This window comes from Phoenix dactylifera, chromosome 4 (genome assembly GCF_051530095.1).
Source record: "Phoenix dactylifera cultivar Ajwa chromosome 4, Ajwa_hap1_PhDact_Kaust_v1.1, whole genome shotgun sequence".
Classification (NCBI taxonomy): domain Eukaryota; kingdom Viridiplantae; phylum Streptophyta; class Magnoliopsida; order Arecales; family Arecaceae; genus Phoenix; species Phoenix dactylifera.
Window position 1 is genome coordinate 40,829,235 of NC_143193.1, and position 144,179 is coordinate 40,973,413.

The 144,179-nt window shown below is 42.0% G+C and overlaps 3 protein-coding genes and 2 pseudogenes across 4 annotated transcripts in view; 3 read left to right on the forward strand and 2 right to left on the reverse strand.

Annotated features, from left to right (window-relative positions):
• Window positions 1-14,791: 14,791 nt before the first annotated feature.
• LOC103697064 (plant intracellular Ras-group-related LRR protein 3-like) lies at window positions 14,792-61,402 on the forward strand. The gene is made up of 3 exons (XM_039133898.3): window positions 14,792-15,681; window positions 60,286-60,452; window positions 60,538-61,402. The coding sequence occupies exons 1-3, from the start codon at window positions 14,923-14,925 to the stop codon at window positions 61,178-61,180; spliced, it is 1,569 nt and encodes a 522-aa protein (XP_038989826.3). The 5' UTR covers window positions 14,792-14,922; the 3' UTR covers window positions 61,181-61,402.
• Window positions 61,403-72,933: 11,531 nt separating this feature from the next.
• On the forward strand, window positions 72,934-74,705 carry LOC149767789 (pentatricopeptide repeat-containing protein At5g43790 pseudogene; annotated as a pseudogene). Its single transcript, XR_015977141.2, has one exon. The product of XR_015977141.2 is annotated as a pentatricopeptide repeat-containing protein At5g43790 pseudogene (transcript).
• Window positions 74,683-112,719, forward strand: LOC103697062 (AAA-ATPase At3g50940-like). The gene is made up of 8 exons (XM_088719867.2): window positions 74,683-80,838; window positions 80,933-81,685; window positions 81,763-82,012; window positions 82,104-82,279; window positions 82,378-82,470; window positions 110,356-111,893; window positions 112,239-112,292; window positions 112,369-112,719. The coding sequence occupies exons 6-8, from the start codon at window positions 110,547-110,549 to the stop codon at window positions 112,441-112,443; spliced, it is 1,476 nt and encodes a 491-aa protein (XP_088575993.1). The 5' UTR covers window positions 74,683-80,838; window positions 80,933-81,685; window positions 81,763-82,012; window positions 82,104-82,279; window positions 82,378-82,470; window positions 110,356-110,546; the 3' UTR covers window positions 112,444-112,719.
• LOC103700504 (histone H3.2-like) lies at window positions 109,202-109,610 on the reverse strand (annotated as a pseudogene).
• A 23,705-nt stretch (window positions 112,720-136,424) lies between the features above and the next one.
• LOC103697200 (protein NBR1 homolog) overlaps window positions 136,425-144,179 on the reverse strand; it is an 8,845-nt gene continuing 1,090 nt past the window's right edge. The window contains exons 2-7 of the mRNA XM_008779006.6: window positions 138,411-139,681; window positions 138,195-138,315; window positions 137,869-138,117; window positions 137,580-137,729; window positions 136,898-137,485; window positions 136,425-136,770 (exon numbers count right to left, since the gene is read on the reverse strand). Coding sequence (XP_008777228.1) covers window positions 136,669-136,770; window positions 136,898-137,485; window positions 137,580-137,729; window positions 137,869-138,117; window positions 138,195-138,315; window positions 138,411-139,681 — 2,481 coding nt within the window. The 3' untranslated portion in view covers window positions 136,425-136,668. The remainder of the gene's footprint in view (window positions 136,771-136,897; window positions 137,486-137,579; window positions 137,730-137,868; window positions 138,118-138,194; window positions 138,316-138,410; window positions 139,682-144,179) is intronic.

Consider the following 144,179-nt stretch of genomic DNA (forward strand, 5'->3'; position numbering starts at 1 on the left):
TGAAATTTTTCAGTGCCGGAGACGTCTCTGGCAAATCGCAGAGACGTCCCCCCGGCGAGACATCTCGCGTTAGTCGCGGAGACGTCTCGGGGACCGAACGAGGGTTTTTTAAAATAGGTCGAAACAGCACGAGCCGACCCGAGCTATCTCTTTCGTCCCCAACAAAATACAAAACCCTAGCCTCCATTTTTCTCTCCACCTCAAACCGAACCAAAACTCCCCATTTCCCTAGGATTTCCGAGCCATGGCACCTAAAAGAGCTAGGAGAACAAGTGGGAGGCGTCCTAGGGTAGCGACCGACGCCGAGGAACGGAGGGAAGAACCTTCCGCACCGTCTCCTCAGGTTGCTCCGCCAACCTCGACCATTTCCTGTGCGAATCGCACAGTAACCACGGGTAGGTTTATAGATTTCCACTTTTTAGAGAGTGAGGGGTTCTCTATTGGAGAGAGACTCCGTGCCCAAGGTTGGGAATATCTTTGTACTCTCAACACATCAACCTACCCCGGTTTAGTTAGAGAGATGTTTAGTAATATGGCCTTAGGGGACTCGGGGTACACTGCCTATGTCCGAGGGACATTGATAGAGATCAATGAGGATACCCTATCTAGTGTATTACAAATCCCTAAAGACGGTGAGGCTCCGACCTCACACCCTCAAAGGGAAACTGCCCTAAACTTAGTTTTAGGACGAGAGGACTGCGGCCCTCTTGATGTGGTTAACTCACAAGACCTAAATGCCGAGATGAGACTACTTTTAAGTATTGTCAACCGGGTCTTGTTTCCAAAAACCGGTCGCTTCGATTTTGTTTCGGAGCGAGATTTAGTCATCATGCACCACATCCTACTAGGGATTTCCCTAAACCTCCCTAGACTTATGCTGAACTACATTTCTATATGTCATAGGTATTCTAGGTTTAGCATACCCTATGGGATGATCTTTACCCTAGTATTCAAACATTTCAAGGTTCAAATTCCAGAAAATGAGCCTGCAAAACCCTTGAGAAACACCGACTACTATAATGAAAGCACAATGCGTAGAATGGAGTTTCACAAGGTAGATGGGTTTTGGGTCAAGGTACCAAAAAGAAAATCTCAAACCTTAGAGCCCGAGATCCCACATCAGGAGCCTGACCACCACTCTCCTCCACATAGCCACATGGCCTTCCCTGATGTACCCTCCAGCTCAGCTGGACCTTCCACATCCATGCCTCCTCCTCCTCCAGTCAGTGGATCCTTCTCCTTGTCAGATGAACAGATGCACACTCTAGCATCTGTGATATGCCAGCAGATGAGAGAGGAGATGAGATCGATGATCACTGCTGAGTTGGCCCCCATTCGTACCTCACATGAAGGGCTTCTACAAGAATTGAAGGAGATCAAAACCCAGGTAGAAGCTACAGCATCAGAGTTGGTTCATGTGGGTACCATCCAAACTATACGATCAATTGAGCTACAGGAGAAATTGAAGATCATATCAGATGGTCTTCAAGAGTTGACGAGCCCTGGAGGCAATTTGGGCACCGTGGTTGCCCAACTTAGAGGAAGAATTGAAAAGGCAAGCATTGAATTTGAAGCACTAGTGGCAGCCTTCCATCAGTCTCAGGGAGATCAGTTCAAAAAACTGCTGGACTCAATAAATGCATTTATAGAGGCAGCTGCTAGGGCTATTGAACAACGTCGCCGATGAGGGACATTTTGTAAAAATCTAGGGTTCATCTGTTTTTGTAAAACCCTAGGCTCATTTTGACACTTCTTTTGTATTAGGAATCAATACTTGTAATGATTTCCTCTTTTTTAACCTTGTAATGCCTTCAAATGATTGCAATGACATATGAATGACATACAATTTCTTTTGAAATCTTGTGTTTGTTTCAAATCCTGTGGAATCAAACTTTGTGTATGTGATTCTGTGTTGTGCCATAAAAATCTCATAACATACCTTAAGTGTTCAAATTTGACACAATTTATCAATGCATATAAAACAGGGGGAGCACATCTTGTAATAACTATTTTAAACAAAAAGAGGAGTCTGAAATGAATTCCAAAACAAAGGGGGAGTGAAATGAATGCTGAATTCGCTAATAAAAATAACTTGAATATCCTTGAGTGGTTCATGGTAATATGCTGAATTCTACTAGGAATTGAGTTTTAAGTACCTAAGGATAATTTGTCCCCTTCATTGTTGATGACAAAAAGGGGGAGTAGAACCAATATGGATATTGGATATATTGGAATGCAAAATTTATGGAGTGTATTGAGTAGATATATATATATATATATATGGAGTATATGGATGTATTGATTAGATATATATATATATATATGGAGTATATGGAGTAGAACCTAAATATGGAATGCAAAATTTACACTCATACTTAAAAAATTGAATAAAAAAAAAGATAAAATTGAAGAATATTGGCTTTAAGATAATTGTCCTTCTGGAAAAGAAAGGGGGAGTCAAAAAGAACTTAGCCTTTAATTGTCTTTAGCATCAATATTTCATTAATTTAAATTTTAACTTGATTCAAATTCAGTTGATATGCTAAAATTGCTTAAGAGCTATTAAGATCAATCTTATGCATAAGGATAGAACTGAAAGTTGACTATTTTGAATTATACACACTGTATCTAGCTCAAATCAAAACATTATACTTGTACATCTGATCAAATACTGTGTATATGTTTAAATTTCGAATTTTGCATATACTCAGTGTTTTGTCATCATCAAAAAGGGGGAGATTGTTGACCCCCTAATGGATTTTGATGAATACAAAACACTAGAGTATAATTCCATCTATCTTAACAATTTATTTGAGAATTTCAGGTGATTAATTAACAATATTGTTAAGAAATGTCTAGGCAAGTTCCCATAATTTTTAAGGATTTATTGAAGAATTTTTGAGTTGAAGAAAATAGATCAGGGACAGCCGAGACGTCTCCGGGTTGTCTCAGAGACGTCTCTGGCACAAACAGGAAGAACTGGCACGTCTGCAGACGTCCCCGGCACCTGGCGGGGCGTCTCGCAGGGTCGGAGTCGACTCTCTCAGAGGCGGAGTTGACTCTCTTAGAGGCGGCAGAAAGGCCGATTTCAAGGGATGCGCGCGAGTCGTCTCCACAGGACGCCGAGTCGTCCCCGCGAGTAAAAAGCAGACTTCTGGAGTCATCCCCGAGGTAGCGGAGTCGACTCTCTCAGGGTATTCCAGAGGATATCTTTTTCGGTGATAAGGCAGCGGAGACGTCCCCTGAAAAAGCGGAGTCGACTCTCTCAGAGAATTCCAGAGGACTTGTTTTTCGAAGATAAAACAGCGGAGTCGTCCCCATGCAAAAAGTGCAAACATCCCGAGACGTCCCCGTAAAGCGCCGAGTCGACCCCAAACAACGTCAAAAGTAAAATCTTACAGCCGAGACGTCTCGCGTTGAAGCGGAGACGTCTCCGGAGCGCCTGGGACGCGGCTGACACCTTTTTGCAAGTTTGTTTGAATTTCAAACGTTCCTTTTTTTTGTCTAACGGCTATATTTGCTTTTTGGGCTATAAAAGGGAGCTCTTAAGTGCCTTCCAACAACTTCTCACCAACCCAACACAAGATCATTCAAGAGAGAAGTAAGAGAAAGAGGTTCAAGGGAGTTAGTGCATTCAAGTGAAGAAATCAAGTGCTTTCAAGCTTCCCAACTGATTTCGAGCTCAACTACTCTCTCTCGATCGGCATTCAAAGCTCACATTCAAGACAACGCGATCCACATCGGAAGAACCACCATTTTCCACGCTTCCAACGGCTAAAAGGGTTCTTCCGGGTTTTGTTATTTCTCACTGTTTTATCTGCTTATTTAGAGCTTTCAAATCTTTTGTAAAACCTTTGGTTATTGTGCTTGTTCCAGTCAAGGGACTTGGAACAAGAGAAAGGCGTCCCAAGCCTAGGTGAAATTGGGGGTTGTAGGGTTCGTTGTTAGCTCGGTGTAAAACAACGAGTTGGGTAGTGCACTCGCAAAACTACCGGACTGTAATCTTGGATTATAGTGGAAATTCCCAAAGGTGCCTTGGGGAGTGGATGTAGGAGCAGTGGAAGCTCCGAACCACTATAAAACCTTGTGTTTGCGATTGTCTGTTTTCATACCTCTATTTTTACTTTAGCTCATACATTTGTGTGTTTTATTTTTAATTGGACAAAAAGTTTTAAAACACCCAATTCACCCCCCTCTTGGGTGACCATCTCTGGGCAACAAAAGGAAATACTAAAGAAGTTTGGGAATGAAAATCATAAAGGAGTAGGCACTCCAATAAATCCTACTAGTAAGCTGACAAAGATGAAAAAGGGAAGAGTATTGATATATAGCTGCTGGTAGTTGTTGTGCCCAAGTATTATGGCTTAAGCAACAACTAGAGGACTATGGAGTTAAGCTAGATAATATTCCTATTAAATGTGATAATACTAGTGCCATCAATCTTACTAAAAATCCAGTTCAGCATTCTAAAGCCAAACACATAGAGATAAGGTATCATTTTATTAGGGATCATGTGCAAAATGGAAACATACGTATTGAGCATATATGCACTGAAAAACAATTAGCCGACATATTTACAAAACCATTGAGTGAAGATAGATTCTGCATGCTAAGGAGGGAATTAGGCATATGTGATCCTTTTTATTGAAGAAATATAAAAGGGAGCTAGTAGTTTCATGATACATTCCTCCAATTTCTAAAAACTCATGAAACATGTGTCAAACTTGTTATTTATAGATTCCTTACTCATGTATCATTGTCCCAGAAAGAATTTGTAAGGATTGGAAGCAAGGAAAATTTTTAGACGCAAAAAGGAAGAGAAAAGAAAAATTCTGCACTTGGGTCGACCCAACCCAGAATAGGGTCGACCCAACGTTGAGTCGACCCAAGAAAATTCTTGAGTCGACCCAACGTCGGGACCCCACTGTTAAAAGGGGGACCCGAGAGCAATGTTAGGGCACTGTTTGCCCTTGTTCTCTTCTGAATACTCTAATCCCCACTCTCCAAACTCCTCCAAACTCCTCCAAACAGTAGATTACCTTAAGATCTTGGAGAAATGGGACCCAAAAGAGCCGTAGCCAAGAGATCCGGAAGAATCACACGGATCCAACGTGAGGAAAGGCAACCTACGGAGCCATCTACCGTGTCTCCACAACGTGAGGCACGTGCGGAGCCACCTCCTCCTCCTTCCCCCTCTGCTATACTTGCAAGATTTGCGGGGAGACCGGTTACAACGGGGAGAAGGATCCATTCCGAGTTCTTTGATCAAGAAGGGTTTCGGTTGAGGGAATGGATCCAAAGGCAAGGTTGGGAGTATCTTTGCTCCCTAGATGTGTTGATCTACCCCGGATTGGTTCAAGAGTTCTATGCCTTCCTTAAAACTGGTATGGGAGGGCTTGTTTCGGAAGTTCGAGGGGTTCGAGTTCGAGTTTCCAAGGAGAGCTTGAGTGGGCTACTTCATCTACCCTGCGTAGGAGCCACTCCGGAAAGGCCAGAAGATAAACTGAGAGCCCTATAGTTGATCATGGAAAATGAGAACTTCAACTTTTCCGAGAAGGTAATAGCTAGTTCTCTTTCTGCTAAAATGAGATTACTGCTCAGTATAATAAACAGAATTTTATTTCCAAAGACTGGGAGATTCGATCTCATCACAGAGCGAGATCTAGCAGTGATGGAGTGTATGATTCAGGGGATTCCCCTAAATCTTCCGGCCATATACTGAGACAGATGAGGAAAGTGATCTGCAACTCTAGGGTATCACTACCTTATGGTATGATACTCACTTTGATTTTTCGGCAGCATGGTATATCTGTTGAGGGGGAGGCATCCAAGAGTCTGCTTCATACTGACACATACACTGCACGGACACTTATTCGCATGGGATATGAGAAAGTGAACGGGCAGTGGATTAACACTGGAGCAGGCATTCAGGGTGAGGCACCAGAGGGAGATGCACCAGAGGCTGAGGATGAGGAGCATATGGATCATCCTACTGCACCTTCAGAGGCTGGACCATCGTCATCCGTTCCTCCGAGAGATACGGATGAGTTCTGGAGCAGGATGACTGAGCTCATGTCAGCTCAGGCGAGGACTATCACTGACGGGCTGATGAGCCGATTGGACGTCCGATTGGACGTCATGTCTGCTGAGATCAGTGATCTGAGGCAGCAGATAGGAGCACTCCGGAGAGAGAGAGAGACCCATGGACCATCTGTGCCACAGGCTGCTGAGTCAGATATTTCGGCACAGAGTCATCCAGCTCGTCGTGCTCCACGCCAGACACAGTCTCACCAGGCTCGACCTCCCCTCGCCACGTACACTAGGAGGATGAGGACTAGATCCCAGCCATTAGATTCTCCCTAGGCTGATATTAGCATTTCTGTTTAGAGCCTAGGCTAGATATCTAGTTCTCATATGTATCTTGCTTTTATCATGTATCTTTAAATCTTGATTAAGGAACATTGTATCTGTTTTTGTTTTTGGACATGAATGTACTCAAATGTTCCTATTTTGATCAATGAAGTTTGAATGGTTGTTATTTATTGCATCTTTTCCCATGTACCTATTTGATGATAACAAAAAGGGGGAGAAGTAAAGAAAGAGTAAATAGGGGAGAAGTAAAGATAAAAGTAAATAGAGTAACAAAAAGGGGGAGAAGTAAAGAAAGAGTAATAAGGGGAGAAGTAAAGAAAGAAAGTAAAATAATTTGTAAAACAAATTGAAAATCATATAGGAAAGCATATACATCCAAGGGGGAGCAATTTGCAATAATGAAAATGTTCAACTCAACAATTTTTATCAAATTTCAGAATTTTGGCACGCACCTTTCACACCTCGATACATAACCTGAAACTCATGTTTTATCTCAAATTTTTGGAGTTTCAACTTTAATGAATTATAAATGAAAGGGGGAGTAACACAAAAAGTCAAATTGGCAACATTTAAATGATATAGGGGGAGACTTCACTCTTATATATGAAAAGCTGAAATTCAGCAAGTTAAACCCTTTCAAAAACTGAATTTAAGATAAGTATCAATAGGCTCATACTCTTTATTTTGTAATCATCAAAAAGGGGAAGATTGAGGATGATAGTGTTATTTTGATGATTAACAAGCAATTATCTAGAGTATGTTATAAGTTAAATCGATACTTCATTTATAAGTTTATTACTCTCAGTATATTTTGTATTAATTGATATAGATATATTTCATTGTTCATTTGAATGAATCTAACCTTGAGATGCAGCAAAGTGTGGATTGAGTCGACCCAAAGGATGATTGGGTTGACCCCGGCACATCAAGAAAACATTTGGCACACTTCTGCAAAAATGGCAAAGATGAACAGTGAGTTGGGTCGACCTAAGGAAAGCATGAGTCGACCCAAGGATCAAGATCCTCAAAACAAGATAGAAAAATGGTTCTCTGGATTTACTGAGAGGGTCGACCCAAGAAGTAGTTGAGTCGACCCAAGCTTGAGTCGACCCAAACCCTGAGAGGGTCGACCCAAAGGCAAGACAGAAAAGAAGACAGAAAAGGTTCTCTGGAAACCCTGTTAGGGTCGACCAAAGAAGAAGTTGAGTCGACCCAAGTGAACTTTGAGTCGACCCAAAGAAAGGTTGGGTCGACCCAAGTGAAGGAAGGCTGAATTATAAAGTTTCTGTGTTTCTGAGAGGGTCGACCCAAGGAATGTTTGAGTCGATCCAAGTGAAAGTTGGGTCGACCCAAGGACAGGTTGAGCCGACCCAAACACGGGCAGAAGCATAACGGCTAGTTCTGCAGATGTACTTTTTGTCCTTCCAACAGTGAGTAACGGCTAGTTTTTGAATTCTAACCATTGGGGCTTGTCCAATGGAGGTAGGAAACTATTTAAAGGGGCACTATTCATCAGATAGAATAACTTTTCCAAAGAATATCAAAGAGTACACAAGAAAGAGAAAGTGCCCTAATCTTCTTCATCCAAGTGCTTCATTCAAGAATCAAAGAAAGGGGTTGAGCAAATTCAAAGAGTCATCTAGATCTCCATCCTCCCTTGAAGAGTGAAGCATCCTTGACAAAGAAGAGAGAAGTCACTACAAGCGATAAATACTTTCTAAACTCTTCTTTGTAGTTTATATTATTTTATTTGCTCATTTAGGAGTTTAAATCTTCTTTCTTTGTTTATTAAACTACTTGTAAAGGTTGGTTGGTTAGCCCGCAAAACCAACGAAATAGGTTGATTGGTGAACCCGGAAAACCAATTGTAAAGGTTCGTTGGTGAGCCCGTAAAACCAACAAAGGTTCGTTGGTGAGCCCGTAAAACCAACATAGGTTTTTGGTGAACCCGGAAAACCAAAGTGTAAAGGTTTTTGGATTGTGAGCTCGGAAAACAATCCAACTGTAATCCGCGGGATTATAGTGAATTTCCAAGGGGTCGCTTGGGGAGTGGACGTAGGTGCTAAGGAGAGCACCGAACCACTATACTTTGTGTTGTTTGTGTTGTGATTTGTTTTAGCTTACTAATCATTCATTTAACTTAAGTAAGTTAGTTAAATTTAAAAGAAACCAATTCACCCCCCCCCCCCTCTTGGCTTGTCACCTTGGGCAACAAGCCTTATCATATACCACTTTTTGACTATCAAGAATCATATTTAATTTAGTTGAACTAAGTGTAAACTTATTCATTAAGGATTTGTATTTTTCTGCATCTTCTTTTAGCTTGATATTTTCAGCAATTAGATTTTTGGTTTCATTTGTGAACCTCCTACTTAATGTTTTATAGTTATTAGATAGTTTCAGCTTATCTTTGATAAGAGATTGATTTTCATCTTTTAGAACTTTATTTTTATGAATTAGCTTCTTGTGTTCTTCCATCAGTTCTAAAAATGCATCATGTAACTCTTCTACCGAAAAATCACATTCAAGTTCAGAATCTACCTCATCGTTATTGGCCATGTAGCAGATTTGAGCCTTCTCTTGTTGATCTTCCTCTTCCGAACTTGACTCTTCGCTTTCACTCCATTCAGCCATAAGGTTTCTCTTTTTAAGTTTTCTTGCCATCCATTTCAATTCCGGACAATCTATCTTGAAGTGCTCGGGCTTGTTACACTCGTAGCATATTGGCACTTCTTTTTTCTTTTCCTTTTCTTTTCCTTTTTTCCGGCTTGAGCTACCTCTTACGAAAGGTTTTCTTTTATGGAATTTCTTTTTACCTTTAATGAATTTTCTGAATTTTCTTGCAAGCATTGTCATTCCTTCTTCATCATATTCCTCCTCATCATCGGACTCCTCTGATGTAGTTTCCTGCTTTGGAGCTGTGGATTTCAAGGCAATGGTCTTCCTTTTCTTAACCTCCTCTTCTGAGTTTTGTTTCATTGTCAGCTCATAGGTCATGAGTGATCCAAGAAGTTCTTCCAATTGCAGTGTATTGAGATTCTTTGCTTCTTGAATTGCAGTTACTTTGGCCTCCCAAATTCTTGGTAGAGACCTAAGAATTTTTCGCATTAGTTCAGAGTTAGCATAGGACTTTCCCAAACTCTTTAGTCCATTTATGATTTCAGTGAATCGAGTGAACATTTCAGTTATAGACTCAGTGGATTCCATTTTAAACAATTCATACTTATGTACTAATATATTTATTTTAGACTCTTTGACTTGATTAGTTCCTTCATGTGTGACCTCTAGTTTATCCCAAATTTCTTTAGCGGAGATGCATGTGGATATTCTATTAAATTCACTTATATCTAGTGAGCAATAAAGTACATTAATTGTTTTAGCATTTAATTGTGCAAGTCTTCTATCACTCTCATTCCAATCCATTTCAGGCTTAGGAATGATTGTGCCCTCTATACTAACTGTGGGTGTGTGTGGCCCCCTAGTTACGATATTCCACATGTCATAGTCTAGTGTTTGAATGAATATCCTCATCCTAGCTTTCCAATAAGTATAATTAGTGCCATTAAATAAGGATGGTCTATTTGTGGATTGTCCCTCGCTAATAGAACATCTTACTTGGGTTGTTATGATCTTTGACTCTTGATCGTAAGATCAACAAATACTATGAGAGCACCTAGCTCTGATACCACTTGTTGCCCAAGGTGACAAGCCAAGAGGGAGGGTGAATTGGTTTTTCTTGATTTTCGATTCCATAATTTTGCTAATTGATGAGTGAGTGATTTGGTTAATATAGATTAACTACAAATAGTGAACTTAGAACAATACATATACAAATAACAAGAAGTATAGTAGTTCGGTGCTCTCCTATGCACCTACGTCCACTCCCCAAGCGACCCCTTGGAAATTCACTATAATCCCGTGGATTACAGTTGGATTATTTTCGAGGCTCACAATCCAAATACCTTTACACTTGGTTTTTCGGGATCACCAAGAATCTATATTGGTTTTACGGGCTCACCAACTAATCTTCACCGTTGGTTTTACGGGTTCACCAACAAACCTATACCGTTGGTTTGACGGGCTCACCAACAAACCTTACAAGATTGTTAAAAAGAGAAAGAAGAAGAAGCGACCCCTTGGGAATTCACTATAATCCCGCGGATTACAGTTGGATTATTTTCGAGGCTCACAATCCAAAAACCTTTACACTTGGTTTTCCGGGATCACCAAGAACCTATGTTGGTTTTACGGGCTCACCAACTAACCTTCACCGTTGGTTTTACAGGTTCACCAACAAACCTACACCGCTGGTTTGACGGGCTCACCAACAAAACTTACAAGATTGTAAAAAAGAAAAAGAAGAACGTTTAAACTCTTATATGAGCAGATATAACAAATATAAACTACAAAGAAGAGTTAGAATATAGTTATTGCTTTGATATGGCTCTTCTCTTCTTTGTCAAGGAATGCTTCACTCTTCAAGGGTTGGTGGAGCTCTTAATGCCTCTTTTTGATCTGCTCAACCACTTCCTTTTGACTCTTGAATGAAGCACCTCAATGAATAAAATTAAGGCTTTTGTCTTTCTTGGGTAAGCTTTGATATTTTGTAAAAGGATACTTTATTCTGATGAATAGTATCATTATAAATACTTTTCCACAAGTTTAGGTTACTCCCCATTGGTTAAATTTGAAAAACTATCCGTTACTAGCCGTTGGAAGGTCAAAAAGTACTTCTGCAGAACTAGCCGTTATGCTTCTGCCCGTGCTGGGGTCGACCCAAACTTTTCTGGGGTCGACTCAAACCACTGTTCATCAGACTTGGGAGGTCGACTCAACTTTCAGTGGGGTCGACCCAACTTTCACTGGGGTTGACTTCTGCTACAGTGGGGTCGACCCTCTCAGGGATCACAGAACCTTGTATTTTAGCTGTTTTTCACTGGGGTCGACTCAACTCTTTTTGGGGTCGACTCAAGCTACAGTGGGGTCGACTTAAGTTTCATTGGGGTTGACCCTCTCAGGGATTCCAGAGACACAGTTTCGAACGACATAGCCTTGGGGTCGACTTATGTTCAGTTGGGGTCGACTCCATTGGGATCGACTCAAGCATTCCTGGGGTCGGCTCCATCTGGGGTCGGCTCAAGGAAAGTTGGGGTCGGCCCTCTCAGTAAATTTCAGAGACTTGTTTTTTTGAGGCTTGAAGCTAGGGTCGACTCAAGTATACTTGGGGTCGATTCAACTACTGTTCATCCGTGCCATTTTCGCAGAGGTGTGCCTAATGGTTCCATGATGTGCCAGGGTTGACTCCATCTTTCTTAGGATCGACTCATTCCACACTTTGCTGCATCTTAAGGTTAGACTCATCCATACAATAAATGAAATATACTTCAAGCAATTTTGAATGTATGCCATGGTAGTGCTACGTACTCTTAACAATGAAAATACTATTGTGCCCTTAAGAGTATGTTTCATTTGAAACTTTGCTGAATTAGTATTTAGAATTTACTATCCCTTTTCTATCGCAAATTTTATCTCATATTAATCATTGAAGGACATCTTAATCTCATTCTTCTAATGTATCGAGAGTGTCGAACTCAATAATGATGTATCATGTTAACTTGTAGTATTTAATTAGATATTTCTTCAATGATATTGTTCATCATCAAAATAACACTATCATCCTCAGCTATTAAGGAAGTATTTGGTATGGAGTGATCATCTCAAGATTAAGGGTGATATGCATGGACGTGATGAGATGACCATGTTTGTTTACAACATGGTGATTCTATGTGACAATAATTTCAAATAACCGTCCAATATCGAAAAATCTATCCTTAAGATTAGGTATTTAAGATCATCCTAAGGCAGCAATTTTAGACTTAAATTTGAGGAGAAAAATATCCCTCATTTCAGTAGAAAAAATTGGTATAATAATATAATATATTATAATGTATTGATCTTACATATATTATATTTATGATATATACATATGATATATTGTTAATGATATTATTGTCATATTATTATTCAATTATAATGGAAAATATTATTGTAATTTATATTTATATTGTGAAATTATTTAATATTTATTTTTATTTGCTATAGTTTTTTAATCAAATTAAATATTAATATAATAGTAATAATATATTATATGAATTGATAGGAAAAATATTGGATACCTCGATCTCGAACCAAACCGACCTCGATAACCTTGGCACACGCAGGTGACTTCAGCCCCAGTTGAGGAGCCAACCAACTTTGTCTCCGACTAAGGAGCCAATTGATACGTGCTGACAAAGACTGATAATCCTGGCAATCGGCCGTCGTGACCATGACTAGCTGTAGTGGCAGCTCTGCATTCGGCGAATGGTCAATACCATACGTTGCCTACGCCAAAGCCGCACTATTGGCTATTGCCTATTGCCTGGAGATTGGTGCATATCATGCTGACCTAGGTAACAATAAAATTGACTCTCCTATATAAAGGGGCAGTTCGAAGGACCTCAAGTATATAATATTATGCAATATTAATTCTTCCTTCTATATTATTGCCTCTCTATTCTCACTTCGGCATCGGAGGATTCTCGCCAGAAACTCTCCAACAAGCGGCTTTCTTGCAGGCCATCCTTAGAGAAAGTCAGCTCCAGCACACCTCAACCACTTTGTTTAGCTTGGTTCCTGCCGACTTCATGGTCATTTCATGTTGCAGTTTGACCTCGGTCCGAATTCAATGACAACAAGTATAAATAAAAATATTAATTCTATAATAACAATCAATATATTTTTTTATAGAATTAATCATTTAAAAGATTAAATATAATTTCATAAAATATATTAATAGATATATTAATAATTTATTATAATATATCTTATATAATTAATAAATATATTTTATGAAATATATTAGGGGTAGTTTTGATATTTGATGGCCAGTGACCTTAAGTTTTGATGAAATACCAAATAGATTACTCTTGAATATCTAGAGATCTCTAATTATTAAAATATATTATATAAAATATGGTAATTTTAGATCATGAGAATTAGATTATTTTAGAATAAAGATAATCGGTCATCGAAGATCATCTTGGGGAGTTGCGGAGTTGCGAGCGGCATGTGAGGGCCTCGTTTAGGTCAGAGTGCATTTGGATGCTCGGTGGGTCCTACTTAAGGGAGATTCGACTACAGTAGTCGACTGAATTTGGAGCGGGTGTGTCAGGCTAGAACTGCACCCTCTTATCTATGATATCTGCTATCTTGTGTGGGAGTTGGACTTCTTCCGAGCCACGCATGTATTTCGGAAGGCGAACAGTGAGGCGGACTAGGTCTCCTTATTCGCAGCACACTACTCTGGGGCCGTCCTATGGGGGGGTTTGAAGTGAGTGCTAGTGGCACTAGAACGTGTTTTGCTCTGTGATTATTCTTGGCGTACTCATGGCTGATGTAGTGCGATGCCGGTACTACCACAAAAAAAAAGAGGAAAAAGATCGTCCTGGGGATCACTAAACGCCTCGTTAGTGTTCAATCGGATCCATCTAGTAGTGCAAATGGGTCGGGTCGGGTCGGGTTCTGGGTGACCCCGATCCGATTCGGTTTTTTGTTTGGATCCTAATTTTGGATCCAGATCCGATCCGGTTGAAGATCGGATCGGGTCGGAGTCGGGTCCGAATTGGGTTCGGATCCGAGTCGGGTCGGATTCGGATCTGAATTGGATCCACTTTTTTGTACTTTTGGAGAAGGATTTGGACAAATCTAATTTGGTCATATCGTAATTATGAGGTGCTGGGTGACCCATGACTTGAAAGACTTGCAATTGACCTCCAGTCAGAACAGATGACCCATGGCTTTAACTAAGTCGGTTTGCAAGCCAAATTTCATATCACGCCCTATGTGACTGATTGGACGGAACTTGGCGTCTCCCAGCTCCCCTCTCACCAGGACAAAAAAAAATCCTAGACCTTCTTCCAAAATCCAATTCCATTGCAGAAAACTGGCACATGGCCCATATTCAGTTCAGTGTTCCCTCACCTCCTCCCTGCAAAAGTTAAAAAAAAACAGAAACAAAAAAACAGAAGGAAAAAAAAAAAAAAAAGCCAGCTACCGAGACACCAGAGGTATCAACAGTGTAATAGATGGGAGAGACTCCTGACAGACTATACGACTCCCAAAAAAAAAAAAAAAAACTCTCTTTGCTTTTTTTTTTTCCTTTTCTCTTTTTCTTCAGGTCCATCGGATAGGATCGGATCCGCTTAGTAAACTCAGATCCGATTCAAAAAATAATTTGAATCTAATTTTAAAATCCGATCAGAATTCACGGATTCTAAAATTTGAATCAGATCGAATCTAAGACCGGATCGGATCTCGAGTCGGCCCCACCCATTTGCAGCCTTAGATCCATCTGTACCGGTAGTTGTCGAGTTATGTCTGTATGTGTTGCCAACCCCAGACAAGCTACCCTGTTCCTATTTTCTTCTTGTGCACATCCATCTACCCTTCTCGCTTCGTCGCTGATTGCATCAGCTTTCTTCTCCGTCTGCGTCCCTGTCTCCTCCCGAGATGGATCCAAACCCTAAATCCTTCCCCATCCTCTCCTACGTCATGTCCCGCCTCCCTTCCATCGTCGGCCGCCGATCCCAGATCACCCTCGAGCCCGACATCGAGCAGCCCCCTGTCGACGACTCCCGCCGCCACAGCGATGCGGTGGAGCTCGTCGACCGCATGCCCCACCTCAACAACCCCGAGCTCCTCGCCGCCATGGCCGCCGCCGTCTCCGACGTCGCCAAGACCCGCTCCGTCCTCCAGACCCTCGGAGAGCGCCCCGACCACGAGGCCGTCGACGACGCCCGCGCCCGGATCGCCGAGATCGAGGCCATCCTCGCGCGGGAGCTCGAGGAGATCGTCCGTGCGCCGCGGCCGGACGAGGTGGACCGGCTCCAGTGGCGCGCGGAGCAGGCGGAGAGGGAGAAAGAGTGCCGGGCCCGCGCCGAGCGGGAGCGGCGCGCGTACAAGGCTGTGATCCAGCTCGACGAGATGCATGATGCCTACGAGAATTTGCTCAAGGAGGCCGAGGAGCGGCTGGTGAAGATTTACCGATTGGCGGAGGCCGGTGGCGACGGTGGCGGTGAGGGCAGCAGGGATCCCGCTGGGCAGGAGGACGTGCCGGTGAACGAGGAGGTGATCAGGATCTTGCAAGAAGCGTCGGAGAAGTGCCTGGAGAGGGTGGACCTGTCGGCCCGCCAGCTGAGGTACCTTCCAGAGGCATTCGGTAAGCTGCGTGGATTGGTCTCTCTTAACCTCTCCAGCAACCAGTTAGAGGTTTGTAGCGATCTTCTTCCCACAAGCTTTTGCTGTTCAACGATTAAAATTCCATCCTTGCTATCTTATCTCCTTTTGCTGGAGGGTTCATGGTCGATGGCTATTTTTCTTGGTTGTGTGCGTAGTGCTATGTTGAGCATTTATTTGGTATTCCATAAAGGGTTGTCTTTGAAAAGTTTGCATTTGCTCTCATAGCATCTTGGAGCATGAAGGCTTGGTGTTCTGTGGTTATGATCCCACTTGGTTTCATGAATTGAAGATTGTTATCATTTTGCTGCCATGAACTCTTAGTAGCATGCGTTTGTCAAGAATAATAAACCCACTCTTGCTAAGAAGTAAATTGCACATTCCTCAACATGCTCAAATTGATGCTGTATTATCTCATCCTTCATTGAGGCTCCTCTTCTTTTGTGTGTTTTATTCTTATTGAGCATGTGCTTTTGTGTGTTTAATTGTATAATTTGGTACATAAAGATGGAGTTAATTGTTCTTTCTCGATGTGAGAAATGTGAGACAAAGTAACAATATGCAGTGTTGGTGTTTGGTTGTTTTAAATTAGATGTCTGCTAGTTATAGAGATCATGAGGGGGGGAACAAAAATTTCTACCTTATCACTTAGAACCAGATTTAATTCTTTTCCCTTAGAACCAGATTTAATTCTTTTCCCTTGTACCCCAGTAGTATTGTAATTAATATCTGCACTATGTGGTACGTTTGTACTTGCTTGGTTGTCTAGAAGATGTAGATAATGGTTGATAGAATATAGGAATTTATAGAACTTCAGACTTTTTCATAATATCAATCACATATAAGTTGAAGCTATGAATGATGAATCCATTTATTTTACTTATGATTTATGAATGTATTTACTATGCAACTTAGGTTTTTGTTTCTTCTTCCAATTTGAACATAGACTAGTTCTCTTTGTCTCAATATCTTTGAAGTGCCCTACTTTCCTAACACCCATCTTAATTCCTAAGAACACTCCTGCTGTAGGCTACTATGGTTAAAATTAGTGCCTAGACATTAATCCAACTCTTAGGCCTTGTTTGGTTGCAGGATAGGAAATGAGGGGATAGAACCTATTCATGTGCGTCCCTCCAAGTTCCGTTATTCACAAGATAAATTGATTTATATTTGGTTGCACCAAACACTATTCCATGTAATGATTGTGGGATGGGATAACTCCAAAAATCTGTTTGGTTGCATGGGGCTGGGATAAGGGGATCTAAGTCCTTTTTTTATAGAAATGGACAAGATTGCCCCTTGCTGCCTCTTGAATTTGGTTGTGGAACAATCAAGTTACCGTGAGACCCTTCTCCCATGCAATGGCATTCGAAACAAGCCTAACTAGGCTTTACCTAAGTAACCAAATTGCCTGAATGCAATCAATTACGAATCATAATGACCTGTTGGTCATGTATGTAGTACAAGTGCAAACTCACCACAACAGTTTTTTCTAATTTTTTGAATGTTAACAACGATATTAAGAAATCAAACTCACCACAATCCTTTTTTTTAAAATGTTAGCAAGAATAGTGTGATATAGGTCACCATGTTCATGGAACCAAGGACAAACAAGACATGTACAATTATGGGTGAACGATATGGTAAGACTTAGGATGGCTGGTTGATCGGTAGATTGTGCGGTTTCTTGTCCTGAAGAGATAATCTGTCCTAGCATATCTCTGGAATGATAGCTAGCTTCACATTATCGCCAATAGAAGGAAAAAAAAATTAAATTAGAGGTATGCACGAAAAACTATAAGCTAATAGTTCACCGTTGAACTTGGTCCCTATGAACACAATGACATCCGTTCCAACAATGACTTAAACAGTTACTCCCACCCACTGTATTTAAGTCCACTAGAAGCCCCTATGCCAACCTATGCATCATCACACTTACCAGCCTATAAAATGGGGAGAAATTGAGCTTAATGCCATGCATTTGCCACAGAGCAACCCCACAAGTGGATTCAAGCTACCATGGCCTTCCAAACAAGCCATTGCTGGAGGGTTGAGAGGAGCAAAAAAAGGGCCAAGGAACAAAGATCCTAGGTGGCAGCAAGGTTCGAAGGAAGGTCAAATTGAGCAAAAAGGAGCATGATCACCATGGTCATGGTCTCAAACCAAACTATGAGGGAGGATTGTGAGAAGGAAAATAGGAACCAAGCCGCGAGCATAAGAGGGAGGTTGTGGTGTCTAGCCACCTCAACTGCGTAAATTGCCTTAGGAGCAAGATAATCCACCAATTGATTGTTATAATAGGGTATGCCCTAAAAGATATTTGTATATCATTTTTGAATATTGGTTGAAATATAATATAGATATTTTATTCACATGATCACTAAATAATACTGGATAATATAAATTCCAATGGCTTTTGCTACCATGACTTCCCCAACCATGATGCATATGCGGCTGAAGCTATTCTTGCATCTCCAGCCCCGGCACCTCTTTCTTTTGCACCTCCCTATAGCCAGCCTAAAACTCCTCTTTGCTTTCTTCCTCTGATCAAGTCCAAAAAGAAAAAGAAAAGAAAGAAGAGAACGAAAGGAGAACCGAAAAGGTGGCTGACTGGGCTTTCTCCTGGATCAAAGCAGATCAGCTCGCCGAATTCGTCGATCGAATCGGGCGCCAAGATTTTCTTCCTCTGCCTGCAGAAGCGTCTTGCCTACTTATCTGGGTTGTGTTGGGAATTGTAAAGGTGATCCTTCTCAGCCGGACTCTACTGGATTTTTTTTTTATTCCTTCCAGGAATTTCACCTAGAAATAAGAAATTCTAATGGTACCAAATAAAAAAAAAGTGTGTTTCATTGTTTCTATGGTTACTTTTTTTAAACGGTGACGCGATCTTGCTCGTGAAGGTAATGAAATTATCTGTGAAGCTAGCAAATGGAGCATTGAACTAGCTGCTGCTTGTGAAGTATGAAAGGAGATCAAATTTGAATTCGAACTAGTAGATAAGCTACCGAGATCCGTTTCATCTATCCCCTGCTTTCTTCTCTTTTTAGTCAGAGCATGGTTTTACCAGTTGGCTACGTAATGGGAGTGAGCCATACAGATGCTACACACTCATATTCCGGAAATATTGAAACAAATAAATCTCATGGCTGAACTACCAGAATGGTTTAGAAATCCGAGTCTTTCTTACCGTAGAGCAAGAAAAGAGTCCACGAATACTTTGGAAGAATTATCCATGTAGTCACAATGTTTATCATAGGATGAATGGATATTTCTAGCATCAAAATATTGTTCCCAACTGTGGGTGAGTTTGGTCATTGCATCTATATGGTTGTTGAGGTATGTCATGACTACATGGACTTCCTCATCTACTAAGGTGATCTTGCACTGGCACTTCAACGCGCTATCGTATTAAGCAGTCAACAATGGTAATCTACCTTGGAAATCACTATCAAGGATTGGTGATGGGGACATCAGCTAGGTCACCATTTTATTTGCATATTTGTTTATTTTTATTTCTGGGTTTATTTGCATTTTAGGGTTTATTTGTGATTTATTTTATTCTGGGCTTATTTGCATTTTAGGGCTTATTTGTGGGTTATTTGTGTTATTTGTGGGTTTATTAGGATTTATTTCTGTAAAAGGGAATTTATGCAAATTGTGTATTTTGGCCCTATATATAGGGACCTATTTTTATGATTAGGGTTTAATGAAGGTTTAACAATTTTCTTCCCCACGTCTTCTCCTCCTCTCTTTCTCCTTCTCTTCTCCTTCTTCTCTTCCTCTTCCTCCTCTTCTCCCTCTTCTTCTGTTTCTAATTTAAAGCTACAACGTGAGTACATCGTCACCACTGAAGTCTTCCTTCCCGGACTTGGTTCTACACCAACTTGGTATCAGAGCACTGGTGGGCTTTGCCTCTGTTGCCAAAGCCTCGATCCAACAACAGTCTTCTTTCCCTCTGTCAGTGTCAAAAAAAAAAGAGAGGAAATCTTCCCTGTGGCCGAGCAGTTCCACCGTGCCCCTCCCTGCCGCAACCACCTCTTTCCATCAGATCTGCCGGACCCCTCCTGCAGCGCCGCCTCTGGCCCTCCGCCGGTGCCTGCAACCGACGCCACCACCACCGGTGTATGGCCGAGCGTCGCCGGATCCCCGGATTTCAGTTGGCGCATGAGCTTTACGTGGTGCCCCGACCCCGGACACCGGAGCGCGCCGACGGGCCACAAGCGGTCCCCGTTGCCGTAAAGAAGAATATCACCGTCCTTCTTTCGGCCTTGTCGCTCGAACCCGTCGAGACACCCGCCGGCCATCGTGTACTCGTTCAGCCGCCGCCTGTCGCCGCCGACTACGGATCGGCGTCCGCTAACGCCGTAGCCCCTCTGTTCGGCCGTTCCGCCGCTGCCGCCGAAGCGACCGGTTCACCCTCCCGAATCGGTCGGGAGGTTGAAGAAGAAAGCCGAGTAACGGGTTAGTTCTAACCCGTTACCCACAACTCGGTAACCTGGGTCCAACAAGTCAAAAAAAAAACTGTAGGTTCACGTGACCCGCACGTGTCCCAAAAAGAAAACTTACCTCTGTTCTGCCGAGAGGAAACCCAAAAGGTTTCCACCGCCGCCACCGCCGCCATCGCCACCGTCTTCGCCGCCGTCACCACGATTTGTCGCTGCGCCGCCGCTGCTGCTGTCGCCCGCTGCCGCTGCCGTCGTCGTCGCCTTGCCGTCGCTGCCCTTGTCGAAGCCGTCGCAGCCAAGCCGCCACCATCTTCTTCCTCGTTTCCGAATTGACGGCGTCCGCCGTGCCGCCAGCGCTGCTACGCCGTCGCCGAGTTTGCGGTGCCTCTTCGTCTCCCCGCGGTGCTGCTTCACCTCCTTCTATGGCCGCCATCGTCCCGCCACCCGAGCTCCGACGTCTCTTCGCCGGCAGTCCGCCCCCCCATCTCCCTTCCGCCGCACCCCGCGCCACCCGAGCGCCACCGCCACCTCTCCTCCCTTTTGCCTCCGCCGAGCTCCGACATCTCTTCGCCGGCAGCCCGCCCTCCCCCCTTTCCCTCAGTCGTGTACCACCCTTCTTCATCATCTTCGTTCACCCACCCACCAAAGGAAAATCCCTAAACCCTCCTTTGAAGTCTCCCATTCCACTGTGGGCTTCATCCGATCCCACGCCCACGCGCCTAGCCCATTGGTTTCTGCAGGTTCCTCAGGCCCGATTACACTCCATAGGCCGCCAACACTTCTCTCCGCTGCGGGCCAAAGCCCATTTTACTCCTTGAGCACGGCCCAGGCCCAAGCGGCCACAGGCCCTATCTCAGGCCTGAGCTAGCACCTTCGTCAGTCCATTCCAGGAGCCCAAGAACCCCTTTTGGCTGCAGATCCGGATCCACAGTTCGAGCTAGCTCTGCCTAGCGCCAACTTTGTGTTCAAGACTCTACAACAGACGCTTCCAGTTGACTGCATTCGCCACAGGTAACAGGTTCTTCTTTCTTTTGGGCTTGTTTATCTAATTATGTTCTAGTTCTCTTGCATGACAGTCCTATGTTGAAACTTATTTTATTGTCAAACTGCAAAACCTAGAACATTTACCACCACACCCGTCCTACCCCCCATTTAAATCTAAATATTAAATTAGCACACCTTAGCGACATGATAGTTCTCAACATCCATGGATCAGATTACTTTCGGACCTTGAATGACCGTAAAACGTGTTTGCAACCTAATTTTTATAGTGACTAATTTTCTACTTTAATTCTGAAATAACCAAAGTGCAAATTAGTAATATTTAATTTTAAGTTATTTTTGTGAAAATTTGCTGATTTCCGAATTTATAGTAGATTGCATTAGTAGGTTGTCCTGCATTGCATTTAGTAAGTTAGGGTTCATTAGTAGCATTGCATATCATATCACCAACTAGAGAAGTTCCTGCATGCCAACCCGTAGTGGTAGAGAGTACCTCCTCATTGACTCTTAGACCCCTTTACCCACTATGGACCCCAGAGTTCTACAAGATATTTTGAAACAATTAGCTGCATTACGAGCTGATCAAGAAGAATTCAAACGAGAGATCCGTGCTCTAGTGCAACACCCTAGGACTCCTGAACCGTCAACCCCAATCGCAGCTTATTCCGAGTTTGGTTTGACCACACCACCTGTAGCTTTTCCCCATCCCCCTAGGAACCAACTTCCTCTTGATCACCAGCGCGATCTTGATGAGCAACTACATCGTACTGTCCGAGTAGATGCTCCTACATTTGTTGGTCAATTAGAGCCGAGTGTGTACCTTGATTGGAGAGCAGCCATGGATAACTATTTTGAGTGGTACGAAATGACTGATGATCGAAAAGTACGATTTGCTAAAATGAAGCTTATTGGGCAAGCTCACTGGTACTGGCATAACGTTAAACATAGGCGTGAGACTCAGAGGCTTCCACGTATCACCACCTGGGAGGATATGAAAGAAAAACTGAATGAGAAGTATCTGCCATTCTCTTACCGACAACGCCTTATGGATAGGTGGCAGAAACTAACTCAAGAAACTTCAATCGTTGCCGATTATATTGCACGATTTGAGAAGTTTCACATGAGGTGCGGTGTAATCGAAGAGGAGACTGTTACTCTTTCTATGTTTTGGGCAGAACTCCGCGAGGAGATCCAGAAAGAATTAATCCTTCGAGAGATTACCACCCTTGGCCAAGCATACTAGTTGGCTCAAGATGTGGATAGTTTCTTACGAACCCTGTAGTGAGGCGTACGGACTCTCGGTCCATACCCCCAGGAGCCCGACCTAATCAAAACTATCTTCCGCAATCCAGACCATTTTCCAACCACCCTAACCAGCCCAGCTCTAGCCAAACACCAACTACGCCGTTCCCGATGCCTGCTCGAAGTACGTCAACTGATAAAGAAAAAGGCATATTAGGGGCCAACCCGCCCTCAAGAAGCCAAACCCAGTATTTCAGGTGCCAAAAGTTTGGCCATATCGCGTCCCAATGTAATGCTAAGACCTATCTAATGACTGAACTGGAAGCAGGAATTTAGGAGACTGAATGTGTCGAAGAAGTCTATGAACCAAACATCGAGGATTTTGTAGAAGACTTTGGAGACGAACAGACCGGGTTAGAGTTTGTTCAGACTGAATTCCAAAATGAGTCCATTGATCGGAATGACCAAAACCCTAGGCTTCATGTGGTTAGGTGTACTCTAGCCCAAACCAAGACCGAACAAGATTGGCGTAGAACCTCCCTATTTTACACGCTTATTAAGAACAATGGTAAAACATGCAAAATTCTATTTGACAGCGGGAGTTGCATCAATGCCATTGCGTCTAGAGTTGTTTTCCGCCTTGGTCTGAAATCTACCCCTCATCCAAACCCATATAAGGTAGCCTGGGTAGATAAGATGTCCATATCGGTGTCGGAAAGATGCCTGGTTCCGATTCAATTCTTATCGTATAAAGACGAGATCTGGTGCGACTGTCTTCCGATGGACGTAGGTCAAGTCATTCTAGGAAGACCTTGGTTATATGATAGGGACGTCACCCTTCATGGTCGGTCGAATTCGTGTGGCTTTCTGTTCCAGGGTCGGAAAATTATACTGAATTCATTGCCTCCTAGAGATTTCGCCCCTGAAAAGAAGGGTGCTACGCCACGGAAAGATGAGTCACTTCACATCATTACTTCGAAAGAGGTAATGAAGGATATTGAAAGCCAATCACCTGTGTTTGCCCTTGTGGCTAGGGTTATCAATGTGGAGTCAACTCCCAAGCACCCGCCCGCAGTAGTTTCCCTATTGGAGGAGTTTCACTCGGTTTTTCCTAATGATCTTTCAGATGCACTCCCTCCGATGCGTGATATCCAGCACGTAATTGACCTCATTCCTGGAGCGTCATTGCCAAATCTTCTCCAACATAAACTCAACCCAAATGAGCACACTGAACTGAAACGTCAAGTTGACGAACTCTTCACTTGAGGGTATATTCGTGAGAGTCTGAGTCCCTGTGCTGTACCTGCACTCCTCACTCCCAAGAAAGATGGCTCTTGGAGGATGTGCGTCGATAGCCGTGCTATCAATAAAATCACGGTTAAGTATCGTTTTCCCATTCCTAGGCTGGACGACCTTTTAGACTATATGTCTGGTGCTACAGTTTTTTCCAAGATCGACCTAAAGAGGGGGTACCACCAGATTCGGATTCGTCCTCGGGATGAATGGAAAACTGCATTCAAAACCAAAGATGGACTCTACGAATGGTTAGTAATGCCTTTCGGATTAACAAATGCTCCAAGTACTTTTATGAGAGTGATGACACAGATCTTTCGACCTTTCTTGAATAAATTTGTTGTTGTATATTTTGATGATATCCTCATCTATAGTCAAACTCAAGAGCTCCATCTCTCACACTTAAGGCAGATTTGTGATGTCCTGCAGAAAGAAAGCTTCTTTGCAAACCCTAAGAAGTGTGCCTTCTTGACTGATCACGTCACTTTCTTAGGGTTCATAGTGTCTTCCAAGGGTGTCTCCGCTGATCCGGAAAAAGTAAGCGCGATAGTCGATTGGCCTGAGCCCAAGATCCTAGCAGAAGTACGCAGTTTTCATGGCCTGCTACTTTCTATCGTCGCTTCATTAGAAATTTTAGTTCAATAATGTCTTCCATTACAGATTGCATGAAGAAAGGAGACTTTATCTGAACTAAATCGGCATCCCAAGCGTTTAAAGAAATTAAGAAAAGGATGACAGAAGCGCCTGTCTTGCGCCTCCCTGATTTTACTAAGGTGTTCGAGGTCGCATGTGATGCCTCTGGCATTGGCATAGGTGGCGTGTTAAGCCAAGAAGGTCATCCTGTCGCGTTCTTTAGCGAAAAATTAAGCGACGACAGGTTGCGTTATTCCACCTATGATAAGGAATTCTATGCGGTAGTGCAAACTTTGCAACATTGGCGACACTATTTGCTACCGCAAGAATTTGTCTTGTATTCAGACCATGAGGCTTTAAAGTATCTTAACTCCCAAAAGAAACTGAACCATCGGCACGGTCGATGGATTGAGTTTTTGCAGGCCTATACTTTTGTACTGAAACATAAAGCTGGAGTTGAGAACAAGGCTGCTGATGCGCTCAGTCGACGGATCTTCCTCCTATCCGTGATGAGCACTGAAGTAATTGGTTTTGAAAGGATCAGGAAACAATATACCACTTATCCCGATTTTAGTGAGGTATACCTGACCCTACGAGATGGAGTAGAGAGAAAACAAGATGATTTCTTTTTACGAGATGATTATCTCTTTCGCTCCGATCGATTGTGTATTCCTCGAACCTTATTGAGAGATTTTCTAGTATGGGAAATACACACTGGAGGACTGTCTGGGCATTTCGGAAGAGACAAAACCATTAAAATGGTGGAAAGACGTTTCTCCTGGCCGAGTCTCAAGAGAGACGTGGCCAAAATTGTCGGTCAGTGTCGCACATGTCAACTAGCCAAATAACGTAAACAGAACACTGGTCTTTACACTCCACTATCCGTTCCTGATTGTCTTTGGCAAGATGTTAGCATGGATTTTGTGTTAGGGCTTCCACGTACCTCTACCAAACACAATTCTATTTTCGTAGTGGTGGACCGATTCTCTAAAATGGCTCATTTTCTCCCCTGTTCTAAGACTTCTGATGCTTCTATGATTGCGAAACTCTATTTTGATGAAGTCGTTAGACTCCATGATCTTCCAAAATCTATTGTGTCCGATCGGGATGTTAAATTTATGAGCTATTTTTGGAAAACCCTTTGGCACATGATGGGCACCAAATTAAAATTTTCCTCTGCCTATCATCCCCAAACTGATGGCCAGACAGAAGTTGTCAACCGAAGTCTATGAAATCTTTTAAGATGTCTGATAGGTGAGCACGCTAGGACTTGGGATCTCGTGTTACCAACTGCCGAGTTTGCATATAATAGTTCAGTCAATAGGACCTTAGGCATGAGTCCTTTCGAAGTGGTGAATGGATATAAACCTAGGCAACCCATAGATTTGATTCCCATGTCTCATCAACATAGAATCTCTGAGTCTGCACAATCATTTGCTTCACACTTGCATTCATTGCATCAAGAGATCAGCAATCATATTCACTCTAATAACTTAAACTATAAATCACTTGCTGATTTGCACAGACGTTATAAAGAATTGAATGTAGGTGATTATGTTATGGTAAGAATTAGACCTGAACGACTTCCTTCGGGAACGTTCAAAAAGTTGCAATCTCGTAGTGCGGGACCGTTCAAGGTCCTAAAGAAAATTAGTTCGAATGCTTATGTTGTAAATCTCTCTGAAGACTATGGGATTAGTGCGACATTTAATATTGAAGATTTAGTCCCATACAAGAAATCAACATTCATTCCTTCTGACCCTTTTGTTGATACACCCACTGTTGTTGATCACCCTGATCCAGCACCTGCTATTGAGCCTCCACCTCCACAGTTTCATGCACGCAGAGAACACATAGAACATATATTAGATGAGCAGGTTATATCTACCAGGAGAGGAAGCTACCAACATTACCTTGTTCGGTGGAAAGGTCGATCCGAATTAGATGTGACGTGGATTTCGCGAGCCGAGTTGCAGCGCCTTGACCCTGATCTTCTGGAGCAGTACGACAGTCTGCCAGATCTACACTCGACGGGGTCGAGTTTTTCCCACCCGGGAGGAGTTGATGGGGACATCAGCTAGGTCACCATTTTATTTGCATATTTGTTTATTTTTATTTCTGGGTTTATTTGCATTTTAGGGTTTATTTGTGGTTTATTTTATTTTTGGGCTTATTTGCATTTTAGGGCTTATTTGTAGGTTATTTGTGTTATTTGTGGGTTTATTAGGATTTATTTCTGTGTAAGGGGATTTATGCAAATTGTGTATTTTGGCCCTATATATAGGGACCTATTTTCATGATTAGGGTTTAATGAAGGTTTAACAATTTTCTCCCCCATGTCTTCTCCTCCTCTCTTTCTCCTCTTCCTCTTCCTCCTTCTCTTCCTCTTCCTCCTTCTCTTCTCCCTCTTCTTCTGTTTCTAATTTAAAGCTACAACGTGAGTACATCGTCACCACTGAAGTCTTCCTTCCCGGACTTGGTTCTACACCAATTGGCCTAAGGATAGGATACCTTTTTGCATTTGAAAGATACGTAAATTTGGGGCTCATGTATCGATCTTATTATTCTGGATTAAATCCTTAATAGGGAGCACCTAGTGTACTAGGCTCAGATGTGAGTGAGGGTCAAGTTGTCCAACAAAGAAACTATTATATGTTATGCTCATATTAGGACAAAGACATGTTCAGACATAGGAATCTTGGAGCCTAAGCAATTATTTATGTTTTTAGTAAATAATTAATTTAGTCTGCCCAAATTATTATATTTAATAACTAATTATTTTGCAAATAGTTTTGCATAAATAGTTTTACCTAAATATGTCTAGCATGATATTATTTCCTAATAGGCCATGACATTCTATGACTAAGGCTCTGATAGTGCATATGTTCTTAATTGTCATGCGAGGGCACAACAATGATGGGAGATTGAATTACAAAAAACGAAATTGTGTAAGGATGGGCAGACCATTAATTTCATCCTAGCTTACTAGGAGTTGGTAGTGCAATATAGGCTCCATATCCCGATGCCAAGCCACATTGCTAGTGGACCTGAAGTGGTAGGTTATTGGTGATGCAAGAAACTTGAGTTGACCATATACATAGCTACCTAAGTTGACCTATATATAGCTCTTCAATGCTTTTAATAATCTACAAAAACCATGGATAACTGTCAATCTTAGTTTAAAGTTCCTAATACTGAAACTACTATTGCTTGACTTCTCTTTTGATTATTTGATATCACCACCCGATATATGTTGTCTTTGCTGGGGATGGTACCTCATTTCACATTATTCTTATTCTACATTACGATTCTCAAAAAATCCAGAGACACTAGGTCAAGCTTGAAGGTCTTTAAATTCAAAAATGTGATCAAAGTAAATCATGGTTAGAAATGTCATTACTCTTCCTTTTGGAGATAAATAGAATTTTTTTTTGGGTTCTTCATAAATATTCTTCACTATCTCTGCCTCTAATGTAGTCATCACTACATCTTAGTAGTTGGAATACTCCACTTAGGGTGGCATATTCGCTTCACATTCTCCTTGGGAGCTCATCTTGGAACCCGTTCTCTAAGCATTTTTGCTTTCTAACCATTTCTTACGAACCTCTACTGGCCTTTCCATCAGTATTACCATCCTCGCCAACTTAGGTTCTATTGGACCTTTATTATCGCCTATGTCACTGCCCTTCATCCTCTATTGCTTGCTTTTTTGCATTTATGAGCCTAAGAAATCCCCACCTAGCCTCCAGTTTCATCTTTCCTTGCTTGTCATCACCACCACCACCTTGGGCACCATCATCCTTGATCAAGACCTTCTTGAACCTTTTGCTACTAGTGATACAACCTACTACCACCCCATTTGCATTTAACTGCTTCTACCCATAACCATCCAACCTTTTCCAAAACTATTTGGGGTTGGCTTTAACTATTTACATTTATATTGCAAAACATGGCAATATGCTCGTCGATGGAGACAAAAGTCACTATGATTTCCTTGTTCTTGAAAATATTTTATTTCCTAGATGTCGTAGAGAATTAAGAATTCTTTTTTGTTTTAGTTCTTGTAAATGAAATTTTGGTGGACATAAATCTAATAATTTGCAATAAAAAACACACAAGAAACTCTGGACAATTTTGAACGAGGACAAGCATTTCAATACTAATACTGATGCAAATGAATTCATTAAATGCAAATTGTTTCTTTGGCCCAATAACCAATCTGAAGATTTAGCTTATATGGTAAAAATGGTAGTTGTTTCTATATATTAAAGGATATATATGTGTGTACATATTTATCCTTACAATAAAAAAGGATATACTATTAGTTAATAATATGTTTTGGTACTTTGTGTGATATTTGTTGCTAGATGAAAGCCAGAAGATGTATGTATGTGTTGTTAATATAACTATAACAGCTTTTACCCATAATGGCTATATTACACTTTTTCTGCACTCCATAACTGCCATCCAATCCTTTGCTGAAATGCAAAGCTTCCTTCCTTCACCACTTCTAACTTGTTTGCTCTTATCATCTTATCACGGTCACTGTTTTATTAGCACTGCATTAGCTCCGTGCATAATCAGCCTCATGATGGACCCTAACTCCCCATCACCACCTGTTAACTGTTGATCCTTGCTCTATAAGCCCATGGCTCCTGTGGATAATAAATATCACTCCCCACTGGACCTACAATCCAGACCTTATATCTGCTAAAAGGACTCCTTTGGACCTCTAGAGATTTGTACTATGTCATATTGTTGCTTTACTAATTTGTTCCATTAAAAGATGTTGCAATTTTAATATCGTTGAAATATCTTATGTCTTAGAATGGATAGGAGAGGGGAAAAAGAATATAGGACCAGAAGTAGCTATGAGGTTTGTCTAATGCAAAACTAGTGAGTATCGATCCTCATAACAATGATGGTAGATTGATCCTTTTTTAGCAAATTTTGCTACAGCTGGCTCTGCAAATCCTTGTTACTACATGGGTGTTCAACTATAGGCAATCTTTGTATTATTCCCTGAAAACTATTGTGCTAGTTTGTAAACAATAATGTTTGAGTTGTAATTGAGCTTGGCAGAATCCTATATTACTATTGTGCTCCCATACTTGGACTTATTAGTGCCATTCTGCTGTCTAATACACCTTTCACCACCTACCATTACCAATATAGGCAATCATAATCATCAACTATTCATTCTTGTTCTTCTCACTCATCTTTTTTAAAGTAGATCATATGGTGGGTGTTAGAAAAGGAAGGAGTTTTGGTAGATATATTAATGTGATTAAAGACATATATAATGAAACGGTTACTAGTGTGAAAAATTGGTAGTAGTAATACTAGTGAGTTTCCAATCATAATAGGTTTACAACAAGGATCCGCTCAAAGTCAACACTTTTTTGCATTGGTTATGGATGTGCTTACTAGGCATATTCATGATGGTTTGATGAATGCTGTTTGTGGGATGATATAGTCTTAGTGAATGAAACTAAGGTTGGAGTTAATTGTAAGTTGGAATTATGGAAAACTATGTTAGAATCTAAGAGTTTTAGGTTAAGTAGGACCAAGGTGGAATATATGGAATATAATTTTAGTAAAATTATAAATAGAGATGAAGGTGGAGTGAATATTGAGGATTATGAAATTTCTAAAAGTGATCATTTTCTAGGATCGATTATTCATAGGAAAGGGGAGATTGAAGAGGATGTTATATAGGATAAGTAGGTTGGATAAAATGGATAAGTGCAATTGGAATATTATGTGAATCATAGGATACTTGCCAAGTTGAAGAAAAAAATTTATAGGATACCTAGGCAACTATCTATGCTTTATGGCACAGAATGTTGGGCAGCTAGAAAATGATATGTGCACAAGATTAGTGTTACGGAAATGCGAATATGAGATGGGTATATTATAATACAAGAAAAAATAAAATAAGAACTGAAGTTATTTGTAAAAAGGTAGAGGTAGCACAAATTTAGGACAAATTGAAAGAAAGATGATTTAGACGATTTGGATATATACAATGTAGGTTGAGGGATGCACCAGTATGAACAAGTGATTTGATACATATAGATGGAAAAAGGGATAGAGGTAGACCAAAAATTACATGGGGTGTAGTAAGGAAATACTTGATGCCATGACATCTTTCACAAAGTGTGGTCCTAAATAGAGCGAAATAGAAGAAAATGATTCTTGCAGCAAACATTAACTTGTTCAGGATGAAGTCTTAGTTGAGTGGAATTGAATAGTGTTACTTTACCGTTCTTGAATCCATTAGCGTGCCATCTTGTCCTATTGTGCCTCTACACTACTTATTGTTGCCAAAGCTTATTCCTTACCCGTATGCGATTGACATTATCGTTTTCTTCACTTGTGTAATGTAGTTAGACCTAATAATGATTTCTTATTAACAATATTGATTCATTGAGGTTTACAAAATATAGAAAGAATAGTTAAAGCTTATGAGAAATTTCCTTAGCTCTCCTAGCCAAGGTGTAAAATCAGTTTGGTTTTGCCTAGACCATAGGAGTTTCATTTTTAATGATTTTGGTAGTTTTGATAGTTTTGGCTTTAGTTTTAGTCCTTTTGAGTGAAAGTTATAAAACTTCCAACAATTTTTTACTAAAATTTGGAAAAATGTCAAAAAAAATAAATATAATAAGGCAAAATCAAGGGCCACACAATTAGTACTGGTTCATATCATACTGACATAGTATGAGGACCATGTTGTTTAGGCGCCGGTGCAGCAAAAAGGCATTTTTTTTTAAAAACTTTGTAAGGAAAAATCACCCTAGGCAATATTGTGACTTGGTGGGGGCAAGGTTGAAGTCGGCTAAGTGGGGTTGCCTTTGATGGAGCTGGCCTAAATATTAGGAAAGTGGAGGATGCAGCATTGGGGGGGGGGGGGGATGGCATGACAGTGAGAAAAATCTTAATGTGTTCCCAAGATGGTGGGGGATATCGGAGGAGGCTATAATGATGAAGGTATTGGGGTCCGTCATCTGAAATCAAAGAACGAGAGAAAGATAGCAAGGCGATGAGTGAAGAGAGAGAGAGAGAGATATTAGGGTTGGGAGAGTCGGGGAATTTTTTTAAAGGGTCTCAATTTAGTCCTGAATTGATAGATGCTAGTCAAAATCGAGTTGGATTGAGCGGAAGGGATCGGTTCCACTTGGTTAGGACCAGTTTAGACAAATGCATGCTCCATGCTGAAACATGCAGAATCGTCCCAATTCTACATCAGTTCAATATGGTACACCTTAAAGTAGGCGGTTTGAGCCAATTGTTCTGACCTTGGTCAAAATAAAATGGAGTTCATTTTAAAAGCATGCTACATGCTTTGGAACCTTTGGATGTATCATTTTGGTGAGTTCATGCTAAAATGGTCAAAATTTCCATCATAAAATTAAATATTTAAAAATCATGCATAAAACGTAATTGATCACATTACAATTTGATGGCAATTAAATTTATGGAAATCCTAAATGCTTATGACATGAGTTATATGATAACCATAAAAAACTTAAGATCTACAAAGTTACTTATCTCAATCTTCTTGAAGCCAAACTTTGCACGATTCAAAATGTTCTTAGAACTCATAAAACTTATATTTAGTATAAATAAAGTGATTTTTTTTCTATTTAAAGGAATAAATATTATAAATTAACATATGCAACTAATTTATACATTTCAAACCCTAATAATAGTGTTGCGATGAAATTTTAATGACAAACATTGGTCAATATAAAAGGCAGGGATCATGTTTCACATTGTTGATTACCAAGCTGCTTCATCAATTTTTACACATTATTACAACATTGCATATCCTTTTCTTACTAATATGGAGGGATATGAACTTTTACATAGTTTGATACTTTCTTTAAATTTACAGTAGTTAGTGTCAGCTCTTGATACATTGGTTCTAGTATTGGTTGGAGAGATAGGTTTGAAAGTAAAAGGGTAGGGAGCTAAAAGCTAAGATCAATAAATGGAAAGCAAGATGCTCGGTGTGATTGTGGGGACATAGAAAATGCAATTAAGCAGCAGAGGAAGTAAAAGAGATGATAATATTACTTAATAGCGATAGAGAATAAAAGTAAATTAAGATTTAATTTGTTATTCAGGAAAAAGCAAGTTTGTTTGGAAAAGGTGAAGTGGTTGAAGGAGGGCCATGAATCATGTAGATTCTTTTTAATAATGTAATAGCTAGAGAAAGGATTCTATGATAAAAAAGTGAAAATATACATTACTTTGTTTTTCTTGGCGTGGGACCATATTGTGTTGTCTGTCTTGTGGCTTCTATTCAATTGTATTTGTTTTGATATATTAGCCCATAATTCCACAAGTAAGTTAAGAAGGCTTAATAGATTAAATATATTTTATGGCTGTTTGTCACTTGTCGTCAACCTTTTAGCAATTAGTGCCGAATTCCAAGACAAGGCAAATCTAGGAAAGAGAGGAGCTTGCCACGAAACTTATATGGCTAGTTGGTTGGTAGGAAGATTTGTCTTGTTGGTCACAATTTAAATTTTTGCAACTATGCCGCAACCACTAAAATTGTCCTAGACTTGGAAAGAATTGAGATGGAGGAGAAAAATCATAACTGCTGATGTAGTAAGATATCTTCATCTCAAAAGTAAAAATAAGCCAAAGAGACAAATGTAAAGCAACCTCACAGAAGGTTATGGTTATAAGGAAGCTTGAATGAGATCTGATCAGATGGCGTATGCAATTTGATGATAAGGTTCTTGACTAATTGGTCCTAAAATTGTCCTTTTAAGAAGTCAGAATGGATTGTCTAAATGATGTTATGCAAGAACAAAGGGACTTCATTATTTATGAATAGGCACTGGAAGTCTGGAAGAATCATTGCTTTTTTCAATTCTTATATTTTATTTTTTGGCCTTCTTGCCTAAGAAAGGTGGTATAGGGGTGAAAGATTGTTAGTCTCTGCTTCATGTAGCCTTTTAAGATCGTGATAAAGACTTTAAATGTTGTTCAAAGGAGGACCTAAAGGTGGCAGGTTGGCATCCTTTAGTATCAGTGGACTTTGTAGGGTAGAGATATTTTCTTTATTATGTGCAACTTATGGAAGCAAAATAACTCTTAAAGGATCGAGATATGGAGGTGAGGTCTATGGAGGAGTGGGTTTTCATTGCATTTCATGCTAAAGCCTCTCAGTTTATGATGATTACAAATCATGATTTTTTCTTTTATAACCTCATCTATTTCATTTTGTTCACCAACAACCTTTTAAGTACTTTAAAAGCATCCATTTTGCACCTTTTGTTAATTATGAGATTTTGTTTTGTGAGGATTCAAGGGAAAGCAATATGGCTACCGAACTTGTTGGTTGGCTTGCAAGTGTGCTGGTAGCCCATTTTTTAGAGGAATATATGATAGTGAAGTTGAATGTTGATTGTAATAGGAACCGGGATGGAAGGCATCAATGAATATGGAGAGGTAGATATGGAATTGCCAACATCACACACCTTCCCCTCTTATAACAAATCTAATGAACCTTATCTGACATCACCTAAAAAGATCTGACTTCCCAAAGATTCTATTCTTCATTTATTTTATTCCATTTCCTTTCCCAGATCTAGTGTCATTGTTGATATGATTTTTCGGATGGTGTCAGTTTAAACAAATAAGGACATCTTGCACTAAAGTTGATAGATGGAATCATTTTGGCATATTCTCTCATTTTATTATAGATTATGCATGAGTTTCCATCATCTTTGGTAAAATTGAAGGATATCTTAGTATATTTAGAGAATACCTGGCCTTCTCGTTTGGTGTTCCTATGTTCTTCTGAAAGTAAAGTATGACATGTGGTGCTTGCGCCAGTCTCAGTTATACTTTATGATGCTGACACTTAACACACACTTGCTGCCTTGCTTGGAATGTTACACCAGTTTGTCAAAACATCTGTAATTTCTTAAAAATAGTTTTTACTTACTATATGGAAATACTATGTTACAAATTATCCTAAATACATGGGTTGATTGTTGTTTTAAATTTAGATTGCATAGTTTCTACTCTAGTCTATTTAATGATAAAAACTATAAAGGCTCGTTGGTGCAACTGAAGGATTAGGACAAGCTTTTCTTGAACTCCAAATCAGTTTATATGGTTAGGCCTGTTTTATCTCGTGATCTGATTCTATGGAAATTTTTTTAAAGAGAGCTCTATGGTTTTATTGAATGTCCATATTTTAGTACCAGGAAACTTCACCTAGGGTAATGTACCTGTTTTAGAAATTCCCTAGAAACTTGTACCGGCACCTGCTTCTTAAGCGCTCTCTTAAAGAGTTTTTAAAATGTCCCCTTCTCTGATCCGGCACCTGTACCCATTCCTGAACCCGCTCCTGATCCTAGCAACTAAGATCCATATAGCTGGCACTACAAGCCCAATATACCTTTAGATTATTTCCTTTTAAAGAGTTCTGATTAAACTCAAGTAAATATATAATTGCCAGCCACTTCTATCATTTGGGATAGCATGCAGTAGCTTGTTTCTCTTTTGAAGGTCCTGATAGGTTTCAAAGTAGAGGAACCAAGGATGGCCGGTTACTCCTTAGTTCTATGATTAGTTTCCTGTTATGAAATCCTAGAAGGTTTTTCAAAGAAAAGGGAGTCCAACTACTTCATATCATTAGAGCCTCTAATTGTTTTTTGGTTCTTAGGTTAACCTAATTTAGAAATCTAAGTAGGGTAGGAAAACTATTGGATTAGGTGTCCTTATAAGGGATTACTAGTTGGCTGTTTTGGTGGTGAATAATTCTGTATGCAGGTTATATTACTAAAAGAAATAAAGGCTAAAAGCCTTTCTTTTCCTTATCCTTTTCTTCTTCCTTCTACCTCCCATTCTCCTTATCATCGCCTTCTTTCTTCATTTTTCTTCTCTTTGATCTATATTTATCTTCATTGCAGTGATAAAATTTCTACAAGACGGCATTTCATTTGAAATCAAAAAGTTTTCAAATTCAAATCCCAATTTCGTTTGCTGTATATCACATTAACAAAAATTGAAAGCAGGAATTTTGTTCAGATTAATCAATGCTCAAATAAAATCACTGCTATTTGTGCAGCCTACAGAACATTTCCAAGTCTAAGGACGTGTATATTTTCTTACATACTAATGATACTGCATCCCTACTCCATAACCCTTGGGTATCTGACTCAATACTGTGGAGTCTAATGTACATGTTAAATAGGCCTGTTCATCAAGTTTATTTGCTTGCATAGGATGATTGGTTGTATTACAGTTAAATCTGCTGCCTTGTTTTTTTTTTTCTATTATAATCATCTCTAATTTTTCAAATAATCTAAAAGAGAAAAAAGTTCTAATGGAAAATTTATACACTTCATCTTATGCTATGTGAAAATGTGTTGCATTGTCATTTATTTGTGTCATGCTAATTTTGATTGTCAGTGCAAAGATCAAGGGAACAGAGTGATGGGATGAGGGAGTGGTTGGAGGGGGCCAAAGAAGCTATTACTAGTAAGAGAAAGGATGGGAGGAAGGGACACAAGGAAGGTGGTTGAGGCTACGGGAAGGGTGCTAGAGAGGCAGTGGAGGCTATGGGGAAGGGTGAGGTGAATCATAGGGATGGTAGTCAAGTCATACTCTTTTAGGCCCACTCATGAGGGGCGGCATCCACCGTACTTCAGGAAGCAATTTTACTACGATGGTATCCTCCAACATGGATTTGAACACAATTAGGCCTAATACCTTGTTGTTTAGAGGCTTGAGAGGTTACAATGAATGGTGATTGAGTTACTAGTGTGAAAAGGTATTCTAGTAGCAAAAGGAGGAGAGCTGCCACCTTCACACAGTCTTTTCTAAGGTAGATAGGCTGAGGCTATTTCTCTCTCTGTGACTGTGATTTCTTTTCTTGTGCTGGGTCGTTGTAGGAAAGAGAAAAAAGCACCATAATGGAATTGGGAGGAAGTCACTTTTTCTTGGAGACTGCTAGTCTTCGTTTGCGACCAGGAGAGACAAGGAGGGTACAGTCTCCAAGCACTATTCGATCTTCAGAAGTTGAAGAAAGCTTCAAAATCATGGGTTTGGATTAGGTAAAGAAGGGAGAATAGGGGCTGTATAACAAGAGAAAGTGGATGGGATGAAGTAGGAGCCCTTTCCTCGATTTAAGGGAGAGAGCCTGATAGTTATTAGCTATCACAAAGAGATTAACATCAAGCTCCATTCATTGTCTTTGGCTGATGTGCAGCCTTATTAATTGCCACTTTTTTCGGACACACCAGAACTAGTGGCTTACAAGATAGCTATCGTGGCAAGGTCGTATGAAGGAATTGGACTCTCAAGTTGAGACCTTGAACTAGAGAGGATCCAATCTTTTCAAATATGTCTCTCATTCTAATCTCTCAATTTAGCTTAACAATTAAAAAAGAGTATTACTTTTAATACCTTGATTGTTAACTATTCTCTACAAAGACTAAAATCTCAATTTAAGAATTATTAAACCGGGTTATATCCATTGTTGAAATAGTCCAACACTCTACCAATTTGTTAAAGATTCAACTTAAAAAGAGAAACTCGAATTGTCAACATGTTTGAAGCATATGCGATTATGATACATAGCTGATGTAGATAATAGGTGTTAGATGCGAGTGTCCATGTAACACAGGATGAGGCTCGTTTTTCATCTTTGTAATTATTTTGATTGCTTGATGACAAATGCCATTGCTGCAGTTCGCAAATTAGTTTGAAATTCACTATTTGATTTACCCTTTTGGTAGTAAGTGGCATAAAAATGTACATATCAACTTCTACTCTAGGAGTTTAAATTATAAATTTTCTAAGATTAATTTCTTACTATCATCTTTGTCACACTTTCATAAAATAGGACCTGTTTGGATGTCCAGAGATCCTTTCTGTGGAATAGGACTCAAATCTTATTAGTTTTAGTTTAGAAAGTTGTTGAAAGGGAGGAGTTGAGCGAGGGATCAGGGTGGCCTGTTGATATTAAATCCTTATCTTTTGGGATAGGAAAAATCACCTTAGGAACAAAATGTATAATTGTTGAAAATTGGAATGCAGAATAACCTAATTGCATTCTCTCCAATCGAGGAATGCTGAATCGGGCCGAATCGCCCGGTTCGGCCTGTACCAAGCTGACCCGATGGAAAATCGGGTCGGTTCGGCTTTTGGATTCGGTTTTAGCCCTGAACTGGCCGGAATTGGTCCTGAACCGGCTGGAAAAGGTCCGAACCGGCCTGGAATTGGCCAGAATTGTCTAGAACCGGCCGGTTCTATTCGAACTTGGTGCGAACTGGCCGGTTTGCACTGAGTCGATTTGGTTCTGAACCAGGCCCCGCCCTTTCCCTATCTGGTGTTAAAATGTTGGGAAGGCCCGAGAAGGCCTTCCCAACATTTGTAAACGGTGGAGAACTTTTCGCCTTTCTTTTTTCCATCGGATCAAAAATCACACCGATTTAGCATTTCAGAAAAAAGATCCGAGCCTAAATAAGGTGTGCTTTCTTTCTCTTATCTTATTTTCTCTTTTTTTTGCTTTAAAAAATAGCTCAAAATTTGCAAAATAAGAGATCATGCCAAAATTTTTTGATTTGGGCTTGATTTTATTATATGTTGTATATCTATGAACGATTTACATGGTGACATAAAAATTTTAAATTTTTGGATTATATATAATTTTTCAAAATTAAAAATATTATTGGATTAAAAAATAAAAAAAATAAAAAATAAAAATTAAAAACATAAAATTAGAAGCGTATTTAGAGGCATGCAAGCTACTTTTTAGCAAAATTTGGTGTCCATTCATTCAAGTTTTGATACGATTATGCGCAAAGTGGCTTAGGCCTAAATTTGAAAAAAATTGAGAAATAAGTAGCTTTTGATGCATGCTCAAGGGCCTAAAAAAATATATGTAGTATCCATTGTTGGGTTCTACATGAATCTGAGATAAAATATTAATATTAAAAAATATTTTTAAATTCAAAAAATAATTAATAATATATAAATAATACCAAAAATTATATAAAAATTAGTATTACATGATTCAGAAGTAATTTTTGAAGGAGGAAACATATTTTTCTGCATTTATGACATTTAAATATAATTTTAAATTTAAAATTATTAAAAATATATAAATAAATAAAAAAATATAAAAATTAGTATTATGTATTAGATAAATCAGATATATTTTCTGACTAAAAAAATTATTTTCATCATAAGCTAATTTTACTATTTTAAAGAATTGATAAACTGATATAGTTGATAAACTTACAGTAATGGAGCCATCAAGAAAAAATGGACTAGAGCGTGATATTGGATGGGATCATGGGCATATATTCTTAGATCGACACTATTGGAAGTGCAACTAAGGCAACATAGAGTTCAAAGAAGGGATAATCAGGTTGAAGCAGCATTTAACTGGTGGTTATCCCGACATATCTATATGTCGAAAATGCCTACAGGAGGTTCGGAAGATGATGAAGAAGTACTTCGCTGATTTTAGAGCAGCGAAGGAGAGGACTTCCAAAAAGATGGAGGTGGATGTCGAGCGAGAGAGCCATCTTTCTATCACTCTACAGTGTTAGAGGAGGCTTCCTCTCCAGATGATGAGGAAGCACAGATCCAGGTTGCTATGCAAGCGAGTCTGGATGATCAGTGGCAATAGGATAAGGTGGCCAGGTATAGGGTTTGATTTGGGCCCTCGTACTACGAGTCGGACTTCGGTTCTGTGAGCAGCAGGGTAGGTCCAGAGTTCAAGAGGATCTTTTCAATTTGGAAGGCCAGAAACAATGGCCGGATTGCATCTATGTTGGAGGCTTTTGGTAGCAAAAAGAAGTCATCCAGAGAGATTCCATTAGGAGTAGCAATCCATGATTTAGATTCACATGCTTTTTTCAACAGAGATTCGAAGCAGCAGAGGGTTGACTCAATACTGAAGAAGGATAAGAAAAAGAATATGTGACGAGCTATTGAATTCTGGTTTCATTTTAACCACATCCTAGCGAATGTGGCAGACAATACGTACTATAGGTTTGCCATTTCTGTCATACAGGCTGCTAGTCCTGTTATAGATTCTCCATGTCTGAAGAAAATCTACGATGAGCTTATTGACAATAATGAGCTAGAGAAATGGATTGCCACATACAAGAGTAAGTGGCCCACATATGGGTGATGGTGATGTGTGATGGTTGGACCGGTCCTATTAGGTGGAGCATTATCAACTTTCTGATATTGTGATACAGAAACTTTCTTTTCCAAGTTGGTTGATGCTTCTGATCAGGTGCACGACGCCACATTCTCAAACTGATGGAGGTGGTTGATCAGGTAGGAGAGGAGAATGTCGTGCAGGTCATCACTGATAATAAGCCACAATATAAGGCTGTCGGGGAGATCTTGATAGAGCGGCGGCCATATTTTCTGGATCCCATATGTTGCACATTGTGCCGATCTTATGTTGATGGATATTGCGAAGATTCGTAGGGAGCAACAGATAGTGGAGATTGCTCAAACCATTGCTAGATATATTTATAACCATACATGAATTCTTTCACTGATGAGGAGGTATGTAGGAGGAGAGATCTTGAGATCAGGAGTCACACGATTTGCTACTGAAAAGAAAGCAGCCCTATGTCAGATATTTGTTAGTTTCAAATGTTAAAAAAGTAGATATGTGAGGGCTGGTACTGAAGGGAGTATTGTCGAGGACTTAGTGACGAGGCATATATTCTGACAGCGGGCCATTGCGATAGTAAAAGCTATCAGACCATTGTATGAAGTGTTTCGGGCCGTTGACAACAAGAGATCTTCCAGATGGGCTTCTTGTATCACATGGAGAGGGTAAAGATTTAGATCATGGAGGCAGATTTGATGTATGCCCATGAGTACGTCGACATCATTGAGCGGCGGTGAAACTATTAGATGGGTAGGAATTTGTCTCTAATAGGTACCAGAAACATAAAAATTAGACTACTCTTGTATTTGTACAATTTCACTAAGATAAAAACAAACTCTATCTGCAGTATACTATCTGAACCCTTGGTTTCAGTACATCAGAGTTGAAATCGATATGGATGACAACTTTTTGGCCGCTCTACGTAATATGATTTATAAGATGAAGCCTGATCCAGAAGTCGCAATCCTATGTCTAGAAGAGGTAAGATAACTTAAGTAACATATATAAGTAACTGGTATCTTCAATCAATAACATAGTGCAACATGGTTCTTTTTTACAGACCAAAATATTTAGAAAGGGCACCGACAGCTTTGGAGTCTCGATAGCTATCGTAAGAAAAATATAAATTTAGGTATGTTATACATCAGAAGGACATTTATCTGATGTTAGATGGTTACTAATATGATACTATCTTATATAATTTTCTTCAATATTTTTGCAGCTGAATGGTCGATTCATTTTGGGTTGTTCGTGAAAAATCTTAAGCGGTTAACTATTCGGATCCTCTTCCAGAAGGTCTCCTCGAGTGGTTGTAAGTACAACTAGTCCATCTGCGCCCTCATCCACAGCAAGCAGAGGAACCTGTGGAGTGATTGATTAAACCTCTATTTGATTTTGATGAGCTCAAAGCATTTGAGTATATCTTATGTTATACTAATTAATTCAATCTAGTATATCAGGCATATATTTGTATATTTTCAATTAAGTGCCTCAAGCTTTGGTTCAAAATAAGTTGGACAAGTATTGAACCCTATTTGAACCAAGGGCTGATTCTCGAGTCGATTCCGGAAGATTACAAGTCGACTCCAAATGATTCAGAGTTTCTGGCACCAGCTCGAGTCGACTTCGATACTCTACGAGTCGATTCCGACTGAGAACAGAAAGAAAGACAGAAAGTTGGTTTTCAGACCCTGTCAGCGAGTCGACTCCAGAAGGCTTCGAGTCGACTCCGATGCTTGACGAGTCGACTCTCTACAGATCCAAGTCGACTCCAAGGAGTAACAGACAGAAAGACATAGAGGTGTTTTCTAGACCCTGTTACCGAATTGACTTCAGAAGGATGCGAGTCGACTCCAACGTTTGGCGAGTTGACTCCTAATCATGCCAGAGTTGACTCTCAGAGGAAAGCGGACTGAAAGGCAGAGAACCAAACTCAGTGTCCCTGTGAACGAGTCGACTCCGTGAATTCCAGAGTCGACCCCAAGTTAGTCGAGTCGACCCCAACAAAGTGCGAGTCGACTCCGAGGCAGCTCAGATCAACAGACAGAGGATCGGTTTTTCGGGCTCTGAGAACCGAGTCGACTCCAGAGAGAAATGCAGAAAAATAGATCTCTAGAATCCTGAGAACGAGCCGTCTCCAAAATGCCGAGTCATCTCCAGATCTTAGCGAGTCGACTCCAGGATTGGACCAAGTCGACTCCAGGTCGGGACAACACTTTAATTCAAATCCTGAACAGTGGGCGAGTCGTCTCCAGTAAAGTATGAGTCGACTCCAGCAACAGCCGAGTCGACTCCGACCCCAATGGATACATTGTCAGGAGGTGCAGACTGTGCAGAACGGCTACAAATCAGTGTCTAACGGCTATTTTTCAAAGGAGACTGTTTAAATAGCCAGAGTAAATAGTAGTAGATAATAAGAGAGTTACTCCATCTGTGCATGAAGACATTTTCAATTACCAAGAGTCCATTGAGAGAAAAGACAAGCAAAAGAAGGAAGAAACACATTCAATGCATTCCTAGAAGTTTTTCCTTCGTATTCAAGGCTTTTCTTCTGACATCAAATCTTCAGTGCACTCAAAGAGGAGACTTAGAGTTCGCCCTTTCTTCCTCTTCCGAAATCTGTTTGAGGGCTTCTAACTTTATTCATATTGATTCATATTTGCTTTTTAAGAAGCTTTCCTTGTATCTTTTCACAAACTGTTTTTCTTACTTGATTCAATCAGGGGATTGAATCAAGGGTTGTAAGGTTTGTTGGTAAGCCAAAGGAAAAACCAACGGTGTAAGGGTTTGATTGTAATCCCGGAAAAACAATCGGGTGGTTCTAGTCAGTGAGTCTGGAAAAACCGACCGAGTTCGTTGTGATCTCGCGAAAACAACAAGTTGGGTTGTGATCTTGTAAAACAACCGGCTGTAATCTAAGGGATTATAGTGAACTCCCAAGTGAAGCTGGGGGAGTGGACGTAGGAGCAAGGGTTGGCTCCGAACCACTATAAAATTTTCTTGTGTTTGCATTGGCTATTCGTCTCTTCCAATCTCCTCATCAAGTAGCTTAATTAACCTGCTTGCATTAGAATTAAATAATTACTCATTAAGTTTTAATTTGTCAATAATTAATCCAAACCCAATTCACCTCTCCTCTTGGGTTGTCTCCTTGGGCAACAAGTGGTATCAGAGCAGGTGCTCTCATATCGATTGGTGTTTCAATCCGTAAATAGAGTTAAAGATTAAGATGACAACCCCTTTTGGGTCTTCTTTTAGTGAAGGGCAATCCACCAATAGACCTCCATTGTTTAATGGAGCTAATTATACCTATTGGAAGGCTAGAATAAGGATATTTATCCAAGCTCAAGATTATGATGTTTGGGGCATCATAATTAATGGACCACATATCCCTTCTATCTATGTTGATAACATTGCTATACCCAAGCTTGAGAAAGATTGGGATGATAATGATAGAAGGAAGGCACAACTAAATGCTAAAGCAATGAATGTTCTTTATTGTGCCTTAGACCATAATGAATTCAATAGAATCTCTACTTGCAATTCTGCAAAAGAGATATGGGATAGACTTGAAGTGACCCACGAGGGCACAAATCAAGTTAAAGAAACTAAAATTAACATGCTAGTTCATAAATATGAACTATTTAAAATGGACTCTAGTGAAACCATCTCTTGCATCTTTACTCGATTTACTGATATTGTCAACGGCCTAAAAAGCCTTGGCAAAAGTTATACTAATAGTGATCTTGTCAGAAAAAATTCTTTGTTCTTTACCAAGGTCATGGGAAGCCAAAGTCACGGCAATCTAAGAAGCAAGGGACTTGAACAAGCTGCCACTCGAGGAGCTTCTTGGATCCCTAATAACGCATGAGCTCACAATGAAACAACACAGCGAAGAAGAATCCTCTCATAAGAAAAAGGTAATTGCCCTCAAATCTACTTCTAACAAGGATCTATCTTGCAGTAGCAGCAGTGAAGAAGAAGACAATGAGGGAGACGATGAAGAGGCTCTTCTCGTGCGAAAGTTCAGAAGATTTAATTAACCGGAAGAAGTCTTTTCATCAGAAGAGAGGTTCCTCAAGTTCCTTCAACAAGGATAAAGGTAAGGAAAGGGAAAGTGAGGGAATCGGATGCTATGAATACAAGAAGCCGAGACATTTCAGAGTCGACTGTCCCTTGCTGAAGAAGGGCAGCAAATACAAGAAGAAAAAAGCTCTTGTCTCCAGTTTGATAGACTCCGATCAATCATCATCATCATCGGATGAGGAACAAGAGGAAAAAGCAAATCTTTGCTTTATGGCAAATGAAAATGAGGTAACATCTGAAACTCATTTAGATTTTACTTTTGAAGAATTGTATGATGCCTTTAATGAGCTAATGGATGAGTATAAATTAATAAATCTTAAAAACAAAGATTTGAGGCTAACTAATCAATCCTACAGTCATAAAAATGACAATCTGATTATGGAAAAGGGTTCCATTGTTAAGGAGAACTTAGAACTTAAAACAAGCAACCAATTGCTAACTCTAAAGAACTGTACTCTAATTAAAGACAAAGAAAGACTAACTAAAGAAATTTCAGAACTTAAAAACAATAATCAAACTTTAAAAGATAACCTTACAAAAGACTGAAGCTTACTAAAAACAGAGAAACTGAACTTAACAAAAGAACTTGAAAAATATAAACCTATTGTTAAGAAGTTTACCTATAGCTCTGAAAAATTAGAAATGATTTTTAACAATCAAAGAGCGTGTTTATTAAAACCGGTTTAGGGTATAAGCCAAAGAATAAGCAAAAATTTCTTAATTTTTTTTTGTAAAAGTCGGAGAAAATAAAACTAAAAATGTAACTTGTTTCTATTGTGGAAAAGTAGGACATAAAGCTAATGTGTGTGACCATAGAAAAATAGAAGCTAAAAGAAAAATTAAAAAGGTTTGGGTTCCAAAAGAAACCAACATAGCTAATCTTGAAGGACCCAAGAAAACTTGGGTACCTAAGATTATATGATTTCCTTGTGTAGGAGTGTCTTGCAGCCAAGCTCAATAAAAACTGTTGGTATTTGGATAGTGGCTGCTCAAGACACATGACGGGTGACAGGGAGCAATTCTTCGCCCTAGAATCTAAGAAAGGTGCGGTGACTTTTGGAGATGATAACTAAGGTCACATCATGGGTATTGGTAAGATACAAATCACACCTTTAACCTTTATTGATAATGTTCGGTTTGTAGATCGTCTTAAGCACAATTTACTTAGCAGTAGTCAATTATGTGATAAAGGTTTTGACGTATTGTTTAAGCCATCTATGTGCATCATAACCAACTTAACTAACAATAGTTTAGTTTTCAAAGGACTAAGACGTGGCAATGTTTATGTAGTAGATCTTGAAGATCTTGCTAAAAACAGCCACTGCTTAGTAGCTAATGATACTAAGCTTAGTGAGGCAAGTTGGTTATGGCATCGTAAATTAGGTTATGCAAGCATGGACACATTATCTAAATTAGTTAAAAGAGATTCCGTGATTGGTTTGCCAAAGCTGAAATTTGAGAAAAACAAAATTTGTAAAGCATGTCAATTTGGCAAACAATCTAGAAGTTTTTTTAAGTCCATAAATTGTCTCTACAATTAGACCCCTTGAGCTACTTCACATGGACCTTTTTGGACCAACTAGGACCACAAGCCTTGGTGGAAACAAGTATGGACTTGTCATAGTTGATTTTTCTAGATACACATGGATCATGTTTTTAGCTCATAAGGATGAAGTATTTTCAGTTTTTAAGAAATTCCACAAGGAGGTAACAAATACAAAAAATAGTTCAGTTATAGCAATTAGGAGTGATCATGGAACGGAATTTGAAAATCATCTATTTGATTAATTCTGTAGTAAAAAGAAAATAACTCATAATTTCTCTACACCTAGGACACCACAACAAAATGAAGTTGTGGAAAGAAAGAATAGAACCCTAGAGGAAATGGCTAGGACCATGTTGTGTGAAAGTGACCTCCCAAAGTATTTTTGGAGAGAAGCCATTAACACATCATATCATATATTAAATAGAGTTCTATTAAGACCAATTATAAAGAAAACACCTTACGAACTTTGGAGAGATAGAAAGCCCAAAGTAAACTACTTTCATGTGTTTGGATATAGGTGTTCCATTCATAATAATGGCAAAGATAACTTAGGTAAATTTGATTCTAAATCTGATGAAGGTATCTTTTTGGGATATTCTACATCGAGTAGGGCTTATAGAGTCTTTAACAAAAGAACTCTTGTTATTGAAGAATCCATTCATGTTGTTTTTGATGAGTCTAATGATGCTTCCTCCAGCAAGAGAGTAGTATTTGATGATGATGCAGGAATAATTGAAGAAAAGATGGATCACATGACTCTACAAGAGGATGAACCCAAGCAAGTTGAAGAAACTACAACAAGCCAAGAGGTAATTACCGAACATGGGCTTACAAAGGCTTGGAGGTATGCTCACGGTCACCCAAAAGAATTAATCTTAGATGATCCATCTCAACCTGTTAGAACTAGAGTCTCTCTTAGAAACATAAATAATCATCTTGCATTTCTTTCACATTTAGAACCTAAAAACATTGAAGAAGCTGAAAGTGATGTAAATTGGATAAATGCTATGCAAGAGGAACTTAACCAATTTACAAGAAATAAAGTATGGAACTTAGTTGAAAGACCCACTGAATACTCAATAATAGGAACTAAATGGATATACAAAAATAAACTTGATGAAAATGGAGTTGTGGATAGAAACAGGGCTAGACTAGTAGCAAAGGGCTATAATCAAGAAGGTATAGACTTTGATGAGACTTTTGCTCCTGTAGCTAGACTTGAGGCAATTAGATTGTTACTAGTATTTGCATGTAATAAAGATTTTAAATTATTCCAAATGGATGTAAAAAGTGCCTTCTTGAATGGGTATATTAATGAGGAGGTTTATGTAGAACAACCTCCTGGTTTTGAGAATCATCAATACCCCAATCATGTTTATAAACTAAATAAAGCACTTTATGGTCTAAAACAAGCCCCTAGAGCATGGTATGAAAGACTTAGCAAATTTCTATTAGACCATGAATTTTCTAGAGGAAATGTTGATACAACTCTATTTTTGAAAAAAGAAAATAAAAATATGTTAGTATTGCAGATTTATGTAGATATTATTTTCGGTGCTACTAACAATCGTCTTTGCGAAGAGTTTGCTGAATTAATGCAGAGTAAATTTGAGATGAGCATGATGAGAGAATTGAACTACTTCCTCGGATTCAAATCAAACAATCCAAGGAAGGGATTTTCATCAATCAAGCTAAATACATCAAGGAAATGCTAAAGAAGTTTGATATGGATGAAAACAAGTCAATTGGCACTCCCATGAGCTCATCATGCAATCTAGAGAAAGATGAATCAAGTAAATCAATAGATCAAAAGCTGTATAGAGGTATGATAGGATCTTTACTATATCTTACAGCAAGTAGACCTGATATCATGTTTAGTGTATGCATGTGTGTTAGATATCAATCTAATCCTAAGGACTCATACCTAATTGCAGTTAAGAGAATTTTTAAATATCTAATAGGAACAAAAAACATAGGTCTATAGTACTCTAAAGAATCAAGCATAAACTTAATAGGGTACATTGATTCAGACTTCGCTGGTTGTAAACTTGATAGAAAAAGCACCAGCGGGTCATGTCAATTTTTAGGAGAGAACTTAATTTCATGGTTTAGCAAGAAACAAAATTCGGTTGCACTATCTACGGCTAAAGCCGAATATGTTGCTGCCGGAAGTTGTGGTGCTCAAATTTTATGGATCAAGCAACAACTTGAAGATTATGGCATTAAATAAGATAAGATTCCCATAAATTGTGATAATATAAGTGCCATAAATCTAACTAAAAATCCAATCCAACACTCAAGAACTAAACATATTGAGATAAGACATCACTTCATAAGAGATCATGTGTTAAATGGTGATGTGATGCTTGAATTTATTTGCACTGATGATCAACTTGCTGATCCTCACAAAATCCTTGAGTGAAGATCGATTTTGTATCCTAAGAAGAGGGTTAGGAGTGATTAATCCATTTTTGTGATACTCTCCTATAATTCATTGATTTTGATGACTAGCTTAAGTTGGATATAGGATTTCTCGTCTATGGTCACCAAATCATTCCTTAAGTTCAAAAAATTTCCATATCTCTCTCGTCTGGCACGGAATTAACTGAGTTCTTGGTTATGTGCCAGAGTTCGAGTCGACTCGAATAGATTTTAGAGTCGGCTCGTGGGCGAGTCGACTCGCACATGTTTAGGAGTCGACTCGAGGTCGAGTCGACTCGCGCATGTTCAGGAGTCGACTCGTGATCGGCAATCCGACTTTTAACCCTAAGTGAAATATCCTTTTCTCCACTTCTATTCTCGGCCGCCACTGTTCAAAAACCTAGAGTCATCTCCTACATCGTCCTCGACCCTTTTTCCCGTCATTTCTTCCTTGTTTTCTTCCGTCCTTCGAATCCATCCTTCCGTATTAGGTTAAAAATGCCTAGAAAAGCAGTTGTCCCAAGCCGGAAGAGACCTCTCTCCGCGAGCGGCGCCGAGAGACGGTCCAAGGCGAGAAACGAACCCGTGAGGCCACCACCTCCGGTTCCTTCTCCGCCAAGGACGGTTCCCTCGCAACCGTGCGCCGGGAGGGTTGTCTCTACCGAGAGACGAGTCAACTTTGACTTCCTCTTCCGGGAAGGGTTCAACCTAGGGCATCACCTTAGAGCCCAAAACTTAGAATATTTTTGTTCTCTTGACCTCCCTACCTACCCAGGGTTAGGAAATTTTATGGGACCATCACAAGGGGTGGCGGTGGTATCCAAGGGGTAGTAGCCAATGTCCCCATTCTCATTTCAGAAGATCTCATTGCTAGGGTCCTCCACTTGTCTCGCGATGGGATCGCTCCCACACATCCCACAGACAGGACAGAGGTCCTTACGGCCATTTTAGGGAGACCACCCCAATCCCCCATAGAGGTGTCTGCAAATCAGCTTTCGGCTGAAATGCGACTCCTCCTATGCATCATATCTAGGACCCTTTTTTCTAAGACTGGTCGGTTTGACTTTGTCTCAGAAAAGGACCTAGCATTGATGTTCTACATTCTACATGACATTCCCCTAAACTTTCCAAAGCTAATGTATAGGTATCTCTGTGAACCCTTAGATAAGCTTAGGCTAAGTCTTCCCTACGGTATGCTCTTTACACTTATCTTTAGGGAATTAGAGGTCCCTATCCTTGAGAGAGAACCCATACGCTTCCTCAGGTACGCTGATCATTTGGGTGAGGGGACTCTTCACAGAATGGGCTTCCATTGAAGAGGGGGATGGAGAAGAAGAATATTGTATTATTTTTCACTAAGGAATGAAGAGGACTTTACTCTATATTAAATTTCTGCAACTCTCTTCAATACAAATTGACTCAAGTAACAACCCCTTTATAAAGAGGATTTTACAACCCTTCAAGTAACCTCTATACAAAATACTAAGTCATATTTAAGAATGACACTTCGGTTTTACTCATGAAGAGAAATTCTAAGTAAATTTCATAGGTAAGATAAAAGGTCTTTTTGGAAACACAAATGCCTTAAATAACATCTCTTGGATCAATGCACAATTAAGTTTATCTATTTCCAACACCCCCTTTTAAACTTAATTGTCTTCCATCCTTCATACCAAGCAAATCTTTGAATTTGTTGAAGAGATCAACTCCAAGTGGTTTAGTAAAAATGTCCGCAACTTGATCATGAGTCTTCACATAAATAAGCTCCACATCTTTGTTCTTCACATGCTCCCGGATTGAGTGAAAACGAACATCTATATGTTTGCTCCTTTGATGATAAACTAGATTCTTCCCTAAAGCAATTGCCGACTTGCTATCAATGTAAATTTGTGTAGCTTCATTTTGATCAATATTAATCTCTTTTAGCAAGCTCCTTAGCCATATTGCATGACTAACACATGAAGATGCCGCAACATATTCTGCTTCCCAAGTTGAGAGAGTAACAATCGCTTGCTTCTTAGACATCCATGAGAATGCCGTATTACTCATAAAAAATACAAATCCGGAAGTACTTTTTTGGTCATCCAAGTCTCCACCCCAATCACTATCAGAATAGCCTTCAAGTTGAAAATTATTAGAATAAAAATAGAATAAGCCAAGGCTTGAACATAACGTAGGATCCTCTTTGCCGCCTTCCAATGAGATGATTTTGGTTCCTCCATGAACCGACTCACCAAACCAACACCATATAGTATGTTCGGTCTTGTACATGTCAAGTATCTTAAACACCCTACCAAGCTTTTGTAGAGTGTAGGATCAATCACCTTGCCTTCATCATTCTTGGACAATTTTACACCACAATCCACTGGTGTGTTAATAGGATTGCAATCTTCCATCTTGAACCTTTTAATCACTTCCTTTGCATAGTGCTCTTGGGAAACAAAAATCCTATCTTCTAATTGATTCACTTCTAAACCAAGAAAGTAGGACATAAGTCCCATGTCGGTCATTTCGAACTCCTTTGCCATTGCTTGTTTGAATTCTTTGATCAATTGTATAGAATTGCCGGTGAAGATAAGATCAACATACAATGAGACAAGTAATTTGTTCTCATCCTTCTCTTTGATATAGAGAGCTTGTTCATAGGGGCATTGAACAAACCCATTTGCCTTGAAATAAGCATCAATTCTTGAATTCCAAGCTCTAGGTGCCTGCTTCAAACCGTAGAGCGCCCTTTTTAATTTCAATACTGTCTTCTTGTCCACTTCTGACATAACCTTTGGGTTGCTCAATGTACACTTCTTCATTCAAATAGCCATTAAGAAAGGCTGATTTGACATCAAGTTGAAAAATCTTCCATTTGTTTTGAGCCGCCAAAGAAATCACCAAGCGAATGGTCTCCATTCGAGCAACGGGAGCAAGAACCTCCTCATAGTCAATTCCGGCCTTTTGCTTGTAGCTTTTAGCCACAAGTCGTGCTTTGTATTTCTCCACTTCACCTTGTGGATTTCTTTTGACTTTGTAAACCCACGTTACTCCAATTGGTTCAAGCCCCCTTGGTAGAGAAGTAAGCTCCCATATCTCATTTTTTTCTATGGCTTCTATCTCTTCATTCATGGCTTTCCTCCACTTCTTATCTTTGATAGCATCGTCAAAAGAAATTATTTCTTCATTAGCAAAAAGACAAATAAGATTTAAGGAAGTTGTCACCTCATATAAATCTTGAATGCTTCTTGTCTTTAGTGGTGTTGAAACATCTTCAACCGATGAAGTAGGAGATGAAGGTGGTGTTGGCTCTCTAATTTGCTCCTTGATCTGCTTTTCATCTTGTATCATCACCATGTTAGTGTTCCAATTCCAAACGCTGTCTTCTTGAAACTTCACATCTCGGCTTACAATGACTTTTTTCTCCTTTGGTTCATAAAGTTTATAAGCTTTGGATCTTGCATTGTACCCGATGAAGATGCATGGTAAGCTTTTATCATCTAACTTGCTTCTCCTTTGATCCGGAATATGTGCATAAGTTATGCACCCAAACACCTTCAAATGAGAGATATCAGGCTTGTATCCACTCCATGCTTCTTGTGGTGTTACTTCTTCCAAGTTCTTTGTGGGGCATCTATTAAGCAAATAGACTGCACAATTGACAGCCTCGCCCCAAAACTCCTTCGACAACTCCTTTGTTTTAAGCATGCTTCGGATCATGTCAAGTATAGTCCGATTTTTTCTTTCCGCGATGCCATTTTGTTGAGGTGAGTATGGAGCGGTCAAAGGTCTCCAAATGCCATGAGTTTTGCAAAAAGCTTCAAACTCCTTGGATGTGAATTCTCCTCCACGATCTGACCGCAACGCCTTGATAGTATAGCCACTTTGATTCTCCACCAAAGTTTTAAACTCCTTGAAAGCTTGAAATGCTTCTGACTTCTCCTTCAAGAGATACACCTATGTTTTCCTGCTGAAATCATCAATAAAAGTTAGAAAATAGCGATGACCTCCAAATGAGCTTGGAGTGATTGGTCCGCAAATGTCGGTGTGGATAAGTTGAAGTGGTGTTTTTGCTTTGTTGTAAGACTTCTTTGGAAAGCTCCTCCTTGAGTGTTTGCCAAGAACACACCCCTCATATATATTATTAGGGACATCAATATAAGGCAGTCCCTTCACCATTCTTTTACTTGAAAGAAGCTTTAGAGCACTGAAGTTTACATGTCCGAACCGCAAATGCCAAAGCCAAGATACATCCTTCATACATGCACTTAGACATTTAGCAACAATATGATTTATGTTTAATACAAACATGCGGTTATTTGACATAGGAACATGAGCAATCAATTTATTTTGTTTCCTTAGATAGAAGCTTCCTTCCTTTAGTTGCATATCAAATCCTCTCTCCAAGAGTTGCCCAATACTAAGAATATTGGTTTTCATATCAGGCACATAATAGACATTGGAAATAAACTGTTGGCTTCCATCTTTGAGTTGAATAAGTATCTTACCAATGCCCTTCACCTTTACCTTGGAAGCATCTCCAAATGAGACATGGCCATTCACCGATTCATCAAGCTCCATGAAAATTTCTTTGTGCCCCGACATGTGGTTACTTGCACCGGAGTCCAAGTACCACATATTTTGATTGATAGCATCTCCTCCTTTTCGTGCTAGTAGAAGCACGTCATCTCCATCATCTTCCTTTTTGACATAATTGGCTTTCTCATGAACTTGACTAGATTGATTAGAGTAGCACTCAAAAGAATAATGCCCAAACTTGTTGCAATTGTAACATTGAACTTGACCCTTGTTATACCTTCGGCCTCTACCTCTTTGTCCTCTTCCTCCACGATTTTGGTTGCCTTCCTAAATATTGTTGTGGTCACCACGGCCTCTACCACGATCATAAGATCCACCTCGACCTCTACCATGACCACGTCCTCGGTCACAACCACGACCTCTTTGGCTACTTTCGCCTCTTGACTCCTTTTTGTTATTGATGGAGAGCTTGCTTTGTAGAACTTGCTCCAATGGCTCTTGTCTTCTCTTTAGTATTCTTTGCTCATGGGCTTGAAATGAACCCATAAGCTTATCCACCGTTATTGTGTCCAAGTCTTTGGACTCTTCAGTGGCCGCCACAACATGATCAAATTTGTGGTCCAAGGATCGTAGGATTTTTTCCACGACCCGATTATCATCAAGTGTCTCGCCGTTCCTCCTTAATTGGTTCACAACGATCAACACCCTTGTGAAATAGTCCGACACAACTTCGGACTCCCTCATTTGCAAAGCTTCAAACTCGCCACTCAAGCTTTGGAGGCGAACCTTCTTCACCTTTTCTACACCTTTGTAAGAATTTTGCAAAATCTCCCATGCTTGCTTGGAATTGGTAGCGCTAGCAACCTTCTCAAAAGCGGCCTCATCTAGGCCTTGGTAGATGAAGTAGAGAGCCTTCTTGTCTTTCTTCAAAGTCTCTCGTTGTTGCGCCCTAAGAATATCTCTATCTTCGGCTTCTACATAGCCTCTTTCGACTATGTCCCAAATATCTTGAGATCCAAGCAACGCCTTCATTTGGATACTCCAATTTTCATAGTTGGTATTGGTAAGACGAGGAATGGGAAGCACTCCGGTAGCCATGATCTTGCTCTGATACCACTTTGAAGAGGTGGATGGAGGAAAAGAATATTGTAGTATTTTTCACTAAGGAATGAAGAGGACTTTACTCTATATTAAATTTCTGCAACTCTCTTCAATACAAAATGACTCAAGTAACAACTCCTTTATAAAGAGGATTTTACAACCCTTCAAGTAACCTCTATACAAAATTCTAAGAGTCATATTTAAGAATGACACTTTGGTTTTACTCATGAAGAGGAATTCTAAGTAAATTTCATAGGTAAGATAAAAGATCTTTTTGGAAACACAAATGTCTTAAATAACATCTCTTGGATCAATGCACAATTAAGTTTATCTATTTCTAACATCCATAAAGTAGAGGGTGTTTGGGTTAGGAAAACATCTTCATCCACACCATCTGACCCTACTACTCACCATTCACCTAGCTCTGACCATGACCAGGACCACTACACAGCTCCTCCCACTTTTCCATCCACTTCTGGTCCATCATTCCCAACTAAACCATCCACTTCAGCTGGACCATCTACAGCTCCACCACCTCAGCAGCCCCTAGAGGTCAGGATCAACCCTGAGAAGCTCCGGGAGCTGAGAGATGAGATAGTGAGAGAGCTGCGAGGTCCACTTAGTGCTCCTTCCACTGATGTCATCCCCTCCACAGCAGCCGTATCTATGATGATCGCAGAGGTTAGAGAGATGTCTCACATGAGGAACTTGGTCCAGGGTCAGTATTTGAGCCTTCAAGCTATTAAGGAAGACACGAGATAGATGCGAGAGCATCAGAGAGGAGCTTGGAAGGCAAAGTCAAGGTGCGGAAAGGCTTGCAAATGCCTTAATCTTCAAGCTTGACACTATTCAGGAGAATGTGACCCAGCTAACTGAGATACAATCTAAGGCCACCTCGGAGATCATCACACAACTAGGGAATGTATCTGAGGGGATAAGCTTGGTCATGCGACATACTAGACTAAGTACGGGAGCCACATCCTCCACTACTAGACGATCCTAGTGTATTTTTGATTTTATGATGTACAGTCCCTTGAGGACTTTTCTGATATGTATTCATTTTTATACTTACTATAATGAATAGAGATTTTCCTTCAAAAATCTGTGCAATTTGATTTAGTATCTCTTTATGTTTTATGTGCTTTTTGATGTGATGACAAAAAGGGAAGAAAAATGTAAAGGGATATAAACAAAAGAAATATTCTTAAGCAAAGGGATATAAACAAAAGAAACATTTTTAAGCAAAAATGTAATTTGTTCTTAGTGGATTCAATACGTCGAGGCTGATTATTTCTCTGTTGGGGCTCCTCAAGGAGTAATCTCCAGAATCTATTCAAGGGATATTCGTAGATTAGTTGAATCATATTAAAGAATCAGATTTTTTCCTCTCTAATCAAAAGAAATTTAATAAAAAAATCTGAACAAAGTCGAACAAAAGAGAATGCAAATATTGAGGGAGAGAATCAAAATTATAAGCAATTTAAATTGAAAGAATATAAGCCAAACAATTGAGTGTATGCTTTGAAGACTTATTTAATTCCAAATGAAAGGAGGAGCCTTAATTTCAAAGTTTACTGACTCATACCTTTCAATTTTGGATACACTAAATGACTAGACATTTGAATTCATTTTGAAACTTTACTACAAATCAATTTATATCTGAGCAATTCACTTTACAAATACTCAATGTTTTGTCATCATCAAAAAGGAGGAGATTGTGGAGTGATTGATTAAACCTCTATTTGATTTTGATGAGCTCAAAGCATTTGAGTATATCTTATGTTATACTAATGAATTCAATCTAGTATATCAGGCATATATTTGTATATTTTCAATTAAGTGCCTCAAGCTTTGGTTCAAAATAAGTTGGACAAGTATTGAACCCTATTTGAACCAAGGGCTGATTCTCGAGTCGACTCCGGAAGATTACGAGTCGACTCCAAATGATTCAGAGTTTCTGGCACCAGCTCGAGTCGACTCCGATACTTTACGAGTCGACTCCGACTGAGAGCAGAAAGAAAGACAGAAAGTTGGTTTTCAGACCCTGTCAGCGAGTCGACTCCAGAAGGCTTCGAGTCGACTCCGATGCTTGACGAGTCGACTCTCTACAGATCCGAGTCGACTCCAAGGAGTAACAGACAGAAAGACAGAGAGGTGTTTTCTAGACCCTGTTACTGAGTCGATTTCAGAAGGATGCGAGTCGACTCCAACGTTTGGCGAGTCGACTCCTAATCATGCCAGAGTCGACTTTTAGAGAAAAGCAGACTGAAAGGCAGAGAACCAAACTCAGTGACCCTGTGAACGAGTCGACTCCGTGATTCCAGAGTCGACCCCAAGTCAGCCGAGTCGACCCCAACAAAGTGCGAGTCGACTCCGAGGCAGCTCAGATCAACAGACAGAGGATCGATTTTTCGGGCTCTGAGAGCCGAGTTGACTCCAAGAGGATTCGAGTCGACTCGAGAGAGAAATGCAGAAAAATAGATCTCTAGAATCCTGAGAACGAGCCATCTCCAAAATGCCGAGTCATCTCCAGATCTTAGCGAGTCGACTCCAGGATTGGACCGAATCGACTCCAGGTCGGGACAGCACTTTAATTCAAATCCTGAACAGTGGGCGAGTCGTCTCCAGTAAAGCATGAGTCGAGTCCAGCAACAGTCGAGTCGACTCCAAAACGAACGAGTCGACTCCGACCCCAACGGATACATTGTCAGGAGGTGCAGACTGTGCAGAACGGCTACAAATCAGTGTCTAACGGCTATTTTTCAAAAGGGACTGTTTAAATAGCCAGAGTAAACAGTAGTAGACAACAAGAGAGTTACTCCATCTGTGCATTAAGGCATTTTCAACTACCAAGAGTCCATTGAGAGAAAAGACAAGCAAAAGAAGGAAGAAATACATTCAATTCATTCCTAGAAGTTTTTTCCTTGCATTCAAGGCTCTTCTGACATCAAATCTTCAGTGCACTCAAAGAGGAGACTCAGAGTTCGAGAAGCCCTTTCTTTCTCTTCCGAAATCTGTTTGAGGGCTTCTAACTTTACTCTATTCATATTGATTCATATTTGCTTTTTAAGAAGCTTTTCTTGTATCTTTTCACAAACTGTTTTTCTTACTTGATTCAATCAGGGGATTAAATCAAGGGTTGTAAGGTTTGTTGGTGAGCCAAAGAAAAAACCAATGGTGTAAGGGTTTGATTGTAATTTCGGAAAAATAATTGGGTGGTTCTAGTCGGTGAGCCTGTGAAAACCGACCGAGTTCGTTGTGATCTCGCGAAAACAACAAGTTGAGTTGTGATCTTGTAAAACAACCGGCTGTAATCCAAGGGATTATAGTGAACTCCCAAGTGAAGCTTGGGGAGTGGACGTAGGAGCAAGGGTTGGCTCCGAACCGCTATAAAATTTTCTTGTGTTTGCATTGGCTATTCGTCTCTTCCAATCTCCTCATCAAGTAGCTTAATTAACTGCTTGCATTAGAATTAAATAATTACTCATTAAGTTTTAATTTGTCAATAATTAATCCAAACCCAATTCACCTCCCCTCTTGGGTTGTCTCCTTGGGCAACAGAAGCGTCTCAACGATCTTGTATTTGTTCATTACAAGATGAGATTGAGGCTGATGTGCATTCAGGAGAAAATAGATCTAAAGTACACATCCAATCTATAGTGCTTTCGTTGATGAGAATGATTCTATGATCGGATGGCTTGTGGGATAGTAAAAGCCAGAGCTTAATGAGCGAGGATTGCCTCCACGATCGGTCAGTTTTGTAGCTAGTGGGACTAGGGTCAATGCAGGATAATGGGTAGAGAGCAATATTCCACGCATCTTTTTAGCTGATCAACTATAGCCATAGGGTCGTCGGCCACCACATGACTCTTTGTCTGAGATATCCTCTTAAAGATATAATTGAGAGATGTTTAGACGAGGCCACTACTTATCCGGCCGACTCAGTCAGGAGGGTCATATATCCTCTCAACATAGCCAGGTAGAGAGGGGCACGAAGGGTAAATAGGCAGCGAGTGGCACGAATGGTAAGAAGACAGCTGCCCAACACACTAAAAAAGAACAAAAGGCACCTGTAGCCCCAATGGAGAGTGTCGAGAAGTTAGTTCACTCAGATTCAGAAACCAGGAGTATCAATTTTAGTGGTAATGGATATGCTGATCAGAAAAGGAGTGGAGGATAGAAGACCATCGTTTATGAGATAGTCGCAGGGTGGTCTTCAATTTACTGGTGTCCTAATTTATGCTTGCTACATGGGATAGGGGCCACAGTGCACGATTTGGTGGAGCCCGTCAGAATTCAATTGCATATAAAAGATGGGCTCTTTGAGGTCATTTCGGAGGACATAATGCAATTGTGATGATCTTGCACGTAAAGTAGGATCCATAGACGTATCAGGTTCTGAGTTGTATGCTGGATTCTATTATCTACAACCACAAGCAGCTTATGATTCATATTGTTATGGATATAGATATGGTGCGTCTGAGGCATTTTCCGGTGGCTATTATCCTATGTAGCCCGGAGCATCTTATAGGTCGGATTTTGTTGCCGACTTATTCGGATGGGATCCTTTACAGTTGTTTTATCAGCCAGATAATACCTCTCAGAGCTAGAGCTTCAGCGAGATCTGAGAGTGCTTATAACCTGGAGCACATTCCTTATGGGATGAATATACAAAACTACAATGCCGCTTGGTTAGAATAATGGGCTGATGTGCCTCCTGACTATGTTGATGATTTGGATATCTACGAGAGACATTGCCACTCGATCCGATTTTAACTATCAGTATGTATGTCGTACTTTAAATGTATGTAATTGATTGGATTATTTTTATAATTTCACCTCACTACTTGATTTGAGGATATTTCATGTTGCTCCTTGTAGCATGCAATATCTCACTAATCATTTTATAATTTGTATCATTTTAAAAAAATAAGATGTATCATTTAGGTTAAACTAGAATCATAAAAATATCAAGAAAACATGAAAAAGCATCAAAAAAATATCCAAAAAAATCAAATTAGACTTAAAATCATTGAAAAAATTCAAAAAGAGTGATCAGCAATTAAATTAACTTGAAGTATTGCATTAAAAAAAATGGGCGTAATGGTACGGAAGTGGCACGCCCTACCGTACCGTATCGGTACGGTATCGAACTGGTACGGTACTAAACCGTCTGCTAATTGGTACGGATTCTGGTACCGGTTCAGCGGACTTTGTCTCCAACTACTATGTTGCTTTATATGAGATCTCTTTGTCAATGAGCCTTATGACTTGGATAGTAGCTTCTAATATCTGAGGAGAACCTTAGAGTTTTGGTTTTTTGTTTGCTATTTATGATAATCTTAATTAAAAATATAACGATAAAGCTCCATCTGCGTTAGCATCGTATGTTCATCACCATTCCTGCCAAGGGGCTTTCTGAAAGTCATACAATTCTTATATATGCTACCATTTGTCTTTCCTTGCTCCTTTTCCATATTCTTTCACACAAGGATGAGTAGTGTCTCTTTGGCACGACCTCTTGCTTATATTTAATAGAATTAGTGTTGGTTCCTCCATTACATAATGCTCACTTGGTGCTTCTAATCTCTTTACCGTTCTTGCAACCTTATTGTTGTTATTCAGACATCAACCTTGATATTGCATGTAATGCATGCCTAAGTGATGTCCTCCTTTTAGATTCTCTGATAATCTAACCTTCAACAACTTTATTTTGTGTTTTATAAAGCTTAGGTATCAGAGGTAAGGTTATAAGACACTCTAGGATGACCTGTTGCACATCATTGAACCGAATTTAGGTTTGCTAGTTCTTTCCTCATCATATCTTTGTTAATTTCTACAAAAGATCCAAGATCATGAAAATGATCATATTGTAGTACTTACGAGACGTTATCCTCATTTCTAATCTTATTGAAATTACACTTTGTGCTCTCTTTTACATTTGAACTCTGAGCCTCCATAACTTTAAATTTCTATCTTCTCATTAATATATTTTTTGATATATAGTAGCAGCTTCTGAATATAAATGGTTGATCTATTTAATAGCTGACCATTGGTTTAGGACCATCACATCTGGATACTAGTGTTCTTTTAAACCAATTTTTTAAGGGATGCTAACTCGGGCATGCTGGCCGTGGCCCACAAAGCAGCATGGGCATGGTAAGTGCTGTGTCATAAAGCAGCATGGACAAGGCAAGTGTTGTCATACCTTGCCAACACAAAAACATCAAAAAAGGACTTAGGATAAAAACATCAAAGAAGGACTTAAGACTTTTAAACATCCTTTTTAGTTAAAAGTGAAAAAATTGATTGAGTTTGTGTCATTTGACCTAGTGCTAGTATTAGCCTGGCAGGATATTGTCAGCCAGCACATACTAACATGGGCTGGGTCTTAAAGTCTTGCTTCTAACAACATTTCCTAGTTCAATCTGATTTTCATTGGTGAATTGGTATATAGACTTTGGTGGTTCAATTTTTGTGAGATATGATTTCTGCAATATTGCAAGGCCAGATGCATCAATATGGGATTTAGATGTTTATTTTCACTAGGATATGATTAATCCTTGTTATGGTTAGCTGAAATTTCCTTTTAATGACTGAATTCTTTTATATAATATAATTATTTTTCGACATATATGGTGAATTTTAAAGTTTTGTTGATTGTCTTACCGGCTGTTATGCTACACATATTGAGCCACCATTAACTTTTATTTGTAGCAAATGCAATGCATAATTATGACTGTAAAAGGGGCTGTCATATCAGGATCATAGAGGCCACCTTGAAATACAATGATTTTTTGGACATGCAGCGTTTCTTTTTGGAATAGCTACTCTTGATTATACCATCATCTTTGTTGCTGTGATGATCATTTCTAAATAACAAATGCTTTTCCGTATGGTCCTATTGCCGTTGGGAACTATAAATACTGTTATGCAGCATTTCATGGTTGATGGTAGTTTCCTGCAGCATTTTTTGCACATATTGGAGTTGTAAAATCCTTATGCTATAATGTTTAATTTTCGGACCCTCTAAGCTAATCAGTGGTATGTCAGAAGTCATCTGTACGGCAAATTTGCTAGCAACTTGAGAATTGATCTAGGTGAATCCATATTCTCTGCTGTTTAAGACTCACATGGCATGTAAATCTTTTTTGGTTGCACGATAGATCATTCCAGATGCCATAGCAGGGCTCGATTGTCTAGAGGAACTCCGTCTTTCTTCCAACGTTCTGGTCTCATTGCCTGATTGCATTGGACTGCTGTCTAATCTTAAGATTTTAGATGTATCAGGTAACAAGCTCAAGGCATTGCCAGATAGCATTTCGAGGTGCAGGTACTGTCATCTCTAAACTTTCTTTCATGTAAAATTACTAGCACTGTTTTGTGGGTAGACATCTGACTGTAAATATATTATCCAGATCCTTGGTTGAGCTGGACGCAAGCTACAATGAACTCACTTATCTGCCAACTAACATTGGCTATGAGCTAGTTAATCTGGAAAAGCTTTGGATCCACCTGAATAAGATCCGCTCTCTTCCCACATCTGTTTGTGAGATGAAATCGTTGCACCTTCTGGATGCCCACTTTAATGAACTTCGGGGACTGCCTTATGCTATAGGGAAATTGACAAATCTTGAAACTCTAAACCTGAGCAGCAACTTCAGCGATCTGCAAGAGCTGCCTCCCACATTTGGTGATCTGATCAACCTCAGGGAACTTGATCTCAGCAACAATCAGATCCATGCACTGCCAGATTCATTTTTTCGTCTAGATAAACTGACTAAGCTTAACTTGGACCAGAACCCAGTGGTTATTCCTCCAGTGGACATTGTGAACAAAGGGGTGGAAGCAGTCAAGGAATACATGGCAAAAAGATGGGCCGACATTTTATTAGAGGAAGAGAAGAAGAAGAAGTCTCAAGAAAATGCACCTCAAGCTGGTTGGCTGACACGGAGCACTTCATGGTTGAGTAGTGTGGTTTCTGGAGTTTCTGGAAGTGTTGCAGATTATCTGGGTACTAAAGAGAAAAACAGAGATCCACTTCTTGATCAGCAGTTGTGATTTCATTTTCATGCAGCTTTGGTATTGTTATTTTCATTAGCATGTACAGTTTTTTTATCACTCTTGCAATACTGGGAATTAGCTACCCGTTTCAGAAACTGCGGCAGTCTGCTTTTAGGAATACTCTGTATGTTCTTTGAAGATAAGCGCAACCAATACTTTGTATGGAATCCATGTACTGTGTTTTCTGGAATCTGCTACCTATTTCTTCCCATTGGGACATGATCATTGTTGTCTCTTTTTCATTGTTTTCTCGACTTAGTATTCTTGCATTAAGACTTATGAAAACAACTGTAGAACTCTAAGAAAGCGCAGCGCACTGAAAGGATACTTGAAGAGGGCTTCGGTAAATCTATTGTGCTTTTATTGCCTCCTGTTGCTCTTTTAAATGGTAATGGATTTAGACATTTTTATACACCTACAAACCCTAAGGTGAGTGAGCACCGGTTTACGTTCTGTCTACATCTCATGTGGTGTTTTATTCATAGATTTACTTGAAATCTTATTAAGAATTTAACATGCTGACTCGAGTGCATATCCCTAGAAGGATATCGGTAGATTTGCATAGCCCATCATAGATCAAACCATATTTAATAGAGTTCGATTTCTCCTTTCTAACACACCATTATACTGTGGTATACTAGGAAGAGTCTACTGGGAGAGGATCTCATTCTCTTCTAGATAAGTCATAAACTTACTGGTGAGGTATTCACCTCCTCGATCTGATCGAAGAGTTTTAATACTCTTTTCAGTTTGTTTCTCTACTTTATTACGGAATGGTTTGAACATTTCAAACGATTCTGACTTATGTTTCATAAGATAGACATAACTATACCTCGAAAGGTCCTCTGTGAACGTAATGAAATAAGAATATCCATCTCTAGCATTTGTGCTCATTGGCCCACATACATCAGAATGTACAAGGGTCAATAAATCACTGGCTTGTTTACATTTTTCAGTAAAAGGTGACTTAGTCATTTTACTAAGAGGACATGATTCACAGGTTGTTAATAATTCACAATCATTAACATTGAGGATACCCTCTTTATTTAACCTATTCATCCTGTTCTTGTTAATATGACCTAGCCTATGATGCTAAAGGTAGATATTTGTGACATTATCTATTCTAGGGTGCTTACTTGACTTGTACATTACGTGAACAGGTTGTGATAATATGTAAATGTCATTACTCAATTGTCCATGCATTACAACAACATCATTCATAATGTTATCACAATAATCCTTTTTTATTAAAATCTCATAACCGTAAATGGCCAAAAGGCCTATAGAAATAATATTCAATAAAAAACTTGGACAAAAGTGACAGTCACTTATGACAATTACATAAGAGTTGAATACAAGTTTAAGACTTCCTAAAGCTAGAACTGGAACTGATCTTCCATCTCCAACGTTCAGGAATCTTTCACTCTCTCCAAATCTTTTATTGACCTGAAGTTTCTGCAACGAATTGCAAATATTAAATGGACTTCCAGTATCCAATACCCAGGTCGAATTATCATAAATTAAGAAATTACAAAGCGTTATCATATAAGTACCTTGATTAGCAACTGATTGCATCTTTTTTTTTGCCTGTTCGGATAAAAAGAGGCAATGTACTAAGCACAGTTACTCTTCCAATGCCCTTGCTTCTTACAGTAGAAGCACTCTGTCTTACTTTGATCAGCCTTTACCTTCTTGGTCTGATTTGGCTTAGCACGCTGCACCTTTTTCTTTTGATTCTTATTTTTCTTCCATTTCTTAAAGGGACGACGCCTTCCGGAAGAACCTCTCACTAAATTCACCGACCCTTTTAAGAGCAGATGATCCTTCTCAAATGTCTATAGTAAACCCAACAATTGGTGATAATTTACTGCAGGTTTCGTCATACGAAAGTGAGTAAGAAATGGGCGGTATGATCCTGGCAGGGAATTCAGTATTGCATCTTTCCCCAATTGGTCATGTAGGAAAAATTCGAGAGTACTTAGGTGCTCTATCAACTCGATCATGTACAATACATGATCAGTTACTGAGGCCTCATCCTTTATTCGAGTGCTGAAAATGGCACAACTTGTTTTGTGCCTTTCAACGTCATCGAAAATGCCGAAAGATTCATTCAACACTTGAACAATTTTTTCTAGCTGTGCATTCTCGAACCTGCGACTGAACTCGTCGTTCATCGCAGCGAGCATAATGCAATGGATAGTGATACGGTTACTGACCACTTCTAATAAGTGTCTCTGACTGTCCCTCGTGCATTAGTTGCTAGCTGCTCAGGTGCCAGATTTGTTATCACATAAAGGATCCATTTATGCTCAAGCACAATCTTAAGTTTCCTAAGCCAGTTATTAAAATTAGGTCTTGTCAACTTGCCGTTATCCAATAACGAACGTAGCGACAAACTGGTAGCCATTTCTGCATGAAAAGAAAATCGACTATTAGTATATGAATTGATAAAGCCTAAAAACTTGAACTTTAGTCTTAAGGTTCTTTCACTATTTTATACAAATTGATAACCTGTACATTCAATTCGAAGAATTACTCTTAACCCTTTAGTAGGCACTAGAATCCATTTGATCGCATATGGGCACGAGTGTGGCTCGGCCAACCCATGGGCACCAATAGGTAGGTTCTTAACCAATTGTTTCATCTAAATAATTTCTAGTGTTTATTTTGCCCCAGGCTCCTCTTCGGTAGGCATGTGGCACCTCCACTGAAAGTCCTGGTTAGGTCCAACCATTAAATGATAGGGTTCCGTGTAATCTACTAATAGATGACCAAGCCCGAGTGTGGCTCGGCCCACCTGATCACCTATTGAAGGTACACTTGACTCATCATATATTGAATGATAATTTCAATAGCCAAATAATCACCAAACGTGTGGCGCCTCCAATGATTATCTAGTCATTGGACCCATTATCACCCAACTTAATGGAAGGCTATGATCTAGTTATCTCCATAACTATTTCATTTTATAGACCTAATAATTTTAGAGGGTTTGATTTAATTGAGAATAGATGAGAAGAACCGGTTAATCTTGATCCTTCCACTGACTTCATCAAGTCAGATTATTAAGAACTAGATTCAATCCGATTAAGGAGGCACCTAAATCAGTCATACTGATTTTTCTTAAAGGCATGGGTCTACTCGAATCATTAAGTGATCCAATCAAAATGTAATTGACCATGTCAGCCAGGTGAGTGAGATCGGTGGAAGGGATATGTCATTGACTCGACAAAGACGAATCAGTGCGAGTAGCTTCCAATTAAAAACCAACGGTCAAGTCTGCCAAACTTACCTTAGACACTGACTGGTTAATCAATTTCGATTTGATTTCTCAAATGACTCAGGCTCAATCTCTGAGCCTCAATCAAGTTCCATCTTGGTCTAATCAAGCATGGAATTTGATCAACTACAACTATTGTATTTGACCTAGAGTTTTCTTGACCTAATCTAGTTACTACTTAATTAGATTTGATCAATTAACTCTAATTAGACCATGTTTGATTCTAACTCTAGGTCTAATCCAATTATAGAACTTGACTTGAGCTAATCCAAAACCCCAAGAATTATGTAATGTTATTTAATTGAGTTCATAATTCTAGATCAAGATTTTCATATCACTTAATTCAGCTCTTTAGTCTCTTTTCTTCCTACCCCACCTTTAGTTTAGCCCAAAAGGTAAGGCCTATGGAAAATCATTAGTGTAAGCTTATGAAAATTTCAGATTATTGCATATTCTTTTAATTACATACTAACTACAAAGTTTCAGTTATTAAAACTTATTTTTTAGATCTAAGATTTGCAATTAATCATGTTAAAATTTAGATTTAATTCATGTTTAAATATTAGATGATTTATGTTCATATATCACATATACAAACTAATATGAATTAACTTAAACAACATACATCATATGCATTTGTTTTCAGATCTGATTTGTTATTCAAAATTAGAAAATAAATAAGTCATAAATTTCATTTAGATCTAATCTAATCAAGTTTATAATTTCAGATTTCTTCATGTTCTCTATATCACATATACTAACATGAATATACATGACATGCATCCTATTTTTCAGATTTAATTAACCATGTAAAAACAGCAATTAAATCAATCATAAATCTCTTTTAGATCTGATCTAAATATATTTATGATTTGAGATTTAATTACAAAGATTAAAACTACTTTTAATCTTCTTTTTGTGGTTCATCTTCAAGGATTGAATCATAGTGGCACCCCTACACGCTATAAGAGATCCCATTGAATGGAAAAAGAGGGTTATGAACCCTTCTTTCTCCTATGACTAGATGACCTAGTGATCATTCCAATCGGATTACTTGACTACTAGGATTAGAAAACTTGTTTTAGGCATAAATATTTAAACTACTTTGAACCTATGGCTCTGATACCACTGCTGGGAATCCTAGTGGTCGCATGCATATATTTTTAAAAATTTTACAGCAGAAGCATGAATTAAACTATTTAATTTCTATGCATGCTAGAGATCATATCTCTACAACAAAAATAGATCCAGGACTTCAAACATTTATCCTAAACAAGTATGCATGATTCTATGTCTAACATGTAGTCATACAGAATTTCAGCAACCTAGTTAATTTCTAATCCTAATTTCTAATGAGATCAGATCTCATAACTTTTTGATTTGAGAACTTTGATGATGCCTTGATCACCTTGTGTAGCCGCATATACATCCGGCCTCTACGGATAGTCCACGCGAAACTCTAGGAAGATCCACAACTGCAGGAGTGCTAGCTCGTGTAGAGGTACTGCAGTGGCTGAACTTTTCTCCCTCGAAGCATTCAACTTTTGATTCTTTTTTGAGAGGATGAAAGATAATGAAGGAGGAGAAGGAGGAGAGAGGGCGGCTGGCTCTCAAATTTTTTTTCAGAATTTAGAACCCTTTCTAAAGACTATCTCTTGCAAACCCTAAGCGTGGGGGTCTTTTTATAGCCAAAAGACCCCCCATGCCTCATACCTCTTTTAGCCAACGAATTTGGCTGATAAAATTTCCAAAAAATTCTGGTGAATCGGCAGCTAAGAGATGAACAAATTTTCTTTTCTTGCAACATGAATTCCTAAAAATCAGGGGGTTATTGCGCCCCAAACTTCAGCTGCACGCCACCTTGTTTGATGCGCCATGCAGTCCCTACAAATTAGGAATTTGATTCCTTTTTTTTTGGAAGATTTGAAGTACCATATTTTTCTAAAAAATAGCCCCACATCTTCTGTTTCCTCATGCTAAAAATTGGTAAAAAATAAAGAGGATAGGTACCACTGCTTTTAGGGATAAGTATGATGTGTTTTTCTTCTCCAAGAAAGAAAGCTAGGGTCCTAAAAATTTAGGAATTCTTCTTCTTATCAATTTCTGAATTTTTAAACTTAGAATCCTTATCAAATAAGGACTTTTAATGGGCTTAGATCAAGCCCAATCCAATTGGGTCAAGTTCAATTAATTGGGTCGAGCCTAATCTACTTGGATCGAACCCAATCCAATTAGGTCAAATCCTGATGTAGCCGAAATTGAATTTTATTCATTTTGGCTTAACCTAAGCTCAATCATTCAATCAGTTGAGTTCATTAACAATCTAATTGCTAATTAATTCTTCAATAATTCAATAATTATTTTACTACAACTTTTGCTTAGGATAATTTGTCAATCAAATTGACCAATGTACCCTTGGATGATTCTTAATCGTCGATTAGCCATTTGATCAACCTAGAAACTTCTATGCGTGTAACTCCATAGGTTTGAACCTAAGCCGGTAGCACAAGAACAACTTTCTGTACTAATCGAAATGACCATCTAGCAATGGTACCTGATATTTGGATAGGCCGAATAATTGCAAAGCAATATTCTGAAACTCTTGGATTATGGTTACCGTATAATTCATCTCTATGACTTCTAATGCCTGGATGACATCAGAGTTCTATCAACTCTGTAATAGTACATCCACTCTGTGATTCAACCTTAGAAATTCTGTGACTCCTCACAAGGAGTACCTAACCAAGATTTTGCTAAATTGAACACAAGGGCATTATCTCCTATCATCAGGAGGGGTCAATTCCATATTGACTCACACACCGACTTCGCAAGTACTTGACTTCACCCAGTGACCTTCCATCCCTGAATTAGAATATCAGCTGGTCCGGTACCAAAGTATAGTGAGTTGCTTGCTAATCACCGTGGTGATCTCAGGTCTGAGGGACATATATATCCATATCCACTCGGAACATCTCTTGACAGCAGAGCGTTTCAGAATGGTCACGTTCAGTGAAGTGTACTCCTATACTTCACCTATGTGATATATCAGTGTCTCCATACTCCTTGGTTAAGAGGACAACCAACTTATATGGCACACAATGACCTAATCTTGATAATGCTGTTGTCCTAGTAATAGCACATCATTTGGTCGTGAACTATTTTAAGGACTCGTAGATAAATCCTCCTTTATTATAAAGGAGTCCTAAGGACTTCATCTCATAACAAGAGTTCATTTGAAGATGTATAAATAAAATGATGAATAATGCCAAATAATATTTTATTAATTAATCAATTCATATCCAAATTCAATCATCAACAGGCTGATGATTGACTTTTAGGATATAATTTCCAACGGTAACAACTAGCAGGGGCACGCTAAAGTATTGGAGAGGCTGGATAGAGTGTTTGCCATAGTGGGGTGGATTTAGAGCTTTTTGGACTACTAGGTGAACCATCTATCTCGTATCACATCAGACCATTGCCTGATACTAGTGAGTAACTCTTCCCCATCTCCTTATCGCTGTCAATTTAGATTTGAGAAGTTTTGGTTATCATACCCTAGATCATGGGAGATAGTTTGGAAGGCATGGAGGGTGCCAGTTCGGGGAGAGGTTATGTACAGAGTGTCCGACAAGCTCGAGATAACTAAGCGACGGTTGCAGTGGTGGAATTGGGAGGTGGGGAACATCTTTGGGAAGGCAGAGGAGGTTGAGGATGCCATTGCTAAGCTGCAGTTCTAGGAGGAGCCGATGGGGGGTTGACGGATGCAGAGATGGGGGAGCTCAGGTGTCAGCTATCTTTGTATGACTTACTTCTTCGACAACAAGAGATTTTGTGGAGGCAGAAGTCCAAAATCCAGTAGATCAAAAAGCAAGATCGGAACACCATGTTCTTCCATCAGTCGACGATCATCCGAACACAGAGAAACAGGATTAGAGCTGTTAGAGGAGCTGATGGGCAGATTACAGAGGATCCTGAAGCCATCAGGTGGGTCTTTAAGCAGTTCTTTCGTACCTGGTGAATGGATTAGGTGGGGAGTGAGAGTCCACAGGTCATGTAGCCCCTAGTGGCTAGAGTATTGGAGGAGGAGAATGCAGCGTTGATTAGGTCGATCTCTGACGAGGAGATCTAGGAGGCTTTTTGGTCCCTTGCTGAGGATAAGACCTTGGGTCCGGATAGTTTTCCCCATGTTTCTTCAGGAGGAATTGGCCATTGATTAGACGGAATGTGGTGGAGGCTATTCTTCAGTTCTTCAACATAGTTGCGATGCCAGCCATTTGGAAGAGGACATTTATTCCTTGATCTTGAAGGGATAGGATGCCACGGAGCCATGCCACTACCGATCGATCCGTTTGTGTACCACTTTGTACAAGGCCAAGACAAAGGTACTAGTGGCCAGATTGGGGAGCATTTTATTGAGACTCATCAGCCCGGAGCAGAGAGCGTTCGTAGGAGGTTGTAGCATCTCCGACAACGTTCTCATCATCCAGAAGTTTATGCATGACCTCTAGAGAGCTCCAAGCTAGAGGAGCTTAATGGGGATCAAGCTGGACTTGAAGAGGGCCTATGACAGGATGTACTATGATTTTTTGAAGTGTTTGTTGGTGAGTTTTGGATTTCATGAGGATTAGATTGGCTAGGTAATGTGTTGTGTTAGATCTTCTTCCTTTGCCATACTGGTAAACGGATAGCCTACATATTTTTTTGAGTCTTCGGTTGGGCTACGGTAGGGGTACCCACTCTCTCCATTACTCTTTATTCTGTGCTCAGATGCGCTATCCAGAGCCTTTCGGCGTGCTGTGGAGACCTAGGTTTTGGAGGCATACAGACCTAGGACAACGACTATTCAAATATCACACCTTCTATTTGCTAATGACTATTTGCTTTTGGCGCGAGCTACGAAGCATACAATAAGGGCCATTTGGAGCATTCTTGGGGATTAGTATGTAGCTTCCGAGCAGCGGGTTAATCTGGCCAAGTCCGCGATCAGCTTTAGCCCAAAGACCAAGCCGCAAGTAAAGGCTTCCATCAAGGAGATACTAGGAGTGGGAGAGCAAGAGGGCACTATGAGGTACATGGGGTGTCGCCTCAAAGGTGGTGACTATGCTGACATCGAGTTGAGCATCAAACACAGGCTGGATGGGTGGAAGATGGGAGCACTTTCTATGATGGGCAGAGTGACCTTGGTGCGGTCGATTCTCAGTTCTATTTTGGCCTACCTGTTATCGAATACCATTATGCCGGTGTCACTTTTGAGGTCTCTAGAGCAGCTGTTCAGAAACTTCATTTGGGGCAGACAGGAGGTCTGAAGAGGCATCCACCTAGTGGCATGGGAGGTGGTCTGCCAGCCGGTTAGATAGGGCAGCTTGGGGTCCAGTCTTCAGTGGTGAGGCGAGAGGTTTTGGCGGTAAGACATGCAGCCAAGTATATTCTAGAACCCAATAGCCTATGGAGTGCCCTATTGAGAGCCAAGTACGGAGCTCACACGGTGGTAGCAAATTTCTAGGCTGGGCATTGGTGCTCTTTCATGTGGAGAAAGATCTGTTCATATGCTCCGATATGCTTGATGCGGTCAGGTGGGCAGTTAGTGATGGTCGGTCCATTGGTGTCTTGGAGGATAACTGAATACTCGAGCAGCCGCTCTGTCGAGTGTCGACCTTGGTTGATTCAGCAAGGTTGGAGGGCTGCAGAGTCATTGATCTGATCATTTCGGGTGAGAGCAGGTGGAATAAGCCGCTGATTAGGGAGGTCTTTGGAGAGTAGCTGGCCGAGAGCATTCTGGCCATTCCGCTACCTATGGGGGAGACGGCGGACAGGTTGGTCTGGGTGGCCATAAGCAGGGCCAAGGTGCAAACCACGGACTTACATAAGGTGATGGGAGGGGATGATATCAGACAAATGGATGATAGATAGATTTGGAAGATGCGTGTTCACCCCTGTGTAGCCTTGTTCTTATGGAAGGTGGCATGGGGTTGTTTACCGACCAGAAGCATATTGGCAGGGAGGAAAGTCAGGATCACCCAGAGCCGTGGTAGATGCCCTGATATGGATGAGTCCATCAGTCATGTTCTGTTTGAGTGCCCGCGAGCGGTACATATCTGGAGGTGGGTTGCGTTCTTCTTGCTTCAAGCCATCCGATCTACTGACAATCTACTACACCAGATGAGGACAACCATGCGGAGCCCGAGGATGATGGGGTGGGGAGTCACATGTGTTTGCGTAGCGTATTTCATATGGTTGGACAGGAATGCTCGAATCTTTGAAGACAGGCGAGCGCCCTTGAGGAGTGTTATGGAGAGAGTTCTTTTTCAGGTTGCCGAGTTCACTTAGGCTACCACGACGACCTCATTTGGGATGGCCAAGAATATCTGGGACCCCCTCTTTGCTGTTACAGTGCCCAGAATCATCCTTGTCTCTTGGGAGTCCTCATCCCCCGACAGTCTTAAGGTGAACTTTGATGGTAGCGTCTCAGGTGATGGAGATAAAGTAGGTGTGGGTTTCTTGATCAGGTGCCACGACTCATGGCTGGTTGCTACGGGGGGCGAAGCACCAGTGGTTTGACAGCTGTAGGGGCTGAGCTCAAGGCAGCATGAGAAGGCATCACCTATGCAAGGTGGGTGTTGAGGGTGGAGCAAATCCTTCTTGAGGGAACTCAACCACGGTAAACGATTGGATATAAGAGGGGTGGAGGGGGATGAGACCCCTCTACTCTGTGACATCTGTCGGATGGCGAGGAATTGTAGCGCCTTTCAGACTGTGCATGTGTACCGGAAGGCAAACAAGGTTGCAGATTAGATCGCCACCTATGTCGCCCAGCACTCTAGAGAGATCTTCTAGACACACCAGGGGGTCTCTCCTCTACCGTTGTGCCATTTTCTCACTCTTAATTATGTTGGTTGCACCTATATTAAAATAGGGTGAGTAGCCATTGTACCAAAAAAAAAAACCTTCACGATGGGATTTGGTTGGCCGGCTCTTTATATAAGCTATGGTCGATTCCATGACCCATCACCTATATATGTCATGTACTTGACTTGAGGTCGGATGGGGGGGGGGGGGGATGGAGTGTTTTGGGATGGGAGGGGGATAAGACATGGGTTAGACAAATTAAATGGGGTAAAACTATAAAAGTCTCTTTTTTTATAGTTAAATTATTTTTTAATATTTGAGGAAAGTATTTATGAAAAATTATATATATACATGTTGGATTTTGGATAGGTTACCCCGTTACTTATATTGGTTCCGCATCCACTACAGGTGGGGTTAAATCCATCACATCAGAGTCGGGTCCGGGTTGGCTATCCGATGGGCGGAGAAAATTACTGCTCTATTATGGGGTTTGGGTTTTTTTGCATGGTTACCCTTCTAAATATCAAATTTTGCGTGAATATCCTTTCAAAATTGATATTTGCATATATATCATCGTAAAACTTTGTTATTGTACAAATACCCTAATATAACAGTTGTTCTAACGGTATTTAAAAAAAATCATATTTATATTAATTAAAAATAAAATAAAAATTTGAAATGACGTTCCCCTCCTCCCCCTAGTGCCATACCCTCCCCTCCCCACACCCGTAACCACCCCCCCCTTCCGGTGCCTTACTCAACCCCCCCCCCCCCCCCCCCCCCCCCCCCCCCCCCCCCCCCCCCCCCCGTGCCCGGCTTCCTCCCCGCCCCCTATGTATCGGGATCCAAAGAAGAAGAAGAAGACAGGAGCTCCACACAGCTGTGCTCTGCTTCAGAATCTCTTGGGCCCAGAAGAGAGAGAGAGAGAGAGAGAGAGAGAGAGAGAGAGAGAGAGGACTGCTGGTTCACAGAATCCAAAGGAACCTCGACCCATCAGGATTCTCTCTCGATCTATTACACTGTTGATACCTCTGGTGTCTCGGTAGCTGGCTTTTTTTTTTTCTTCCTGTTTTTTGATTTTTGTTTCTTCTAACTTTTGAAGGGAGAAAGTGAGGGAACACTCAACTAAATATGGGTCTTGTGCCAGTTTTCTGCAATGGAATTGGATTTTGGAAGAAGGTCGGGCTTGTAGATGGACTCAGTTAATAGATCATGGGTCACCTATTCTGACCGGAGGTCAATTGTAAGTCTTTCAAGTCATGGGTCGCCCAGCACCTCATAATTATGATATGACTAATTAGATTTGCCCAAATTCTTATCCAAAAGTATGGTAAAGTTTCTGTTTACTTGTATATCTTTATAAAAATTTCTATTTACACATCTACCCATTAAGAATATTTTAGTCATTTTAATTTAAAACTGTTAATTTTTTTTACGGTGTTAGATAATATGAATACAAATACAAAAATAAGAATAAAAAAAAAGTAGAATAGTAAAATAAATATTTTATAAGGGTGTATATGTAAATATTAATTTTAGAAGGATATTCATCCAAAATTTTATATTGAGAAGGGCATTCATGCAAAAAAAACAAAAAAAAAAATCCTTTGGGCTTTTATGCATCGGCCAGTTCTAGCATTCGGTTCACGCTCACGGGCTATCGAGTTCGTTCGACATCGCCCCTTCTCCCACGCTTCTTTCTCAACTCCTAGCGGCTCTTCCTCCAGCTCCGCTTGGCACGCGGCCGGTATTCTCCCTTCTCTGTATATGTGCTTGCCTGCCAGATCCCGAGCTCCGGCCACCAACCTAATCTCGCTCACCCGCCTCACTCTCAAAGCCTTTTGCCCCATTTCAACAAACACCATCCACTCTCTCATCAAAGCATGCGCCCATCTGGACCACCTCAAGCAAGTCCACGCCCAGCTCCTCACCCACGGCCTCCATCACTACCTACCCTCCCTCCTCTCCACCACCACCCTCTCCTACCTCTCCTTTGGTCTCCTCGACTTTGCCTTCCTCCTCTTCCGCTCCATCCCCAACCCCTCCACCTATCTCTGGAACATCCTGATGCGCTCCTGTGCCACCCATGCTCGCTTCCACCACTCCCTCCATCTCTACTCCAATCTCCTCTCCTCCGGCCTCCGCCCCGGCAAGTTCACCTTCCCCTTCGCCCTCAAATCCTGCGCCGCCCTCGCCGACCTCCAGCTCGGGAGGCAGCTCCACCACCATGTTATATGCTTCGGGTGCGCTGACGACCTCTTTGTCGGTGCCGCTCTTGTCGATATGTACTCCAAGTGCGGTGACGTCGACGATGCCCGTCTCGTGTTCGATAAAATGAGCAAGAGAGACTTGGTCTCGTGGACTTCGATGATATCGGGTTACGCCCACAATGGCTGCAGTACTGAGACATTGGAGTTTTTCGGTCTCATGCAGCAGTCGGACGTGAAGTCCAACCGCGTGAGCTTGTTGAGTGCCCTATTGGCGTGCGGTCATCTGGGGGCCCTCAGGAGGGGAGAGTGCTTTCATTGTTATGTAATCAAGACTGGATTGGAGCCCGACATTTTGGTTGCAACTGCGGTTGTTGATATGTATGCAAAGTGTGGGAGTCTCGATCTTGCACGATTGGTGTTTGAACTTGCAGATGAGAAGGATGTTGTGTGTTGGAGTGCAATGATAGCGAGCTATGGATACCATGGGCTTGGGAAGGATGCGATTGCAGTTTTTGATCAGATGGTGGAAGCTAGGGTGAAGCCAAACCATGCCACCTTTACTAGTCTCCTCTCTGCGTGTAGCCATTCAGGGCTGCTAGAAGAAGGCGAGAGGTATTTTCATTCGATGAATGACACATTTGGAGTGGAGCCGAAGCTGAGTCACTATGCATGCATGGTGGACATCCTTGGACGTGCAGGGAAGTTATATGAAGCTCAAGTGCTTATAGAACACATGCCCATGGATCCTGATTCTAGTTTATGGGGGTCTCTGCTTGGTGCTTGCCAGATCTATGGTGATTTAGATTTAGCAGAAAGAATTGCGGATAGAATCTTTGAGTTAAACACTAACCATTCTGGGTATTATGTTCTTCTCTCGAATATTTATGCAGCTAAGTCGAGGTGGAGCGATGTTGAGAGAGTGAGGAAGTTGATGGTGGGAAGAAAGGTGAGTAAAGTTCAGGGGTTTAGTATGATTGAGTTGGATAACCAAGTTTATAAGTTTGGAGTAGGTGACAGGACCCATCCACTGTCTTCGGAGATACACTCTTTTCTACAAGAAATGCTGGCAGAGATGAAACAGCTAGGTTATGTTCCTCTGATGGAATTTGCTCTTCATGATGCTGAAGATGAGACTAAGGAAGCTGCACTGCCCTATCACAGCTAGAGACTTGATTGCAGTTGACCCAAGCATCATAAGCGCTGGGACTCCTATGTGATTCATTCTAGTCAAATTTGCAGAGGTTTGGTGTTTCTTTTTTTTGGCCCTCTGTGGAATGCCTAGTAACACAGATGAGCTTTCAAGTTAGTTCCTTGAGTTGATCTCTTATGTCCCACTCTTTCTTACACTGCATGACCTATGAAATCTATTCATATATAATGTTTGTTAATCGGAAATAAAGAGCCATTACCACAAAATTGAAATGTTTCTATCCATGTAAACGACAGCTTCATATATGATTTGAAGAAGCATTGGAGGTGGTGTTGGAGCCTGTTTGCATGTCTCTTAGTGACATGTTGGAAGTTGCAAAGCTGGAATTCTTACCTCATTAACTAATAAAATCCGTCATTTTGAGGGAAAAGCTTTATCTTATCTACATATGTTTGTGGGCTTTATAGTTGAACTTTTTTGCCATTTTCTATCAGTTTTTACATGTTCTTCCTCTTGGGGTTTTCCAATTCTTTTTGGAAACTCTTAGTGACATGTTGGAAGTTGCAAAGCTGGAATTCTTACCCCATTAACTAATAAAATCCGTCATTTTGAGGGAAAAGCTTTATCTTATCTACATATGTTTGTGTGTTTTATAGTTGAACTTTTTTGCCATTTTCTATCAGTTTTTACATGTTCTTCCTCTTGGGGTTTTCCAATTCTTTTTGGAAATTATCCACTCAGTTAATGTAAATTTTTTTCATCTTTATGGTCTATAGAAACAAATCAAACATTCTTATTTATTGGGGGACAGTCCTTTTGAAGACCTTTGAAAGTGCACATTACCATCCAATTGGGTGCTTAATTTCTTTGTCTAGTGTAGGTGTGACATTCTGAAACCTGCTCTAGTCTACTTATTCCACATCTTCCATTTTAGGATTATGCTTTACTGGTTTCTCTTTCTTTTCTTTTTTTTTTTTTAAATTTATTTTCAAAGGTCATGAAGTATAGTTGTACAAAATGTTAGAAGTCTTGCTTTGAGCTTTCTTTCTGACTTCAACATTGCTCATCAACTAGGTGCTAACATTTGATAATGCCAAATTCTTGATATATGCTATGCTCAGTGGTTATTTGAAGGTAGAACTTAGATTCCTTTACTTATCTTCATAATTCTCTATATTTTATTCGATAATTAAACAATATAATTATGAGTTTCTTTGTTTGCCTTGAGAATCTATGTAGAAGTTTTTACACACCTATCAGATTATGGGGTATCTTGAGATGGTATCACGAAATCAGTCCAAACTTTTGGTAGCTGTGATATCTTAGCACAAGCAAATGCTGCCAATAAGATGTTGAAGATGTTGATTATGATAAATGTTGCTTAAACTTTTAGTAAATATTGGTTAGTTTCTAAAGTTATAAAAGTTCAAATTTCAACCTTGCCTCATTTTTAGCAAGAAAGCACTACTCATATCAAAGGTAAATAGTTTTCTACATATCATGCTATTATAATATAGTGAGATTCTATGCTACGTGCCCTAAATTTGGTCTCTTGGTTGTGGGTTTAGGTGCATGTGTCTAAGTGTTTAATTATTTCAATATAGAAGAATTTCTTCTTATGGAGCCATGTCCAAATGGCGTATGAATGTCCAAATGGCATATGAATGTCCATGTTAAGTGTCAGATGCAGATATTTCTGGTTAAACTGAAGAGTCTAAGTAACATAGGTAAGAGTTCTTTGAGGAGAATCTCACAGGGCTATCTTACATCAATTTTATAACTAGGCATTTGGCATCCTGTCTTAATGTAAAAGCAAATTATACTAATCAAATGTATAAGATGCAAATAATTTTTAGACATTGTAAGCATCATGTTTAAGGTGCTTAGGCTAATATTTGAATGCAATCTAAATTTTAAAGTTTTTGATTGCTGAATTATCAAACTTTTGTTTTTTAGGATGTATGTTCTGTTATAGTGCTTTATGAATTTGTGTAATTGAGTTTTGAACATTCAATTTCATGTTTTGATTGTCTAGATGCAAGAATGAGGTGAGAACTAGATTTTAAGTCTCACCAGCAAATAGGATTAAAGAGAGAAAAGAGGGGAAAGGATGGAAGAATGCTCTATTTTCTTTGTCCATCCATATTTCCTTTCACCGGCTTCTCTCTCTCTCTTTCCATGATTCCTATGGATGGGCCCATGTAAGAAAGGACAAGCTGGGGTTTTTCTTCTTCTTGTCGCTTAGGGAAGGAGAGTGAAAATGAAAGATCTTGTAAAAAGAAAAGAGATAGAAAGCTCAATTATTAAGTAATATGTCATCTTATATGACCGTAGGTGCGCTAGATATAGTTCCTACTCAAACTGTAAGAAACAAGGATAATCTCTGACTTGCAATTGAAGTATGCTGCTCTATAGGAATCTTTAACAGTCGATTGGTGAAAGGGAACATTTATACATCCAGGGATGAGGGATGTCCTTCCATTTCTTACTGGCTTCTCTTTTAGTTCTATTGGCCAACCCAGTATGAGGGCCTTATGGCTTATTTGTGCTGAATTGGGTACGGCATTATACCTAGTAGTTCTTGTCCTGGACAATGGGAGTATGGAGGAAATTAAAGCCAATCCAAAGTAACACTGAAAACAGAAATTAAAGCCTAAAACAACAAATAAAGGCTGGATAAACTGAAAAATTAAATACGGTCAAGCAATTGAAGGATCCAAAATTCAGATTTCAATAGATATGTTGTAATTAGAGGTTATTTCTCAAGTTATAAAATTTTCACCTTGTCTTATTCTTTCATCATTAAAAAGGATCGCTCATGGTAGGGCAAAGGTTTCGTCTGTTGTAAAGTTCATCAATCAACACTCATTTGAAAGGAGATAGAAACATACACCCTACTCTTAAGTCTTATGGATGCATGAAACAAAGATAAGTGAGGATTCAAAGTCAGAAAGAAGGCAATTGAACCCATCTTGTAAGGTTGGCTTACCTTGAATTCGTTATATAACAAATGAGGTTCTTGAAGATTCCAAGATGGTTGTCTACTTTAATAATTTACAATGTCATTTACAATGCCTTTCCTCCTGCTCTTCTTGTTTCATATTGTGGTCTTAGCCTGTTAGCAGGCAGCATTAAAAGCCTGAACAATGTTTAACTATTAAGGAGGATGGGAGAAACAATATGTGGAAAAGGTATTTAGTGAAGACCTCTATTACTACCTCCCCCCCAAAAAAAGTCAACCTATATTCAGATAATTGTCTATTGTCTCTGGCACATAACTTGTCCATTGAAGTTACACCTTTGGACACAGTCCCAAAATGAGGGATGAATATTCTGTACCAAAGTTGAAAGCATAATGAGAATGCTGCAGGCAGATGAAACTTTATTAGCAATTAGAACCATAAAATTTGAAGCCATCTATTCCTAATATCAGAAAGAAAACATGAATTTAAATGTACCAAATTGTATGCAATCCTGAAACATGTGAAGCATTCAACACATCAAATGTTGTGTTTTTGTCATTCAGTTCCTTTGAATTCATAGGTTTGTACTGAAATCTACTTAGGTTAACATCAACTAAATCAATGATAAGTTTCTACACAATGGAAGCAAATGATGCAGGAGTTCCATTCTTTCTTAGAATTGAGTTCTATTGCAAGTTTTAAGGTACAGGTTTTTATATTAATTGGATTAGATTTAGGTTTTCCAGTTAAAATTCATAACTCAAATTTGGTCACATTCTCGCTTTGTTAGTTGTGACGTTTATCTTTGGAACTATTTTCATGTTAATGTCTTTTGATAGCTCGAGGGGACGAGACTACTAGAGATGGTAAACAAAACAAATAAATTTGTTTTGACCAAGTTTACAAGATGGAATAGTTTAGCATGATATTAGAACATGATAGCTTTTAGATATTTTTTTTTATTTTGTTTGGTTAGATTTTTGAGATGTTCTATTCAAGTCAAATGGTCTATATTTATTTACGAGGAAAGTAAAATTGTACACTTTATAAACAAAGTTGGAATTTAAATTAAAACAAGACTGGAAAAAATTTCATTGAACTTATTACTTATTGTTGTCATGGAAATATTTTTGGTGATTTTTTTTTTTTAATGCTAAAGATGCTAGGGCCATCAAAATTTGAGGCAAGAATCTAGTGAGACACTTTGATCGTATAGAAGACAAGTTATAGCGAGCTTCAATTTAATGTGTTATCTTAAGAGTCATTATTTTTATTTCTTGCTATTCCTGTAATATTCTAGATTATCACGGCAGTGACTCTTCTAAGATTGTTCCTGATTTTGGACTGAATGCCTTATACACTAGTGATGCCTTTCATACAGTTACAGTTTTCTCCATCATCTATACTATACTGTGAGAACTCATTCCACAGTTCTGCAAAAATGTTCAAGGACCTGAGATCAGTTCAATAGTAGCACATCAGCTAATTCAAATCATTCCTCTATCTTATAACAACTCTTTGGAAAGTCTGCTAATGTTTGCCCCTTGGTTTGTGCTTTTTTATTTTCTCTCATTTAGATGTTTATTTCTCTAGATTTTGTTGATTTGATAAACATTGAATATGCCTCTAGCGAAGCTAACCTTGGAGCCTAATATTGCAACTAGTGTTATTTTAATTTATGTGTCCCTGTAGTTCAAGATTGTGGATTACATGGGATCAGTTCTCCCATGATAATACATTTCTAAACCCTTTCTATGGAAGTATAACAGTTATATCCATTTAATAAAATCTAGTTGATAAATTTCTAGAATTATTGTCATAGTGTATTTGGGGCAAGTTTTTTGATCTAATTGCTTCTCTACCATTCTTTTCCTTGAGATATCATTATTTTGGTTTCTTTTCTTTTTGTTAAATTAGTTACTTTCTTTTTTACTTTCCAGGTAAAATATGATAATACTCTTAAGTGATTTGGTGCTTATGTCCGCGGGCATACTGTGGATTTCAACATGAGCAAACTTAGAACATGGATTATTAGTTATTTCAATGTCAGCCCAGATGCGGAACTAATTCTTACCTATACCGATGAAGATGGTCAGATGTTTAACACTGGGTGATGATGTAGGCCTGTGCGATGCTGTTAGTCAGTGTTTGGACCCTCTTAAGATTAATGTTCTGTTGAAGTCTGTTATTGGCAGACATTCTGATCCAGATTCTCACACAGCAAACTGTACTTCCCATACATCAGTGCAGAATGCAGATTGAAAATTGACCACTTCAGTTTAGTTTTGCTGTTCATAAACACTGACATATCCCCTTGAGCCATTTCAAGTGCACTTACAAAGCTCTCTCAATATCTTTTCCTGAAAGCTGTGTCGTCTGCACCAGCATTTGCCAAGTTCATGGACCATTTCTCCAAATTGGGATTATCCAATGGTTATCAGCCTTCTAGCAGTCCTATAAAAATTGTCATCAGGCACATGCAATGGCGCATCAACTCAACCAATGGATGTAAAATTAGTGATGGGCCAAAAGTTTCAGATCATTTGGCTTCACTATCAACTTTAATACCAAGTACTAATAATGATAGTGCAGTTTCAGAAGGCATGCAAAAGCATCATGAAAGTGATAACGTGAGCACAAGCAGAATGGTCAAATTTCTTGTTGAGCTTAAATATGAACATTCCTAGACATCCACACCCATCAGGATATCCCCCAATCGATGATCTACCAACCGACCCTGACCCCCCTCTGGGAAATTAATGATATTATGAATCATGAAAAAGAAACTAGTGATGCTTATCATAAAGGAAAATCTGTTATATCTGCTGCCCCTTTCTCTGCGCCTCCTGTTGATCCCACTGCAGAGCACAGTTCACAAAATTATGAGATGCAAAACCCATTTCTTGCTCCAAATTATGGAACAACTGTCATCACAAGTGGTGATAACAGGAAACAGCTTCCTGTTGGCATAGGCCCTTCAGCATCAAATTGTGGATTAAGTTCTCTATTTGATATCTCTATCAACAAACATATTGGTGCACCTACTCCTGATGTTCCTCTGTCAAGTGGGTTCTTCCCTATAGGCCGTCGATACAGGAGGGGCGATGGCTACCATGATATCATGCCTCGAACTTTCTACAGGGGTCTCCGAGTGATGACTGTGCATTGCATCCCATCATCGGTCCATGGTTCAAGTCGAATGTGTAAGATGTTCCATGTTTCCAACCATTTGTGATAAACTGTGCTTCTCAGGTTTGCCATGCATGACTTGTTTTGACTAGGTTTTTCACTTTGCAGGAAGGAAGATTATGATTTATGCAGTTTTTATTTCTCAGAGATGGGTAATGAAGCTGATTATACCAGAATTTACGGTGCTTGTTCCTCTCACAGATTGTATGAGGACTTTTACAATACTATATGATGCTAATCTTCTGTTCAGCTCATTAATTTCCCTCGATTTAAAATGATGTTAACTGTCTCTCCTCTTCATTATTCTGGCATTCTAGATATATCAGTTTCCTTTGTCACATGTTCATGGTTTGGGGATGAGAATCAAGGGAAAAACTGGAAATTTGCTTTATTCAAGAATCAAGACGTAACTTTCCTGGATGGAACTCTAATGCCTCCTACATCATATACTAAGATTTGGCAGATGTGAAATAATGGTACCGCTCAATGGCCCCATGGTGCAAAACTTGTGGGGATTGGTGGAGATCAATCTGCTGCATATTGCTACTCAGTCCAGTTGGAGGTGGCTAAATAAATTTTATGCTTCCAGATAATTTTTTCACATTTGGTGGTGGAGTTGCTTAAAACCTAAAACCTGCAAGCAGTTAGTCCAGAGATGAATTTACTGCTAGTCTATTGGACCTGACATTAAACTACTATCCTAACTTATGCAGATTCCAGTAAATCGATGCCCTGTGAACACAGAGATTGACATTGCAATTGACTTCACAGCACCCGTCAATGACTGGTCGGTATATTTCATACTGGATATTGGCATCACCTTCTGGACAGATTGGTTCACGAGTTTGGGTTCTTCTCCAGGTATTTCTTCTGCTACAGTATTGTTCCCATGTTAATATTACTGATTATCGATAGTCAATTTGTCGTTTGTTCTCTAGGTGGATGCATTGTGACCAACTTCCCCTTGCGGCAACTTCCCCTCTGATCTCAACTTGAACCTTCCTCCCAAAAGTAGTGTCGGAAATGGAGTTAGGAAGTGTAGATGCGAATGCTGAACTCTTGGCTGGTTTTGTTCAAAAGCCAGTTTTCTGACACGACCATTGAGTTGGTTAAACAGTTAATTACTGAAATCCCAAGTAATGGTACAAGCCCATTGTCTGTGATGGGATTGCACAGCCTGTGCCTGCTGTGAGTTCTTCAATGCCACATACTATTATTGATTTCCCAGCATCTTCATCTGATGCATCCTCGGTTGTTGTTGTGCCACCCTCTGAAACAGTCCATGATGACAACCCAGTAGAGCAGATGCTACTGAAGGAGCTGGAAGAGATGGGCTCTAAGCTGATTGGCTTGAACAAGGAAGTACTAAGGCTGAACAAATACAACCTGGAGCAATCTGTTGATGATCTCTGTGGCTTTCATGAATGAAATCCTCTTGCTGATCTGCACTAAATGGTGAGACGTGGCTATTGTGTCTGTTGTTTTCCATCATAGTGTCTATGTGGTAGATTTCTGGTATGATCTAGGAAGCTGATGGGTTGATGCTGTTGCAGGGTTTTTCTGACGGAGATGAACAAGAAGCTGATGATAAAGAATTGGTGGTAGCTTCAAGCAAGTTGTGTTAGATCTCATCACTGGAGAGAACGGTGAGTAGCATGCCTATAAAAAGTGTAAATGTTTTGGTATATATGGGAAAGAGGGACATGGTTATTATTTACTGTTGTCTGCATAGCATGAGTACAAAAATACGTAAAGGCATAAACAGGAAAGAGGGCCATGGGTATCTTATTTACTGTTGTCTTATATGGCTACTATATCGAAGAGATGTTGTGAGTATGCTTAATATCATGGATGAAATGTTCGTATTTATCTAGCATGTCAGCAGCTATTATTCTATGAGGTAATCATCGGCTTCCTATTTCCAAATAGGAGCACATTCCATGGATGATATACATAATATGCTGAGATGCAAGCAAGCAGCCTTTTGGACGTGCATTTGGTGCTTGCTATAACATTATAATGAGTTTCAAGAATGATCTTTGTATTATGTACATATTTATGTATCTAAAATTTTCTTATTAGGTTGCTTTTTGTTATTCTACTAAATCAATTTCTTTTTTTGGTCACACTGCTTTTTTCTTCTTGGGATCGGTGGATTTGGAATGGATATTAGGAGCAAAGCAAGGGTTAGTGATTATTTTTCACCCTCTTAATCTCTTTCTTTTTCAATTTTTGGCTACTTTTCTTTCTTTTTTTTTTTTGGGGGGGGGGGGGGGGGGGTCGGGGGTCGGGGGGTTGTTAACAAAATCTACATGTTATTTTTGAATTGGTTTAGACTCTTTTGGGGTTGGCATTTGATCCATTTAAGCTACCCAAGTGGAACTACGATGGATCCAACACTAGCTAGGCTCCAAGAGATGATAATGAAATAATCTTATAGTGAGTTGCATTTTTATTTTAAGATCTTATTATCATTCTAAATCAAAGTATTTGATTCATGTGATGTTTATGACCATTTTTTGTTTCTATAGTTCTTATGCTATTTTCAAGGATCCATTTAGGAGAGACTGATATTTTGTACTTGTAGTAAATTTACATTTTTTAGTTTACTTTTGTGATTTTTTGGTTAGATAGATCTCATAGGATCCATTATTTTGACTAGATTAGAAGATTTTTTTTAAAAAAAATTCTCTTTTTCTATAACAGCATGTTAGGTTTGTGCGATGCTTATTTTTCTTTTACGTTCCTCCTCTACTTTTTTCCTTTTTTTTTTTTTCTTTGCTCCATCTTTGGCCGCTAACCAAGGAGGTCCAGTTACCTTGCAGCCTCCTTCCAAGCTTGGTTGGGGATGCCATTTTTGGCCACGCCAGCCAATAGGTCGACTAGCCCCTTCGGACTGGCTTTCCATATCAGGAATAAAAAAGAGTGATGGTGCTTTACATTTTTGGCCACTCCCTTGTGTTATTTTTCTTCCCCTTCCCTATTTTTTTTGGGCCAACATCTTCTATTTTTGTCTTTCACCGAGACCGCTACTATTCTCCTTGCATCACTACTCATTAATGCCTCCTTCACCACCTCTTTGCCTCTCCTCTCTTTCTTGATGCCAATGCCATCGTAGGATGTCAAACAACTCCACCAATTGCCCCATCTCTTGTGTTCCCCTTTCCATTTATTCTTCTCTTTTTTTCTGAATCGGACATTAACCAGAACATCACCGCTTCGCACTCTTTGGGCCACATCCACCTCATCAGTGAGACAGATCCTTTTGCCCAACAACTTGCTGCTGCTTGCTGCTTGCTGATGGCCATGGCATCATGCTGCAATGGAGAGGTAAACCACAATTGATTGCTCGAAATTCTCTTTTGTTTTCTTTCTATCTCTTCCTCACTCTCTCCCTTTATCTAACTCTATCTCTTTCTCTTAACTTTTTCTATCTCTCTACCATTTTCTCTACTATCTCTCTCTTTCTATCTCTCTCTCTAACTTGGTTATTGTCCTCTAATAGATCAAAAGGATTGTGAAGCACCCAATTTTAGAGGCACTATTTGTTTCGCAAGCAGATCTCATCACTGAGCTAATTACAACCTCCTTGTTCTTACTATTCTTAGATCAGGGGGTAGATGGCACCTTGAGGACTAGATTAGGTTTGAGGCATGCACCTGGATCCTAGCTACTAGTCGGCAAATCTGGGTTCCTGACCCTTGATTTGGAATATTTTTGGAATTATGCAACCTCAAATGGGCCCCACGAACTAGGAAACCTTTGTATACCTGAGATTTTAAATGATATTTGTGCTTGCTTTAGAGGAAAACTTAATCATAAATTTTGTTTGTCTAGGTCATGCCTAATTTGATAGAAGTTTTTCCGTTCCTTGTGAGTGAAGCTGTAGTACCTTTACCCTGGTGATTTATCATATGATTTGCTTTATAATACTTAATTCTATATCTACATTTGAATATTAATCTGAGTATTGAAATTTAATTATGAATATTATTCATGCATATGTATGTTGGTGTTGTATATGTTCTGCATATTGGATCAAGCATAAATTCATTTACTAAGGTATGAACTGCATCATTGATGCTTCGAAACATTTGTCGATTTAATAAGATGTGATAGTCTTCTCTCTATCCTGTCTATGATCACATAGGTTTAGGATCTAGTTTTCTTTTGGGCCTCTAGTGGGGCGATCACTAGCGCATGTTGGTTGACAGCACGTTGTAATCAGAAGCTAATTTCCTTTTAGGCCACGCTAGTAGGGCAATCACTGATATATGCTACCGTGGGTATGTTTTCTATGTGATTTTAGAGCTTACTTTCTTTTGGGCCTTCAATGGGGCAATCACTAGTACATGCTGATAGATGACATATTGTAGTTAAGATCTAGTCTCTTTTGGGGCTTGCCACGAATTGATCATGGCCATAGTTGTAAAGGCTAGGATAGAGTATGGCTGGTTTAAATACATTGATTTGAAAATTTATCTTTTGATTAAATGCATTAAATTTTTTGAAATGCATATTGTTATTCTACAACATGCTTTTATATATAATAAAAGATCTTATATTATGAGAATTGATATTCTGTGCATATTATGTTTGATTGAGCTAGAGATAGAGGTGACTTATGAGAATTGATATTCTGTGCATATTAGGCTTGATTGAGCTAGAGATAGAGGTGACTTACTAAGCTTTTAGCTCACTTATATTTTCTCTTGTTCCTTTTCAAATGCCGACAAATAGTATGGATGGAATTATGGGCTGTAAGCGAAAGAACTAGAGCTTAGAAGTTATTCTTTTTATTAAATAAATGCTATGTAGTTGTGTTGTTCGAGTTTGAAAATAATTTTGGAATTTGTACTGTGGACATTTATCATTCTAAGAAATTTAAGGATCCTAGTTTACCTGCACTAAAACTGTGTGGAATTCTTCCCTAGGCCTTGCATATCCTGCAGGTCAAATCTTGCAGGGTGTGTGGTCATCTACGATGTGCTCGCTCATGCTAATGAGATGGGGTGTGACAGATTTTATAGTATGAAAGTTTAGGCTTTAGATCCTTAGGGTTTAAGTAGCTAGTTGAGAGGGGGATGTAATTTAATATTTGATTGGATAACTTAGAGTAAGTATTTCTTATAAAAAAAATTCTCCTAGTAATAGAAGACTATTCAATTGATTTATAATGTTGAATCAGATATTTTCTTGCAGCTATAAGTTTTGATCTCTAGGGTTTCACTTAGTGTAGATGGCTTACAAAATCAAGACTGTTGATTAAGTGCACTAATCTCAGGTCTAGGAGAGGAATGTCATAAGAGTAAAATAATTAATATATGTGAATTTATTTTGAGTTATGTGAATATGTTATATTATGTTGTGTTATGTATTCAGTTGTCAATTAAGTTATTTTGGAAACTTAGACTCGATATGGATATAGAATGTGATAGTAATTTTGATGTTGGTGAAAATTATTTTGGATTACAAAAAAAAAAATAATAACATGGTTTTGCTAAGAAGTTGTTTAAGGTGCAGTTTAAGCAATAACAGGACAAAGAGAGAAAAAGGTTCCTTACTATCATAAAATCAAGCAACAGGTTATGGATAAGATTTGGAAATTGGCAGAATTGAAAAAGTTGAAGTGTTCTGTTGAGAAAGAGTGAAAAGGAAAATAATCAAAAAGCTTACTCAAGAATATTTCAAATGAGAGAGAATCCTTTGGTAATTGTGATCTAAGATAGAATTGTATCAATAAATAAATAAATAAATAAATAAAAGGAGAAGGGCTGATCTGTTACTGAAAAGGATATAAATTGTTTAAAAATAATTATCATGTAGTATCTTATCTTTACTTGATCTTTTGGAGGTCTTCTAAGTGAAGTGGGTTAGTCTTTTATTTTCAAATATTTTAGCAATTTTTTGAAATTATGAAAAAAAAAACCATTCTGAGCTTGTTACTAAATATCTAATTATTTGACTTTAAGCAAGATTTGTCATGATTTTTTAGTGTTGAGCCGCAACATGATCATGTCCAATTCATTTCCAAGATCTGCTCAAAATACAATTATTTTTACTGATCTGTCCTACTATGAAGAATTAGTAGTCTATTTTTGATCCTAGTTTAATCTTGATGAATCATGCATTCAAATCCGGATCATAAATTCAAAATCAAATTCCTAGTCAATCTTTTTATAAATACTAATCTTGTTGACCTATATCTCAATCTTGAATGCGGCACTAAGTTATATAAATAGATCATAATCTGGTCATCATACCACTTTGATCATATGATTGAAGAAAGTTGAGATCTAAAATTAGAAGTGAGAGATTTTTGTTTCTTGAGCTCCTACCAAGGATATAATAAGATTTGGGCCGAGAACTCCCTTATCATTCTGAAGGCCCGGGTGCGCTTTAAATTTTGATGAGATTTTTTTTTTTTTTTTTTTTTTTTTTTTTTTTTTTTTTTTTTTTTAAGGGGGTTAAGATGTAACGGCCTGCATTTAGACGAAAATAGGAGAGGTTCCTCCTCTGCTTCTTTCTTATTTTTTTTCCCTCTGCACCATTTTCGATCGCCAACCAAGAAGGTCCGGTCATCTTGCAGCCTTCTTCATAAGCAAATATAAAATATATAAATAAATTTGTCTCATTCTATAAGCTTAAGCTTTTGGAACAATGGCTGATTTTAATATGGTATCAGAGTAGAGGTCCTAAGTTCAAATCTTGTCTCCATATTCTTTAAGCTTCTACGACAAGTGCTGGTTTTAGCATCCTTCCAATCTCGATCAGGGAAAGCTTTGTTGGCCCTGCCGGACGGAAGGTCGGCGTTGTAGCTTTCTTCTTTTTCAAGCCAGCTAGCCCCTCTGGGTTATGTTTCCAGAGAGGTAGTGGTTCCATTTTTAGCTGCTCGCAGATGGGATGAGCTGGCGTGGGGGAGGCAACTTGGAATCGCTACCTCCCTTATCTTATTTTCCTTCCACTTCCCTATTTTTCTTTTGAGTCGGCATTCTCTATTTTCATCTTTCAACAAGACTGCTGCCATCCTCCTCCATCGTTACTACCAGATGCCTCTTCACCACCTCTTGTCTTTCCTCCTCCTCTCTCTCTCTCTCTCTCTCTCTCTCTCTCTCTCTCTCTCTTAATGCCAATTGCAGGGTGTTGGACACCTCTGCTGGTTGCCTCACCTTCTGCACTCCCCTCTTTGGGTTTTTTCTCTTGCATTGCATGGTCGATAGAATGCCACCACTTTATGCACCAACAGCCCAGGCGACCTTGCTGGAATGTCGGACGACTTCACCTTCCCCCTCACTGGTACTTGCATGTGGCCATGGCATCGCTCTACAATGGAGGGGTAAACCCTGGTCGACCGCTTGAGCTGTGAGGACCCGTGCAGACATATATTTAGTTCCACATCGGTTATCCGCTGGATACATCTTCGGTACTTATATAGGATCAAGAAACCCAAATAATACCTTTCAACTAGCTATTTTGGGTGAGGTCCTGAATTGTTATAAATGGTATCAGAGTAGACTCGGCTCATGGCCCATGTTGACTAGGTTGACCACACACCAATCATGGTGTTTGTGATCAGATTTGAATAGATTTAGACTCTTAGGCCGACAAGGACGTCAGAGCTTAAGTAAAGGGAGTATGTTAGGATCTATGCGAGCGTATGTTTAGTCACACATTGGTTATTCACTAGGTAGATCTTAGATACTCATATAGGATCAAAAAATCTAAATAATATCTTTTGGCTAGCCTTTTTGGGTGAGGTTATAGGTTGTTACAAATAGAATCAGAGCGGACCTAATTCATAACTTGTATAGACTAGGGGACACTACAGCATGGGCATATTTGAGATGACATGAGCTGATTGTGATGTTTGTATTTGGATTTGAATGGTTTGCATCCTTAGCCGCCATAACTTAAATAGGGGGAGTATGTGATGACCCATGCGGGTGTGTATTTAGTCTCATATCAATTATTCGTTGGGTAGATCTTAGATATTTATATAGGATCAAGGAACTCAAATAATATTTTTTGGTTAGCCATTTTGGGTGAGGTCATGGGTTGTTACAAATGATATCAGAGCAGACCCAATCCATGGCCCATATGGTTTAGAGAACATTACAACACCTGCTTATTGAGGCTAACGATAGGCCAATCGTAGTGCTTATGATTAGATTTGAATAGATTTAGACTTTTAGCGTGATAAGGACGTTAGGACTTAAATGGGGAAAGTATGTGAGGATTCATTCGAGCGTTTGTTGAGTCCTAAATCGGTTATTCGTTGGATAAATCTTGAGTACATATATATATGATCAAGAAAATCAGATAATATCTTTTGACTAATTATTTTGGGTGAGGTTTTGGGTTGTGACAAATGTTATTAGAGCAAACTTGGCACATAGCCTATGTGGACTAGGGGACACTATAGCACGGGTTTATAGAGGCTAACTACGGGCCAATCATGGTACTTGTAATTAGATTTGAATGGATTTGAACCCTTAGCCTCACGAAGACGTCAGTGCTTGGACCGGAGGAGTAAGTGGCGATCTATATAGGCATGTGTTAAGTTCTACATTGATTATTTGCCGAGAAGATCTTAGATACTTATACAAGACTAAGAAACCTAAAAAATACCTCTTGGCTAGCTTTTTTGGATGAATTTTTGCGTTGTTACATGAGCTGCTTCTTGTTTTCTCTCTCCCTCTTCCTCACTCTTTTGCTCTCTCTCTCTCTCTTTGTCTCTCAGTCTTCCTTTTATCTTTCCCCATCTCTTTTTACCTCCTCTCTCTCTCTCTCTGTCTCTCGGTAAAAGCGGCTACTCATTTCATATAACTCTAACACGAGTACAACCAGCCAAATCACGGAAAAGTAAAAAATACAAAGGAGGAGGAACGTCTGATGCGGACGTCCAAAGAAAATCCTTGGAGTGCCTGGCGACAAAGGAGGCGACCCAGTCTGCTGCCCTGTTCGCTTCCCTGAACACGTGCCTGAAAGTCGCCCATCAACTGAGCCATCCTGCGAGTCTCCCGGATAAGAGAATGACCATCACCATACCGATTCACCCTCCGGATCTAATCGATCACCACAAATGAATCTCTCTCGAGGTACATCCGCTCGACGCCAAGTACCTGCCTTGTATAGGATATACTCTCCCAAGCTGCCCGCAGCTCTGCCCCGACCACTGTAAGTCCTGGCGTGCGTCTCCATCCTACTGCTATCATCCTACCAAGGTGGTCTCTGATCATAAATCCAACCCTTCCAGTCATACCATCCACTGATCTACTGCCGTCGAAGTTTACTTTGAGATAGCAAAAGGATGGGGGTACCCAAGAAACAAGGGCAAACCGAGGTGCTGAAGCAGCGTGAAGAGTACCCAAATATCCCTAGCCATCCCAGAAGAAAACACAGTGGCCGCCGCAGTGACCTCCCTTGCATGTAGCGTCACTCTATCCACCACCATCCTCGGAGATGACCTCCTTCCCTCAAACAGGCCGGCATTTCTGTCCAACCAAATGTAGTAGGACAAGTATGCCATAAGATCCCTGCCTCAACAGATTTAGGACTCTGCATGGAATCTCTCAGCAAATGAGTCAAGTCCTGCGCCGATACTATCGAGTCAGATAGTGGGACCGGTGACCTCTCTCGGGCCCTAGGGCACTGCAGAAGAACATGCTTGGTGGTCTCCTCAATATCTACACACTCCTCACAGCACTGAGAGACCTCCATGCCACGTCGAACTAACAAACTCCTGGTTGGAAGGCAACCCCAAGCCACCTTCCAGATGAAGAGCGCCACACGGGGATGAATCCGCAACCTTCATTTCCAACCACCCTCAATCTGTTGAGCTGGCTCCCTACTGATCAGAGCGTGAAGATTTCTAACTCGCACTGGTGACCGTCCCATCGGTATCCATACTAGCTTGTCAGACTCTTCCTCGGTAGGGACTGGCAGAGTCAAAACCAACTCTGCCAACTGCTCTCCAAAAGCCTTCCGAATCAGCTCCTCCCTCCATTGACCCCCATCTGAATCTAGTAAATCGCTAATCCTGCAACCTGCTAATCTTGCTGGTCTACCATGGTCAGCATGCGACAAATCGGCAACTCGGTCACCCAACTATCCTCCAGCATATCGATAGAACGACCAATGGCCCATCTGATCTCCGGAAGCACCATTATAGCTCTGGCACACATCTCCCTCCAGACTGGAGAGTGGTGACGTCCAGCTCGCACACCTGGTACCAAAGCGCCATACTTAGCTCTCAACAGTGAGGACCACAAACTCTCGGGCTCAACCACAAATCTAACCGCGTGTCTAGCCGCTAAAGCGTCCCGCCTCGCCACCAAGGATTGCACCCCCAAACCTCTGTAGCTAGTCGGCTGGCACACAACTTCCCAAGCCATCGGGTGGATGCCACCTCTACCACTGCTCCTCCCCCAAATAAAGTTTATGAAAAGTTGCTCAAGGGACCACAGGAGTGCCACTGGGATGATGGCGTTGGAGAGTACGTAGATAGGAACCGAGGTAAGAACTGATCGAACTAGAGTGATGCTACCCATCATTAAAAGTGTATGCATCTACCAGCCCTCTAATCTGCACTTGATGCTGAGCTCAAGGAAAGTACAGTCCCTACTTTGCAGCCGCCGGCCGGAGAGTGGGATCCCCACGTATGTCATCGTACCCTTATGCTCTCACACCCCCAAAATCTTCAGTATAGAGTGCTTCATCGCCAATATAGTCTTCGGGCTGAAACTAATAGCTGACTTGGTCAAATTGACCCGCTGTCCTGATATTGCACAATAATTCCGAAGAATCTGACCTATAATCTGGACCGTCTGCCGCGACGACCTAGCTAGAAGCAAACAATCATCAGCGAAAAGCAAGTGGGAGATCAGAGAGGCCCCCGTCACCGGTCTATAGGCCTCTAACTCCTGAGTGGCCACTGCCTGCCGTAGGAATCTAGACAATGCATCTGCACAAATAATGAACAATAGCGGAGAAAGGGGGCATCCTTGGCGCAACCCCCCTGACGACACAAAGAATCGGGATAGCGTGCCACTCACGAAAATAGCAAAGGAAGGAGCACGAATGCAGCCTATGACCCATCTGATCCACGTCTCATGGAAGCCGAACCCCTGCAAAGACTGTTGCAAAAAATCCCATCTCACCCTGTCGTAGGCCCTCTCCATGTCAAGCTTGATCCCCATCAAGCTTCTCCTTATCAGAACCCTACCGAGATGAAACATGAACTCCTGGGCAATAAGCACATTGTCAGATATACTCCGCCCCTCCAACTTGGGCATTGTCACTCTTATAGATCAAAGGGAGTATGAAGCACCTAATCTTAAAGGTGCAACTTGTTTCGTAGGCAGATCCCATCATCGAGGTAATTACAATCTCCTTGTTCTCACTATTCTTAAATCAGGGAGTAGATGACATCCTAAGATCTAGATTAGGTTCAAAGTATGCACCAAGATCCTAGCCATTGGTTGATAGATTTGGGATCCCGACCCTGATTTGGAACCTTTTTGGAACTGTGGAACCTCACGTGGGCCCAATGAACCTAGGGACACTTCATATGCCTGAGATTTTATATGAAATTTGTGCTTGCTTGAGAGGAAAACCTAATCTTAGATTGTGTTTGTCTAGGTTGTGTCTAATCCAATAGGGTATTTTTCTGTACCTGTAAGTTGAGCTAGAAGTATCTTTACTCTAGTGATTTATTATATATATAATTTGCTTTATAATGCTTAATTTTATATCTTCAAATATTGGTTTGACTATTGAAATTTAATTATGAATATTGTTCATGCTTGTGTAAATTAGATATTATGTATGCTCTGCATAGAATGAATTTATAAAATATTGGACAAGCATAAAATAATTTATAGGGGTATGAACTGCATTTGATGCATCGAAACATTTACGATTTTATAAGTTGTGATGTTATGCTCTCTAGCTTGTGATCACATGGGTTAAACATCTAGTCTCTTTTTGAGATTTCATTCTGTTGCTGGTGGTCCAAACCGAGAACGATTGGCACAGCGGTGTGAACGGCGTTCCGTTTGAGTTGCCTTGGTTGGTGTTGATTGCGCTCCACCTTCCACCGGAAAACCTGCAAGCAAGCCTCGCACCACCACTGGGGCAGTGGGGGTCCTCCGACGATCAAGTCAGAGGAGATTGGAGGAGAAGGAGAGGTAATAGTAGCAAGTAGGAGAATGCTCTGGAAGTTCTTGCTTAACCCCCCCTTCTTCCCCCAGCCGCATATATACCAGGCTGGGGGGGTCTTTCAGGGGGGTTCGTCATCGTGGGGCACGATGGAGCTGCCACTGACACGGCCGTTACAGGGCGTCGTGGGGCAGCGCTGGGTACGGACATGACAGGGCGTAGTGGAGCTCCGCCTTGTACGGCCGTTACAGGGGATCGTGGAGCAGCGCCAGATACAACCGTTGCAGGGAGTAGTGGAGCAGGAGGCTGCGGCGTGCCTCTGGGGAATAGCCTGTCGTTGTCGAGAGATGTCCGACTCGGGGTCGGGCTGCGGAGACGAAGATGTCCGACTCGGGGTCGGATTGCTGGATCAAGGGGCTGCCGACTCGGGGTCGGGCTGCGGAGCCGAAGATGTCCGACTCGGGGTCGGATTGCTGGATCAAGGGGCAGCCGACTCGGGGTCGGGCTGCGGAGCCGAAGATGTCCGACTCGGGGTCGGATTGCTGGATCAAGGGGCTGCCGTAGTCTTCCTGGGCGCGCGTGCCGGTCACGTGGGGCATGGTGGCTAAGTTCCCCCGTAACAGTAGCCCCCCACTTCCGAGCCTGGAACTAGAAGGGGAACGGGTGAAGGGAGTGATGCTTCGTGATTGCCGCCATCCCTCGGAGAGGCGCGCGCGCTTCGAGCTCCCCGCCTTCTTTATGGCGTATGGCGGTTGTTGCTGACCTGGCAGTCTGAGGATTTCGGCGGACATCCTTCCTTAAGGGCGTCGATTCGCCTTTGGGGCGCGAGCGATCCTTCGGCAGCCAGGCGTCCTCTGGCGTCACCGTGGCGTCACCCACCTTTCCGCCTATTTAACCGGGGGCCCTCCTCCGTCCGCCTTTCTCTTTACAGACATCTCCGAGTTTCTCCTTTGCGCTGCCGTCATTGCCGTCGGACTGTTCGCTTGCTCCTCCTTTGACGCTCTCGGAGCCGTTTTTCCTTTTCTTCCGGTGAGTTGCCCCATTCTTCAATTTAAGGCTCTCCATACTTTCTCCTTTTGTATTAGGGTACTCCAGTCGTTCCGGTCCTTTCCCCCTTCTTGACCCCGTCCTGACCGTAGATTCACTGGCCATTAGGGATGGGCGAAGTGAGAGCAGACCGCATTAAGTCGGAGCTGGTCGCTGAAGACCTAGATAGGTTCGTGGCTCGATACCACCTTCCCGAGGCCTGCAATGTTACGCTCCCGGGGCCTGAGGAGAGGATGTCCCATCCTCCTCCAGGGAAGGTCGCCATCAATGAGGGCATTCTTTAGGCCGGGTTTCGCTTTCCCCCCTCGGACTTAGTCGTTCAGGTGCTTCGGGGTTTAAGAGTGGCGCCGACGCAACTGGTGCCGAACTCATGGCACGCCCTGACGGCCTTTTAGGTTCTCTGCCGCATGCACGAGGTTCCCGCCACCCTGAATGTCTTTTGGGAATGCTACGGCCTGAGCGGCCACCCCCAGGACAAAGGGTGGTGGTGCTTTGCGGCGCGGCGAGGGTGCGGCCTCGTCAAGGAGGCTCCTACCTCCATTCACGGCTGGAAGGGGCGCTTCTTTTTCGTTGACGCAGATCCCTCTTGGGGAATCAGGGCTACCTGGGAGACGCCGATGAAGTCCCCGATTGGCCTATCGAGGTTGTCGAGGGAGGAATCCGATGGCGTCGCCGTCTTGAAGGGGTTGGTTGCCGAGGGCCGGCTCCCCCCGGTGGCTCGCCTTATTTCCGAGGATACCTTGGTGAACGTCGGTCTGAGCTCGGTCCCCGCTGACCGTGAGCCCGCCACCATTTCTTTTTTAGCTCTTTTCTCCTATTTCGTTTCTTCTTTCCTTCAGTTTCTCAGCCTCCGACCATCTCGTTCTTTTTGCAGAGATCGACGACATCATGCGGTCGGACAAGCCAACGGCTGTCGGTAGGACGTCCCTACTGGAAGCGGTCCGGAGGAAGAAACGAGCTCCTCCGAGCGGGGCCCCTCCGGCGAAGAAGTCCCGCCGGCAGGCGACTCCGACGCCGACAGACGGGTCCGGACCCACCGATCAGGGGGACGCCGCGGGCGCGGACCGGCAGTTGATGCTATATCAGCCCTCCGATGCCGAGACTACCGTTTCTCCGGAGGCATCACCCGGGCGCGCCCGAGATGGACGGGTCGGACGTGATCGGTCCCCAGCCCAGCCTTCGACTCGGTCGGCTCCGGATGATACGAGGAGGGACGCGCCGAGGCCCCGGCCGAGCGGGACCCTGTCAATTCCAGGGGCGGTCCCCGCCCCGAGCAGGGTCAGCATGACTCTTCCCCAAGCGATGGGTAAGGGTAAGGCTGCAGAACCACCGTCCGACTCCGGGGAGAATTCGGGGTCGGCCTTCACTTTCGCCGGCGCCCGAAACCTCATCGAGATGGTGCTGCTGGAGAAGGACCGCAGGCGGGTCCGGGAGATGAGGGTCCCTGACGTTGGGGCTGCCAGCTGCGTCTGTCTCATGTCGGTGAGTGTTCTTTTGGTCGCTTTCATCATTTATAGGCTCTGTTGATCCCCGCCTGACGCCCTCGTTTTTCCTATCTCTTAGCTCGCCCAGTACATGATCCGCCTGGAGGAGTGCTACGAGGAACAGGCGAGGCTTCTGGCGAGGGCCGAGAGCCAACTGAAGGCAGTAGAGGAGGGAGGTCAGGCTGCGGCGGGGAGGACGACCAGGGACCTCGAGATGAGGCTCCAGGTGGCCGAAGAGCGGGCGCTCGGCTTCGTCACCCTCGAGAAGTAACTGTTGGAGGCTCAGGAGCAACTCAAGGTTGCCTCGGGTCTCGAGGGCGAGATCAAGAAGGCGGAGGAGCGGGCCGAGAAGCAGTCCCGGAAGGCTGCCGACTACCGAGAGAGGTGGGAGAAGGCCCAGCGGTCAGCCGACAACGCCCGCAACCGAACCCGGTCTCTTGAAGCCAAGCTGGGCGAATTGGAGTCGGCCTTGGAGAAGTTCCGCGCGAGCGACCAGGAGCTTCATTCGCGCCTGGAGGAGGCTGAGGCTGCTCGCATTGCTGCCGAGGCGAAGCACAAGGAGGCTCAGGCTGATCTGCTGAGGGTCTCCTCCGAGGCGGACGACCGAATTGTGGCGAAGGTCTTGGAGGCGAAAGCTCAGATTATGGAGTGGGCAGAGGCGGCGCTGGCCGAGAAGAGTGCGGAAATCGGGCGTCAGGCGGTACAGGCTTATCGTCAGTCCGCCGAGTTCACCCGTGATATGTCGGAGGCGGTACAGGCCTATCGTCAGTCTGACGAGTTCGTCCGTAACATGTCGGACGCGGGGTCCGACTCCTTTATCTTAGGCTTCGAGGAAGGCCTGACAAGGGTGTCGGCTAAGTACCCCGAAATTGACCTGAGTGGGATCTCTCTTCTAGACTCCTCTCCGGCGCCATTGCCCGCTGATTCTCCAACCGCCTCCCTACCCCCTGCGGACGTGCCCGGCGTTCCCGACCCGGGGGTTCCTCCAAGCTGACCTTCTGTATTTTTGTTCTTTTCTTTGTGTGTTGGCGTTTTGCCAAGTTGTATGGGTCTCGACCCTGAAACAATGAAAGTTAATGCAAATAGAGTTTCTTCATTTCACTTTCGTCCTTCTTCTTTTTAACTCTTGGTAGCGTCTCGCTGACTCCCGACTCTTGAAATTCTTCTGGCGCTAGGCCAGGTATCTGAGGGTTAGGCCTCAGGGAATTCTTCCGGCGCTAAGCCAGGCATTCGAGGGTTAGGCCTCAGGAACTTCTTCCGGCGCTAAGCCGGGCATCCGAGGGTTAGGCCTCAGGAAATTCTTCCGGCACTAAGCCAGGCATTCGAGGGTTAGGCCTCAGGAAATTCTTCCGGCGCTAAGCCAGGCATCCGAGGGTTGGGCCTCAGGAAATTCTTCCGGCACTAGGCCAGGCATCCGAGGGTTATGCCTCAGGAAATTCTTCCGGCACTAGGCCAGGCATCCGAGGGTTATGCCTCAGGAAATTCTTCCGGCACTAGGCCAGGCATCCGAGGGTTATGCCTCAGGAAATTCTTCCGGCACTAAGCCAGGCATCCGAGGGTTAGGCCTCAGGAAATTCTTCCGGCGCTAGGCCAGGCATCCGAGGGTTAGGCCTCAGGAACTTCTTCCGGCGCTAAGCCAGGCATCCGAGGGTTAGGCCTCAGGAACTTCTTCCGGCGCTAAGCCAGGCATCCGAGGGTTAGGCCTCGGGAACTTCTTCCGGCGCTAGGCCAGGCATCCGAGGGTTAGGCCTCAGGAAATTCCGCTCGTTGGTCGGCCAAGGCTGGCGCAAGCCGAGGCGACCGGTCGGGGCTTCAGGCTAGTCTGCTCCCGGGATGATCATCGGGTTAGCCTGGCATCCGAGGGCCAAGCCTCAGGAGGTTCCGCTCGTTGGTCGGCCAAGGCTGGCGCAAGCCGAGGCGACCGGTCGGGGCTTCAGGCTAGTCTGCTCCCGGGATGATCATCGGGTTAGCCTGGCATCCGAGGGCCGAGCCTCGGAAAATTCCGCTCGTTGGTCGGCCAAGGCTGGCGCAAGCCGAGGCGACCGGTCGGGGCTTCAGGCTAGTCTGCTCCCGGGATGATCATCGGGTTAGCCTGGCATCCGAGGGCCGAGCCTCGGGAAATTCCGCTCGTTGGTCGGCCAAGGCTGGCGCAAGCCGAGGCGACCGGTCGGGGCTTCAGGCTAGTCTGCTCCCGGGATGATCATCGGGTTAGCCTGGCATCCGAGGGTTGTCAGGCCTCAGAAAATTCCGCTCGTTGGTCGGCCAAGGCTGGCGCAAGCCGAGGCGACCGGTCGAGGCTTCAGGCTAGTCTGCTCTCGGGATGATCATCGAGTTAGCCTGGCATCCGAGGGCCGAGCCTCGAAAAATTCCGCTCGTTGGTCGGCCAAGGCTGGCGCAAGCCGAGGCGACCGGTCGGGGCTTCAGGCTAGTCTGCTCCCGGGATGATCATCGGGTTAGCCTGGCATCCGAGGGTTGTCAGGCCTCAGGAAATTCCGCTCGTTGGTCGGCCAAGGCTGGCGCAAGCCGAGGCGACCGGTCGGGGCTTCAGGCTAGTCTGCTCCCGGGATGATCATCGGGTTAGCCTGGCATCCGAGGGCCGAGCCTCGGGAAATTCCGCTCGTTGGTCGGCCAAGGCTGGCGCAAGCCGAGGCGACCGGTCGGGGCTTCAGGCTAGTCTGCTCCCGGGATGATCATCGGGTTAGCCTGGCATCCGAGGGCCCAGCCTCGGGAAATTCCGCTCGTTGGTCGGCCAAGGCCGGCGCAAGCTGAGGCGACCGGTCGGGGCTTCAGGCTAGTCTGCTCCCGGGATGATCATCGGGTTAGCCTGGCATCCGAGGGTTGTCAGGCCTCAGGAAATTCCGCTCGTTGGTCGGCCAAGGCTGGCGCAAGCCGAGGCGACCGGTCGGGGCTTCAGGCTAGTCTGCTCCCGGGATGATCATCGGGTTAGCCTGGCATCCGAGGGCCGAGCCTCGGAAAATTCCGCTCGTTGGTCGGCCAAGGCTGGCGCAAGCCGAGGCGACCGGTCGGGGCTTCAGGCTAGTCTGCTCCCGGAATGATCATCGGGTTAGCCTGGCATCCGAGGGCCGAGCCTCGAAAAATTCTGCTCGCTGGTCGTGCGCCTGTCGCTTGCCGCCCGACGGGATTTCTCCGTGGCCAGCTGCGATCGTGTTTCTCCTCCTCTCCAAGCGTTGCCTGGGGAACACCAGATGGGCATTAAATGCTAATTGAGGGGTTACCTGGAAAATCGGATCGCCAGTTGCTGCTTGCGAGGAGTGTCAGTTAAGCGGCCGCGATACGCGCGTTCTTCGAGGCGGATGCGGCCTGGGCGCGAGCGGAGATACGTGGACCTAGGGGTACAGGCCACCCGGAGTGTCCTGCACAAAGAATGCGATTAAGGAGAATGACGCTTAGGAAATCGCGGGAAGATACGCCTCGAGAGCCGGATCGGCTCCGGATTCAATGCGCCCGCATTTATTGGAGCCACCCACATCGGAATGACCGGGGGGCCGCAGTTTGGCTATAAATATAGGTGCAGGTGCGATGGAGCCTGCCAAGCCGGAGCTGTTCAGATTGCCATGGATCGTGGGCCTCCTCTCCGGCGCATGGTTGAGAGACCCCTATCGAAGGAACGGGAGGCGCGCCCTTCGCGACTTCCGCCAACTAGCCGTTTCATCTGTGATCAACAAGGAGGTTCTCCCCGGCGGAACTCCGCTCTAGGCGTTTCATCCGGGATCACGTCTCCCCTCCTTGAAGTTCAGCCTCCCGATTGAGCTCCGCACCAGACGCTTGATCCGGGACCGCGCCTCCATATGCTCTTCTCCCTTGTATTCCTTCTCTCCCCTAACACCGGGGAGGACCGGAATATCCCTTGGAGGTGGCGTTCCCCTGGAGGCAGCGGGAGCTTCTTCTGCGGCGGCTCCTCGTCTTTTTCGTGAGGCGTGGATGGCGCCTCTGGGTAGGAGCAGTGTGGACTTCTCCTTCGTCCACTTCTTCTTCATCCGCGCCGGCTCTTCGTCTTTTTCGTGAGACGCCGATGGCGCCTCCGGTTGGAAGCACCCACTTCCGGCGGGATTGCAGCCGCTTCAGATGGAGGTTTCGGGATCCCAGATCTTCAGCTCCTCGGAGTCTCCACCTCTTCTTTACTTTCTTTACACCCTAATTCCCCTCTGGGAATTCCTTGTAATCACACGAGCACGCCATTGTAACCAGAAATTATTGAAATGAAAAGTGTTATACATTTTTGAACTGTCTTTCTGGCATTGTCGTTCTACTGGTAATACATCCGCAGGTTAGCGGAATTCCAGCTCCTTAGAATTTCTCGACCATCTAGGGCCTCCAACTGGTAGGAGCCAGGTCGGTTTACCCAGCGAACCCTATACGGGCCTTCCCAATTTGGCGCTAGCTTCCCACCTTCCGCAGGTTGAGATGCTTTAGCTCGCCTTAGCACCAGATCTCCGATTCTGAAAAGCTTCGGTCGGACCTTGGAGTTGTAATATCGGGCCACCCTCCGCTGATACATCGCCATCCGAACCTGCGCCATTTCCCTTGCTTCTTCCAAGAGATCCAGGTTCCCTCGGAGTTGCTCCGAATTGGCCTCGGGTCGGTGCGCGGCCACCCGAGGTGAGGGGAGTCCGAGCTCCACGGGGACAACGGCTTCCGTGCCATAGGTTAGGCTGAAAGGCGTCTCCCCGGTAGGGGTCCGATGCGTGGTCCGATACGCCCAAAGGACATTCTCGAGTTCTTCGACCCAAGCTTGCCCCGTCCGACCGATTCGCGCTTTGATTCCTTGGAGGATTGTCCGATTTGTGACCTCGGCCTCGCCGTTGGTTTGGGGATGCGACACAGATGTGAACCGATGCTCGATCCCGAACTCCTCGCAGAAGTCACGGAAATGCTTGTTGTCGAACTGTCGACCATTATCCGAGATGAGGACCCGAGGTACCCCAAATCGGACAATGATGTTCTTCTTCACGAACTTCCGGACTTGCGCCTCCGTGATAGTGGCCAGCGGCTCTGCCTCCACCCACTTGGTGAAGTAGTCGATTGCAACAATCAAAAATTTTCGCTGAGCTGAAGCGACGGGGAATGGTCCGAGGATATCCATTCCCCACTGGGCGAAGGGCCAGGGTGCAGTGATTGGTGCCAAGGGGACAGAAGGGACTCTCTGGACGTTGGCGTGGCGCTGGCAGGCGTCGCATTTCCGTACATGATCCTTTGAGTCCTCCAACAAGGTAGGCCAATAATAGCCTTGCCTCATGATCTTGTGCGCCAAGGACCTAGCCCCCAAGTGTGATCCGCAAACGCCTTCGTGGACTTCGCCGAGGACGTAGGCCGCTTCCGAGGGGCGGAGGCACTTTAAGAGGGGGGCGGTGAACGAGGTCCGATACAGCCTCCCTTCATAGAGTACGTAGTGGGCGGACTTCATAACAAGTCGCCGAGCTTGATCTTCGTCTTCAGGGAGGATCCCTTCGGCGAGGTAGGCGACAAGCGGGTCCATCCAAGACGGCTCCGGATCAATCGCCATCACCGCTCCAGCCTCGCCGATGCTCGGGGCATCCAGGGTCTCCAGGTAGATCGCCCTCGACAAGTTGTGCGCGTCTGCGCGCACTAAGCGGGACAACCTGTCGGCCCTGGCATTTTCACTTCTTGGGACCTGCTGGATGTCGACACTGCCGAGGTCGGGAATGAGTGCTTGCACCTTCCGGACGTAATTCTGCATGGTCGGGTTCCGGGCCTCGAACTCCCCACGGACCTGCCCGACCACCAGCTGGGAGTCGGTGAAGACCTTCAGGCGCCGGATGCCGAGCTCCTTGGTGAGTTTGAGTCCCGTGACTAGGGCCTCGTACTCCGCCTCGTTGTTGGTCACTGGAAATCCGAACCTCAAGGCATACTCGGCTATCACTCCATCAGGACTGGTAAGGACCAGCTCGGCCCCTCCACCTTCGGGGTTCGACGACCCATCGATGTGAAGCGTCCAAATCGGGAGGTCGAGGCTGGGTGTTTCCGGCGACCTAGGTTCCGCCTCCTGCACTGTGCACTCAGCGAGGAAATCCGCGAGCACCTGGGCCTTGATGGCGGGTCGGGGCTGGTAGCGGATGTCGAACTCACCAAGTTCTACTGCCCACTTCACCAGCCATCCCGCATTCTCAGGATTGCTGAGGATCTGCCGCAGCGGTTGATCGGTCAAGAGGGTGACAGAATAGGCCTGGAAATAGGGGCGAAGCCTCCTGGTCGCGGTCAGCAGCGCGAAGGCGATCTTTTCAGCCTTCGTATACCGCGTCTCGGCATCCCGTAGGACCCGGCTGATGTAGTACACAGGCTTCTGGAGCTTTGCCTCTTCCCGAACCAGTACCGCACTGACTGCGGTTGGGGAGACCGCCAGATAGAGGTAGAGCATCTCCCCTTCTTGCGGCTTGGACAGCAGGGGAGGAGACGCCAAGTATTCCTTGAGCTGGTCGAATGCTGCTTGACATTCGGCCGTCCAGAGGAAGTCTTTTGGGCGTTTCAACACCTTGAAGAAAGGTTGGCAGCGTTCGGCCGATTTTGCCACAAATCGTCCGAGCGCGGCGACCCTCCCAGCGAGCTCCTGAACCTCCTTCCCTTTGGTCGGAGGGGACATATCTTGGATGGCCTTGATTTTGTCCGGGTTAGCTTCGATCCCCCGCTGGTTGACAATGAAACCGAGGAACCTCCCGGCCGAAGCGCCAAAGGCGCACTTCGCTGGGTTCAGCTTCATGCGAAACTTCCGCAAGGTGGCGAAAGTCTCCTCCAGATCCGCGATGTGCTGGTCTGCACGGCGGCTCTTCACCAGCATATCGTCCACGTACACCTCCATGTTCCGGCCGATTTGCTCTTTGAAGATTTTGTTGACGAGGCGCTGGTAAGTGGCGCCAGCATTCTTCAGACCGAAGGGCATTACCTTGTAACAGTACAGCCCCCGGTCTGTTATAAAGGCAGTTTTCTCCTCGTCCTGTGGAGCCATCATTATCTGGTTGTAGCCGGAGAAGGCGTCCATGAAAGACAGCAGCTGATACCCGGAAGTCGCGTCGACCAGTTGGTCTATCCGCGGAAGCGGAAAGCTATCCTTGGGACACGCCTTGTTCAGGGGTAGCTGACCTCCCTTATGAATCCTGCCTCCAAGAGCTTGTCTACCTCCTGGTCGACCACTCGGATCCGATCCGGGGCACAGTGTCTCTTCTTCTGTTTTACCGGTCGGTGGGTCGGGTCGACGTTGAGGGCGTGAGAAATGACCTCCGGGTCGATCCCAGGTACATCGGCCGCCGACCAGGCAAACACATCGACATTGGCTCGGAGGAATTCCACCAACCGGGCCCGAGCTCCCAGGTCGAGATTGGCGCCGACCCGGATCGTCCTGTCCGGGCGACCTTCCTCGAGGGGAACTTCGATCACACCCTCGGCCGGCTCCCCGTGCCGCAAGGCCACCTCGTCTCTGGCGTCGAGGGACTCGACGCTTAAGGCTTCTACGGGCTTCTTCCCTTTGAGAATTGCTAGGAAACATTGCCTTGCGGTCGGTTGGTCACCTCGGACCTCTCCAATCCCGGCCGCCGTGGGGAACCGCATGAGCAAGTGGTACGTAGAGACCACCGCGCGAAGGGCGTTCAGTCCGGGTCGTCCGAGGATAGCGTTGTAGGCCGAGGGAACACGGACGACCAAGAACCCGAGCCGCACCGTGGCTTCTGCGGGTGCAACGCCCGCAGTCACAGGCAGCTCAACGACACCTTCGGCCGAGATAGCGTCACCAGTGAATCCTATGAGGGGGGTGGATGTTTTGTGCAACAATTGTCTGGACAAGCTCATCTTTTGGAAGGCCTCGTAAAACAAAATATCAGCTGAGCTTCCACTATCCACAAGAACACGCCTTACATCATAGTTTGCCATAGTGAGGGAGATCACCATGGCGTCATCGTGGGGGGTCTGAACCCCCTTTACATCTTCATCACAAAAAGTGATTACATTACCGACCCTCTGCCTCTTTGCGACGGCTGCCCCTGACGCTTCAGTCGAGCCCCCTGCGTTCCTCTCGGGCCGGGGGCAGCCCCCAGTGATAGTGTGGATCACGCCCGCGACGGGTCGATTCTGCTCCCGAGGCTCCTGAGGGGCCGGGTCGGCCGGACGCGGGTCTGCGGGGGGATGTCGGTCGTTCACATATCGACCGAGACGCCCTCGGCGGATGAGAGCCTCGATCTCGTCCCGAAGCTGGAAGCAGTCTTCGGTGTCGTGGCCGTGGTCCCGGTGGTACTCACAGTACGCCCGAGAGGGCCTCCTCCTAGGAATCTTCTTCATCTGTCTCGGGACCGGGAGGTCCCCCGCCCCTTGATTTCCATGAGGATCTGGGCCCGGGGAGTCAGGAGAGGAGTGTACCGGTTGAAACGTCGGGGCGGAGAACGAGGGCGTAGGGCGCCGTGGTTCCTCGCCGGCGACAGGCTTCTGCGCCGACGTTGAGGCGTCGGGCTCCTCCTCTGGCGTGCCTCTTTTCGCCTTTTCTTCCCGAGCTTTGGAGGGATCTCGGCGGCCTCCTTGCTCCGGTGGGCGGCCGCCTCCTCGGTGTCCGCATACTGGTTCGCCCGGGACAACAGCTCCGGGAAGCTCCGCGGCAGGCGTTTGTCCAGGGAGAAGGTGAGTCTGCCCTTTCGGAAGCCACGCTTCAGGGCTGAAAGAGCCACCTCCTGGCTCAGGTTCCGGACTTCCAGCGTAGCCTTGTTGAAGCGGGTAAGATAATCCCGCAAGCTTTCTCCCTCGTTTTGCCGGACATCAAAGAGGGAGTCGGAGACCAGTCGCCGCCGGCTACTGACGGCGAAATGGGTGATGAAGAGGCGAGTAAACTGGTCGAAGGACTGGATTGAGTTAGCCTCCAAGCCGGCGAACCACGCCCTTGCCGAGCCACGGAGGGTCGCCGGGAAGGCCTTGCAGAGGAGAGGATCTGATGCTCCGTGGAGGAGCATAAGGGTCCTGAAACTCTCGACGTGATCCCGCGGGTCCGCCGCCCCGTCATAGGGCTAAATTGCCGGCATTTTAAACCCCGGCGGATTCGGGGTCCGCAGGATCCTCGAGGCAAGCGCCGGCTGGGAGGAGATCTCCAAGTCGGCGAAGGGATCTTTGGAGTGGCCCTTCAGGACCTGGAGTTGTCGGTGGAGATCGTCCACCCGCCGGTCCAGGGAGCGCGACCGATGGGTGGGAGACAAGGAGCACCGAGAGGGGGACCGACTGGAGCGCGGGTTCCTTGAGGACTGGGGGGTCTGGGAACGCGCCCGGGCCCGCCTTTCGTACCCCGCGCAGCTCCGATGGGAAGGTCCCGGCAGAATGGACCGTGCTCGAGAATCTTCCTCGCGCCGGCGCTCCTCCCCATGGGAGAGGAAGGAGCGCGGGTTGAGGAGGACAGGTGAGCGCTCAGGGAGCAGCGGCTCCTGAGCCCGCTGCGGCGCCCGAGACATCACACCCTGCAGGTTCTGCACTGCCTCCGCGAGGGTGCGAACCTGCTGGGCTAACTGGTCGAACTGAGCGGCTTCGACCATCTGAATGGGAGGTGGAGCGGTGGAGTGTTGCTGAGAATGTGTTGGAGACGCAGCGGCCTCCCGGCCGGAGGCGCGAGAGGCCCCGCGACCGGAGGCATTGGAAGCTCCACGACCACCTCGCCGTGCCATTACGATCGCTCTGAGATTCGTGCCCTTCCTCTAGCGCCAACTGTTGCTGGTGGTCCAAACCGAGAACGATTGGCACAGCGGTGTGAACGGGGTTCCGTTTGAGTTGCCTTGGTTGGTGTTGATTGCGCTCCACCTTCCACCGGAAAACCTGCAAGCAAGCCTCGCACCACCACTGGGGCAGTGGGGGCCCTCCGACGATCAAGTCAGAGGAGATTGGAGGAGAAGGAGAGGTAATAGTAGCAAGTAGGAGAATGCTCTGGAAGTTCTTGCTTACCCCCCCTTCTTCCCCCAGCCGCATATATACCAGGCTGGGGGGTCTTTCAGGGGGGTTCGTCATCGTGGGGCATGATGGAGCTGCCACTGACACGGCCGTTACAGGGCGTCGTGGGGCAGCGCTGGGTACGGACATGACAGGGCGTAGTGGAGCTCCGCCTTGTACGGCCGTTACAGGGGATCGTGGAGCAGCGCCAGATACAACCGTTGCAGGGAGTAGTGGAGCAGGAGGCTGCGGCGTGCCTCTGGGGAATAGCCTGTCGTTGTCGAGAGATGTCCGACTCGGGGTCGGGCTGCGGAGACGAAGATGTCCGACTCGGGGTCGGATTGCTGGATCAAGGGGCTGCCGACTCGGGGTCGGGCTGCGGAGCCGAAGATGTCCGACTCGGGGTCGGATTGCTGGATCAAGGGGCAGCCGACTCGGGGTCGGGCTGCGGAGCCGAAGATGTCCGACTCGAGGTCGGATTGCTGGATCAAGGGGCTGCCGTAGTCTTCCTGGGCGCGCGTGCCGGTCACGTGGGGCATGGTGGCTAAGTTCCCCCGTAACACATTCCATGCTAGTTGATAATATATTATAGCCGAGAGTTAATTTTCTTTTGGGCTACATTAGCAAAGCGATCTCCAGTACATACTGCAGCGGGCATATTTTTCGTGTGATTTCAGAGCTAGCTTCTTTTTAGGCACCAATAGGACAATCACTGGCGCATATTGATAGACGACATATTGTAGTTAGAATCTAGTTTCTTTTATGGCTTGCCATAGGCCGATTATGAACATAATCCTAAAAGCTAGGAGACAATGTGATTGGTTTAAATACGTTGGTTTGGATATTTATCTTTTGATTAGATACATTAAATATTTTTGAAATGTATATTTTTATTTTTTAGCATCCTTTTATGTATAATAGAAAATCTAATATTATGAAAGTTAATATTCTATACGTAGTATGCTTGATTGAGCCAGGGATAGAGATGATTTATTAGGGTTTTGGCTTGCTTTTATTTTACTCATTCCCTTATATGCCGGCAGATAGTGCGGATGGGATCATGGGCTATGAGCGAAAGAACTAGAGCCTAGGAGTTATCCTTTCTATTAAATAAATGCTATATAGCCGGCATTATTAGAGTTTGAAAATAATATTAAAATTTTTATTATGAATATTTATTATTTAAAAAAAATTAAATATTCTATTTTATCTGTATTATATTGATACTATGTGATTTTTTTTTTTTTTTAGGTCTTCCATGTTCTACAGGACAAACTATGTAGAGAGCACCTGTCTTGTTTTGTGCTCGCTCATGCTAATCGGCTATGGCATATTGGCATGACAGCAATTCCATTTACACCTAGCATTCTGATCGCATGCGCTTGCCGCATTACTAGCAAAAGGAGCAAGGTACATATAGGATGTGGACGTTTATTAATCATGTTCGCAGTTGGAAAGAGTCACTTACAAGGAACCCCATTCTGTGTCACCAAAAGGGACCATTTGCCAAGCAACACGTTTGGGTCCTTCGTGAAAAGGACTCTGCGACCTACATGCTCTCCTTCTATCTTTCTGATCAAACAATGAAGTAGACGGAGGAATCGTACTCGGGGAGGAAGGTGTTGTACAACGAAAGCAAGTCTCCTTATTTTCGACAATATTTTACACAATCCTATCTCCTTAGCTTACATGGATCGGCCGCATACGAAGCTACTTACTCTGCGACTTTTTTTTTTTTGAAAAAAAGGTGTTCATTGAATTTAGCATAGTTAGTACAGTAACCTCTTAATTCCAAATTAATAGCTGATCAACATTATGTCAATTAGGAGATGTCTTACTCTCCCTCTCACATCCTATGGTTCATGTGAAGTGTTCATAAGATTCAAAACACTAAAAAATTGTTGATATATCCAGACAATTAACTTTCAACAGCAAATGATTTTATTGGACTCAATAAGATTCATTAGCATCTTCATTTATTCCTATTGATAAAGTGTGAGTAGCTGTAAGGGAACAAGTGGCATCTTTAACGTGTTCCAAGATAATATTAATGGCAAAAAAGTAATAACATAGATTATAACGTTGTCATCCACGCCGCATTCTAAATTTCCAGCACCTGTAATCTAATTGTTGTGGCTCAAATCTGGCCCGAGGGTGACCACGCCGGAGGAGTCGGAGGAGCTGCCGGTGAGTGGAAGGAGAGGACGGAGGCCACCTCCTGCGCAGCGATGAACATGCACCAAACCTCACCGGTGGGGTTCTGGTGAGGGCCCTCCGACGATCAAGTTAGAGTGGATAAATTTGGTCCAGCCAAAGGTCCCTTAGAAATTACCTAACCGAGCTATTTATAGCCTCGGTGGAGTGGCCTAGGTGGCGGAGGTACCGTCAGCCCTCATCATGAGGGGGCGTGGCTCTGAGCCGAATGGTGCGCAGCTCAGATTGGCTGATGACGTGCGGTACAATCCGTTCTTGAGAATGGTAGGGTGTTGATAGTCACGGCAGGGTATGGCCAGAGTAGTCAAGGTGTCGTCTGACTGCTGTTGACCGATTATGGAGACATGACACGGCAGTGTGGTGAAGTATGGCCACGTAGGTAGGCGTAGGCCCGCACATGGGTGTGGTCGTTGGCGAGGCCGAGCTCGTTAAGTAGTCGCGTCATGCGTTTGATGAGGTCGGCTTGGCGGGTGCTGGGAGTAGCTCGGCTTTCCGAATTTCGAGATGTGCTCGGTGGAGTGCCCTGAGCTCGAGAGTCGGAGCGCATCACTGGGTTGGCGCCTCGAGCTTAGCCGAGGTGGGTCGGCGATTGTCTGGAGGTACCCCGAACTTGGTCGGAGGAGTCGACGAATGTCTGGAGTTGGTGGAGCTTTCGGCGGAGTTCCAATGACGAGCTGGCCATGGGCCAAAGTGAAAATTCAGCCGATCGTCGTTGATTTTTACTGGGCCGAAACTGAGCGGCCTTTTAGTTGTGGGCTGGACAATCCATTTTTTCCTCTATCACTAATCATTACAGAACTTTTTCGAATTATTACATAGCTCTTAGTGGAATGCCCGGTTTGGATCCATTATCAGTCACTAAATCTCATGCTCACAAATTGATGGCTAATTTAGAATGGGGTCAAGTTCATTCATATAAAATTGGTTCAAGGAGTCAAACATTTAAAAATCAAAACCAGTCTGACCAATATTAAACCAGTGCCCACCGAGCCCACACTACAAAAAAATTGAGCATTGTCGGCGCTTTTTGTTGTTTATACCAACGCTTATAAGCATTCTTAGTTTTATTAGCGAAGCTTTATAGATGCTTTTTGTTGTCTATACTGATGCTTATAAACGTCCTTAGTTTTATTAGCGATACTTTATAAAGCGTCGCAAAAGCATCGGCAATATGAACGTTGACAAAAAAAATTGCCGACGCATGAAGAAAGCATCGCTAACTACCGCCGCTTATAAGCGTCGCTAATTGGCGACGCTTATTAGCATTGCCCTTTGTCAACGTTTTTGTGTCGGCTAATAGCAACGTGGTGGGACTTGGCCTCGGACGATGCTTATAAGTGTCGCCTTAGGTCTTAGGCTTCCGACGATGCTTATAAACATTGTCTTAGGTCCTAGGCTTCTAAGGACGCGTATAAACGTCGTCTTAGGTACTAGGCTTCCGACGATGCTTATAAATGTCGTCTTAGGTTAGTGTTTAGGCGGAGTTTAGTGGAAGTTAGAGTTAAGAGTGTGTTAGTAAGTAGAATTCCAACGATGCTTTTAAGGAACGAGATTAGGCTCTCTCGCCACGAATCCGACAGGCAAGCTGCATATCCTTGGGCATGCTGGTAATGCGCTTGGCGTGGATGGCGTAAAGGTTGGTATCCTTGAAGAGGCCAATGAATATGCCTCGACGACCTCTAGAGGGCGGCGATAGTAGGGTTCTAGAAGCGGAGGTCGGTCTTGAAGTCTTGGGCTATCTCACGGACGAGGCGCTGGAAGGGGAGCTTGCAGATGAGAAGCTCCGTGCTCTTCTAGTACTTGCGGATCTCCCACAGTGCCACCATCTCGGGGCGGAAGCGGAGGGGTTTCGTCATGCCGCCGATGGTCGGGGCCGACTTCCGAGCCGCCTTTGTCGCCAGCTGCTTGTGGGGGGCCTTGCCGCCGGTGGACTTTTGATTTGTCTACTTGGTTCTCGCCATCTCAAAAATGAAAGCTATGATGAGGGTTTCGAATTAGAGGATTGGGGATTAGGGCTTGGAGAAGGGATGTCGAGACTTGGGAGTGGGGATGGGAAAATTTTTAGGCGATGGAGAGGCGGGGACAGTCGGTAGGTTCAAAATTTTGGGAATTTTGTGCGCGCGTGTTGATTTGGAGCATTAGATTGTTTGGTAGCGAACGGTGGAGATATCCTTCCAAAACAGCATGTAGATCACGATCTTAGGATTGTAGTTTAATGTTCTCGATATGTGTGTTCACAGCTTCGTGTCTTGTTGTTGCGTGTCTACTCATGTCTTGTTGTTGCGTGTCTACTCATCTTGCTGCATGCTATTTTACAATAACAATAACATGTAAGGCATTGGGAGACTTGGCTTCCGACGATATCGTCATAGGTCCTAGGCTTCTGACGATGCTTATAAGCGTCGTCTTAGGTCTTAGGCTTCCAACGACCCTTATAAGCATCGTCTTAAGTTAGTGTTTAGGTGGAGTTTAGTGGAAGTTAGGGTTAATAGTGGGTTAGTGCGTAAGATTCCGATGATACTTTTCAGCATCGTGTGGCTTCTTTCGTTCATTTTCTTCCAATGGCACTTATAAGCATCGTCTTAAACCAATTCTTGGTGTTCGGCGATGCTTACAAGCGTTATCTTATTATTTGTTTTCGACGACAGTCTTAGTTTCATTTATGTCGGCATTCCTCCGTTTCTTATAGTGCCACTTGTCCCACAGGTAGAGATTCTCCTCATCTTCCAATGGAAAGAACGGACAAAGCACTCTCACACTGCCCGACTATAAGTTTTCCTCCTTGGACCTAAGTTTTCCTTGTGTATGAAAGCTCCAAGAATCTATAACGTTCCATTATTCTTTCTTCTAGGCTTTCCATCCGGTTCAGAAACAACCCAACCAATAGGAGAGCAGCCATGGACTGGAAATCCACTGGATCGGCCATTGCCACTCTCGTGTTCCTCAAGAGCATCCCTACGCTCATCCCGGATGAGGTCTCCTACCTCATCCGGACCCTCCTCAGCCATCTCTCCCACTCCCTCAATCTCCACCGCTTCCTCCGCCCCCTCGACCCCATGGTCACCGTCACCATCGACCAATTCGACCCGGCCGGCTTCTCCAGCGACATCTTCGACTCCACGCAGGCCTACCTCAGCTCCAAGTCCCTCGCCGCCGCACGTGCTATCACGATGTACCGCCACCACCACTCCAACACCATCACCTACTCCTTGAGCCCCAACGAGAGCATCGTCGACACCTTCGACGGCGTCACCGTCACATGGACCTTCCGGCCGATCTATGGGCCGGAAAGCAGCTCCCGCCAGAGCCGCTGCTTCGACCTCCGGTTCCACTACAAGCACCGTGCGAAGGTCCATGCCGAGTACCTCCCTTTCGTGCTCTCGCAGGCTGCCGCCATCCAGTTCAAGAACCGGGAGCGCAAGCTCTACACCAACCGAAATTTTGAAACCAGTGGAATGCTGTGGACCTCCATACCTTTCACCCACCCATCCACCTTCGACACCCTCGCCATGGACCCTGGCCTAAAGGAGGAGATCAAGAATGATCTTCTCAAGTTTGTGGGCCGGAAGGAGTTCTATGCCCGGGTTGGCCGGGCTTGGAAACGTGGGTACTTGCTCTACGGCCCTCCCGGCACGGGGAAGACCAGCCTGATTGCTGCCATTGCCAATTTCCTCGACTTCGATATCTATGACTTGGAGCTGACTTCTGTGAGGAGCAACTCCCACTTGAGGAAGCTCCTGGTGGCGACGGCAACCAAGTCGGTGATCATCGTCGAGGATGTCGACTGCACCGTGAATCTCGCAGGCCGGGGGACGAAGAGGGCGAGAAACGGGATGGAAGTCCGGCAGTTGATTAGCCTCTCAGGGGTTCTGAACTTTGTTGATGGGCTCTGGTCATCATGTGGAGGAGAGAGGCTGATGGTCTTCACTACCAATCACAAGGAGAATCTGGACACTGCGCTGCTCCGGCCGGGACGGATGGATAAGCACATCAACATGGGCTACTGCGGATTTGCAGCATTCAAAATGCTCATCAAGAATTACCTCGGCGTCGACGAGCATCTACTCATGAAGGAGGTGGAGGAGACTCTATCTTCAGCCCAGATGACTCCGGCTGAAGTTGCGGAGGTTTTGATGGGTAGTGAGGATGACCCAGATCAGGGATTGAAGGATGTTGTTGAAGCAATCAGGAAACGGCGTCGAATAGAGAACGAGACAGCAGAACCAGTGGAGAAGGAAGACCAGGCGAGTGTTTGGAAGCAGTACTTTCAGTTCTTAATTATTCACCGTATATATAAATAGATGGAAAGTAAAACTGCAAGGTGGATGCTTATAATCATGATGAATCTTTAATGATAAACTTTTTTTTTTTAGGTCTTTTGCTTGCTTACTTTGTCGTTAATCTTTATTTACCTGTTTCTAAATTTCTGTCCTCTTTGCTATTGCTATCTTCCTTTCTACATTCTCTTCATTTCTGCATATGAAGTTTTTGTCTATTTCTTTTACTTTTCTTCCGAGAATAAACTCTCTATTCTTTCTAATGGCTTGCAACGTGTCTTATTGACTTTGACTCTTTATTTCCATCTCTAGATCTGTTGTGAAGGAGGTGAAAAGCAACCAAATGAGTTTCTTCAGGGAAAATCGGTTGGATTCCTAACTTAGTTTCTATCTTTTGCCTGACAAGGATTGTACTGCCATGACACTGAAATTTCTTGAATAGCGTTGGTTGGATGAAAATGTGGTGGATGATGAGGATGTTGATGAAGATGGAGAGGAATATGACGATTTTGAGTGATCATGGTACTCCAATGGTAAAGGGTAATTGATCTTTGCTCTTACCATTCATGTAGCGGTCTCTCATTCTATAATGGCAAGCTTTTAAGTAACAAAAGGACCAGTTCACTCAATGATATGAATCAAGTCTTCAGTTATCAGGTGGAGTAGATTATTGGAAATGTAAACTCAATTTAATGAGTTTTTTTTGACTTTTTGCTTTATGGCATCCTATGTAATTTTCTGGTTTCTTAGTGTACTTAAAAATCTCTTAGTTTAAATTTCACTTTATGAAAAACCCCCGTGCAAACCCCTTGTGCCCTTACTCCCCTCTCATAAGAAATGCAAACCCCCTGTGCCCTTACTATTCTCTCCCACGCACATAAAAAGGCCAGTGATGCTCGTCCTCTCCTCTTTCTTTCTCTATACAAAGATCAATTCCGGTTTCTTGTAAATCTCTCCAACAAATCTCCTTTTCTTTCATTCTCTCCTATATATATTAATCTAATAGTCAAACAACTTTCGTTATCTATGTTCTTTGTTTTAAGAACAAGAAGTATGCATGGAACAATTTTTGCAAAAATAATTTCTAAGAAAACAAAATCTACCTTAAGTTTCTGTAGACACTACAGAAACATCTGCCATTGCCGACACTTTTCAAGGCATTTGCCGATGTGAAAAAGTGGCATGAGTTAGATTCCTGATGCTTTCTAAAGCGTCGCAAAAACTTCAGCAATGCAGCCGTGGAAAAATAATTTTACGACGCTTTTGGTTCGCATCATGAGTTATAACAAACGACACTTATGAGTATCGCTAATCGTTGACGCTTTTAAAAGGCGTCGACACTAAACCTCTTATATTAATGATGCTTATTTGTGTCTCCAATTAACGATGCAAATTAGCATCGCTAATGTATATTGTAACGATGCTTTAAAGCATTGTTATATTTAAAATATAACGACACTTTATAATATTGTAAGTGTAAATTATTTTTTAAAAAAAATTATGTAAAAAAAATTGAAAACTCTGTATACAAATATATAAACCAAAAACATTCATAACAAAAATCATATAATAACACATGATATATATATATAGAAATAGCAAATATTTATATTGTTAAATATGATTATATTTATATTATCAAACATGATTGAAAGTCAAATTACAACTCAATGTGCTTCAGAAAACATAAAAATATACACATAAAACTCCTAAAAAAAAGGGTGTAAGGGCTATTAGAGATCCATAGCAGCATCGTCATCATCTCCACGACTACTAAAAGAACATAAAGCTATAAGAAAAAGATAAAAAATTTAGAAGTTGAAAATATAAATATCACAAAGTATAAATCATTATGCTTATACAAAAATATACATGATAATTATACAAAATATTCAAATAGATGTAGTTATTGACTCAAGGAGGGACAAATCTATGCAACAAAGATGTAATCTGGTCAAGCTGAGCCCTCAAAAATTGTATCTATGTCTAATGGCTCTATCTCATCTCTTCCATCTCTGCCTCGAACCTACGAATCTATGCAATGCTACTACTATGTCTAGCATCTAAGGTATATCTACTCACTGTAGACAACTGAGTGGGGGTAACTCCAATGCCATAACCCCTCACTCGACTATAACGCTTTGGTCCCATCAATTCGATGAACACCTGAGCTTCGACGCGACTGGTCTCTTTAGATGATGATAACTCTCTGACACACTCTGCAATAAGGAATATAGCCCTCCTATATTTATGAAAAAAAGGTCACATATTAATGTTTGAAACAATGAAATTACAAATCGTTGCACAAATTGATTATCAGTACATATGACTGTCACTCTCGACTCCTCCTGGACAAGTTGCCATCTCAGTGGGTATGAGTCATCCTGTGGGACTCCACCTCATCAGGCTCCCTTTCATGCTCTTCCATCCATGATATGTAATATATGATAGAAGATACACGGTTCATGATACACACTATATAATACATAACACATGATATATGATACCGAGTTGAACTTACCTAGCGGTTGGCTCTCTATTGCTTAAATATGCTTAGTCGATCGAAGTAACAAATGATTCCTGTGAGATTAATCAAAGAAGGTGGGGTAATTTTGTAATGAGGAACCCTAATCTTCGGAGAAAAGAGAACGACGAGATGGGAGAAAAGGGACTGAGATCGATTGGATAGACATCAGTAATATCTAGGGATACTTTCATCTTTTCATATACGTAAACAGCTTGACTGACGTCGTTAAATCCCAAGAGTGTAGTTGTAGGTTTTCCAGACTAATGAGTGTTAGTATAGCAAATAAAAATCTTTGGGGGCTTTTTGTAATTTACTTAAAATTATATGCATCAATCTATATTTCAATGAGATACTGAAATGTGTATTGATTAGTTAAACAATGTGCATCAACATATATCGCTAAAAATGTAAAGAAATTTGCCTTAACATTATCATTTGTGCTTCTATATAAAATCACTAATTCATTAAGCACAACCATATCAATATATATATTTTTATTAGCAATAAATAACATAAAATTGAAATATATTGGCCTCTTGGAAAAAACCTTTTCCTCTTCAGCTTTGTCAAGGATAATAGCAATGTATAAGTAAGAGATTTCAAACTACACTAAGCCTTGCTTGTGCTTATTAGGATACATAGATGAGCCATTGGAGATTTCAAACCATCACCCGTACCATGTTTAAAAAAGAAAAAAACATAAATCTAAATAGCTGCCCAAATAACAACCAGAGACAAAGTACTGGAGTTAATTAATTATAATGTCAATATCAATAGATAGAAAGCAAATACTAGGTATAGGAGATGTTGTAACAGCACTTCATCATTCCAATATTGATGCATAGAGGCTAATAGCCAAGCACATCGTTGGCAATAATTTCAGCATAACAACAACACCATTTATCATCAAGACTTCAATATAAGTTTCAGATGACAAAAACTTATATATCAGCTGCAAGTTCATTCATGAAGGGCTCTTCATCATCATAAAATTATAGCATATCTTCCTAAGTTCATCATATTTGATTCTATGATCAATAGTTATTTGCCTACACCTCACCCTATATTCTAAACTTGTGACCACTGAATCATGACTAATTACCCATCCTAGTAGCACACCATGAGAACTTTCACTTCCAACATTATATACCATACCATGCATTCTCTGAGAAACAATTTTGTTAGGCAACTCCTTGTACTAAACACTTGATGCGTAGCTAGGCAATGGAAAACGCACAATTTCCACGTTACAAATAAAATAAACCAGCTTCATTAGCTCGGCCATATATATATCCTGTCTTTGTTAATTAACTTAGTATGTCACTAATGTCGGTAGAAAACCAGGAAAATAAAGAAGGATGGCGAAAGAGAAAAAGCTGCCAAAGAAAAGAATGAAGCCATACCCTACTCCAACCAGCACGAAAACAAAGTACTGTCAAGCTCGATGATGATAGAGAGAATACTAGGAAAAAAGATGAGGGAAGACAAGCAAAAGAAGAAGATGAAAAGAAAGTTGGGCAAGTCAAAGAAAGAAGCCTCAAAGAAAGAGAATATATAAAAAATATTTGAAATATATTTCCTTCTAAATTTTTCTTGCATTAAGCGAGGCTGTGCAGGACAGTTAAAATCATAGAGCCCATGTATATAAGTTCAACCACCTTTTCCTTTCTACAAACTGGGTAAAGGTGACATGGTGAGGAACAAGGTAGAGTGAGGTGACATGGTGAGGAACGTTTTAGTCCAATAAGTATTAAAATGACAGAATAGGTGCTAGATGCTATGGATGTCACTACTAGGGTGGACGCTAGGTGAGATGGATGTGGTCATCAATGACGGTGTGATGGTAACGGGATAGGGTTTAGGGTTCAAGAGAAAAGAGGAAAGGCACCTATACTCAATAGAAGAGACGTGACAAGGTAAGGAAGTGTCAAAAAAATTCAAGTAATAAATAACAACAATCTAAATTTCTGTATTTTTATATTCTAGGAACTTAATTTCTACAAAATAAAATTCTATTCTAACTTTCTATAAAATAATATATGGATATCCATATATTTATTTTTAATTTTCTTATTATTGTATATTATAACATGTAACTAATTTCTAAAAAACTGGATGGTTGTAAACTAATTTTATACAATAAATTAAACTAAAATTCAGATTACTAAAGTTTCTGTATATCTGTTATAGTCAGCACCTTAAATCCTATGTAACCTATTTCAAAGATTTATTTCTATAAATTATTAATCTAAAACTTTATATATAGTAAGGTGATTTGAATTTAATTTAGCATATCTTATATATGATATATTATTTTGAATAAATAATATACAAAACTAAATTTTAGGTTGGTCAATCTCCATGCAAGCTCAGGATCACATAAGTGTCAGGTAATTATTTGGTTTTTCTAGATCTTAAGGGCATCAAAAACATAGAATTTTTATTTTAAAATTTATCATAGTCATATGTTAATAAAAATATATTTTTAGAATAAAGTCCTAGATAAACTTTTTTGAATTAGAAGATTTGTTTGCTGTGTGTGCTTGCAAGATAAATAATGATTCGGCTTTCCTAGATTTTGCATTCATTTACGTCTAAATAAATATTTGATATAAAATACATTATAAATTGATTAACAAGAAAGTCATGAAATCTAGATATTTTATTTTTCTAAATATCAAACAAAATATTTCAAAAAAAAATATCAAACAAAATATTATAAAAAAAATTTCTAAATATTATAAATTGATACATTATAAATATCAAACAAAATATTTTTCTAAATTATAAAAAAATATAAAATAATGGTTAAATATGAAATTTCAAAATATACTAAAATTGTTATTAGTGATCGGAATACATTTCAATAAGTAAAAAGAAAACACCAATTTAAATAAAGGCAATCTTGTGGTTCGGTGGTTGGGTGTTTTTTTGTTGGTTCGAATCCTATATTTACAGTGTATTTTAGAAGATTTCTTTTATCAAATATCTGGATTAGAATTGAAAAACTTTAAAATTTGAATTTGGATCCGGATACCCTACAAGATATAAGTAAATATTCAAATTCAGATTTGGATATAATTTAATACTATAATTTCCATTTGAATCTAACCCATTTTCAGCCTTAATACTGAATGTGCATACTTGTTTATAATTTTACATGCGTGCGTGCATGCGTGCGTGTCTCTATGTCTATATATTTATATATTATATGTATATGTGTGTGTATATTGTATATACATATATATGTATATATATATGTATATATGTGCATATATATATATGTGTGTGTGTGTGTGGGTGTGTGTGTGGGTGTGTGTATATCTATATGTATATATCAAGAGACAAAGAGAGAGCTGGACTTGGCTATACTTGAGTGTGTTAGATGTATGCCCTAGAAGCCAATTTGGCTGACACATTGTTGATTCTAGGGACATAATTTTGTACTTGACTGTTTATTATTGAATAAATAAAAGGCATCTTTTCATTCATATTATTTATGTGTCTATGAATCGTCCAAGGAATTAATAAGATGATGATACATATTCTCAAGAGTTGAGAATTTGAGCCATGTATCATTGGTGATTAATTTCTAAATGCTCCTGATCAATGGATCATCACGAGGACGGTGATCGATCCGATCAGTGCACAGATCACTTTCCTTCTAGATGGACGAGACTTGAGTCCACAGTGTAGGGACACTGAAGTGATAGTGCAGGTGCTTGTTAGAGAACAAGGGTACTGAGCGTGACCAAGACAAGAAGTCACTTGGATGTCTATCCACTCGTCAGTGACTTGCTTGATGTTGCAGTAGTGTGACTGGTCCTTTGACCTGCGGTGCTTCGGCTACTCACAGTGAGGTTATTGTAGTTTGACTGCACACATACATGGTCTCTAGCTATATGGGTCCATGCAGTGTAGATTGGCTGCAGTAAGTTCACTGTAGGAGTAGGGTATGCACCTATAAGGAATCTATCAACCTTGATAGAAGAGGAGTGATCCTATGTGATTTATTAGACTGAGTTCTAAGACCTTGGCCAGGGCAGTAATATAAAGTGGAAAAAGAGTTTTTCACTATCGAACTCAAGTCGAATAAATCTTGACATATGACAGACGATGGGGTTTGACGAGTTGTCCATGACCTCCGTCCTGTAGGGATCCACGATAGTAGGACTGTATCACATGTTAACTGCACCTAAAGGTTCACCTTTCTATTCTACTGGGTAGCCACTACATGCTGCTAGGTGTCACTGGTGGATGGTGGGACTCATAGGGATTATCTTGATGATCGATAAACCCTAATGAGTTGAGTTGGAATCGTTCCAACCCATTGAAAGGAGTTTTCAATGATATTGTGATAGAGATCATAATATATCTCACTACCAGTCAGAGTAGAACCTATGGGGTCACACACACTAGAAGTATTGACCGATCCGATGGTTGAATAGTGATTATGAATCACGAGTAATCAATTCAATTGATATTCGGTTGAAGAAGGAACAAAGGGAATTAATTAATTGGACTTAAACACAAATCCTACTTCGGGTAGGATTCCTAGAGTCTTAATTGGATTAGGACTGGGAATCCTAGTTGGAGTAGGACTGGGATTCCTACTTGGAATAGGATTCCTACAACCCTAATGAGATTAGAAATTTTGAATTAAAATTGGATTCCTACTTGGAGTAGGATTCCTAGAAATCCTAATTGGATTAGGACTTCGGATTCAAATAGAGTCCTAATTGGATTAGGACTAAAATTAAATACATCCTAATTGGATTAGGATTTCTTAAGTCTAATTAATTATTAATCTAATGAATCAACATGACTCCTAATTGGATTAGGATTGAAGAGTTCAATTGAGTCATGGTTCATTCAAGTTCTAATAGGATTAGGACTAGCATGGATTGAACCCAATTGATTGATGATTTGGTTAAAGCCTAATAGGATTAGGACTTAGCCATAAGAGGGACACCTAATCCTCCTTAGAGGAGGATTAGGGCATCACAAGAAGGAGGGATCACGCCCCTCCTCCTCTCCTTGTGTGCGGCATGAAGAGAGGGGCCGGCGCCCCCTCTTGGTAACAATTCAAGGGCTCCTAATTTTTAGGAGCCCTTGATGGTTATAAAAGGAGCTAGGGCCGGCGCCCTAGCTATGCTTGGGTTCTCCCTTGGTGCCGTGGCCTCCTCCCTCTCTTCTCCCTTGGTTCAGCCGCAAGCAAGGAAGGTGCAATCCAAGGTGTTGGTGGCCTCCTCCCTACTCCATTGTTGTTCCAACGCAAGGAAGAAAAGGAGGTTTTCTTCTTCCTCATCTTCATCCTTCTTCTTCCTCCTCTCAAGCACAATCAAGGGTTGATTGAAAGAGAGGAGATCAGCCATCAAAAGAAGTCTTTGCAAGGGAGCTAGCACCCCGGGAAGACAAGAAAGATTTGATCGGTCCTCTACTTCGTGTGGATACCCGTAGAGGCTGGACGTTTGAACGGCTTCAAGCGAACCCTCTTCCGAAAACCACGAATTCAGATTTGCGGTGATCATCTACCCGCGCAAGGTGAAGATCTGATCTTCCTAATGGTTTTAAAAGTTTTAATTCTTACCTAATTACGAAAGGTCTCGAAACACGTTCATGCGATGAACGTTGATCCCGCACATGCCCCCTTTCCGCTGCCATCTGATTTTGTTTTGAAATATCAGCGGCATGGGCGGGTTCCCAACAGTGGTATCAGAGCCTAGGCTTCGTAGATTAAGATAAGAATTAAATATCTAAAGGCTTATTAGATCTGAAAATTGAATGATCATGCATGCTGAAAATTTTTGCATGCAGATTTTTCAGGGGTGCTGATTTTTGCATGCTGATTTTTATGTGATAAAATGATGATTCTAATTGCGTTGTTAATGAGATTACAAAGTTTAGAATCATGATTAGCATGATCAGCAACCTATGTCATGACATAATCAGTTAGTTTTCAGATCTGAAAATTATAATTGTTGCATATGGTGATGATCATAGGATTCAAACCCTTTTGGTATCAAATGTAATGACCTGCGATGTGATCTGCGATGTCATGTAATTTTTCAGATGCTTGCATGCATCTTATTTGATGTTTTGAGAGGCCTGCATGCCTCCTAAAAGGAGATGTAATTTATTTTTATTTTTATTTTACATCTGGTTGTATTTCTGTGATGTGATGTACGTCAACGATCAAGTCGAAGACGATGCATGAGATGAACAGGGGTCTAAGCGGTTGATGGCGATTGGATCAAGAGTTGGTCAAGGATCGAATCAAGGAGGCTTGGAACCAATTCAAGAGTTGAAGACCAGATGATCGATTGACGTGCATGTGCTTGTAATACGACCTAACTAGAATCCATGATCATCACCTATTTAAAGTTTAGCTTTAATTTGATGCTGCGATTATAACTGCCTGTGATGTGCCGTTTGCATGTGATGTGAATATGAGTCGGGTAGATAGGTTTACATGTGATGTAGCAAACCCAATTGAGACCTAAATCAAAACCTCCTCAATCAAGTCGAGAGTGAACCGACATGAGCAAGTCATATTAGATTAATTGATCTAATTGGTGTCTAGGAAAGCATAAAAGGTGGTTACTTAATTAGGACCTTACTCTCTGAGTAAGGAGAGCCTCCCACCTGCTTACCTGGCCAATTGTTCGATTACCTCTTATGAAGGGCTCAAGTTGCAAACACTAAGACATGATTAACCAATATTAAGTCAATAGGTCTTCCACTGTAGTAGAGCTGCTAAGGCCTTTCTGATATTGATTTGCCTCGGCTGGACACAGTGGTCAAGTTGCATCGGGGGGCTGGACCTCTCTATAGACATGAGATGTTGTAGGGTAAAGGTGGGGTTGGGCACCAATAACTGTTAGGTGAGGACCCAATGACGACTTTATTCCTACGGTTATACGGTGGGTCTGACTTAACTAAGAAATGGGACCAATAACTGTTAGGTGAGGTCTTCATGGCTTAGAGACCAAGTTACACTGCACCATGCTTGAGAAGCATTGTACAAGAGTTGTACACTCATCCATCTATGTGTCACCAATAATTGTTAGGTGAGGTGGCATGTAAATCGGTGGGACCGCAGTACCCACTAGAAACCCTAGTCGTGTGGGATTTCCGTTTTCCTACCAGGGGAGTGTGAGGGATTCGAGAAAATAGTGGGAGTTACATTTGTTCTAAAAGACCTTAGAACAGATTAGGATCAAGTACAAAAGTCTAACTAGAATCTTTACTCTCTACAGATACAATGTCAGCTTCAAACCCTTTGACCCGTATTCTTGAGACCAACCGACTGACCGGAACCAATTACAAAGACTGGCTTAGAAATCTCAAAATTGTTTTGGACTGTGAGAAAATAGGCTACATACTCGATTCAGATACCCCACACTACCAACACGTCCTACTGATGTTCAGCGTGAGATGCATAAAAAGTGGTTGGATGATGACATTAGAGTAAAATGCTATATGATGGCATCCATGTCTAATGAACTCCAATGCCAGCATGAAAATATGAAGACTGCTAGGGACATACTGGCACACATGCAAGAGTTGTATGGTGAGCAGAGTCGCACAGCTCGTTTTGAAGTGTCCAAGAGGCTTTTCAAAGCAAAGATGCGCGAGGGGCAGTCTGTCCATGATCACAGTCTGACCATGATCAAGGACCTGGAGGAGCTTGAGAAGCTCGGTATGGACATGCACAAGGAATTACAAGTGGATTTGATCCTACAGTCACTTCCTGATTCATTTGGTCAGTTTATAGTAAACTACCACATGAATAAGATTGAATGCACTAAGACTGAACTAATCAACATGTTGGTAACTGCTGAGGGAGCCTTGAAAGGTTCAAGGGGCAATGTCCTTGCTGCTGAGTTGACTTCTGGTTCCAAGAGAAAGTCTACTTGGAAGAAAAAGAAGCCTGCTAAGAAGCAGAAGAAAGACAAGAAGCCAAAGAAGGAAGTTCAAAAGAAAAAGGCTAACGACAAAGGAAAATGTTTCCACTGCAATGTCGAAGGCCACTGGAAGAGAAACTGTCCTTCATACCTCGAGAGCCTGAAGAACAAGAAAGGTGACACGCCTTCAGAAGGTATAGACTTGCTCATAATTGAAACTAATCTAACGGTTTCTTCTACTTCTAGTTGGGTTATAGATTCTAGTTCTAGTGCTCATTTGTGCACTACCATGCAGGGTCTAAAGGAAAGTAGAAGGCTGGCGGAAGGTGCGGTAACCCTTCGGGTTGGCAACGGGGCAAAAGTTGTTGCTGTGGCTGTGGGCACCTACCATCTGCGACTACCGTCTGGATTTAGTTTATTACTTAGAGACTGCTATTATGTACCTGCTGCTAGCAGAAATTTGATTTCTGTTTCATGTCTAGCACAGGAAGGTCATGTTTTTACTTTTGACAAAGACTGCTGTTCTATTTATTTAAGAAATAAAATAGTCGCACGTGGTTTCATGATCGACAGTCTCTATCATTTACATATGGATGTATCTGTGAATATTACCAAGCAAGAAGTGAGTGCCAAAGGATCCAAAAGATCTAGAGATGAGATAAACCAAAGATATTTGTGGCACCTCAGACTTATTGGAGAGGATAGGATGAACAAAATGGATAAAGATGGGCTTCTCGGCTCATTGACTTCCGAGTCATATCCAGTTTGCGAGTCCTGTCTTCAAGGAAAAATGGCTAGATTGCCCTTTATAGGACATGGGGAGAGGACCACTGAAATACTTACCCTAGTACATACAGATGTATGTGGCCCATTCGATGTGCCAGCCAGGGGACGTTATTCTTACTTCATTACCTTTACCGATGATTATTCACGATATGGGTATGTGTATCTTATGAGACACAAGTCTGAATCTTTTGAAAAGTTCAAAGAGTTCAAGAATGAAGTAGAAAAACAAATCGGAAAATCTCTTAAGGCTCTTCGATCAGATCGAGGAGGAGAATACCTTAGTGGGGAATTCCGGGACTATCTCAAAGAAAACGGCATAGTCTCACAATGGACACCTCCGGGTACACCTCAACTCAACGGGGTGTCAGAGAGGAGGAATCAGACCCTGTTGGACATGGTCAGGTCCATGATGAGCTTCACTGATTTACCTATGTTCCTTTGGGGAGATGCCTTACTCACAGCGATTTATTTATTGAATAGAGTTCCCTCTAAATCCGTTCCTACCACACCGTATGAGATATGGCATGGTAAGAAACCAAGTCTGGGTCATCTCAAGATTTGGAGATGTCCGGCCCACGTCAAGAGACTACAGGCGGACAAGTTAGAGGCTAGGACCATAAGTGCTCATTTTATAGGATATCCTAAAGAGTCATTAGGATACAATTTTTACGTCTCAGAGGATCACAATGTGTTTGTGAGCCGTCATGCCATCTTCTTGGAAAATCAGTTTATCCTTGATAGAGGCAGTGGGAGGAAAATTGAGCTTGAAGAGAAAGTCTCTGAAAAGCAACGAGTCATGGATCCTATAGAACCCATTCATAAAGAGCCAGTACACGATGTCCCTCGACCACCTCGTAGATCTAGTAGGGTCTCCCATCCTCCCGATAAATACTTAGGTATACTAGAAGAGGATACCGAGGAAATGTTCCTAGTGGGAGATAGGGATCACATACAGGATCCCAAAACCTACAACGAGGCGATATCTGATATCGATTCCGAGAAATGGCTGGAAGCTATGAAGTCAGAGTTAGACTCCATGCATTCCAACCAAGTCTGGACCTTAGTAGACCCACCAGAAGGTATTGTACCTATTGGATGCAAATGGATCTACAAGAGGAAGATAGGTTCGGATGGAGAGGTAGAGACCTATAAGGCAAGGCTTGTGGCAAAAGGGTATAGTCAGCGCGAGGGCATTGACTATCAGGAGACCTTTTCACCTGTAGCAATGCTAAAATCCATCCGAACATTGCTTGCCATTGCAGCATTTCATGATTATGAAATCTGGCAGATGGATGTGAAAACTGCTTTCCTGAATGGATATCTTAATGAAGATATCTATATGGAACAGCCTTTGGGTTTCACTTCCAGTGATGGAGATCACAAGGTCTGCAAGCTGCAAAGGTCCATCTATGGACTAAAGCAAGCATCTCGGAGTTGGAACACTCGTTTCGATGACGCAATCAAAACGTTTGATTTCATCAAAAACGAAGAGGAACCGTGTGTTTACAAAAAGGTTAGTGGGAGTGCTGTCATTTTTCTCGTACTGTACGTAGATGACATTCTCCTGATTGGGAATGATATTCCCATGCTAACCTCGGTCAAGGTCTGGTTGTCAAAAAAAAATTCTCCATGAAAGACCTTGGGGAAGCATCCTATATTCTGGGAATAAAGGTCTATAGAGATAGATCTAAAAGGATGCTTGGCCTTTCACAGAAAATGTACATAGAGGAGGTGCTGAAGAGGTTCAGCATGGAAAACTCCAAGAGGGGTCTCTTACCCCTTAGGCATGGAATTCATCTCTCCAAGAAGATGTGCCCCAACACATCTGAAGAGATTCAACGCATGAGCAAGATTCCCTATGCATCGGCAATAGGAAGCCTCATGTATGCCATGCTGTGTACACGACCTGATATAGCTCTTGCTGTGAGTGTCACAAGCAGATATCAGTCGAATCCAGGTGAAGAACACTGGACAGCTGTGAAGAATATTCTTAAGTACTTGAGAAGAACTAAAGATTTATTCTTGGTTTTTAGAGGATCATCAGAGTTAAAGGTAGAAGGGTACACAGATTCAGACTTCATGACTGATGTTGATGACAGGAAGTCAACATCTGGATATGTGTTCTTGTGCAATGGTGGTACGGTAAATTGGAAGAGTTCTAAACAACCGATCATTGCTGATTCTACTATGGAAGCTGAATACATCGCCGCCTCTGAAGCTGCTAAGGAAGGCTTCTGGTTCAAGAAATTCATTGCAGAGTTGGACATGATGACATCAGATGCCATAACACTCTACTGCGATAATAATGGCGCCATAGCCCTTGCTAAGGAGCCAAGGTCTCATCAGAAGTCTAAGCATATAGAGCGGCGCTTCCATCTCATACGCGACTATGTTGAGAAGAAATATGTAAAGGTGCAGAGAGTAGACTCCGCGGATAACGTGGCGGACCCGTTCACTAAGCAGCTGAGTCAGCAAAAGACTGAAGCCCACCTTGAGAAGATGGGCCTAAGATATATGACCAATTGGCTTTAGTGCAAGTGGGAGATTGTTAGATGTATGCCCTAGAAGCCAATTTGGCTGACACATTGTTGCTTTTAGGGACATAATTTTGTACTTGACTGTTTATTATTGAATAAATAAAAGACATCTTTTCATTCATATTATTTATGTGTCTATGAATCGTCCAAGGAATTAATAAGATGATGATACATATTCTCAAGAGTTGAGAATTTGAGCCATGTATCATTGGTGATTAATTTCTAAATGCTCCTGATCAATGGATCATCACGAGGACGGTGATCGATCCGATCAGTGCACAGATCACTTTTCTTCTGGATGGACGAGACTTGAGTCCACAGTGTAGGGACACTGAAGTGATAGTGCAGGTGCTTGTTAGAGAACAAGGGTACTGAGCGTGACCAAGACAAGAAGTCACTTGGATGTCTATCCACTCGTCAGTGACTTGCTTGATGTTGCAGTAGTGTGACTGGTCCTTTGACCTGCGGTGCTTCGGCTACTCACAGTGAGGTTATTGTAGTTTGACTGCACACATACATGGTCTCTAGCCATATGGGTCCATGCAGTGTAGATTGGCTGCAGTAAGTTCACTGTAGGAGTAGGGTATGCACCTATAAGGAATCTATCAACCTTGATAGAAGAGGAGTGATCCTATGTGATTTGTTAGACTGAGTTCTAAGACCTTGGCCAGGGCAGTAATATAAAGTGGAAAAAGAGTTTTCCACTATCGAACTCAAGTCGAATAAATCTTGACATATGACAGACGATGGGGTTTGACGAGTTGTCCATGACCTCCGTCCTGTAGGGATCCACGATAGTAGGACTGTATCACATGTTAACTGCACCTAGAGGTTCACCTTTCTATTCTACTGGGTAGCCACTACATGCTGCTAGGTGTCACTGGTGGATGGTGGGACTCATAGGGATTATCTTGATGATCGATAAACCCTAATGAGTTGAGTTGGAATCGTTCCAACCCATTGAAAGGAGTTTTCAATGATATTGTGATAGAGATCATAATATATCTCACTACCAGTCAGAGTAGAACCTATGGGGTCACACACACTAGAAGTATTGACCGATCCGATGGTTGAATAGTGATTATGAATCACGAGTAATCAATTCGATTGATATTCGGTTGAAGAAGGAACAAAGAGAATTAATTAATTGGACTTAAACACAAATCCTACTTCGGGTAGGATTCCTAGAGTCCTAATTGGATTAGGACTGGGAATCCTAGTTGGAGTAGGACTGGGATTCCTACTTGGAATAGGATTCCTACAACCCTAATGAGATTAGGAATTTTGAATTAAAATTGGATTCCTACTTGGAGTAGGATTCCTAGAAATCCTAATTGGATTAGGACTTCGGATTCAAATAGAGTCCTAATTGGATTAGGACTAAAATTAAATACATCCTAATTGGATTAGGATTCCTTAAGTCTAATTAATTATTAATCTAATGAATCAACATGACTCCTAATTGGATTAGGATTGAAGAGTTCAATTGAGTCATGGTTCATTCAAGTTCTAATAGGATTAGGACTAGCATGGATTGAACCCAATTGATTGATGATTTGGTTAAAGCCTAATAGGATTAGGACTTAGCCATAAGAGGGACACCTAATCCTCCTTAGAGGAGGATTAGGGCATCACAAGAAGGAGGGATCACACCCCTCCTCCTCTCCTTGTGTGCGGCATGAAGAGAGGGGCCGGCGCCCCCTCTTGGTAACAATTCAAGGGCTCCTAATTTTTAGGAGCCCTTGATGGTTATAAAAGGAGCTAGGGCCGGCGCCCTAGCATGCTTGGGTTCTCCCTTGGTGCTGTGGCCTCCTCCCTCTCTTCTCCCTTGGTTCAGCCGCAAGCAAGGAAGGTGCAATCCAAGGTGTTGGTGGCCTCCTCCCTACTCCATTGTTGTTCCAACGCAAGGAAGAAAAGGAGGTTTTCTTCTTCCTCATCTTCATCCTTCTTCTTCCTCCTCTCAAGCACAATCAAGGGTTGATTGAAAGAGAGGAGATCAGCCATCAAAAGAAGTCTTTGCAAGGGAGCTAGCACCCCGGAAAGACGAGAAAGATTTGATCGGTCTTCTACTTCGTGTGGATACCCGTAGAGGCCGGACGTTTGAACGGCTTCAAGCGAACCCTCTTCCGAAAACCACGAATTCAGATTTGCAGTGATCATCTACCCGCACAAGATGAAGATCTGATCTTCCTAATGGTTTTAAAAGTTTTAATTCTTACCTAATTACGAAAGGTCTCGAAACAACGTTCATGCGATGAATGTTGATCCCGCACATGCTCCCTTTCCGCTGCCATCTGATTTTGTTTTGAAATATCAGCGGCATGGGCGGATTCCCAACAGAGTGCACCTAGGGGTGGCAAGCAGGTCGGGTTGGGTTAGATATGGGTTAGGTTGGATGCAAGTCGGATCAAAAATTCGTCAATCCAAATCCAACATATTTATTCAATAGGTAAAAAATTCAGATTTGAGCCTGACTTATTAATTAAAGAGGCAACACGACCTTCCCTACATAACCCATTTGTTGAATAGGTCAAAACAAGTTATATGGGTCAAACAAGTTAAGTGGATTTTTTTTAAAGAATTAAATAGATTTAAATAGTTTAAATAGGTTAAACAGATTAGATTAAATAGTACAGAAATGGGTTAAGCAAATTTTAAACAAGTTAAACATATCTTAAATAGATTAAATAGGTCCAATCATAAACCGACACAATTAGTAAATGGGTCAAAACAAGTTAAACCGGTCAAAAGTCTAAATTTGGACCTAACTTATTTAATAAACAAGTCTACAAAGGTTAACTTATTTATGACCCAAATCCATTTATGTTAAATCTGAACATGCTTAAAGTGGGTCATTTGAAGGTCGAGTTATAAATTACCACCCTTGAGTGGATCTCTACTCAAATTTGGGATCGGGTCTAGATTGGACAATGGAAGTCTCAGATTGATGATCCAAGATATTGGATGTGATTTACTATCTCTAAACTACTTATATACTAAAATCATATGATTTGGAGATTCCTGGCCTATGCATCAAGTAGCTAACATATATATATATTGCTAGGTTATTTAGACTGTCAAATTTTTTGATCACTCGATGCAAATGCTAGGGTTCTCCAAATCCCAAGATGCTGCTCGCTGCATAGGCATGCAATGTCAGGTTGCATGAGATGAAGCACGAGGGCTGTGCAATTGTTGGTTAAGGTGGTTGTAGTGTGAAATGGATCTATCAATTGACTAGTTTAGTATGCTGTGAGGCATTTCAAGGCTCAAATGATAGCTGCAAGAGAGTGTTGAGGTACTGGAGCCACAAGAGTGAGGTAGGCTAGCCGTGTTATGACACAGCCGAATTCGGTTCATGACACGGCCGTGCTATTGCCAAGTTAAGCATACAATAACACGCAGCCACTTTAAAACTTCAAATTGTAAACAACTATATTCATGAAAGTCATTAAATGTTCATGTATTAAAATGCATACAAAGCTTCTAAAAACCATATCTACAATTAACATTTGTCTTTCCCATAAACCTGGAGCATGTTACGCTTCTTGTTCCTATCATCTCTTATTCATCTGTAAAAACATAATAAAATGGTGTGAGCTATAAAACCCAGTAAGTAAACAAGCATAATCTTATCGGATCAAGCATAATGTTTTGCATGCAAATACATTATTCAAAGAACAAACATTTTAAATAAAGAAAGCATTTATGTAATAAAACCGGTCATAAAACTATGCATGTCCATTCATGCAACTTCATAAATATGATTATGCATCATAAAAACTTTTGCCATTACTCCATGCTTTGAAATCCGTACTCTCAGATAGTAGTGCAGCTATGACCGCTCTTATTCCCACGGCAAGGCCTTTACCACTGCAGGGTGTTCTTCCAGTTACTATTACCCACTGGCGGGGGTCATAAAGCCAAGTTACTTTTACCCACTGGCGGGGGTCATATGCCTAGTTACTATTACCCACTGGCGGGGGTCATACATAGCGATCTGAGAGTTCTTAAAAACATATCATGCTTTTCATAATTCTTATTTCATAGAAACATTGGAAAATGGATAATGGCATCATGATAAATAGAATTCATGATCATGCTGAAAACCTTGATTTTCGTGCAACTTATGTACCATCATAAATTTATATACATAATATGATAATCATGATGAATGTCATTTAATTAAAATCATGCAACTATTGCTAACTCATGCTTGATCCTAATTTTGTAGAAACATAAATAATCATATACAAATTTCATAATCATGTAATCACATCTATTGATAAACCATAAGATTATCTCAAGGTTACTTACCTTAGATTTCCCACCAACTTTAGATTTTGAGTGCCAATTCTTCAATTACCTAAAAATATCATTAAATTACTTGTCAATTTCACGTTCAACTTTAATTACAATCTTTCTTAATTAACCATTTTTCAACTCATCTATAGGACTCAACTTCACTGTTAGGTCTCAAACCTGGTTCAATTTCTGATTTGGGTCAACTCAAATCATCAATTTGGGTCTGACCCAATGTCTGATTTTGGTCTAAACAATTTCTGATTCGAGTTTGACCCAAGTTTCTGGTTCAGGTCTGAGCCAATTGTATACTGGTTCAGATCTGACCCAATTACTGGTTCAGGTCTGGCCCAATTACTGGGTTTAATATTATTGGGCTCAAACCAGGGCCTAGCCCGATTTCAGGCTCCCAGAGCCAAATTTATTTGAAGCCCAACTTGAAATCATGCCCAATTCGGCCCACTGAACTTTTCATTTTTTTTTCTTTTCCTTTTTCTTTTCTTTTTTTCTTCCTTCTTTTTCTTTTCTTCCTTCTTTTTCTTTTCTTTCTTCTCCTCCCTTCCCGAATCTTCCTTTCCCCCTTCCTCTCTTCTTTCGTCCCGATCTCCTCTCCCTCCTTTTCTCCTCTTCTCCCCTGAAGCAAGGGGGCGAGTTCGGAAATGCTCAGGAGGAAGCCGACCCGGAACTGGTGGGGCTGCGGCCAACCAGCGGCGGCTACGGCGGCCGTGGCCCCTCCTGCAGTGGCCGCGGCCCAAATGGCCGCTCTCCTGCTCCACCTCCGGTGGAGGAGATGGGGTGCGGCACCCATCGAGGAGCAGCGGGGCCCAGCCGAAGCCGGGGGTGCTCGCGTAGAGGACGGCCGATGTCTGTGGTCGGCCCGATGGCGTCCGCAGTGCCCTGAGCCGGCGACATCCATGGTGCCCCAAGCCGGCGGCATCCATGGCAAAATGGGGAGATCCCCCTTCGGCTCCTCTCCTCCGGTCATAGATCAAGCCGGTTCCACCTATGGAAACCGAACTTGCACGAGCCGAGGACCCTCCCCATGAATCGAGAGGTAGGTTCATCTTTGGATTTTTAGATCTAGGGTTTTAATAGGAAGGGGAAGCCACTGTTGAGTGGAGGGGAAGGTTCTTCAACATGGGCCATCAATGGTTTTCGGTCAACCGATCCAGTGCCGGATGAATGCCGCCCATGATGAGATCTTCCCCTCTACTACATCATCTCCCTACCCATCTTTCACTATTAACCATCTCCTAGCTAGGTTAGATCCAGCTTAACAGCATGTAAATGGAGGAGTTAGAAGTTTACCTAGCTCCGAGGAGCCGTGAAATGTTTCCGGCGAGCTCCTATGTCTGCTCCGGCGGCACAATGTGGTGGCGAGTTGGAGATCCTCCCCCCTCCGGCGCCACTGCTCTCGGTCCGGCTCCTTGCACAGAAGAAAGAGAGTAAGGGAGGTAAGAAGGTGATCAATGGAGTCCCCTACAGCGGACTCCAGGGCTTTTATAAGCCTCCAGCCACCTCAGAGGGGTGGGGGACCGCGGCTGTTAGGCAGTTTATTTTCGACTAAGCTATCCTTGATGATCCCATGATAAAAGGTTTATTTTGAATTTACTTATGTTTCATTTGTGCTCCAATCAAATATCCAGTGATGAGTTGGGTTTGTTGGAGCAAGATCTCGTCACACCATCAAATGCCCAAGTCGGTTATTTGAATTGTGTCCACTTGGAACTAGGCTATGGTTTGCAATTTTGTGTTTTTTTTTTGTAAGACATATTTATTATATCAATCTAGTGAAAATACACCCATAAGAACTAGAAAATAAAATATGCAAAAATTCAGAGGGTATATTTCCTATTTCAAAACCAAATATATTTTATCTCCAGAATTATTTTTTTCGAAATCTTGGAAGACAAAGGTACCCTGGTGACTTGGTAACATGACAAGCAAGTTAGATATTGTGCTAGCTTTTCAACTTGCTGCCATATAGAACTCTGTTCAAGATGAAGCATAGATACGTAGGAACCAAGAAAACTAGACCATAGACAAGCTCCCTACGCCCAAATGAACTTGTTTGATCATTAGGAAAATCTAATCACGCCTAAAATTACTTGAATGGGTTAATGATGTTGCTTTGCATATGAACAGGGCTAAACATCATATAAACGGTGTCTCAAATTACTTGAGGTGGTTTAGACAAGGTTGCCTTCATACGAATAAGATCAAGTCTATTTAGACAAGCAATGATATCTCATCAAACGTTTATAAATAGATGCATATGATCTACTTTGGTACATGGTTAATCCAAATATACAATGAGCCTCCAAGTTGAGCAGAATGGCCATGAACACCACCTCCCGCACTGCATCTATGATGACTTGAAATTTTTATACCAATTTAATGGGATTCATACGACCTCCTCCAAGGAGACAGACCTACTTCGAATCCCACAACTATATACTTCGGCCGATTGCTTTCATCTCTTATGCTCAAAGCAACGTTTTTTTAGTCTCTGCCAAGCTACAGCCACCATGGATGGGACAAAGCAAGGTTTTAAGCAACTCATACAACCCCCCATTGAAACCTTTAATTGACTACTATAGGAGTTACATCGGTGTGGGCCGTTTTTATGAACGGCATGGCGTTAGCAGATGTGGCAGGATATGGCTCTTGACAGCAAGCATGCAGCATGGCATCGTCCTTAGTTGACGCGTCATGGCGTGGCCAGTAAGCAAAACATGGTCCGGTGAGGTTGTAATGCACGGCCACATGTGCGGGCGTAGGCGCGCGCATAGGTGCGCATGTGGATGCGGCCGCAGGCGAGGTCGGGCTCGCTTAGAGGCCGCAGCATATATTTGGCGAGGTCAACTCAATGGGCACTGAGGTCGAGCCAACTTGGGGGCCGCGACATGTTTAGTGAGGTCGGCTTAGCGGGCTCTGAGATCGGCCTAGCCTTCTCAACTCTGAAGTCTGCTCAGTAGGGCGCCCCGAACTCGAGCCGGGGCGTCATTGTGGTACCTGCGGTCAATGGGGCCTCTTCAGCTCTTGGTCGATCCTGCAGGGCGCCCCGAGGTCATGGCAACGGAAAGATCTAGCCAAGGTTGGCTTGGCCTTCGGCGAGGTCCGAGGTCGGATTGGCTCTCAGTAAGATCGGGGTCTGGCCTGCTCGGCACTAACGTCTATTTGGCTGAAATTGGGTGGTCCCACGTTGAGGTAGGACAATCCATTTTGCCTCTCATCAGCTTCCTTTGACATAAGCCCGTTTGTGCCGGATCTATGAGATCATTAAGCAAAGGCTAGAGACAGTTGGCGAGGACCTTCGTAATGATCTTAACATAACTATGAACCAAACTGATGGGCCGCAAGTCCGATGGCGCTTTTGCTGCTGCTTTTTTCGGGATAAGAGTGGTCGTGGCATAGTTAAGTCTAGAGAGGTCCAGGTTTTGGGCATGCAATTGTTGAAAGAGTGCAAGAAGATTATTTTTAACGAAATCTCAGAAATGCTGAAAAAACACAACGTGAAACCACGCGGCCCGGGGCTTTTATCGCCTTTGAAACCAAACCCAGCTTCTTTGATTTCTTCTGAGATGAGGGAGTGGAGTGGGGTAAAGCGCTTGCCAGTCAAGATCCATCTAAGAAGACTTGGGCTCATCAAAAATTATTTTAAAGTACTCAATGAGGATTCTTTTGATGTCCTTTTTGTCTACATAATTAGAACCATTCCATTCAACACCAGAGATCCAATTGATTTTCCTTCTAAGGTTGGCGTTCTTATGGAAAAAAGCAATATTGTTTTCCCCATCCACGAGCCACTTGGTCTTTGCCCTTTATATCCAATAGATTTTGTCTGCTTTTTAGATTTTGTACAACTGACCTCTAAATGATTCCCTTAGCTCCCTTTTAGCAGTAATGATAGGATGCTGTTCCTCCTTTTGGTCCAGTTCTTGAAAAATTTTCAAGAGCCTATTCTTTTCTTCTCTCTCTGATAATGTGATCTTCATTGACCACCATTTGAGAGCTTTTCTAGTCGCCCTTAATTCAAGAACCAAGTTCACCGCAGTATCTTCTGAGGATCCCGACTTCGCCCAAGCCTGAGCAACAACATCTGAATGCCAACATAATTCAGCCAATTTCAATCAAATCTGAAAATTCCTCTTAGTTCTTGCAAGCCCGCTAAGGAGAGTTATAGGTCGTCCATCTCTACAGACATCATGAATCTATCCAATTTTGCGAAGATCAGACACTCTTCGCTTACTCCAAGTGTAGCTTTGGCCTTTGAGGAGGAGGTCCATCAAATGAGTCGACCTGATGAGCGAGCGAAAGGCTTTCGATATTTTCCGAGCTTGAGAGAGACCATTCCTATCTTGCTCTTTAAGTGTAGCATTGAAGTCCCCTCCAACAATCCATGGACCGGGGTAAGCCGAGAAGATTTGTTTTACTTCTTTCCAAAAAGGATTCTTGAGGGCGTCGTCTGTGGAACCATAAACACAAGTGAAGATCCAGTTGATCTTGGGCTCACAGAAAATTTATTAATGCCACTTCTAATAACTTCAAATCTCGCATCATTCCGACCAACAAGTATACCCCGTTGACCCATCTTGGGTCAAGCATTCTTCAAACAATTCAGCTCCATCATAGCATCAGCAGCGATGGCGATTCCTCCATTGCCCTCATCATCCTCGGCCATGCCAGCTAAATTGTCCCTCTTGAAGTAAACCTTGTCAAAGTAGCGGCACCCCCAACATAATTATGACAAAAGAAACTCTGGAAAAAAAAAATGTTCAGGAGCTAGTCCTTGCCACAAAACAAAAAAGATGGACAAATTGAACCTTCTTGAATCCGATATCTTCTATCCCTCCCGGCATTGCCTGGTGAGCTCGGAGCTTATCGCGCGTTCTTTCCTTCATTTTTATAAGAAAAGCAGTCCACCAAAATCTTTTATATGAAAAACAGTCCATCAAAATCTTTTATATGAATATCTAAACATCTCTAAAGTTTTAAGATTATCTCTTCCCCATTGCTCAAAAGATTCTTTCTTCCACTTGTACGCCCATGACTCATCTTCCTTGTCATGGCCCCAAAGATACTCGAGATAGTTTTGCATGGAAGGGAGAATTGTTGGGGAGGAGATTTTGAATCAGATCTTGGAGGTTACTTGGTGGTGCTCAAGGCCATGGGAGGAGGCGTGGAATATCTGGAGAGGCACTGGCGGGAGACTGCCAAGGAGCCATGGCATCAAGGGAGAGAGGAGGTCTCTATCTGCACTTCACAAAAGCTCTCGTGTTTCTGAACCTGCTGGCCCCGTGCGGTTTCTGAAACTTTATCACTAACCATAATTAGCGTTGATGGATGGTGCATCCATCAATTACCTCAACTATTTGTACTTATGAAAAGCTTTGTGTTTGACAGTTCTAAATTTGAAAGGGAAGTTGCAGATGATCATCTCCACAAGCCATATATCATCGGTAACACTCAAATAGGCTGCCATAGTAAGGGGCTACTAATTAGAGCCTTGTAAGTGGATCTGCATTGCAAATCAAGCTGCATTGTAGGCAGTCCACCTGCAATGCACCCCATCCCGGTTGGTGGGTGCTAGAATGGGAGATGCGAGAAGAGAAAGGGACAGTAAGGTCGAGCAGTGGGGCTCAGACTTCACGGCCTACAAAGAAGTCCACTAACGGGGATGGCCAAGAGGCAATCAGGGCATCAAGGCAACCCTCTTACCACGATGGCGAAGGACCAACATGAATGGTTGCACCAGCACCGGCGGTCACGATGCTGCATGACTAGTCATGAGCTGCATGACTGCATCCCTCTTGGTCGGTGGGAAGCAATGGGAAGAGGGATTGCAAGGAGCTCTGACTCATCCCCACAGCAGCCACGATGAAGAGTGTAGGCTACGGGAGGCAGCAGCAAAACCTTGGATTTTTTTGTCAGGAAAGGGTGTCGAGTAGATAGTAGTGGGACGCAAATGCCGTGGCTAATGAGAGTCCTGAGAAGGGTATCAAGCAGAGGGAGGGGCATGGACACCATGGCCAGAAAGGGTCAAGGGTCAAGGGTCAAGAGAAGGGTGATAGCCGAGGGTGGTGAGAGGGCTAGGAGGAGGGCGTAGGACTTTTTCCAGCAATGGTGGGAGTCAGGACGATGCAATAGAGCAAGGCTGTGCCTAAGCGAGGCAAAGCCCGAGAAAATTTTGGCAGAGTTCCAAAGTGATACTGACGTGCAAATTGTTGGTGGCAGAATAATTGAAGGCTTCAAAGTGCTCGAGCAGCTGCCGCGACCTGCAGCCCATTTGGGTGTGGGTTGGGCTGCAATTTTTGTGCCTCACCTGCAACCTGAGGTGCAGCTTGTGCCTCACCTGCAACCTACGAGGAAAATCAAGTCATTCTGCCATTCTCCGGCCCTGCATAATTTAGTGTATCAATCTCATGAGACAATAACATATTAAGATCATATTTTTTCATGAAAATGTAGCAAATATTAGCAAAGCTAATGATCAACTCAAAGATTAATAGCAGCTGGCATGCTAGATGGATGATAGACAATAATGTTTCATCCATGACATTAAGCATGCCCACACGTCTTCAATTCGGTAGCCCATATAAGAATAGCAAATAGGACAACTAGACCATGTCCCTCTTTACTGTGCATGCCCAAATATTTACAGATTGTAATATATATGCATGCTACTCACGCCTCTCTCCGGAAATGAGATCTAACACAACTCGCTTGATGCTTCCACCATTCTTTATCAGCAGCTTCTTGTTAATATCGTTGTCAGAAAAACCCTGCAACAGCATCAACCCATTAGCTTCCTTGACCATACCAAAAAAACAGTAACATAAGAGGTCGTGGTGCAAAAAAAAAAAAAAAAAAAAAAAAAAAAAAGAAGCAAATACAATAGCCATGTCTCACCATTTCCTGCAGCTCAGCAAGAAGAGGATCCCATTCAGCAGAGTCACACAGATCATCAACAAATTGCTCCAGGTTGTACTCTTTCGACCTTAGAACCTTCTTGTTTAAGTCAATCCGTTTAACGTCCAAGAGATTGGCAACAGATTGCTCCAGGTTGTAGTCATTCAGCCTCAGAACCTCCTTGTTCAAGTCAATCTGTTTGAAGCCCATCTCTTCCAGCGTCTTCAGCAGGGTCTGCTCTACTGGGTTGTCGGAAGGTGGCACAGCAGCTACCGGAGATGCATCGAATGAAGATGCCCGGAAATCAATAAGAGGATATGACACTGAGATATCCACAGCAGGCACAGGCTGTGCAATTGCATCGCTGGTAGCAGGCTCTGCACTTGTAATTGGGATTTCAGTAGCCAACGGTTTAACCAACTCACTGGTTGTGCTTGGGAAACTGGGTTCTGAACCAACACCATCCAAGGGCTCAGCATTCACATCAATGATTCCTAACTCATTTTGTCCACTACTTTCAGGAGGCAGGTTCAAGTTGAGATCAGTTGGGAAGTTGCCGCTAGAAGAAATTGACCGAGACATATCCACCTGTACAGCCAACGTGCAAATTGATGATAATTAATTGTATATCCATAATCAATAATGTTAAGACAAGAATAATACTATGTCACATAAGAAACACCTGGATAAGAACCCAAACTCGTTGCCCAAACTTCTGTCCAGAGGGTGATGCCAATCTCCAGTATGAAACATACCGACCAGCCCTTGATGGTGCGGTGAAGTCAACAGCTATGTCAATCTCTGTCTCCACAGGGAAGCCATTTACTGGAATCTGTGTAAGTTAGGATAACAATTTAATTTCAGGTCCAATTGACTCGCAGTAAGTTAATCTCAAGACTATCTGCTAGCAGGTGACAGGTTTTAAAAACTCAAAACTAAACGGAAGCACAAAAGCATCTTTATTTATCCACCTCCAACTGAACCGAGCGGCGATTTGCAAATTTATCTCCACCAACCCACAAAAGCTGTGTACCGCAGGGCCATGGGGTGATGCCATTATTGCACATCCGCCAAATCTTAGTAAATGGTGTAGAAGGAGGCATCAGAGTTCCATCCAGGACAGTAACATCTCGAATAAAGCAACTTTCCAGTTTTGCCCTTAGTGGTCTCATCCCCCAACCATGAGCAGCATGTGATGAAGGAAGCAGATATCTAGAGTGCTGTTATTATACAGAGGACAGACAGTTAAGATCTTTTAAATGCAGTGAATAAGCTGAACAGCATGTTAACATCATACGGTATTGTAGAAGTCGTTGTACAGTCTGTGAGAAATGGGAGAAGCTCTGTCTACTCTGGTATAATCAGCTTCATTACCCATCTCTGAGAAACAAATACTGCACAAATCATAGTCCTCTTTCCTGCAAAGTGAAAAACCAAGTTAAAACAGGTCATGCATGGCAACCCTGAGAAGCACAAGTTTATCACAAACAATTGGAAACATGGAATATCCTACACATTGGACTTGAACCGCGGACCAATGATGGGATGCATTCCACAGCCATCACATTGGACGCCCCTGTGGAAAGTTCGAAGCGTACTTTCATGGTATCCATCACCCTTCCTGTACTGATGGCCAATAGGGAAGAAACCACCTGGCAGAGGCACATAAGATGTAAATGCGCTGATATGCTTGTTGGTAGGGACATCAACTGGAGAACCGAATCCATGATTTGATGCTGAAGGGCCCATGCCAACAGGAAGCGGTTTGCTGTTATCACCACTCATGGTTTCAGTAATTCCATAATTCGGTGCAAGAAATGGGTTCTGTGTCTCATAATTCTGTGAACTGTGCTCTGCAGTGTGATCAACAGGAGGCATAGAGAAAGGAGCAGCAGATATAACAGATTTTCCTTTACGATGAGCATCACTGCTTTCTTTATCATGGTTTATATCATCATTAGTTGCCAAGATGGGGACCTGGGTCTCAGGCAAAGTGGGGGTCAGTAAATCATCAATTGAGGGATATCCTGGCGTGTGTGGATTTGTAGGAATATCTGTATTAAGATCAACAGGAATTTTGACCCTTCCACCTGAGTTCACATAATCACTTTCACGATGCTTTTGCATGACTTCTGAAACTGGATCAGCAGTATGAGTATTTGGTATTACAGTTGATAGTGAAGCTGAATCATTTAAAACTTTTGGCCCATCACCAATATTAACATCCATTGTTTGAGCTGATGCACCAGTGGATGTGTCTGATGAGTCACCAATGGGACTGCTAGAAGGCAGATTAGCATTGGATAATCCCAGTTTGGAGAAATAGTCCATAAACTCAGCAAATGCAGGTGCAGATGACACAGTTTTTAAGAAGAAATCCTGAGAGAGATTTGAAAGTGCACCGCATGGCTCAGGAAGAGATTTCAGTGCTTCATCAAGAGCAAAACTAATCTGGGGTTGTCGATTTTTGATTTGTGATGACATTTCGGGAGCAGGTTTTGCTGTCTGAGATTCTAGATCAAAACGTCTACCACTACCAGACTTCAGCTGAACATTAATCCGGAGAGGGTTCAAACGCTGACCAACAACAGCATCATGCAGGTCATCATCATCACCCAGTGTTACAATGTCACCATCTTCATCAGTATAGGTAAGAATTAGCTCAGCATCTGAGCTGAGATTGAAAGAACTAATAATCTTTGATCTGAGTTTGTTCATATCGTAATCCATACTAAATCCATGGACACGAGCACCAAATCGCTTAAGAGTATCACCATATTTGACCTGGAAAGAAAAAATGACTAATTTATGCTATAAATCAAACTAGAACAATTATGACCTTCAAAATTAAATCAAAAAACAAATATTAGATCCATATGGCCAATTTCTACAATGGGAAGCTATAGAAATAAGTACGATGTAGAAATAAGCATATTAGAAGAGGTTATGAAGTCATGCCTACACTTTAACAGAAATTGAAAACACAATCAGATAGCAATATGCACATGCAAAGGATTTCAAAAAAGATTTTTGAAATCACCCGCACCCAAACAAAAAAATATATGAGGAGGTCTGAATTTTTCTTACAGAATTCAGAGACACAAGAAATTTACATAAACTAAAAATGGCATGCAAAAAAAAAAGAGGGATAACCTTACAGGTAGAAAATGTAAAAGCTGATAGAAGATCACAAGAAAAAAAATCTACTATAACACACATACATATGTAGATTAGATAAAATTCATTTCTCACAACAATGGGCTTAATTAATTGATGAGGTACAAAATCCCATTATGCAACCTTCCAACATATCACTAGAAGACATGCAAACAAGCTCCTAACACAAGTTTCAATGCATCTTCAAACCACATTTGTAGCTAGATCTTATATGGATGGAAACATTGGAATTTTGTGGTTGAGTCTTTTATTCCCCTATTAACAAACATTGATTATGCATAGATTTCATAGATCGTGCAGCGTAAGATAGAGAGTGACACAAGAGTTCATCAACTAAAAGAACTAACTTGAAAGCCCAGCAACCTTAATTAGGCATTTGACAAGGGGAAAAAGAAACACATGCAACTTTGACTAGAATGAATCAAATGGGAAAGATACAATATAATTGGTGAAAATACAGAAGAAAACAAGGAGAAGATGTGATTGTTGTCTAGTTTACTCATCTGATAAAATAAGAGAAAGCAGGTGGATGTCCTATAACTGATATAAGCGATGATAGAATGAGGTTTAGAGTTCGTACAATGCAGTTTAAGGAGTGAAATATTTTTCCAAATCATAAACTATGGCTGTCTCCATTTTCTAGACAAGAAGAATGCCGACAATATCCGAGCAACAAACACCCTCTAGAATTATCAGAAACTTATTTTAATGAGTTACTGTCCTTGCATTCTAAGTGCAGTGGGAGTATGATATAAAAGTGGAACTAAACACAAATAAGTACTAGCGAGCATCAATCCGATCCTTAAACTTGCATCTCCCAATTCGACCAAACCAAGAATACATTTGCCAACCATGACTATGAAAAGACACAAAAACAAAGGGTAACCACAAGATCAACTTATTTTCCACCAAAATATTTATAAAGAGATGGTTCATCACCCACTCTCATTTGATATTCTAGCAATATGTTCATGAAAGGCAGCAAATCCAATCAAAAATAAAGCACTTATGCAGTTGCCTAGGATGCACAAAATCATTATTTTTCTCCTATTACAGAGGAAAGGGTGAATAAAGGATCAAGGACCCTTTTAGTGGAAGGACCCTTTTAGTGGAAGGACCCTTTTGATATACAGAAGGGATCAGGGACCCTATATATACATATCTTGTCAACTGCACATGGTATATGCAATCCGTTATACATAGTATATATAATCAGCTATACTTGGTATATGCAATCCGTTATACATAGTATATATAATCAGCTATACATGGTATATGCAATCAACTATAGATGGTATATACAATAAGCTATTCATAGTATATGTAATCAGCTATACATGGAATGTATTCCCAACTATAAATAGTATGTAGTATCGCCCATGATCTTAGACATGATTACCAAATCAAGAAATATCCTTCCATTCACATCCACCCTCAAATTGATGCTGGGGATCAACAAGCATCAATCTGTCAGTTAAATAAGCATGACCAACATGTGTCATATATTTGGTGAAGAGATCTGCAATTTGATCAGGAGAGAACACATGAGAAAGAACAAGATTTTTATCTAGCACAAGCTCTGAATGTAATAACAGTCCACCTCTCTGTGTTTTGTGCATTCATGTTGCACAAGATTGATAGCAATTCGAATGGCACTCATATTATCAGCACAAAGAGGTGTTGGTTGTTGACATGACACACCAAATTCCATAAGAAGCTGATGAAGCCAGACAACTTCTAAGCTAATGGATAATATAGACCGATATTCAGCTTCAATAGAAAACTTAGCAGTTCGAACCTACTTATATTTCCAAGAATTTGGTAATGAACATAAGAAAACACACCAACCAATGGTAGAGCAACTAATATCAAGGCAACCCGCAAGTTCTGAACCTGCAAAGGCTGTAAAAGCAAGGAAAGAACGGGAAGCAAAGAAAAAACCACGATCCATCGTGCCTTTAAAATATCAAATGACATGATGAAGTACTGTTATATGTAGTCGTCATGGATCAGAAATCAATTGACTTACAACTTGAACTACGAATGAAATATTTGACCGAGTTATCGTAAGATATATAAGACTTCACACAAGGCACTTGTATAAAACTAGATCCGAAATGGGTTGTCCATCATTCTTCAAATTCACATTAAGTTCCACAAGCATGGCAGAAATCTTGCCATCCATTAGATTAGCTAATTTGATCAGATCTTCAGTATATTTTCGCTGACTACGAAGTAAACCCTGTTTTGAGCGAGAAACCTCCAGGATCTTTCATATGAAAGGAGGATTGAAGAAAACTCTTGAGCTAGTCAATGCCCTTGATATCACTATCTGTCATAATCATATCGTCAACATAGGGTAAAAGAATAATAATTCCATTAAAGGTATGATGAGTAACCAAGGAGTTACCATTGGAACTCTGTTGAAATCCAACTGAACTAATGGCACAACAAAATTACTCAAACCATGTGTGAGGAGGCTACTTCAGGACATACAATGATTTACGAAATTTACACACCAAGTTAGGATTGGAAAGACAATACCCAGAAGGAGGCTCCATGTAAACAGTTTCTTTAAGATGCCCATAAAGAAAGGCACTCTTTACATCCATTTCATGTAAAGACCACTTGTTAGGGGAAGCTACAACAACGAACAGTAGTCATTTTGACTACCGGAGACAATGTCTCTTCATAATCAATCCCATATTTTTGTTTATAACCTTGAGCCACAAGTAAGCTTTATACCCAAGTAAGCTTTACATCGATCAATTGAACCATCAGACTTTACTTTAATAGTATATACCCACTTACTGCCAATCATAGAAATATCAGTAGGTTTATAAACTAAATCTTAAGTGGGACTAGTCTCAAGTACATGAAGCTCTTTGGCCCTTGCTTTTCTCCAACACTCCTGATCCACTACTTGCTTATAGGTAGAAAGAATTGAAATAGAATTAATCATCGTAAAGAGGTGGACGGACCAAACCATTCAAGAGCTTAACCTAACTAATTTGGAGGATGACCCAAGTTGGAACAGATAGAACAACATAGTGGTGGAGGACTTATGCATTAATCAGATGATGTAGAGGCTGGAATAGAAACATTACCAAGAAGGGGGCTTAAGGAAGGGCCTTTGGGATTATGACCAGTGGGAGGCATAGTTAACATTTCCACTATTGGATCTGAAGAAGTAGCTTCAACACAAGATGTGCCATTAGTCTCCCAAGGCAAACTATCTGAAAATCTAGGCAAAAGAAGGGGATTGATTGGATTGTTTGGACTCATTGAAAGGATTATTGAATTCTTGAGAGGAATTATAGTAATAGAAATTTTCAAAGAAAGTAACATGGCGTGATACACTCATGCATTTACATTGGGGACCATAACAAAGATATCCTTTTTGTTTATAACTATAAACAAGAAGCACACACGGAGTCAACTGTAATCTGGAGATTTATATTGTGCTCGCCAAGCACAATCAAATTAAAGGGAGACACAAAATAACACATCAACGATGCAACAATGTCCAAATATCATCGGAGCAGCAACATCAAAAGAAGGAACTACTAGTGTTAAAGGGACATGTGTTTGTAGGCAAAAACCATCTTTGTAGAGTTTGAACCAAACAAAAAAGCCTTTGACAGGCCAGCTTCTTATGTATTTGATATGGCGCCCGCCACAAGAAAACGGGTTTATGATTTAAGCCATGTGTAGGCAGCTTTAGCCTATGGACAAGCATGCATAAAGCAAACCTCTAAAACTAGTAGTATGAAATTGACCCCCCTATATAGTTAGCCAAAGTTAAGCCCAAGAAGTTAGGGAAGCTTATACATTAATTCCATTAGCCAGCCAGCATAATCGGAAAATACAGAAGTGACATGGAAACACTTCAAAAGAAGCATGTAAAAATGGTCTGAATTTATGGGAATTGAAAAAATGGCAAGCATTAATGGATAAAAATAGCTCACGAGGTAGGACTCCAGTACTAGCTCATAAATATCCATCCAGTCCATGTACTTGAGTGAGCATTCTTTAACATAGCAAATGGGATGATAACCAACATTAAAAAACAAAATCAATCAACAATGGTTGAAAACACATGGAT

Coding starts and splice junctions, on each gene's coding strand:
- LOC103697062 (XM_088719867.2), top strand. CDS start 110,547: ATGGACTGGAAATCCACTGGATCGGCCATTGCCACTCTCGTGTTCCTC. Junction 111,894..112,238: donor CAGTGGAGAAGGAAGACCAG/GCGAGTGTTTGG, acceptor TTCCATCTCTAG/ATCTGTTGTGAAGGAGGTGA. Junction 112,293..112,368: donor AGTTTCTTCAGGGAAAATCG/GTTGGATTCCTA, acceptor TTTCTTGAATAG/CGTTGGTTGGATGAAAATGT.
- LOC103697064 (XM_039133898.3), top strand. CDS start 14,923: ATGGATCCAAACCCTAAATCCTTCCCCATCCTCTCCTACGTCATGTCC. Junction 15,682..60,285: donor TCTCCAGCAACCAGTTAGAG/GTTTGTAGCGAT, acceptor GTTGCACGATAG/ATCATTCCAGATGCCATAGC. Junction 60,453..60,537: donor GATAGCATTTCGAGGTGCAG/GTACTGTCATCT, acceptor TATATTATCCAG/ATCCTTGGTTGAGCTGGACG.